Genomic DNA, 143,193 nt, shown 5'->3' on the forward strand with positions numbered 1-143,193 from the left:
TTCTATGGCTCTGCTGTTTTCTAAGTGGGGTTGTGGCTTTAAAAGTTTTTCCTTTGGTCCCATGTGGACAGAGAGTCTCACCATAGGCTTGCATTTTCTGGGTTTGGGGATGCTGGGTTGCTTTTTCTTCTATGGCTCTGCTGTTTTTCAAAGTGTGGAGTGTGGCTTTTAAAAGTTTTTCCTTTTGGTCCCAGTGGGACAGAGAGTCTCACCATAGCTTGTTGCATTTTCTGGTGGGGGATCCTGGGGTTGCTTTCTTCTATGTCGCTGTTTCAAAGTGTGGAGTGTGGCTTTTAAAAGTGTTCCTTTGGTCCCATGTGGGACAAGAGTCTCACCATAGGCTTGCTTTCTGATTGGGGATGCTGGGTGCTTTCCTTCTATGGCCTGCGTGTTTTCAAAGTGTGGAGTGTGGCTTTTAAAAAGTTTGTTCCTTTGGTCCCATGTGGGACAGAGAGTCTCACCATAGCCTTGCATTTTCTGGTTTGTGGGAGCCTGGGTTGCTTTCTTCATGGCTCTGCTGTTTTCAAAGTGGGAGTGTGGCTTTTAAAAGTTTCCTTTGGTCCCATGTTGGGACAGAGAGTCTCACCATAGGCTTGCATTTTGGTTTGGGGATGCGGGTTGCTTTTCTTCTAGGGCTTCCTGTTTTCAAAGTGTGGAGTGTGGCTTTTAAAAGTTTTCCTTTGGTCAATGTGGGACAGAGAGTCTCACCATAGGCTTGCATTTTCTGGTTTGGGGATGCTGGGTTGCTTTCTCTATGGCTCTGCTGTTTTCAAAAGTGTGGAGTGTGGCTTGTATAAAAGTTTTCCTTTGGTCCCATGTGGGACAAAGAGTCCACCATAGGCTTGCATTTTCTGATTTGGGGATGCTGGTTGCTTTCTTTCTATGGCGCGGCTGTTTTCAAAGTGTGGAGTGTGGCTTTTAAAAGTTTTCCTTTGGTCCCATGTGGAGACAGAGAGTCTCACCATAGGCTTGCATTTTCTGGTTTGGGGATGCTGGGTGTGCTTTCTTCTTCTATGGCTCTGCTGTTTGTTTTTTAAGTGTGAGTGTGGTTTTAAAAAGTTTTCCTTTGGTCCCATGTGGGACAGAGAGTCTCCACCATAGGCTTGCATTTTCTGATTTGGGGATGCTGGGTTTTTGCTTTCTCTTCTATGGCTGTCCTGTTTTCAAAGTGTGGAGTGTGGCTTTTAAAAGTTTTCCTTGGTCCCATGTGGGACAGAGAGTCCTCACCATAGGCCTGCATTTTCTGGTTTGGGGATGCTGGGGTTGCTTTCTTCTATGGCTACTGCTGTTTTCAAAGTGTGGGAGTGTGGCTTTTAAAGTTTTCCTTTGGTCCCCATGGGGGACAGAGAGTCTCACCATAGGCTTGCATTTTTTCGTGGTTGGGTTGGGGAGCTGGGTTGCTTTCTTCTATGGCTCTGCTGTTTTTCTAAGTGTGGAGTGGGCTTTTTAAAAGTTTTTTCCTTTGGTCCCAGGTGGACAGAGAGTCTCACCATAGGCTTGCATTTTCTTGATTTGGGGGATGCTGGGTTGCTTTCTTCTATGGCTGTCCGTTTCAAAGTGGTGGAGTGTGGCTTTTTAAAAGTTTTCCTTTGGTCCCATGTGGGACAGAGAGTCCTCACCATAGGTTTGCTTTTCTTGGTTTGGGGATGCTGGTTGCTTTCTTCTATGCCTGCTGTTTTTCCAAAGTGTGGAGTGTGGCTTTTAAAAGTTTTCCTTTGGTCCCATGTGGGACAGAGAGTCCACCATAGGCTTGGCATTTTTCTGGTTTGGGGATGCTGGGCTTTGCTATTCTCTAGGCTCTGCTGTTTTCAAAGTGGGGAGTGTGGCTTTTAAAATTTTCCTTTGGTCCCAGGTGGGACAGAGAGTCTCACCATAGCTTGCTGCATTTTTTCGGGTTTGGGGATGCGGGGTTTCTTTCTTCGAATGGCTCTGCGTGTTTCTAAGTGTGGAGTGGATTTTAAAGTTTTCCCTTGGTCCCATGTGGGACAGAGAGTCTCACCATAGGCTTGCATTTTCTGATTGGGGATGGCGGGTTTGCTTTCTTCTATGGCTGTCCTGTTTTTCAAAGTGTGGAGTGTGGCTTTTAAAATTTGTCCTTTGGTCCCATGTGGGACAGAGAGTCTCACCATAGGCTTGCATTTTCTGGTTTGGGATGCTGGGTTGCTTTCTTCTATGGCTCTGTGTTTTCAAAGTGTGGAGTGTGGCTTTTAAAAGTTTTCCTTTGGGTCCCATGTGGACAGAGAGTCTCACCATAGGCTTGCATTTTCTGGTTTGGGGATGCTGGGTTGCTTTCTTTCTATGGCTCTGCTGTTTTCTAAGTGTGGAGTGGGGCTTTAAAAGTTTTCCTTGGTCCCATGTGGGACAGAGAGCTCACCTAGGCTTTTGCATTTCTGGTTTGGGGATGCTGGGTTGCTTTTTCTTCTATGGCTCTGCTGTTTCTAAGTGTGGAGTGGTGGCTTAAAAGTTTTTCCTTTGGTCCCATGTGGGACAAGAGAGTCTCACCATAGGCTTGCATTTTTTCTGGTTTGGGGATGCTGGGGTTGCTTTCTTTCTATGGCTCTGCTGTTTTCAAGTGTGGAGTGGTGGCTTTTAAAAGTTTTCCTTTGGTCCCATGTGGGACAAGAGTCTCACAAGGCTTGCATTCTGGGTTGGGGATGCTGGGTTGCTTTCTTCTATGGCTCTGCGTTTTCAAGTGTGGGAGTTGGCTTTTAAAAAGTTTTTCCTTTGGTCCCATGTGGGACAGAGAGTCCACCTAGGTTGGCATTTTCTGTTTTGGGGATGCTGGTTGCTTCTTATGGCTCTGCTGTTTTCAAAGTGTGGAGTGTGGCTTTAAAAATTTTCCTTTGGTCCCATGTGGGACAGAGAGTCTCAACCATAGGCTTGCATTTTCTGATTTGGGAGGCTGGGGTTGCTTTTCTTCTATGGCTGTCCTGTTTTTCAAGTGTGGAGTGTGGCTTTTAAAAGTTTTCCTTTGGTCCCATGTGGGACAGAGAGTCTCACCATGGCTTGCATTTTCTGGTTTGGGGATGCTGGGTTGCTTTCTTCTATGGCTCTGCGTTTTCTAAGTTGTGGAGTGGTGGCTTTTAAAAGTTTTTCCTTTGGTCCCATGTGGGACAGAGAGTCTCAACCATAGGCTTGCATTTTCTGGTTTGGGGATGCTGGGTTGCTTTCTTCTATGGCTCTGGTTTTTCAAAGTGTGGAGTGTGGCTTTTAAAAGTTTTCCTGGGGTCCCATGTGGGACGAGAGTCTCACCATAGGCTTGCATTTTCTGGTTTGGGGATGCTGGGTTGCTTTCTTCTATGGCTGTCCCTGTTTTTCAAAGTTGGGGGTGGCGTTAAAGTTTTTTCCTTTGGTCCATGTGGGACAGAGAGTCTCACCATAGGCTTGCATTTTCTGGTTTGGGGGATCGGGGTTCTTCTCTTCTAATGGCTGTCCGGTTTTCAAAGTGTGGAGTGTGGCTTTTAAAAGTTTCCTTTGGTCCCATGTGGGACAGAGAGTCCTCACCATAGGCTTGCATTTTCTGGTTTGGGGATGCTGGGTTGCTTTCTTCTAGGGCTTGTCCTGTTTTTTCAAAAGTGTGGAGTGTGGCTTTTTAAAAGTTTTTCCTTTGGTCCCATGTGGGACAGAGAGTCTCACCATAGCTTGCATTTTCTGATTTGGGGATGCTGGGTTGCTTTCTTCTATGGCTGTCCTGTTTTCAAAAGTGTGGGAGTGTGGCTTTTAAAAGTTTTCCTTTGGTCCCATGTGGGACAGAGAGTCTCACACAAGGCTGTGCATTTTCTGATTGGGGATGCTGGGGTTTGTCTTTCTTTCATGGCTCTGCTGTTTCAAAGTGTGGAGTGTGGCTTTTAAAAAGTTTTCCTTTGGTCCCATGTGGGAAAAGAGAGTCTCACCATAGGCTTGCATTTCTGGTTTGGGGGAGGCTGGGTTGCTTTTCTTCTATGGCGGTCCTGTTGTTTCAAAGTGTGGAGTGTGGCCTTTTAAAAGTTTTCCTTTGGTCCCATGTGGGACAGAGAGTCTCACCATAGGCTGCATTTTCTGGTTGGGGGATGCCGGGGTTGCTTCTTCTATGGCTCTCGGTTTTCAAAGTGTGGAGTGTGGCTTTTAAAAGTTTTCTTTGGTCCCATGTGGGACAGAGAGTCTCACCATAGGCCTTGCATTTTCTGATTTGGGGATGCTGGGTTGCTTTCCCTCTATGGCTGTCCTGTTTTCAAAGTGTGGATGTGGCTTTTAAAAGTTTTCCTTTGTCCCATGTGGGAACAGAGAGTCTCACCATAGCTTGCATTTTCTGGTTGGGATGCTGGGTTGCTTCTTCTTCTATGGCTCCTGCGGTTTTCTAAGGGTGGAGTGTGGCTTTAAAAGTTTCCCTTTGGTCCCATGTGGACAGAGAGTCTCACCATAGGCTTGCATTTTCTGGTTTTGGGGATGCTGGGTTGCTTTCTTCTATGGCTCTGCTGTTTCTAAGTGTGGAGTGTGCGTTTTAAAGTTTTCCTTTGGTCCATGTGGGACAGAGATCTCACCATAGCTTGCATTTTCTGATTTGGGATGCTGGGTTGCTTTCTTTCTTGCTGGCCTGTTTTTCAAATGTTGGAGTGTGGCTTTTAAAAGTTTTCCTTTGGTCCATGTGGGAACAGAGAGTCTCCCATAGGCTTGCATTTTTCTGATTTGGGGGATGCTGGGTTGCTTGCTTTCTAGTGGCTCTGCTGTTTTCAAGTGGTGGAGTGTGGCTTTTTAAAAGTTTCCTTTGGTCCCATGTGGGACAGAGAGTCTCACCATAGGCTTGCATTTTTTCTGGTTTGGGGATGCTGGGGTTGCTTTCTCTAGGGCTGTCCTGTTTCAAAGTGTGGAGTGTGGCCTTTAAAAGTTTCCTTTGGTCCCATGTGGGACAGAGAGTCTCACCATAGGCTTTTGCATGTTTCTGGTTGGGGATGGCTGGGTTTGCTTTCTTCTATGGCGGTCCTGTTTTCAAAGTGTGGAGGGGGCTTTTAAAAGTTTCCTTTTGGTCCCATGTGGGACAGAGAGTCTCAACCATAGGCTTGCATTTTCTGGTTTGGGGATGCTGGGTTGCTTTCTTCTATGGCTGTCCTGTTTTTCAAAGTGTGGAGTGTGGCTTTAAAGTTTTCCTTTGGTCCCATGTGGGACAGAGAGTCTCACCATAGGCTGCATTTTCTGATTGGGGGAGGCTGTTGCTTTCCTTCTATGGCTGCCTGTTTTCAAAGTGTGGAGTGTGGCTTTTAAAAGTTTTCCCTTTGGTCCCATGTGGGACAGAGAGTCCACCATAGGCTTGCATTTTCTGATTTGGGGATGCTGGGTTGCTTTCTTCTATGGTGTCCTGTGTTCAAAGTGTGGAGTGTGGTTTGGCCTATGGGTTGGTGTTCTGGGTTCTTGGCCATGGGCTGTGATGATTTGAGAGTGTGGGGGTGGGACTTTTGCAAGTTTGGGCCAGAGAGTGGTGACCATGGGGGTGGGGGGGTGGTTTCAATTGGTGGCTTTTGCTCATTGCCTGTGCCTTTTGTCCTTTTAGGCTTGAGCTATGGCTCCCCAAGCCAAGTGGTGAGAAGAAGAGAGGGCTCCCTTGTCCTTGGAGGACAAGAAGGACATCATCGCCAAGCAACGAGAGGGGCGGGCGCTGGTGGGACATTGCCAAGGAGTATGGACGCAACCCTCGACGATTGGCACGGTCCTCAAGCAAAAGGAGGCCATCAGAGCTGTTGTGGCTCCAGCGAAAGGCGTGACGACCATCGCCAAGCAGAGGACAACCGAGGCACGAGGAATGGAGCGCCTGCTTCTTCTCCTCTGGAATCAAGAAAGGAGCGAGTCGGGACACCCTGACCACCGCGGTCATCTGCGAGAAGGCCACCGCACATCTACGAAGACCTGGCCGCAGGAGGCAGGCGAAGGAACTTCTTCGCAGGAGGAGCCAGCCACCCTGGACTTCAAAGCATCAGGGCGGTGTCGACAGGTTCAAGAAGAGGACCGGATCCACTCTGTCCGTCCGTCACGGCGAGGCGTCCAGCGCAACCACCAGGCCGCCGAAGCCTTCTCGGTCGCGTTCAACCGGGCCATGGTGAGGAGGAAAGGCTACGTCCCGCAGGCAAGTCTTCAAACTGCGCGAGACGGGCCTCTTCTGGAAGAAGATGCCTCGCCGCACCTACATCAGGCCAGAGGGAGGAGACACCCGGCCACAAGCCTATGAAGGACCGCTTCACACTTGCGTTGTGTGCCAATGCCAGCGGGGACTGCAAGGTCAAGCCCCTGTTGGTGTACCACTCCGAGAATCCAAGGGCCTTCAAGGCACACAACATCCAGAGGACAGGTTGCCAGTTATGTGGCGCTGCCAATGGCCGCGCATGGTGGTCACACGCCCTCCTTTTCGTCGAGTGGATCAACAGCGTCCGCGCCCCGACAGTGAAGCGGTACCTGGAGGAAGAGGATTTGCCGGTGAAGTTGCCTCCTCCTCTGGACAATGCTCCGGCGCACTCCTCCGCCCGAATGGCCTGAGAAGGACATCCTCGCGGAGTTCTCCCATCAAGGTCCAGGTTTTCCTTCTGCCACCCAACACGACCCTCCCTCTTGCAACCCATGGACCAGCAGGTGATCGCCATTCAAGAAGGTCTACACCAAGCACTGTTCAAGCGTGTCTGTCGAGTGTGACGGAGACACACAGCTGACCCTTCGTGAGTTCTGAAGCAGCATTTTGACATCGTGGGTGTGCTTGAAGATGGTGGACTTGGCCTGGCAGGCAAGATCAGCAGGCGCAACCTGATTGCTGCATGGAGGAAGCGGTGGCCTATGCTTCTTCCCTGGAAGGGTTTGCAGGCAGAGGGTGCTGAGCCCAGGTGAAGAAGAAGAGTGCACGAGATCGTATCCATCGCAAGGTCCCTGGGACTCGAGGTGGACAACGACGACGTGGAGGAACTGATCGAGGGAGCACAACGAGACCTGACAACAGAGGACCTCAAGGCCTTGGCGGCGATGCAACACTCTGGCCGTGGATGAGGACGTGCTCCATTTCGACAGGGGCCAGCAGGAGGAGCTGCGGGGCATCTTTGCCACGGCAGACATTAAAGACATTCTGAGGCAATTCCACAATGTGGCTTCCTTTGTGGAGAACACCACCGGAGCAGGTGCTGACCAGCCATGCCATTGCCCATTTCGATAATGTCGCCTTAGCCATTTTAAGAAGACCTGCTTAAGGGCCGGCAAAGCAGACATCCTTGGACCAGTTTTTCTCACTAGAAGGGAGAACCGTCATCCAAGAAGGCAAAAGGTGACCCTTAAAAAAAAGGTGACCCTTAAAAAAACAACCAAATTTTTTTTTAAAATTGGTTAACTTTGTTAAATTGGTGGCATTGGCTAAATTGGCTGATTTGGTTAATTGCTTGAATTGGATAAATTGGCTGAAGTGTTAAATTGCTTGAATTGGATAAATTGGCCGAAGTGGTTAATTGCTTGAATGGGTTAAATTTGGCTTTTTGGGCTGCCCCTCTCCTCTCCTCCTCCTCCTCCTCCTCCTCCTGCCCTCACTCCGACATCCAGGACCAAGGACAAGACCAGCAAAGGTAAGAAAAAACACTTTTTTTCTTTATCCTTTAGAATGGGCCGGACCATGGGGTTGCATTGCAAATTTTGGGTTTTTGGCCTTTGGGTTGAGTTCTGGGGTGGTATGGCATGGTGTGATGATTTGAGAGTGTGGGTGTGACTTTTGAAAGTCTGGCTTGATTGATGTGGGCCATAGAGGTGTGGTTTGCTTTTTAGATTTGGGGTTGCTTTGGTCATGCTGTGATGATTTGAGAGCAGGTCCTCCTACTCCTTCCCCTGCCTCACTCTGAGATGCCAAGACCAGCAACACTTTTTTTCTTTATCCTTAGAATGGGCCTGACCATGGGTTGCATGTTCAGATTTTGGGTTTCTGGCCTTTGGGTTTGAGTTCTGGGTGGTATGGTCATGGTGTGATGATTTGAGAGTGTGAGAGATGGGGTTTGAGTTTTGCAAGTCTGGCCTGGCTTTGATGTGGGCCATAGAGTGGTCCATGGGGTTGTTTTTTTAAATTTGGGGTTGCTTTGGTCAGGTGTGAGATTGAGAGTGGTGGATGTGGGATCTGATTTTGCAAAGTCTGGCCTGGCTTTGATGTGGGCCATAGAGTGTGCCCATGGGGTTTTGGTTTTTTTAGATTTGGGTTGCTTTGGTCATGGGTGTGATGATTTGAGAGTGTGAGATGTGGGATCTGAGTTTTTGCAAGTCTGGCCTGGCTTTGATGTGGGCCATAGAGTGTGCCTGGGGTTGGTTTTTTAATTTGGGGTTGCTTTGGTCATGGGTGTGATGATTTGAGAGTGTGGATGTGGGATCTGAGTTTTGCAAGTTGCCCTGGCTTTGATGTGGCCAAGAGTGTGACCATGGGGTTTGGTTTTTTTAAATTTGGGGTTGCTTTTGGTCATGGGTGGTGAGATTGAGAGTGTGGGATTGGGATCTGAGTTTTTGCAGTCTGGCCTGGCTTTGATGTGGGCCATAGAGAGTGTGCCATGGGGTTGGTTTTTTTTAAATTTGGGGTTTGCTTTGGTCATGGGGTGTGATGATTTGAGAGTGTGAGATGTGGGATCTGAGTTTTGCAAGTCTGGCCTGGCTTTGATGTGGGCCATAGATGTGTCCCGGGGTTGGTTTTTTAAATTTGGGGTTGCTTTGGTCATGGGTGTGATGATTTGAGAGTGTGGGATGTGGGGTGTGAGTCTTGGCAAGTCTGGCCTTGATTTGATGTGGGCCAAGAGTGTGACCATGGGGTTTGCTTTTTAAGATTAGGGGTTCTTTGGTCATGGGTGTGATGATTGTGAGAGTGGGAGATGTGGGGTGTGAGTCTTGCAAGTCTGGCCTGATTTGATGGTGGGCCATGAGTGGTGACCATGGGGTTTGCGTTTTTAGATTTTGGGGTTCTTGGGTCATGGGTGTGATGATTGAGAGGTGTGGGATGGGGGGTGTGAGGTCTGCAAGTCTGGCCTTGATTTGATGTGGGCATAGAGTGTGACCAGGGGTTGCTTTTTTAGATTTGGGGTTCTTTGGTCATGGTGTGATGATTTGAGAGTGTGGGATGTGGGGGTGTGAGTCTTGCAAGTCTGGCCTTGATTTGATGTGGGCCATAGAGTGTGACCATGGGGTTGCTTTTTTAGATTTGGGGTTCTTGGTCATGGTGTGATGATTTGAGAGTGGTGGGTGTGGGGGGTGTGAGTCTTGCAGGTCTGGCCTTGATTTGATGTGGGGCCATAGAGTGTGACCATGGGGTTGCTTTTTTAGATTGGGGTTCCTTGGTCATGGGTGTGAGAGTTTGGAGAGTGTGGGAATGTGGGGTGTGAGTCTTGCAAGTCTGGCCTTGATTTTGATGTGGGCCATAGAGTGTGACCATGGGGTTGCTTTTTTAGATTTGGGGTTCTTTGGTCATGGGTGTGAGATTTGAGAGTGTGGGATGTGGGTGTGAGTCTTGCAAGTTCTGGCCTTGATTTGATGTGGGCCATAGAGTGTGGACCATGGGGTTGCTTTTTAGATTAGGGGTTCTTTGGTCATGGGTGTTGATTTTGAGAGTGTGGGATGTGGGGGTGGTGAGTCTTGCAAGTCTGGCCTTGATTTGATGTGGGCCATAGAGTTGACATGGGGTTGCTTTTTTAGATTTGGGGTTCTTTGGTCATGGGTGTGATGATTTGAGAGTGTGGGATGTGGGATCGGAGTTTTGCAAGTCTGGCCTTGATGGATGGGGCCATAGAGTGTGACCATGGGTTGCTTTTTTAGATTGGGTTGTTTCTTGGTCATGGGTGTGATGATTGGAGAGTGTGGGGTGTGGGGTGTGAGTTTTGCAAGTCTGGCCTTGATTTGATGTGGGCCATAGAGTGTGACCATGGGGTTGCTTTTTTAGATTTGGGGTTCTTTGGTCATGGGTGTGATATTTGAGAGTGTGGGGTGTGGGGTGTGGTTTGCAAGTCTGGCCTTGAATTGATGTGGCCATAGATTGTGACCATGGGGTTGCTTTTTTAGATTTGGGGTTGCTTTGGTCATGGGTGTGATGATTTGAGAGTGGTGGGTGTGGGATCTGAGTTTTGCAAGTCTGCCCTTGATTTGATGTGGGCCATAGAGTGGTGACCATGGGGTTGCTTTTTTAGATTTGGGGTTCTTTGGTCATGGGTGTGATGATTTGAGAGTTGGGGTGTGGGATCTGAGTCTTTGCAAGTCTGGCTTGATTTGATGTGGGGCCATAGTGTGTGACCAATGGGGTTTGCTTTTTTAGATTTGGGGTTTTGGGTCATGGGTGTGATGATTTGAGAGTGTGGGATGTGGGTGTGAGTCTTGCAAGTCTGGCCTTGATTTGAGTGGGCCATAGAGTGTGACCAGGGGTTGCTTTTTTAGATTTGGGGTTCTTTGGTCATGGGTGTGATGATTTGAGAGTGTGGGATGTGGGGTGTGAGTTTTGCAAGTCTGGCCTTGATTTGATGCGGGCCATAGAGGTGACCATGGGGTGCTTTGGTCATGGGTGTGATGATTTGAGAGTGTGGGGTGTGAGTTTGCATTTTGGCCTTGAATTGATGCGGGCCAGAGAGGTGTACCATGGGGTTGCTTTGGTCATGGCTGTGATGATTTGAGAGCTCCTCCTCCTCCTCCTCGCCTCACTCTGAGAGCCAGAACCATCAAAGAAGAAAAAAAAAACCTTTTTTCTTTATCCTTTAGAATGGGCCGACCATGGGGTTTGCATGTTTCAGATTTGGGGTTTCTGGCCTTGGGGTTGAGTTCTGGGGTGGTATGGTCATGGGTGTGATGATGAGAGTGTGGGTGTGGGGTGTGAGTTTTGAAAGTCTGGCCTTGATGATGTGGGCCATAAGAGTGTGACCATGGGGTTGCTTTTTTAGATTTGGGGTTTGCTTTTGGTCATGGGTGTGAGGATTTGGAGTGTGGGGTGTGGGGTGTGAGTTTTTGCAAGTCTGGCTTGATTTGATGCGGGCCATAGAGTGTGACCATGGGGTTGCTTTGGTCATGGTGTGATGATTTGAGAGTGTGGGTGTAGGGTGTGAGTTTTGAAAGTCTGGCCTTGATTTGATGTGGGCCATAAGTGTGACCATGGGGTTGCTTTGGTCAGGGGTGTGATGATTTGAGAGTGTGGGGGTGTTGAGTTTTGCAGTCTGGCCTTGATTTGATGCGGGCCATAGAGTGTGACCATGGGGTTGCTTTGGTCATGGGTGTGATGATTGAGAGTGTGGGGTGTGAGTTTTGCAAGTCTGGCCTTGATTTGATGCGGGCCATAGAGTGTGACCATGGGGTTGCTTTGGTCATGGGGTGTGATGATTTGAGAGTGTGGGGTGTGGGGTGTGAGTTTTGAAAGTCTGGACTTGAATTGATGTGGGCCCATAGAGTGTGACCAGGGGTTGCTTTTTTAGATTTGGGGGTTCCTTGGTCATGGGTGTGAATGATGTGAGAGTGGGGGGTGTGGGGTGTGAGTTTTGCATTTTGGCCTTGATTTGATGCGGCCATAGAGTGTGACCATGGGGTTGCTTTTTTAGATTGGGGTTCCTTGGTCATGGGTGTGATGATTGAGAGTGGGGTGGGGGTGTGAGTTTTTGCAAGTCTGGCCTTGATTTGATGTGGGCCATAGAGTGTGACCATGGGGTTGCTTTTTTAGATTTGGGGTTGCTTTGGTCAGGGGTGTGATGAGTTGAAAGTGTGGGGTGTGGGGTGTGAGTTTTGCAAGTCTGGCCTGAATTGATGTGGGCCATAGAGTGGTGACCATGGGGTGCTTTTTGATTTGGGGTTGCTGCTTTGGTCATGGGTGTGATGATTTGATAGTGTGGGGTGTGGGGTTTGAGTTTTGCAAGTCTGGCCTTGATTTGATGCGGGCCATAAGAGTGTGACCATGGGGTTGGCTTGGTAGGGGTGTGATGATTTGAGAGTGTGGGGTGTGAGTTTTGCAAGTTTGGGCCTGATTGATGCGGGCAGAGAGTGGTGACCATGGGGTTTGCTTTGGCCATGGCTGTGATGATTTGGAGAGTGTGGGGTGTGAGTTTGGCAAGTCTGGGCCTTGATTTGATGGCGGCCATAGAGTGTGACCATGGGGTTGCTTTGGTCATGGTGTGAGATGTTGAGAGTGTGGGTGTAGGGTGTGAGTTTTGAAAGTCTGGCCTTGATTGATGTGGGCCATAGAGTGTGACCATGGGGTTTGCTTTGGTCATGGGTGTGATGATTTGAGAGTGTGGGACTGAGTTTTGCAAGTCTGGCCTGATTTGATGCGGGCCATAGAGTGTGACCATGGGGTTGCTTTTTTAGATTTGGGGTTCTTTGTCATGGGTGTGATGATTGAGAGTGTGGGGGTGTGGGTGTGAGTTTTAAGTTTGGCCTTGAATTGATGCGGGCCATACAGTGGTGACCATGGGGTTGCTTGGCCATGGCTGTGATGATTGAGAGTGTGGGGGTGGGGAGTTTGAAAGTTTGGCCTTGAATGATGCGGGCCGAGAGTGGTGACCATGGGGTTTGCTTTTTTAGATTTGGGTTCTTTGTCATGGGTGTGATGATTTGAGAGTGTGGGTTGGTGGGGTGTGAGTTTGAAAGTCGGGCCTTGATTTGATGTGGGCCAAGAGTGTGCCCATGGGGTTGGTTTTTTAGATTTGGGGGTTCTTTGGTCATGGGTTTGATGCCAGAGAGTGTCACCTTGGGGTTGGTTGCTTTGCTCATGGCTGTGATGATTGAGAGCTCCCCCTCCTCCTGCCTGTCTCGAGATGCCAGAACCATCAAGATAAGAAAAAACTTTTTCTTTTACCTTTAGAAAGTTTAGAATGGACCTGCCAGTCCATTGTTAAGCTCTTTAGTGCTCAGGCAACTGTATTGTAGGGTACTTAGCTAATAGGCCTCTATTGTGCCTTTGTTTTGAACTTGCAGGTTCAGTCTGAGGTCTTGGAACGCATTAGTTATTTTCAATGGGAAAAGCGTTTCGGGTACGAAATTTTCGGCTACGAAGAAATAGCGGAACGAATTAATTTCGTAACCCGGGGTACCAGTGTATCCTTTTTTGCCTAGGAATCTGGATGCCGCTGGCCTCCATCAGCTCCAGATTGCTGGCCAATGGCTGGGGATGATAGGAGTGGCAGTGGCAGGAGGAACAGCACCACTCTATTCTGCTTTGGCCAGACTTCACCTGGAATCCTGCCTCCAGTTCTGGGCGCCACTATTCAAGAAGAATGTGGACAACCTGGAGCATGTCCAGAGGAGGACGACCAAAATGTTGAAGGGTCTGGAAACCACAAAGCTCTATGAAGGAGCAGGGAAGAATTCAAAGATATAGCCATGTTAATCTATGCAAAGGGATCTTGCAGAACCTTTGAGACTAACTGAAAGAAAGAGGCTGGGAGCATGAGATTTCACAGACTTGAGTCTACTTCTTCAGATGCACCTTGACCCTCCCCTCCATGCATCATGCTACCAGCTTTCTTCTACTCCATGCATCTGAAGAACTGGACTCAAGTCTACAAAAGCTAGTGCTGCTAGCCTCCTTTCACTCCATTAATCTGAGGAAGTAGACCTAAGTCTATGAAAGCTCATGCTATTATCTTTCTTCCCCTCCATGCATCTGAAGAAGTAGATCAAGTCTATGAAAGCTCATGCCACCAGCTCTGGAGTTTATCAAACGGGAGGAATTTCTCTTAAATTCAAATGAAAAGAAAATGGGGCCAGAACGCATTCACTTAAAGTCGCTAGTTTCGCGCAATTACGTGAATACGTATTGCATTCGAACTGGCTCCCCATTGCCTGAAAATAGCATGCCATTGCCCCAATTTGCGTGTGGCAGCCTATCACGCAATAAAGTCAAACCTCATGATTGCGTTCAGATTGCCATTGGATTATACTTCCAATTCCCCTTGTCTGATAAACTCCTCTCTCTTTCAGTTAATCTCAAAGGTGCCACAGAGGGAGGTATTGTGCCCAAAAGGTAAACCAAAGGCTCCCTTGTTGCAAGACTGCAGAGCTCACTTTGAATAACTGGACCCCATTATTACTAAATCCCTAACTTGGAGTTACAACCAAATCAGGCTAAACAAAGGCTTCAAGTCAGGCCTTTGTTGACGCCAGGAGCCCAAACTAGCAATTGTCTCATTTCCAAATGAGAAGCCATCTCTTTATTTTGACCCCTTTCAAAAAACCACCATACATCATAAGTACAGAGTAGCAGGACTATCATCTCTCAGAAATGCAAGATCCCACAATTATGGCCTAGATGTGGGACTGCTGGGGGCTTAATACCAAGATGCACCCTTGAGGATTTGGACAAAGATGGGGTAAACAGAGTGAGCCTGCCATTCCTGACGCTTCAAGGGCGTCTCTTCTGTCTTCCTCTGGGCATCAAAAGCTGCCCCTCATCACTAAGACCTCATCTGCACTGCAAGAATAAAACAGTTTTATGCTGCTTTAGTTCCCATGGCTCAGTGCTATGGAATCCTGGGATTTGTAGTTTGTCATGGCACTAGAGTTCTCTGACAGAGATGGCTAACTATCTCATAAAATGACAAATCCCAGAATTCCACAGCACTGAGCCATGGCAGTGAAACTGGATTATTTCTGCAGAGCAGATGCTGTCAATGAAAAGTATGGTGTGGAGAGGTGTGTGACGCATGGAAAAGCTTAATGCAAAGTCTCTTCAAGATGACACTTGTTGCATCCACACTGCAGAAATAATGCAGTTGGACACCGCTTTAACTGCTACGGCTGAATGCTAGGGAATCCTGGGATTTGTAGTTTGCTGTGGCACCAGAGTTCTCTGGCAGAAAGGACTAAATATCTCACAAAACTACATGTTTCAGAATTCTATAGCATTGAGCCATAGCGGTTAAAGTGGTGTCAAACTGCACTAATTCTGCAGCACAGATGCAGCCTTGTTGGCAAGGTGGAACCACGCTCTTTAACTTCCCAAGCAAACCAGGGTCAAGATGCCACTGCCTAGTTCCAAGGGATACTTTGGGACAGAATAATTACATCACAACAAGCATCTTCCACCATCGACTTGTTATTATTATTATTATGCTGCCTTCTTCCAAAAAGGTGGCTCACAAATAAAGGTGGCTCTCAAAATGCCCAACTGGGCAGCCTCTAGATGCCTGTAACTGCAGGACCCATCATCCTCCACTCATTGTGGCCCTGGATGAGAGTTGTAATCCATCCCATAAGACAGGCCTGGGACAGGGCCTTCATAGTGGCTGCCCCTCAGCAGTGGAATCCCCTCCTTTGGGAGGCTGGAACGGCTCCCTCCTTGCAGCCCTTCTCTGGGATGGCCTTTGACAAACTGAAGGCTTTGAAGGAAAGGGCTTTGAATGGGGCGAGGTTGTATTTCTAAATGGACTCCTTTTAACCTTATTATTATTATTATTATGCTCTTTATTGTTTTCAGTTTGTTGTTGTTATGTGCCTTCAAGTCATTTCATAGAATCACCTTCCCAGTAGGGCCCTCCGTTCTGGCAGTCAAGGTCTGCTGTCCCAGCCCAGGATTTCCTCTGCCCCATCTCGGATTCACCCCTTTTCACTCGCTGCCCCTCACTCCTGGAACCTTCTTCCCCCGCAAGACACAAGGGCCCTTATCACTTCTCTAACCAGCTTCAAAACGGAGCTGAAGACCATCCTGTTCAGAGAAGCCTTCCCAGGCATTGCATAACTGTCACTTGCTATTTGATGTTCTTTTGTGTCCTATTTTATTGAATCATTTCCTGTATTGCTATGTATTTTATATGTATTATCCTACTAGAGAGGCCCCTTCCCCACCACCTTTCCCTTCTCCTTTTGTGTTGTGTCTTTTTATATTGTAAGCCTGAGGGCAGGGAACCGTCCAATTAAAAAGATTGTATGTACAGCACTGTGTAAATTTACAGCGCTTTATAAATAAAGGTTAATAATAATAATAATAATAATAATAATAATAGAATTATGGAGTTGGAAGAGATTCTATGTGTCAGCGCAACTGCTGGGGTCCAACAACCACTGTCAGCAACTCCAACGAGTCCTGGGGTTAAATCAGACCCTTGTAGCAGAGCTGGCAATTTCCAGAAGCCAAAGTGTGGCTCCAAAGTCCAAGTTGGGATGACAGCAACTGGATGTCTTCCAGGAACTGCAGCAATGCAGGAACCTCCGGGGACACACAGCAAACCGATGCTATAGCTTCTTCTGATAAACCACCAGAGAAACTAAGTCTCCCAAAGTGCTCTTTATTAACAGTGCTATTATACAAAACCAGATCTCTAAAACTCCAAACCATACCAATCCAACTCCTACTACAAACCCACAAGCTATCCCTTGCAACCCCTGGGCTTATATAGTCTCCAGACCATGTGGTCTCCCAAACCCAGTGAGCTCCTGTGTGTGTAACCATGACAAGTGTCCCCTGTGCAATCCAGCCAGGTGGTTTCATCATCCATGGCTACTTGCACCTAGACACTAAAGTGTCCTTGAGCCAATGAGCATCAGCTGTGCTAATCAACCTTGTCCTTCTGCTGAAATGCTCATGGTCAAACACACACACATCAAGCATTTCCCTGTGTGCTGTGTTTTAACCCTTCAAATCCCTGACAATATGATTCTATGAAATGACTTGAAGGCACACAACAACAACAAACTGAAAACAACAACAACAATATAATTTCCAACTTATGGAGACCCTTAGGCAGTGGTTCTCAACCTTCCCAATGCTGCAACCTTTTAATACAGTTCCCCGTATTGTGGTGACCCCCAACTATAAAATTAACCCATGCTTCTTCATTAATAAGTGTTTTCTGATGGTCTTAGGCAACCCCTGTGAAAGGGTCATTCTACCCCGACCCACAGGTGGAGAGCCACTGCCCCAAGGCAATACTATCAGGGGGCTTTTATTGGCAAGTTTCTTTGGGACTTTTCCCCCTCCATGGCCATCCTCCGAGGCTGAGAGAGTGTGACTTGGCCAAGGTCACTCAGTGGGTTATATGTTTTGAATTGTTTTTGTTTTATAGAGGGGTATAGTGGTTCGAGTGTTAGGCTATGACTCTGGAGACCAGGGTTTGAATCCCCACTTTGCCATGGAAACCCACTGGCTGACGTTGGGCGAGTCACACTCTCTCAGCCTCAGAGGAAGGCAAAGGCAAGCCTCCCCCTCTGGATGCTGAGACGCTGGAGCGTGTCCAGAGGAGGGTGACCAAAATGGTGAAGGGCCTGGAAACCATGAAGCCCTATGGGGAGAGACATAGGAGTTTATCAGATGGAGGGAAATTGGGAATTTAAACAGTGATTAACCCAAGAAAAATTGCACAATTGACATTAAAACGTGACCAAAATGAGATTAAGACAAGAGCCATTATCCTGTGAATAACCAGGGAATAGCCAAGCAATAAACAGCAAAGGAAAATCCCGTGAATGATTTGCTGCTGTTTCTTGCCTGGTTATTCATGGGTTAATAACACTTTAATCACCTCAGCATTGTCTGAAAACCATTAGCGCAATTGCATGATAATAATGGGTTATTCATGGAATAATATCGCTTTGAACACGATGTCATGTGAAAACCATTAGCACGATTGCGGGATTATAACGGGTTAATCACTGTTTACACTTCCAGTTGTTCCCCATGTGATAAACTCCATAGAGAGCTGGGAGTGTTTAGCCTGGAGAAGAGAAGGTTAAGGGGTGATATTTGAAGGGGTGTCACATTAAGGATGGAGCAAACTTGTTTTCTGCTGCTCCAGAGAATAGGACCCAATGGAGCAATGGATGCAAGCTCCAGGAAAAGAGATTCCAGCTCAACATTAGGAGGAACTTCCTGACAATAAGGGCTGTTCAACAATGGAAGACATTCCTCTGCTTAAAGACCTTCCTTGATGGTCTTTAAGCAGAGGCTGTCAGAAGTGCTTTGAATGTGAGTTCCTGCATGGCAGGAATGGATTGGACTGGATGGCCCTTCTTGGGGTATCTTCCAACTCTAGGATTCAATGACTCCATGATTCTTAGATTCTATGATAATGCTAGAGGCTATGAGAAATCTCCTTCACTCACCCACAGGCCCATCATCCACCAAGCCTAGTATTGGAACTGCCAATTTAGGATCATTGGGGTCTCCAGCCTTGTGCCTGAGAGCCAGGGAGGACTCAAGACGTCATTCGTGCAAAGAACATATTTTCCAGTTTGGAATTCAAGAGAGAAAGCAACTGTGGCTGGAGGGAGAGGAAATGAGGGGATTGCTCTTCTCACAATCGGAAAGAATTGGGTATTAATAAAGTTGACATTTAAGAGCTCATATTTGCACCAAAGCGTAGTTAGAGAACAATGATATATGGTTACTTAATGCTAATCTGGTAAAAGGATTAGACTGCTACGATTTATAGGACCAAGGATGATATATACAGAAATGCCACTCAGTTGTAATATATATAAAAGGAAATGTATTGTAAAGAGGCGGAATGGATTACAAATATAATACAGCATTAGAAGAAATGAAATGGCGTGGCTCATAATATAAGGATGAACCCAACGTCGATGTGAAAAATATAAACAGAAAAGACAGAGGTGGGATAAGGAGTGTTTTAATCTAGCTGACTTGCTCCTAGGAGGAAGATGGAAGCAAAGCGGAGCGGAGGGTGAACCCTGGAGCCACAAAGACTAGGAGTGAAGGAGGAAGCTAAGTAAATAAGAAGGACCTACTGGAGTCCTTTGCAAGCTGCATCAACAAATGCATTGATGCGCAAGCCATTGCTTCACTAGAGTCATAGGGCCTTATCACACAGGAGGGAAGCACCCAAATCCAGTGGATAAACAAAGTTTAAATCAGGGAATATCCTGCAAAAGCGGGATTGTTTTCAGACATGTCGGGCTAATTGAGCATTAACGTGACATTAACTTGGGCAGAAAGTTGCAAAATTGCACCGCTTTTTATTTTCGGGAAAATCCCCAGAGTAAAAAGCAGTGCAATTTTGCCCACTTTCTGCACAAGTCGCAAAATATGCCGCTTTTTACTTGTGGCAAAATCCCCAAAGCAAAAAGCAATGCGGTTATGTCCACTTTCTGCATGGGTTAATGTCGCATTAATGCTCAATTAGCCCGACGTCTGAAAACAATCCCGCAAAAGTGGGATATCCCTGGAATCTGAACCCTGTTTATCCACAGGATTTGGGCACTTTGCCTCCCGTGTGATAAGGTCCCAAGCATTGGAAGCGCTCCTCAGAGGAAATCTGCACTAGAAACCATGCAGGAAATCCAGCGAGAGCATCCCCAGAAGCAAGTAGCTGTCCAGCCTCTTTTGGAAGAGAAAGAGACCCCTCCGCCTTCGAAGGCTACTGGCTCCATTGCCGAACTGCTCAAGACGTTCCTCCTAATGTTCAGTCGAAATCTGCCCTCCTGTTACTGAAGACCACAGTCGATCCAGTCTTCCCTTCTGGGGCAGCATGAGATCTGCAGAGAGCCCTTTGCTCTTGCCTGGAGCTGAGTCTCCCAAAACTGGAGACTGTTCACCTTCTTCTCCCTTCTTCTTCTGCAGAAATAATCCAGGTTGACACCTCTTGAATTGCCATGGCTCAATGCTATGGAATCCTGGGATTTGTAGTTTGTTGTAGCACCCGAGCTCCCTGACAGAGAAGGCTCAGTGTCTCACAAAGCTACAAATCCCAGGAGTCCATAGCATTGAGCCATGGCATTAACACAGTGTCAACCTGGACACAGCCTAACTGAGCAAAAGCTGTTGCAGCGTAAGTTTTCACAGACTTGGTTTATTTCCTCAGATGTGTGGAAGGCTGCATCTGCACTGGAGAATTAATGCAGTTCGACATCACTTTAACTGCCATGGCTTCATCCTACAGAATCCTGGGATTTGTAGTTTGGTGATATACCAGCACACTCTGGCAGATAGGCTGAAGACCTGAGATAGACGAGTGGCTCCCTGATCTGTTTCTTGTTTCTATGATGCATCTACAGTGCAGAAAAAAATGCAGTTTGACACTACTTCAAGTGCTGTAGCTCCATCCTGTGGAATCCTGGGGTTTGTAGTTTTATAGTCTTTTGTCTCCTCCACCAAAGAGTGCTGGGTACCTCACCAAACTACAAATCCCAGGATTCCACAGGATGGAGCGACATCGTTCTTTCTACAGTGTAGATGCACAACAAGTATAGGAATGCTTCTGCTGAAACTTCTTTCTCTCAGGAATCATATATCCGAGGGTAGCTGTGTTGGCCATTTAGCAAAGCGCAATGACAGCCAAAGTCCACAAAACAGTGATACTTTTATGAGGCCAACCAAAATGCAATGCACAAAATCCTCAAAACCATGATATCTTTCTAGGGTCAACCCAATGGCGATCCACAAAATCTACAAAACAGTGATCCCTTTCTGGGGGCAACCAAAATCCATTGCATTGATCTGCATTTGGGTTGGCCTCCATAAAGGTATCACTGTTTTGTGGGTTTTGGCAAGTTTTTGTTCTTTGGCTCAGTGAGTCTCAAGGGTGCCACAAGACCAGTGGTTCCCAACCTTCCTAATGCCACAACCCTTTAAGACAGTTCCTCATGTTGTGGTGACCCCCAACCATAAAATTGTGGTGTCTTGGTTCCTAAGACCATCAGAAATATGTGTTTTCTGATGGTCTTAGGCGACCCCTGTGAAAGGGTTGTTCGACCCCCAAAGGGGTCAAGACCCACAGGTTGAGAACCGCTGCACAAGATCTTTTGCATATTAGAAATCCCCCATCTTCTCTGCTGGCACTCTTCCCTTCCATGGATGCCCACCTTAACCTCCAAAAGCTAGCAAGATGTTGTCTCCAGGCGTCCCTTCTTCTGAAAGGGGGGTCCCCTCTCTGTCAGCCTCCCCTGAAGCCCCAAAAGGAGGAAACTCACCTTTCATGATCCTGTTGCCAACTCTCCAGCTGCGGCCTGGGCTAAGTGCTACCTGGGGGGGCAAAGTACCCTCCTTAGAGCACCAGCCGGCTCCAGGGCTGGTGCCAGATGCCTCTTCTCAGGGCAAGAGGGTTCTCCAAAGCTTGCGCTGCAACCTGACCCATCTTGACCATGCACAACGTGCCCAGGCTTTAGGGCTTTAGCAAAGAGGGCATCCTTTGGTCCTGGCTCTTTCCACTCTGGAGGGTGTGGGGGCCTTTCCTTTGGACCTGAGGCACACTCAAGTGGCCACGCTCTATGCGCTTTCAGTGCACCATCTCCAGCACCACCAAAGCCGACTGCGCACACCTTTCCTGGAGCATCCTTTGCCTGCCCAGGTCTGGCTCTTCAGGAGTTCGCCTGCAAGCTGCCCTTCTTCTCTCCTCCTCCTCCTTCTCCACTCCTCCTTTCCTCCTTCCTTCCCTCTTGGATTTTGGGCCAGAGCCCAAGCAAACTTCCTAGAGCTCTCCTAAGAGGGCCAGTGTGTGGGTCCCCTCTGTGGCAGCCTCTCTGGCCCAAAGATGCCCCTTTTCCCCTGGCAGGGCACTGCTCTCCAAGCTGGGAGTGTGGGCAGCAGCGGGGTCCCTTTTCCTTGCCCTGTTTGCGTCCGAAGGAGAAGGAGGGAGGATGTTTTTTGGGCCTCTGCCCAAACTGCCTGCGCCTCCTTTCCCTCCCGGCTCCCAGCCCTAATTGCAAACAAATGGCCTTCTCTTGCAAGTTGCAGCCCTGCGAGAAGGAAAGGCAAAGAGGAGGAGGAGGAGGAAGAGGAGGAGGAGGGATGACAGGGAAGGCAAATGCCCTGGAACACACATCTGAGGAAGGAGACTTGGGCCTCATTCCCAATATGTTTTAAACCAGTTCACAAATCGGTTTAAATAACTCTGGTTCACACTTGAACTGAATCGCTGGATCGTGGGCAGATGCTAGACCCACTTAACCTGTGTCTTTCTGACAGATTCCCCCCCCCCCCGGTCTGTTGGGCAAGTGTGAACCAGATGAGGATTGGCATCGATTTCAATAATCACCTGTGAATCGATTCAAAATCATTTCACCATTCCCACTATGTTTTAAGGGAGGGTAGCATTTAAATCTGATTTGAAGTTCTCATTTGCCACCGTTACGGATCAAAATGGTGGCACTTCCATTTACTCAGCGGTGGCTGCGCGATCTGAATCAATCTGATAACACATTCACACTATTCGAGATGCAGATCGTTGCAGGTCTTAAAAAAGAAAAAGAACTGGTAAGGGATCCAGTGCCAAATGCACCAGTTTAAATGGGCTTTTTGGTGCCCCCCCTCAAACTGCACAGAGGCAACTTGGTGCCTGTGTGAACGACCCTGTAACAACCAGGTTTCCACACCGGGTTATTTCGTAGTGTGAATGAGGAGAGCTGTGCGCCGCGTGGAAACTTGTTTCTTGCAAGTAGAACCCAACAATTCAGTCCCTGCCTGCCCTCAGGAGAGGCAGGGAACAAGCTTGTTTCACCAGCCTAGATGACACCTTTTCAGGTATTTGAGGATGGCTGTGTCATACCACCTGCCAGTCTTCCCTTCTCCTGGCTGAACATACCCAGCTCCCTAAAGTCGCATCCGCACTACAGAAATAATCCAGTTTGACACCACTTTAACTGCCATGACTCCATGCTGTGGAATTCTGGGAACTGTGGTTAGTTGTGGTACCAGAATGCTCTCTGACAGAGAAGGCTAAAGGTCTCATAAAACTACAGTTCCCAGAACTCCATAGCATTGAACCATGGCTGTTAAAGTGGTATCAAACTGGATTATTTCTGCAGTGCAGATGCAGCCGCAGAGGAGGGAAGTGGAGGGAAGAAGATGGAGTGCTGCTCTTCCCAACAGGCTCAAGCAAAAGCAAGCTGCTGCATCCTCTCCTAGCTTCTCTTCTCTTCTCTTTCTCATTAATCACCTTTGCCATCAGGGGTAGCCATGTTGGCCTTATTATGACAAAGTATAATAAGCCCCCAAACCCCCAAACAGTGATAGCTTTATTAGGACAGTTAAAATGCACAAAACATGTGTGCATGCGTCAACGTGACAGTGGATACATTTGGCTAATTTGTGGAATAAATCCTTTTAAAACATGCAACCTGAGACTCAGGTTCATAGGATGTTTCCAGTTTATGGGATGTTTCCTTCTGCTTTTAAACTCTTGACATGTACCTGCAAACACTTATATGCAGATGGGAATGACATTTTAACCTTAAATCTATTTGGGGTAGGCTTTTATTTTGCAATCATGTTTTGCTTAAGTTCCTGGAAAAGGTCGTGCATTTTTACAAAATGAATTAAAAAGTTGTCGGGCAGCCAGCATTTCTGGAACAATTTGAGAACAAGCTCATACTCTAAAAACAAACTGTCACATCGTAAGCCTTAGGGATGTGCGCGTGTGTAATGTGGAAATCCTTATTGGATTCTTCAGCCCCCTCATCGACTCTGTGAACTGTTTTTACAGCTTTGTGGCTAAGAAGGCTGGAGGAAGAATCTGGCCTCTCCAAGAAAGTCCCGTCATTTGCATGCCAGTTAATACAGGGTTTGCTCAAACCTCCCTGTCCTTCATTGAAGCTTTTATGGGTTGTACATCTTGCCATGTTAACTTCACTCATCATGTGAGATCACAAAAACCTTTTGCTTTGACCAAGGATACTTTTAAGAATGCCATACCACTTTAAAATTGTCCTCTTCAGCCTGTTAAGTATAAGTTTAAGAATTTCCCTCTCTGTATTTCCCCCCTTATAGTTTTAACATTAAAGAACAAGATCTGTCAGGGGCTTGTATGAAGGCAGCAAGGGAGAGGTCCTTCTTGGTGGACACTCTCATACTTTGAATCTCCCTTTCAAGGAAGGCCAAGATGGATTTTTGTGGGTTTTCTGGGCTATGTGGCCATGTTCTAGAAGACCATGTGGGCACATAGCTTGAAAAACCCACAAAAATCTATGGCTTCACAAGGCCAAGATGGATCCATCCTTGCTCACCCACTCCTGGCAAGCAGAATCATAGAATCCTAAAGAGACCACAAAGGCCATCCAGTCCAACCCCATTCTGCCATGCAGGAAATCTCAGTCAAAGCAAGGTTCTTAGATATCTGTGCTAAAAAGCCCTAAGGGAGGCACTAGCGAAAGCTAAGTCCCAAACTCCAGATTCCAGGATTCCACAGGACATGAAGTCATGGTCATTAAAGTGGGACTAAACTGTTACCATGATGCCATCTGGATGTACTCCTGGTGCTTGCTGGAGACAACAGACAGCAGCTGGGCTGGATGAAACCTTGGCCAGACTCAAACGTTTGAACACAGCCCCTTTTCATCATCTAAATCTCTGTTATCCATCGCCAACTGGATCAATAGAGGGCTGAAGAGGAGAATGGGCCTGTTGTCCGTGGGCCGTGGCAGACAGTCAGACAGGTTCAGAGGGAGACAAGACCTGATGCCACCATCCTCCCACCTTTGCTGAGCTTCCAAGCACGGAAAAGCAAAGAAGTAGGCGGCAGTGTGTGGAATTCCTCACAGCCGTGCGGTTGCTGCACCTTCCTTGGTGTGATACTCCGGCACAGACTCCAGTGACACTAAACACCAAGAGAGGAAGCCAATACACCAGAGGACAGGGTCATAATTCAAAATGACCTTAACGGATTGGAGAGCTGGGCCTCAATTAACAAAATCAATTTCAACAGCCTTATCCCAAAGCCTGGCTCTCTGCACTCCATCTCTTTTCTGATATCAAATTGATATGAAAAAAGACTGGTAGCCAATCTTTGGGGTTAAACAAACCGGCTTGAAGCACTGGCATGGGAGTGCCCTGTGGACATGGTGTTTTGACACCGCATGCCCTGATGCCGTGCCCAACTACATGACGGGGGCATTACGCTGCTCCATTGGCACAGTGTTTAGACATGCTGCACCAAAGGAGTGCCAAAAACCCATGGAGGCAGTGGAAAGGGCACCTTTTTGCCGGCACTAAAAGGAGCAGCATTTCGCCATTCTTTTTTGCGCTGGCAAAGTGCCGGATTGCTCATTTGTTTGCTTTCAGGGTCTATTCTTTCTTGTGGAAGTTGTCCAGGTGTTTGTGGATTTCAATGTCTTCCCTGTGCATTTGGACCTGATAGTTGTTGGTATGGTCCAGAATTTCAGTGTTTTCAAACAGAGTGAAGTCAAAGGCTTTCACGGCCGGCATCCATAGATTTTTGTGGGTTTTTTGGGCTATGCGGCCATGTTCTAGAAGGGTTTCTTCCTGAAGTTTTTCCAGCATCTGTGGCTTTCAGTTATGCGCGGCCCCGAGTGTCCCCTTCCCGTTCCCATAACGGGGGGAGAAATATGTGCGATAAACTTCTTAGGCTAAAGTCACTTAACTTGAGTCTACATCACTGAAGACTCCACCTTAATTCCAAAACTGCCCTGGGAAACATTTCCCCCTATAAATATACCTGTTCAGGTATCCCAATTTGGTTTTGTTTTGAGGTCAGATAGGCACTCTCTGGGTATCTCACCTGACTCACATTGAGGATGGAGCAAGCTTGTTTTCTGCTGCCCCAGAGACTAGAACATGAAACAATGGATGCAAGCTCCAGGAAAAGAGATTCCTCCTCAACATTAGGAGGAACCTCCTGAGAGTAAGAGTCAGAAACCTGATTCCAGAAGCAGAGGTTCCAACTGAAGGGCATTTCATGAGAGAAAAGTGGCTCAGCACACGCTGCTAGTGAATCTGAGTTGGCCAGCAACTGGGTGAGAGTCATAGAATCAGACTTGGAAGAGACCCCCAAAAGGGCCATCCAGTCCAACCCCATTCTGCCATGCAGGAACTCACAACCAAAGCACCCCAAACAGATGGTCATCTAGTCTCTGTTTAAAGACCTCCAAAGGAGGAGACTCTAGCACACTCCCAGGCAGCATCTTCCATGTCAAACAGCTTTTACTTTCAGGAAGTTCTTCCCAATGTTGAGGTGCAATCTCTTTTCCTGGAGCTTGCATCCATTGATCCATGCCCTATTCTCTAGAGCAGCAGAAATCAAGCTTGTTCCCTCCTCAATATGACCTCCCTTCAAATATTTAAACAGGGCTCTCATATCACCTCTTAACATTCTCCTCTCCAGCTAAACATCCCCAGCTCCCTAAGTCGTTCCTCATAGGGCTTCATGGTTTCCAGACCTTTCACAATTTTGGTCACCCTCTTCTGGACACATGGCTCCAGTTTCTCAACATCCTTTTTGAATTGTGGGGCCCAGAACTGGACACTGTACAGAACTGCACAAATTATAGGCCTTACTATCACTCTGCCTTTGCAGCTAAACAAGTGGGCTGATATAGGCACAGACTCTCATGCTAAATTCAGCATCACTACTCAGGACATATCCAGACCGATGGGAAAGTCCCAGATTTGGTTCCTGTTCTTTCCAATTTTATGCTCTTGTTGTGTGCCTTCAAGTTGTTTCTGGAGGAAGGCTTAGCACAGGGTTTTCTTGGTGAGGTTTGTTCAGAGGAGGTTTTAAATCAATGGTCTAAAAACCCAATAAGATAAATAGGTAATAGCATGAAAAGAAGAGAACAGGGTAATTTGTTAGGTCACAGTCAGAGAAAAGTGGGAGGCCATTTTGAGAGGGGTGTGTGTGTGTGTGCGTGTGTGTGTGTGCGCGCGCGTGCAAAGCGGAATTTAACGTTGTTGTGTCTTTATGTTTGTATGTGCTTTTTAAAAAATGATTAATAAATATTATTTAAGAAAACAGAGCAATGTTTTTAAACAGCTTGTTTAATTACTTTAAAATGTTTGAATTATCAGTTTTTAGCTGCCTCTTGTTCTCGGCTCTTTTAATGGGAGCAAAGAAGGCATGAAATAATTTTAAAAATAACAAGGTTTCTGCATGTATTCTTCTATCTATTTTTCTTTTCTTTCTCTCTTTCTTTGTTATCTCTTCATTCCTGCTATTGTGTGTGTGTGTTTTGGTGCTATGTTCGTTTTCGCTATAAATTAACTTCAATTAAAAATTATTTAATAATAATAATAATAATAATAATAATAATACACCAATGAAGTCCAAGGAAACACGTCTGCTTTTCTGCTTTGCACCAACAGAAAGGCATGCTGGGATAGCGATGGCCACTGTTGACAGTGGGCTGCACTGGTCCAGAGAAATGGGCCAAAAGGAACAGAACAGGACAGCTCACCAAAGAAGTAGCAAAGAAGAGAAAGACTGGGCCAAAGATTGCATTTCTGCCATTGGCAACGAATGGGACACACTCCAAGACTCCCCTCTTCCTCTGAAGACCCTCAAAAAGCTAGATAGGGAAATGAGAGGTCCCAGCATCCCCACTCCATCTGATAGTCCTGATGAGGAATCTCTACCAAAGACAAGAAGCCACCATCAGAACAAAATTCAGGGAAGGAGGAGGATATCACACGGGACGGGAGGCTCTCCATTTCGAAAGAGAAGATAGCAAAGTCATTTCAAAAATTCATGCAATTATGCGATTATTTATCACAGCTTAAATTCGCTATAAAGGCCTCCCCAAACGCAACCCAGATTCTGTGCAAAGTAAGCCATCACATCGGTGGGTTCTTAATTGCGCATGGGCACCCCTGCGCATGCTCAGTGAGACTCCAGATGACTGGAGCATAGCATATTTAGGCAACTGAGAGAGAGGAACCAAGGAACCCCACAATTTACAAAAGAGGTTGGAGGGGGGCGGGAAGAAGGCTTGAAAGACCATGCTCTATTCATGTTAAAATGAGCATATATTCACTCTTGTCCCATTAAAACGTGAATACAGTGTGCCCGTGTTATACGCTGCTTTGAGCTTATGTGCAAAGCTGTGTAGAGCCGTGCAGGAGTGCACAGGGCGCAAGGGGAGGCATGTCCCATTTGAATGAATGGGGCGTGTGCCCATAGCGTGTGTGCGCCGCCGCACCATTGCACTTCCGCACTGCTGTGTGCACGAGCCCCATTCACTTGAATGGGGCTCGAGCATACGTGATATTTGGCTTACGCGGGGGGTCTCCCCCGTGTAAGTCAAGGGCACACTGTATAATGGTTATCCAATAGCTCCCGGTCCATGCCTCTGAATTAGCAGGCAGCAGCCCCCCCCCCCCAGCAATGCTGAAGGAGGACAAGCGGAAGCAAAATGGAAGCGGAATTGCAGCGTGGCTTCATGGGAACCCCCCCTTCCGGATTGGACCAAAGGAGCCATGCACATCACACCAAACAACAGCGCACTGAGTGCAAAGTTGCCTAAGAATAGGGTTTGTGACTTCGCTAGTTCACCAAATTTACTTAACTGTGAATTGACGCATGATTGCGTTCGGACTGCCAGCGATCGCCTGTGCAATAATGTGAACACGCATGATTGTGTTCAGGATGACACTGGATTATACTTCCAATTTAAGTCATGTGATAAACTCCAGAGTGGTTCCCTATAGGAAAAGGGGTCAGGCAAGGCTGCATTGTATCACCTTACTTGTTTAACTTATACTGTATGCTGAAAATGTCTTAAGAAAAGCAGAATTAGGATCAGAAAAAGGAGGAGTGAAGATTGGAGGAAGCAACATTAACATTCACTTAAGATGTGCGGTCAAAGACACCATAAGATTAGCAGAAAACATTCAGGAATTGGAACAGTTAATAAAGAGGAAAGTGCCAAGGCAGGTCTGATGCTGAACGTAAAGAAAAGAAAAATAATGACCCCAGAAGAAATCCCCAAATTCCATCTAGACAAGGAGGAAATGGAAATAGTGGAAGGATTCCCACATCTAGGATCAAACACTGACCAGATTGGAGACTGCAGTCAAGAAAGAAGAAGCAGCAGCAGCCTAGGAATGGGAAGGGCAGCTATGAAAGAACTGGAAAAGATCCTGGGGAGCAAAGAGCCCTAAAAAGCCAGACTGGTCCGGGCCACTGTACTCCCCATCATCCCCATGTAAGGATGGGAGAGCTGACAGTGAAGGAAGCAGACAGAAGGAAAAGCAACTCCTTTGAAATGTGGGGCTGGAGAAGAGGGCCTAGGATGACCCCATGGACAGCCAAGAAGACAAACAAATGGGTTCTCGAACAGATCAGACCAGGGCTCTCCTTGGAAGCAAAGAGGGTCAAGCTGAAACTAAGGCACTTTGGCCACATCATGAGAAGGCATGGGTCACTAAGAAAAACAACAATGCTAGGAAAGGTAGAAGAAAGAGGGGAAGACCACAGACCAGATGGATGGACTCAGGGAGGTTTTTATGGGCAAGGGCTTATTGTAAGATCTGGGCAAGACTGCAATGGAAGATAGGGAGTTGGAGATGTCCTTTGAGGAAAGGATGGTGGCTGCTTGTTACAGTATGCAAGCTGCAAAGAAATGGGCTGCTGTCATTTGCTCTGGGGATCAAGAGAGTATGCCTGTACTGCCCCCTGCTGTCCAGTTTGGGAATTGCCGGAGGACATGCAAGTGTCCCTTCACACATGCCCACTTGGGCATACAGGTATAAAGCAGCACTGTTGTTGTTGTTGTTGATGATGATGATGTTGTTGTGTGCCTTGAAATGGTTTCTGACTTATAATGGCGACCCTATTATGGGGTTTTCTTGGGAAGAATTGTTCAGAAGAGGTTTGCCATTGCCTTCCTCTAAGGTTGAACCAGTGTGACTTGCCCAAGGTCACCCAGTGGGTTTCATGGCCAAACTGGGAATCGAACCCTGGTCTCCAGAGCCACGAAAGCCAGCATGGCACATTGGTTTGAGTGTTGGCCACCTGCCGGAGGCGCTTTGATTGTGAGTTCCTGCATGGCAGAATGGGGTTGGACTGGATGGCTCTTGGGTCTCTTCCAACTCTAGGATTCTATGAGTCTATGGCTTTGAAGACCAGGGTTCAATTCCCAGCTTGGCCATGAAACCCACTGGGGTATCTTGAACAAGTCACACTGTCTCAACCTCAGGGTGAGGTCATGGCAAACCTCCTCTGAACAAATCTTGCCTAGGAAACCCTGTTATATGGTCACCATAAGTTGGAAATGACTTGAAGGCAGAGAACAACAATAGCAACAAAACTCCTGGGTCCTAGTCCACCAGTCAAACCACTGTGCCACACTGCCTCTTTGTAACCTTTGGTAAGTCGATATGTTCCTTCTTTAATAGAAATGTTGCTGTCAGTAGCAGAAATAATGTGGACAGAAGAAGAGGATCCTAGAATCCTAGGCCCCATTCCCACTTACATTTAAACTGGTTTGCGATTCGCCTTCACTCCTTGTCGGTGAATCGATCCCAAAAGGTCTGTCAATCCCACAATGAAAGTGGATCTTTTCGTTATTTCCTTGTAATCACTTCTTTTTTGGCACAATTGTCATCCCAACTAGTTTGTGCCACTCCAAAATGCATGTCAATCATCTGCGCATCATCGGTGACTTAAAGATTTGATTCACTGGTTTTGCAACTACTTGCCTCACTGAGCTGCCGTCGGCCCAGTCACCCAACTTGCCACCCGAGTAACTGCAAGTAATTGCAGAATCAATGAATTGAATCTTCTATCAATTTGAAAAAAATCATGCGCCCATAGTTCACACCAGAAGCCCAAAAGCAGTGCTGGGGGGGGGGGTGGGGGAGGAAGTTGGATTACCAAAAACGCGGAGGGATGGTCACACACCCCTTTGCCATGAGTCCCTTTCCTCCAGAATGATGCAATTCAGATCTGTTGTTTTCACTTGTTGAACATGCTTCGGAATTGATTCTTTTCAAAAGAACTGCCAAAGAATTAGTGTCAGGAAAGAGCGCGGGGAGGGGGGGTTGCGTTTGCCTCTCTTCATCATGATTGAACCCAATCACAGTAGGATCAGAACCAATTCGCCCAGCGACGCAAACCCCAGAAGGAGCTCTGTTTCGGAGCTCCTTCTTACACTGTGGAAAGGGCGCTCTAGCCACCCTCGCACGGCGCAAAGACGTCATGTCTGCGCCACCTCATTTGGAGGCGGCGCGATCGTGACGTCGTAATGGTGGCGACCATGTGGAACAGCCGCCACCATTTTGTACGGACTCAGTCTGTGCTAGGGTTAGGGGCGTCTGGAAGAGACACCCCTTTCTAACCCTAGCACAGAATGAGTCCGTCCTAGGGTTCCCGTCTGTAACGGGGCATAGTTACAACCTTTTTGATTTCGAAGAAGATCAGCTTCCGAAATGGCATTGCTTTCCCACAGGTCCGCCACATCGGATACATTGAGCCCCATTCCTTTTCGCATTGCCAACATAAATTGCTGCGCTTAGTGTAATCTTTCTGGTGTTAAATATCATTGAGGGAAAAAATATTATAGTAGTTTTCTATGATTTATTGGCTATAGGTATAGTTCAATCTCTTTTCCCAGGTATATTCCCACTGGTCTAATTCAATTACAAAACCAAAATTTTGGGACCATCTGATTGTATTTTCTTTGACGATTTCTTACTTTGTATTGATCTTAAGAATACATTTATACAATCTTGCTAGCAGAGCATCCTTGTTTGACACTATCTCCTGTTCTAGAGCTGAATCAGGATTTCCAATACCATATTGTTTCTTATCCATTAGGAAACGCTCTCTCAAATGTCTACAGAAGAACCATGTGAATTCATAGCCCTGATCGTTGAGATCTTCACCAGTGAATGGGGTTGGACTGGATCAGGGCCCTTCCTGGGGTCTCTTCCAACTCTACGATTCTATGATTCTTATCTTATAATCGGTTCTATCTATTTCAATTGTGTCTTTACAGGTGATCCAAGTTGCATCCTTTTCTGGGTTATATTTAAAGAAAGCCTCATGGATGGATGCCCAGAGGGGGATTTTTTGACATATCTGCTTTTTATATTCCTTCCAAACTCTTATTAAGGGGTATCTTGCAAAGTGATTATTAAAGCCTTGTTTTACTTTGGCCTTATCATAGAATAGATAGACATGCCAGCCAAATCTCAGGTTCACACTCTCTAAATTTAATAGTTCTTCGTCTTTTAGAAAAAGCCAATCTTTCATCCAAGTTAAACAGGCTGCTTCGAAGATTCGGAATGGCAAGCCCACCCCTCTCTTTTGCATCCTGAAGGTGCTTCATTTTTATCCTCGCTTTCCTTGCCTTCCATTCAAATTTTGAGTTCCCTCTTTGCCATTCTTTAAATGAGGAGTAGGCAACCTTTTTGAGCTGGGGGCCGGGTTGCTGTCCCTCAGACAACTGGGGGGCCGAAGCCGGGGGGGAGCTTCCACCCTCCGGGGGCAGGACAGCGTGCCAGGGGTGGAGCTTCCATCCTCCAGGGCGGAGCTGCATGCCGGGGGTGGAGCTTCCACCGAAGCCCCGCAGGGAGGAGGAGGCGTGTGCCCGCCCTCTCCTCCTCGGTCCCTTCCTTCGGCCGAATGGCAGCGGCGGTGGCAGGACCGAGCTGGGGCCAGTCTTGCCACCTCGCCGGGCCAGATCCGGCCTGTGGGCCGGGGTTGCCGACCCCTGTTTTAAATGCTACAGTGGTACCCCGGGTTACGAAATTAATTCGTTCCGCGGCGCCCTTCGTAACCCGAAATCTTTCTTAACCCGAAAAAGCCATAGGCGCTAGCGCTGGAAGCCGTGATTTCGTGCGAAAAAGCGCCGAAAAGCACCAAAAAATTTTTTCGTAAGCCGAAAAAAAAAACATAACCCGGAACAGTTTTTTCCGATGGAATTTTTTCGTATCCCGGAAATTTCGTAACGCGGTGCTTTCGTATCCCGGGGTACCACTGTATTTCCTTTTTAATAACTGGAATTGTTTGACATTAAAAAAAGAGAGATTTTGGTAATATTTATTTTTATCACAACAATTCTGCCCATAAGGGATAACTCAGATTTTTCCAGTTTTCTGAATCTTTTTTAATGTTGTGCCACAATATCTCATAAATATTAACAAATAATTCAGAGTTTTTGTTTGTAACACAAATGTCTAAGTATTTTACTTTTTGACTCAAATTAAATCCAGTAATTGATTCCAGCTCCGTTATTTCAGACGAAGTCATATTTCTAGTTATTATTGCTGTTTTATCCTTGTTTATTTTCAGTACCAAAATTAATTCAAATTCGTTAGTAGTTCTTGAGAGCCATGAATAGGATCACTAAGAGTTACCAACAAATCATCGGCAAATGGCCTTATTTTATGCTCAGTTCCTTTTACTTTTATCCTCTTGACATTTGTTTCTTATACATTTTGAAGCAAGACCTCCATAATTAATACAAAAAGCAGAGGTGACGAGGGGCATCCCTGTCTTGTGCCTCTGCAAATGTTTATCAGATCAGTTCTTTCACCATTTATGTGCAATCTAGCCTGTTGTTTCTGATATATAGCTTTCACCCGTCCCAAAAGTCTGTCACCCAATCCTAATTCTTCCATAACACAAAATAGTAATTTCCAAGATGTATTATCGAAGGCCTTTCAATATCCAGAAAAAGAAGCTGCCATTTTTCATCACTATGGACCTCATGGTATTCAGTCAGATCAATGTAATTATGTCTGATGTTATCTTTAATGAATCTTTTGAGTATAAATCCCCTTTAGTCTCTATGTATTACCGATATTCTTATTTTTTATTCTTTCCGCAAGAATACTCACGAAAAGTTTGTTGTCATTATTTAACAAAGAAATTGGCCTATAATGCTTGACTTGTGTTAGGTCTCTCTTTCTTCTTTAGGGATCAATGAAATGACAGCTTCCTTCAAGTCTTGTAGGGTATTCATCATGTCTTTCAAGGGTTCAGTTAGTTCTGATTGAAAGAAATGGGCCTGGGGCACGACCAGATTTGCTGTTCTTTATGGCATTCAAGGCCTCTATAGTGGAGATTGGTTGATTCAAGCAAGATCTTTGTTCTGCGGTTATTTTTGGCAGTCTAGAGTTTTTTAGATAAAGGTGCAGCTTCTCTATATCTTCTTTTTCCTGGTTATATAATGTTTCGTAGAACTTCTGGAAAGCCTTTTTTTATTTTATTCTGTTCTGTAAGGATGGATTTCCCATCTTGAATTTTTGTCATCATCTCTTTTCCCCCCATTCTTTCCCCTAATTTTATAAGCCAACCACTGTTCCAGGTTTGTTGGAATATTGAAAGTTCTTTAATTTAATGTATTTCAATTTTTTCTCTATCTTTTCAGTTAGTAAGATTGACAGCTGCTTTTGCAGAATTTTAATCTCGCAATATATCTTTGCATTTGATGGGTTTTTCTGTTGTTCTTCTTCCTTTTTTCTCAACTCTTCCACAATCTTCTGTGTCTTTCCTTCGTGTTTTTTCGTATATTCAAAGTTTTGTTTTATAAAAAATCCCCTCATGACCGCTTTCTAGGCTTCCCAAATTGTTTCTTTTCCAGCATTTTTACTAATTATATGTTTTATTTTATTTTTTAGTTTAGGGTTATAGGGTTGCGATCCGATAAGGATTTAGGCAGAATGTCCATCTTTAGGGTTTGCACACATAATGTTTTGGAGACCAAAAATAAATCAGTTCTAGAGAAGGATTTGTGTCTATTCAGGGGAAAAAAAGTACAATCTTTTGCTTCTCCATAAAGATGTCTCCATATATTACCATTAATTTGAAAACGGATATGGGAAGCTTTCCTTGATTCTTTTTTCCTTCCTTCACAGTTGGATCTGTCTAACTTAGGACTGATTACTGCATTCCAGTCTGCCATCATTAATATTTCTGTATAGTCAAGTTTTATGACAATGTTGTACAATTGTTGGAAAAACTTTTCTTTTTTCTCTTGTGGGCCATAAATACCTACTAACAGTATTTCTTTGCCTTGGACAGCCACTTCCACTCCAATGCATTGGCCATTTCTATTATTGAACACTTCCTTAGCAGGAAATGACTGGTTTACATACAGTACTATCCCTTTTTTCTTTCTTATAGAAGATGAAACAAATTCATTACCTAATTTTTTAGTCTTTAATAATCTAATATCTTTTTGCCTAATATGAGTCTCTTGTAAGCAAATGACATATTTTTAAACTTTCCCTAAGGAATAGTATATCTTCTTTCTTTTTATTGGTGAGTTCACTCCTTTTATATTCCATGATAAAATGTCCATGTCTAAATTTTGCTTTTCACTAAACTTGCTTCTCTTCCTTCTCCTTTTTCTTATTTATATTATCCCCCCCTTTTCTTCTAAACAAGCTTTTAAATTTACCTTTTGTCTGTTTCAGATAGCTCTTCTTCTTCTAGTGAATCATCTTTGTTGTCATCATTATCTTCCTCTTCTCAGTTTGAGTTGTCATCCTGTTCTTCTTCTTCTTCTTCATTATCACTTCCATGCGTTTCTTCTGGGGTTCTTCCTCTTCTGGGTCTTTTTTATTCCCCTTTTACTCATATTCCTCATCCGTTTCTGGGTTTTCATCTTCTCTTGAATTTGCATTCTTTATCTTCTTACCATATTTTGACCAAAAGTCCTTAGCTTTTTGTATCGTATTCAGTCTGTATTGTAAGCCGCCTTGATCAAAATATTGGAACGGTGGGATATAAATAAAATTTATTATTATTATTATTATTATTATTATTATTAAACCTCTTCTGATTCCATTTTACGGAAATTCCTTCTAGTTTTTCCCATTTGTAAAGGATTTTATTCTTACTGAGATTTTATGTTATAAATTTGTAATTTCCTCTCTTTTGAAGCATTCTTTTCGGGATGTCCTTAACATTTTTTATTTCGTTGTCTTCTATTAGCAAAGGTCTTTCATAATTTAAGAATAATACAGTAGTTCATCCTTAATTTTTTTTCCTAACAAAAGAAATAACAACATCCCTGGGCAGACTCTTCTCTTTTGCGATTTGAGAGTTAATTCTGAATGTTTTATTCTCATCTCTGATGAATTCTTGATAGGGAATTTCCATATAGTCTGCTAAAGCTGGAACTAGATATTGGTAGAGATTTTCATGTTTCGTTTCTTTTAATCCTCTTAACTTCAGTGAGTTCTCTCTTTGTTTTAATTCTTCCAAAGCTATCTGATCAAGTTGTGTTTCCTGATGTTGGGTTATTAGAGTTGATTTTTCCTCTAGAATCTGCGATTTCTCTTCCAGTTTATCAATTCATGTGATAACTTGATTTATTTCTTTAACCACCTCCTCTAAGGAGTGTTTGATTCCTTTCAGTTCCGCTTTCAATTCTGATTTTATGTCCTGTTTCAGATCTTTCCTTAAGTCCTTAATTTCTTGCCTAAAGTTTTTTCCATGTCTTTTCCATTTTTCTCCATTTGAGCTGTTAATCTTTTGATCTCATCCATTGTTGATGTTTGCTCCAGAGAGTTTCTCCTACTTGGCTGTAATGTACCTTTTGTCGAAGTTGCCCTGGTATTCATAATGGGTCTATTCAGCCTCTTTATTCACCTCTCCACTCCCCTTCAGCCTCTCAATCCTCGTTCCGTAGTCACCTTTCTGCCTTTCTCACCAGTCAACTCTCCTTCAGCTTCTCAGTCTTCCTCTGCTTTTATCTCCTAGTTCCCCTTTGCTCTCTCCTTCCCTATTCTCTTTCCGTCTCTCAGCTCTCCTTCAGTCTCTCTGTTTCAACACTCCTTCAGTCTCTCTGTTTCAACACTCCTTCAGTCCCTTTGTCTCTCAACTCTCCTTCAGTCTCTTTGTTTCAGTTCTTCTCCGGTCTTTTCATCTCTCATCTCTCCTTCAATCTTGCAATCTTGCAATCTCAGCTCTCCTTTGCCCCCCACCCACCCCGTCTCTCAATTCTCCTTCAGTATCTCCTTCAGTTTCTCCATCTCCACTCTCCACTCTCCTTCAGTACCTCCTTCTCTCCACTCTCCACTCTCCTTCAGTTTCTCCGTCGCAACTTCCTTAAGTCCTTCCGTCTCTCAGTCTCTTTTTCAGTCACTCCTTCGGTCTCTTTCAGACTCCTTCAGTCTCTCCTTCGATCTCCTTTGGTCTCTCCATTTCCACTCTCCACTCTCCTTCAGTACCTCCTTCTCTCTGCTCTCCTTCAGTTTCTCTGTCACAACTTCCTTAAGTCCTTCTGTCTCTCAGTCTCTTTATCAGTCACTCCTTCGGTCTCTATCAGTCTCCTTCAGTCTCTCCTTCAGTCTCTCCTTTGGTCTCTCCATCTCCACTCTCCACTCTCCTTCAGTTCCTCCTTCTCTCTGCTCTCCTTCAGTTTCTCCGTCGCAACTTCCTTCAGTCCTTCCATCTCTCAGTCTCTTTTTCAGTCACTCCTTCGGTCTCTTTCAGTCTCCTTTAGTCTCTCCTTCGGTCTCCTTCGGTCTCCTTCGGTCTCTCTGTCTCCATTCTCCACTCTTCTTTGGTTCCTCCTTCTCTCCGCTCTCCTTCGGTTTCTCCATCGCAACTTCCTTCAATCCTTCCATCTCTCAGTCTCTCTTTCAGTCTCTCCTTCAGTCTCCTTCAATCTCTTTCAGTCTTCTTCAGTCTCTGCTTTGGTCTCCTTCAATCTCCTTCAGTATCTCCATCTCAACTCTCCTTCTATCCCTCTGTTTTCCGTCTCCTTCAGTCTCTCCGTCACCTCAGCTCTCTCTTAACTCTCTTTCAAACTTCCCATCTCGACCTTCCTCTCACAAATCTCTTTGGTCTTTCAATCTTTCTTTTGCTACTCTTCTCCCAAGAGTCTAAATTTCCCCCCTTTCTTTTTCCTCTTGCTATACTGACTTCATTTTCTTTTCTCCAGATATTCAACAATGTTCACAAATGTCTTCTAAAGGACACACTTCATATTTATATCCATATAGTAAACTTTAACTTCAAATAATATGACATAGAACAGTGGTAGAAGCTGAATTCCTTTCTCCGTTCAATTATTAGCAACAGCTGATAGCTCTGTTTCCTCCAACGAGCGCATTTAATGCAGCTGCAGATGGAGTTGCGAGTTGTACTTTATTCTTAATTCAATAATTAAATAAATTCAATAAATAAAAATGCTCTTTTGAGCCTCAGTGAGGATCCACTCGAACCCCATATGGCAAGGGAGTTTGACACCAAGTTTATCGGTGGAGGTTTTAAACCTCCACTTGGAGCAAATGCCCCTGAACGAGAGGTTTCAGTGGAGCTCCACAAAAAAACCTCCTCACACCTCCGTTCGCCAACCGGAAGTCCAAGAGGGGCATACTTAACGCAGCCTCCCCAGTCCTCCGGAGGACTGCTCCAGCTTGCACAGAGTCCCAGCTGCTTTGGGGCTCTGGCAGACTCTTTTCAGGTTGCAAAAAGTGAATACCTGAAACATTTGAAGCTTTACAGCACAAATGTTCTTGTTCTAACTCTGTAGGTTTTCTTTTCCCTGAGAGAACACTCCTTCTGTGTTCTCTCAGGTTTTGCTTTTCCCCTTGTTGCATTGCCAGAAAAAAGCAAAAGGCGCTGGTGGTTGGCACTCCTGGTTCCCAGGACGGGGTTCAAGTCTCTGCGGAGCCCTGCTTTCCTCCCAATGCAGCTCTCTTCTCCTCTTTCTGCCTTTTCCTATTCCACAGACAGTGCTCCCTCCACATTCCCTGGGGTTCGGGACACAGGACCCCCGAGAAAGTGGGAAACCTGCAAAGAAAAGCATGATGGGTTTTACCTGAAAGAACAGCTCTCTAGGAATTTCTAGGTCCTCCAGCACAATTCTTATGCTCAACATCTGCTGGAGATTAACCAGAGAATTGTGCCGGAGGATTGTTCTCTCTAGGAATCTCTAGGTCCTCTCATGCACCATCTGTTCAAAATTGCCCATAGAGTCACATTGGAGGACCTAGAGATCCCTAGAGAGCATGTATTAATCAATCTTCAAATGTCGTACCTGGAAACATGGAGGGCTGACTGTACTTCCATTTGAATGAATATGTAGTCTTTGTGCACCAAGATCTTAATGCCAGCCGTGTGTGTGTGTGTGTGTGTGTGTGGTTGTGTGTGTGATATAATTTCAGGGAACAAAAGTAGCCCAGCTGCTTAGTAGGGTTTATCATGAGTTTTTCAGAATCAGCACTGGTAGCAAGTCTTGCTTTATTCGTAGAATCATGGAATCATAGAGTTGGAAGAGACCCCAAAAAGGGCCATCCAGTCCAACCCCATTCTGCCATGCAGGAACTCTCAGTCAAAGCACCCCCAATGACAGATGGCCATCCAGCCTCTGTTTGAAGACATCCAAGGAGGGAGACTCCACCACAATCTTCAAGGAAGGAGTGTGTTCCTCTGTGGAACAGCCCTCACTGTCAGGAAGTTCCTCCTAATATTGAGCTGGAATCTCTTTTCTTGCAATTTGCATCCATTGCTCCATGTCTGTCAGTCCATATGCTGTTTGTTGTCGTATGCCTTCAAGCCATTTCCAATTCATGGTGAACATATCATGAGGTTTTCTTGGGAAAAACTGCTCAGAAATGGTGACCTGCCATTATTTCCTTCCCCTGACTATAATACCACCAGAGAATTTTAAAAAAGGAAACAAAAGAAGGAAGCACTCAGAAGTGGAAGGAGTCTTTGTGAAGACTGCAACAATCTGGAAACAGATCTGGGGGAGGATGAAAGAGGATGGTTGAACACCCGCCTGTATTGTCACAACTCATGTCACAAGCAGGACGCTCACGGATAAACCAAGATGTGCCACTTTTCTATTGAAGTTTCCTTTTAAGTTAGGATGGAGCATTTTGCCAGAGAAGCTTTAAGATGCAATATAGAATGGCACTATGAATAGAGTGGCACTATGTGAAAGGGATCTAGGAGCCCTAGTAGACCACAAGTTGGACAGGAGTTAGCAGTGCGATGCGGCAGCTAAAAAGACCAATGCAATTTTAGGCTGCATCAATAGACGTATAGTGTCTGGAAGATCAAGGGAAGGAATAGTCCCCTCTATTCTGCTTTGGTCAGGCCTCTCCTGGAATAACATGCATCCAGTTCTTGGCACTACAATTCAATAAGGATGTGTTTGGACACCATGCCCTCTGAGGAGAAACTTAGGGAATTGCTGGGTATGTTTAGCCTGGAGAAGAGAAGGTTAAGAGGTGATATGATGAGAGCCCTGTTTAAATATTTGAAGGGATGTCATATTGAGGAGGGAACAAGATTGTTTTCTGCTGCTCCAGAGACTAGGACCCAGAACAATGGAGACAAACTACAGGAAAAGAGGAACTTCCTGACAGCAAGGGCTGTTCAACAGTGGAGGACACTGGTGCCTCAGAGTGTGATGGTTTCTCGTTCTATGGAGGTTTTTAGAGAGAGGCTGGATGGCCATCTGCCACAGGGGATGCTTTGATGTGAGTTCCTGCATGGCCCTTGGAGTCTCTTCCAGTTCTATGATTCTATTTCTGCCCTTGATCTAGGCACCATACTTCTATTGATTCATCTTTGAATTGCATTGGCCTTTTTAGATGCTGTGTCACCCTGTTGACTCAAGTTCAGCTTGTGGTCCATTCAGACTTCTAGGTCCCTTTCACACGTGTAAGTCTCCTTAAGCCAAGTGTCCCTCATCCTATATCTGCTTTACATTTCCCCTCTCTAAATGCAGTATCTTACGTTTGTTAGCTTTGGCCCAGCTCTCTAATCTATTAAGGTCATTTTGAATTTTGATCCTCTTCTCTGAGGTATTAGCTTCTCCTCCTAATCTGGGGCCATCTGCAAATTTCACAAGCAAGTCACTGATAAATATTTACATAATAATAAAAACATTAATAAAAAGTGAGCATGGGGTACTGGTTTGAGTACAACCTTGGAGACCAGGGTTCGATTCCTAGCCCAGCCATGAAACCCACTGTATGACTTTGGGGAAGTCTCACTCTCTCAGCCTTCTGCCCTCAAGTTGATCTGGACTCCTGGTGACCTCTGGATGAGAAATCTCCAAGACCTCCTCTGTCTTCTACTGCTCTGCTTAATCCCTCCAACCCCATAAAACCTATAATGACCTCCTTCATAGAGTCCTCCATCCATCTGGCCTGTTGCCTCCCTCTCTTCCTCCTTCCCTCCACTTTTCCCAATTGTCTTTTCCAAGGAGTCCTTCCTTCTCATGATGCATCCGAAGTACAACAGCCTCAGTTTGATCATCTTGGCTTCTTCCAGGGAGGTTTCCGGCTCGATCTGCTCTGTGACCCATTTCTTTGTCCTTTTGGCTGCTGTCCATGGGATCCTCAGCACTCTTCTCCAGCCCCACATCATTTGAAATGAATGGATTTTCTTCCTATCTTCTTTCTTAATTATTATTATTATTATTAACCTTTATTTATGAAGCGCTGTAAATTTACACAGCGCTGTACATGCAATCTTTTTATTTAGACGGTTCCCTGCCCTCAGGCTTACAATCTAAAAAGACAAGACACAGAAGGAGAAGGGAGTGGTGATGGGAAAGGGTAAGAGGTCCAGCAGTTCTTCTCTACCTCCGAGGCCTGGACCAAGGGAGATGGACTGAAGGGAGGGCTTGGCTTCAAAATGGAAGGTTAATCATTATCCAGGGAAAATACATAATCACAAGTAGGATAATACATATACAGTACATAGCAATACAGGAAATGGATCGATAAACAGTCAACAACAGAACATCAGATAGTAAGCGACAATTATGCGATGCCTGGGAACTGCCCAGCTCTCACATCCCTCCATAGTAATGGGAATACAATGGCTTGAATGATTCTAACTTTTGTGATCAGTTGTATATCTTTGCATTTTAGAATCCTTTCTAGTTCTTTCATATCCACTCTCCCCATTCTTAATCTTCTGATTTCCTGACTGCAGTCCCCATTCCTATCAATGTTTGATCCCAGGTATGAGAACTCTAGTACTATTTTGATTTCTTCATTGTCTAGGTTGACTTTGGAGTTTATCAAATGGGACGGGAGGCTCTCAATTTCGAAAGAGAAGATAGCGAGGTCAATTTGAAAATTCACGCAATTATGTCATTCCTTATCACACCTTAAATTCGCTGTAATGGCCTCCCCGAACGCGACCCAGATTCTGTGCAAAGTAAGCCATCACATCGGTGGGTTTCTAATAGCGAATTGGCACCCTTGCGCATGCTCAGTGAGACTCCAGATGACTGGAGCATGGCATATTTAGGTGAGAGAGAGAGAGGAAGCAAGGGACCCCACAATTTACAAAAGAGGTTGGAGGGGGAACGGGAAGAATGGTTGAAAGAAGATGTTCTATTCACTCTTGTTACGTTAAAACGTGAATATCATGGTTATCCAATAGCTCCCGGTCCATGCCTCTTCATTCACAGGCAGCAGCCCCCCCAGCAATGCAGAAGGACAAGCGGAAGCAAAATGGAAGTGGAATTGCAGCGTGGCTTCATGGGAACCCCCCCTTCCAGATTGGACCAAAGGAGACATGCACATCACACCAAACAACAGTGCACTGAGTGCGAAGTTGCCTAGGAGTAGCGTTTGTGACTTCGCTAGTTCACCGAATTTACTTAACTGTGGCTTGACATGTGATTGCGTTCGGAGTGTGGTAGCCTTTTGCGCAATAACATGAATACGCATGATTGCGTTCAGGATGGCACTGGATTATACTTCCAATTTCAGTCGTGTGATATCCTCCTTTGTAGATTCTCCATGGTCATTATTTTTGTTTTCTTTATGTTCAACATTCAGCCTGCCTTCGCACTTTCTTCCTTGATCTTCCTTCGTAGTTGTTCCAGGTCTGGAAGGTGTTCTTTTAGTACTATGGTGTAATCTGCATGTCTTAGATTGTTATATTCCTTCCTCCTATTTTCACTCCTCCTTTTTCTGTGTCCAAGCCTGCTTTCCTTACAATATGTTCTCCATAAAAGTTGAATAGATGGGACGAAAAGATACAGCCTTGTCTGACCCCTTTGCCAACTGGGCACCATTCTGTTTCTCCATGTTCTGTTCTGACAGTTGCCTCCTGTCCTGAGTAAAGATTCCTCATTAAGACTATCAGATGCATTGGCACTCCTGTGTTTTTAAGGGCATTCCATAGCCTTTCATGATCTATGCTGTCAAAGGCCTTGCTATACTCTATAAAGCACATGCTGACTTTGGTGTGCTCCATTAGTCATTGCATGTTTGCATTGTGGTCCCTAGTGCCTCTTCCTTTCCTGAATCCCGCTTGAACCTCTGGAATTTCTCCATGGATGGCTGGAGAATTTTGAGCATGATTTTGCTTGCGTGGGAGATCAGTGCTATGGTCCTATAGTTGTTGCAGTCTCTCAGCCTTAGGCAATGGCAAACCTCCTCTGGAGAAACCTTGCCAAGAAAACCCCATATTAGGTTCTCCTTAGGATCGCCATAAGTCAGAAATGATTTGAAGGCACTTGCAATATGCAGCAGGAAAGGAAGGGACAAGAAAAGAGGAATGGCCAAAGGCAAAAACAGAAACAGCGTCGTCATCAGTCTGAATTTCCTTGTGGCATATTGTGTTGCAATGGAAGAGGAAGAGACGACTATTACTGAAATGCACACCCTTCAACACTCGACAAAGTGAAAAGTTGTTGCATGCGTGCGCAAGAAACAGAGTGTTGTCAACCCAGCAAAAGTTATAAACAAGGAATAGAAGAGGCTGCAGCGGTTTGCTTTTGCCTGAGCCGTCTAAGTTAATTTAGTGCAAACTATTTTCACATTTTTGAACCACAGTCCCAAACACACTGCAGAAATGATCCAGTTTGCGACCACTTTAACTGCCCTGGTTCAGCGCTAGGGAATCCTGGGAACTGTAGTTTATTGTGGGTCCAGAGCACTCTCTGTCTGGCCAAATATCTCATCAAACTACAGCTCCCAGGATTCCCTAGCATTGAGCCAGGGCAGTTAAAGTGGTCTAAAACTGGATTATTTCTGCAGTGTGTGTTCTGGATTTAGGTTTGCAGTGAATGAACTAAGCTGAGGACAAAGGCGGGAAGTGGGAAAAGTAAAAGAGAGAAACCGGGATGTTTTAAAAACAACTGAATATATCACCTGGATTATGAAATTGTTTTGGAAAGGATTAATTTGGATTATCCCTGCTAAATCGGAACAGCTGGAGGGTGTGAAAAGATGGATCTATGTGCTGAAGTCCTGGTATTTGTTTGCACATAGGATTAATTCTGGATTGCCTTCCAAGGCCTGGCTTTGCTGCACGTTTCTGCCCTGGTAAGTCCTATTAAACCACTTTATGAAGGTTTATTATTGTTTTGTTTCTGAGCAGATGGAGCTCTGATGGCGCTCTTCCTTTCAATGCTTCATTGACCCTCTTCACAAGCCTTGCATTGTTTGCAAATTTAAAAATGTCACTTTGGAAAACATCCTCCAGGAAGTTTGCTGCACCTAAAAGGATTAGAGGATATAAGATAAGTTGCATTGTTTTGATGGGTTTAAGCGTTTTTTTTTGGGGGGGGGGGGGGATAGGTCAAGAATAGGACAAAGATACAGTATATTAAAAAATAAGGGCAAGGTGACCAGATGTCATACCTGCAAAGGAGGGCAAGGCACCGCAAAATGTAGGACAGTCAAGAAACATGTAGGGCATGAGCAAATAAACGCAGAACTCATAGAAATAGAAATTCATTCTCAAAATGGAGGACAATTGGGAATTCCTTCTGGGGAAAAGCCTGAAATGTAGGACGTGTTCTGAAAAGGGAGGATGCCTGGTCACGCTGACACAACTCCAAATCCCAGAATTCCACAGCATGCATCCATTGCAGCTAAAGTGTTGTCAAAATGCATTCATTCTGCAGTGTAGGGCTGCATCTGCACTGTAGAAATAATCCAGGTTGAAAGCACTTTGACTACCGTGGCTCAACGCAATGGCATATTGGGATTTGTAGTGTAGTGGGGCACCAGAGCTCTCTGACAAAGAAGACTAAGGTCCAAAACACACTGCAGAAATGATCCAGTTTGAGACCGCTTTAACTGCCTTTTCTCAATGCTAGGGAATTCTGGGAACTGTAGTTTGGTGAGACATTTAGCTTTCTCTGTCAGAGACAGCTCGGGTGGCACAATAAAACTACAATTCCCAGGGTCCGCTAACCCTGACCCAGGGCAGCTAAAGTGGTCTCAAACCGGATTGTTTCTGCAGTCTGCTTTGGCCTTAAGTCTCTCTCAGAACTACAATCCCCAGAATTTCATAGCATTGAGCCATGGCAGTTAAATTGGTGTCAACCCGGATTATTTCTGCAGTGCAGATGCATACTGGGGCTGCATCCATACTGGAGAATTAACCTGGTTTGGCACCGCTTTAACTGCCCTGGCTCAAGGCTATGGAATTCTGGGAGTTGGAGTACGTTGTGGGGCGCTCTGGTGCCAAACCGGGTTAATTCTTCAGTGTGGATGCGGCCTCCTGGGTCTGTCTCTAAGTGCTGGACAGCGCCTCGGCTTTCCAGGCGACTGCGGTGCCAGGGCTCCCCCTGGAGGCCATTGCCGGTATTGCGTCCTTGGAGGAGGGACGCAGGAGGGAGGGGAGGGGAGGGGAGGGGAGGGGAGGGGAGGGGCTGGCCTATAAAAGGGCCGGAGAGCAGCTGCGCCACTGGACTGTCCGGCCCGAGAGAGAGAGAGAGAGAGAGAGAGAGCAACGCCGCAGAAGAGTCGCGAGGCAGGTCGGTCTTTTGGGGGAGGGGGCAGGTCGCCTTGCAATGTTGCCTTGCTTTGGATGTTGCATTTGGGGCCAGGATAAGGAGAGGGAGGGGGGGCGGTGGCAAGATCAGAGAATCCTGCAGTTGAAGGGCCTCTTTTGCCATGCAGGAATACAGGGAATCCCAGAGTCGGAAGGGACCCCCAAGGGACCTCCAGTCCAGCCCCATTATTCTGCCATGCAGGAAGACATAGGATCCTAGCGTTGGAAGAGACCCCAAGAAGGGCCCTGATCCAGTCCAGCCCCATCTTCTGCCATTCAGGAACACTAGTCAGAGCGTCCCTCTTGACAGATGGCCACCCAGCCCCTCTTGAAAGACCTTAAAGAAGGAGACGCCACCAAAATCTTCGAGGAGGAAGGAGTGTGTTCCGCTGTCGAACAGCCCTTGATGCCAGAAAGTTCCTCCTCGTGTTGAGTGGAGCCTTTGCCTCTCATTTGGTTCCATTGGGTCCTGTTCTCTGGAGCAGCAGAAAACAAGCTTGCTCTCTTCAAATACATACAGAGGGCTCTCATGTCACCTCCTAGCTTTCTCTTCTCCAGGCTGAACATTCCTCCGTCTCTTCTCATAGATGCCACCAGCCCTGTGGCATTTTGCAAACCTGGGCCCTGGGTCCTCCCAATCCTCCCCATCCCCTTCCCTCCCCATTAAAAGAAGCAAACTGGGGGCGGGTGGCTGTTTGTTCCCCCCTTCCCCAATACCTCTCTGTTGGGGGTGTCCAGGTGCCAAACTGGGGATAAACACCAATTGTGGGGCTGAACACGAAGAGGGACGAGTGGAGATGCATCTGCACTGGCAGATAATGCAGTTTGACACCACCAAAGGCTCCATCCTACAGAAACCCTGGGATTTGCAGTTTCCCTGAGGCACCCTTAAAGACCTTGCAACACTACAGATCCCAGGATTCCTAATGGGACAGGGATACAGGCCTTAAAAGTGGTGTCCAACTGCAGTCTTCTTATGAGGGGTACTACAACTCCCAGGATGCTGGCTGGGGATTCTGGGAGTTGCAGCATCACTCTTTAAAAGAAAGAACCCTTTGCATTTTCCTTTTTAAAAGATATATATTTTCTTAATTAGCCAAAAAGCCATATTCACAGCCCTCTTCTCCAAATTCACCCAACATACATATTCCAGTTTATATAACTTCAGCATCCAAAATATGTGTATCAATAGACTTCCTCAGTTTACCTGACGTCACGACCTTTAGCTAGTTAACTAGTTAAGTCAAATTAGTCAAATTCTCATCTTATATCCTAAAATATTCAATTCAAAGTCATGATTCTGTCCTTTTTTTTCACACAAACCTATTTCAAATCATTTTAACAGTTTCATTCTTTCTTGCTTTGCTGCCGCCATCTTTATTTTGCCCAAATCTCTCACCAGAAGCCCTTCCTCCTCCACTTTTTCTGTGTTCTTGTGATTCGGCCAAGAGCTTCGTCTGTCCATCTTCTGCATTTCCAAAAGTGTCACCAGCCGGTCATTTTCTGTCATTAACCTTGAGGCTGAAATCATTTACAACAAGATTCTCCACCATTTCTTTTCTCTTTGCGGAGGGAACAGATGCAACACATTGGACAGATACATTTTACGGTTTCACTTCAGATCTAATGCCAAGATTTCCTTGAGCTGCAATAGGCATTGTCTTCCCAAACGCTTTCAGCGTTAGGCCTCTCTCTGCCAAACCTGACGCCGGGATCCAACCTTCTCTTGGCATTTCCAACACTTTCTTGACTTCGTGCTGTAAGTTCTTAGCAGTTTCAGCAAGAACTCTTTCTGCATCTTCTGAAAAACTGGGCCAAGCGGCTTCAGACACAAAAGGGAGGCCAGGCTCTGCCCCACCTTCTGCTTTATATAGTATGTTATACATAGCTATATACACTCATCCCTCCATATTTGCGGCTTTGATTATTCACGGATTTGATTAATATGTCCTCTCTAGGAGTCTCTGGGTCCTCCTCCAGTGCAACTCCATGGTCAGCGTTAACTAAAAGTTGCCCTGGAGGACCTAGAGATTATTCCTAGAGAGGACACTCTACTAGGCCTTTGTAGCTCCTCCATCGTAGTCCTATGGTCAGTGTCTGTTGGACGTTGACCACAGAGTTGCCCTGGAGGACCCAGAGATTCCTAGAGAGGTGTCCTCTCAGTTAAAAACTTGGTGTTTTTGTTATTTGTGGGTTTTCCACATTCAGGGGGGTCCTGTGCCCTTAAGCCTAGCGAATGTGGAGGGACAAGTGTGTTTGTGTGTGTATAATATGTCATTACAATAGAATATTATGTAATCTTATGTAAGCCAACATGGCATAAGGGTTTGAATGCCAGGTTCGAATCCCAGCTTGGCCATGGTGACCTTGAGTGAGCCACACTCTCTCAGCCTCAAAGGATTGTAAGGGCAAATACCTCTCAGAAGAAGCTTGCTTTGAGTGCTGGACTAGGATTCTGGAGTCCAGGGTTCAAATCCCAACTTGGCCATGATGTCTACTGGTTGGCCCCGGGGAAGTCACACACTCTCAGCCTCAGGGGAAGTCATCAACAACAATGTATTTTGTGTATAGCCTATTTCCCTTCCTTCTGCATAAGGAACCTCAGGCTTTGCACAAAAGCAAAATGCATCGTCTCCATTGTTCCTGGATGTGATTTTGTTACTGATTTTGCATCAAGATGGTCAGATTAAAAGGCCTGGGTGCAAGCTGTACCTTTGGGGCAATTACTGCATTGTCTTCCTAGAGATATACATAAATCTAATAATATAATAATTGGTCCCTTCTGTAGACAATGGCCGGCTGGGTTGCAAGAAACACTTGGCCTGGTCAGGCGTCCAGCCTTTTCCCTGCCTCCTAAGGTTCCCAGCAAGGCGTAGCGGTTTGAATGTTGGACTCTGGGACCAGGGTTCGAATCCCAGCTGGGGCATGGAAACCTACTAGGTGACCTTAGGTGCGTCACACTGTCTCAGCCTCAGAGGATAGCAATGGCAAACCCCTCTAAAGAAACTTGCCAAGAAAGCCCCATGATAGGGTTAATAATAATAATAATAATAATAATAATAATAATAATAATAATAATAAATGTTATTTATAGCCCTTCTCTCCCTATGGATTGAGGTGGGTTACAACAGACAAAAATAACAATAAAATACAATATACATTTAAAACCCAAGTTTAAAAATAAGGGTTGCTTTAGGGTTGCCAGAAGTTGGAAAAGGTGGCTCACAATAACAAAAAGCTGTGTAATACTTAACAATGCCATTATTATTATTATTATTATTAGTAGTAGTAGTAGTAGTATTTCCATTATTATTACTTCCCAAAGTGGTTTGCAAATAAAATCATTTTTTAAAAAGTGGTATTTTTTACAATAATTTTTTAAAAACAATTAAAACCATCCAACTCAAAACAGTATAAAATGACACAAACCTTTCAAAGCTAAAAACATAATTATAGGACACAGACCTGGCTTAAAAGTTTTATTATAATAATAAGCACCCAATTTTTATTTAAATGTTGCATTTCCCTCCAGATTAGAGCAAAATAGCTTTAAAACGTAGAAAAGGAATCCATTGAAACGGAATCAAAACCATCGGTGACATTAAAAGCAATTTAGGACATGCATTAAAAAAAACTATTAAAACCTATTTAAAAACAGTAACCTTAAACATTAAAAATACGCAAAATTCTATTACATGACCTTTCTTTTGTTTATTCTGTGGAACAAAAAAGTCTTTGGCTGCATCTGCACTGCAGAGATAACCCACTTTGACACCACTTTAACTGCCAGGGCTCAGTGCTGTGGAATTCTGGGATCTGTAGTTTGTTGTGGCACCAAAGAGAAAGCTGAACATCTCACAGAACTACAAATCCTGGAATCCGTGGCATTGGGGCGTGGCGGTTAAAGTGGTGCCAAACCGGATTATGATGGATGGAAGTGGTTTTAAAATGTCTATATTATACCCAGTCGACTGTCTTGTTATATACTGCATGTATTTTATTGTTCTTTATTTTTTTACTATGCTGACTATTTGCTGTAATGAATGAAATGTAATGGATTATTATTTCTAGAATGCGAATGCAGCCTAAGAAGGCCCTGCGTTGTTGTTGCCGACTTAAATGCTTCCAAATTAAAATTGGCCTTAATGCGGAAACTCTTGCAAGAAATGAATGTCCTCCAACATTTCAGAGGTGAAAAGCCAGGACAGACTTGGCCAGGCAATGTCAGTCTATGGTCAAAATAGCAAAAAGGTATTAATGAGGATGAAAAAGAAGGGCCAGGAGATGCTGCAGCAATTTGCTTTTGCCTGAGTCTACTGGGAAGGGCAAGAGTCTGCCCTCTCCATAGAAACCTAGAGTTGGAAGAGACCCCAAGTCCACCCCATTTCTGTCATGCAGGAACTCTCAATCAAAGCACCCCCATTGACAGATGGCCATCCAGCCTCTGCTTAAAGACCTCTAAGGTGTTGGAGCAATGGGTTTGAAAAGAGACCAATTGAGACAAGGTACTATAAATAAGGCTTCATCTATAAATACTTAAAAGGGGTAACAAACAATACATGGAACAGAATCATACAAAACCCATATATACCAAGGGTAAAAAATAAACCATAATAGTAATGGCAAACACAATAATAACAAATAGCAAATAATACGACCTACATAATATAAGGAAAGGAGACAGGTATAATGCAACAGAAAAGAAGGCTGAGAACAGAGTGAGCAAAAGAGGGAGAGAGGAAGGCCCACTACAAAGCTAGCCTTATTAAGGCTCAGAGGTTGATCAGAGCTATGCATAGACAGCTGGAGGTCATCTGTGTTCCCAGTAGCTCTCCATTAACCCTGTAATGGCTGTTAGCCCTATAACGGCTCAAGTGTAGAGCTTGTTACTAATCCAACACAAGGAAGGAGACTCCGCCACAATCTCCGAGAAAGGAGTGTGTTCCTCTGTTGGACAGCCCTTACTCTCAGGAAGTTCCTCTTAATGTTGAGCTGGAATCTCTTTTCCTGGAGCTTGCATCCATTCCTCTGGGTCTTAGGGGCTCTACAGAGGTGCAGTGAGATTTGAGTGTCCGAGCCCTCGCTGCGCCACCTGGGTGCCATCTTGGCACGCTCCCATTTGCAAGGGATGCTGGGAGATGTAACCCAGCAACATCTGGAGGGCCCTAGCAATTGCCATCCCTGGAACAGCAGCTGGTAGAGAAAAAGGGAACATGTTCAGAGATTATGGGATTAAAACCTCTGTGTTCAGATTATGGGATTAAAGGGAGCTGAAAAACAGGTGGGAGGCTAAAGGATTCCTTCCCCCAACCCTCATTCTGGTTCCAGCTGGGAGCAGGGCCATGCCAGCCTTATCTCTGCTGCATGTAAACCCCAAGTGTTTGCACACCATTTAGAACTATAAAATATATGAAATCTCACGTGCAAATAAAACCCTTGTTCTCCAAGGGGCAAAAAATTTCATATACACACACACACACACACACACACACACACACACACACACACACTCAGTCATGATGCTCCCATCAGCATAATTAACTTATCTGTAACCTATTTCTTATCTGACATACATAACTCACCTTCATTATCTCCTTTTATAATAAACATAAAACAACAAAAACAAATAATCATACATACATAATCACACTTCTAAAACTTCCTCTCAGTTAGTTCTTATTTCTAAGTATACTGACTTTAATATTTTCATTATATACACACACTCTCTTTCTCCATCTATATATTCAACAGTCCTGTCTCTCTACTTGATCCTGTATATATAACCAAGTCCTGGATGTTCTGGCTTGAGCTTCTTATTGATAAACCTATCTTTTATGCCATAACATTCCAAAATGGTGCAGGGTCTGGAAATCATGTTCTATGAAGAGCGACTTAGGGAACTGCTGCGGATGTTTAGCCTGGAGAAGAGAAGGTTAAGAGGTGATATGATAGCCCTGTTTAAATATTTGAAGGAGTGTCATATTGTGGATGGAGCAATCTTGTTTTCTGCTGCTCCAGAGAATAAGGGACTGTGCAAGACGGGTGTGAAACTCTGCCCGTTTTTGCCTCAGAAAGAGTCTGTGGCAACCACATCATGCCATGGCCTCCAGAGGGACAAAAAAGAACCCGCTTCTGGGCAGGGTTTTTTGCATCCCAGAAGCGGCAGCATAGGTGTGCTCACATGCCATGATGACGCCCCTTATGCACAGCACCATTTTCTGCTATGCAGGGAATCTCAATCAAAACATACCCAACTGATGGCCATCCAGCCTCTGTTTAAAAGTCTCCAAAGAAGGAGAGTCCACCATTCTCTAAGGGAGCATCTTCCACTGCTGAACAGCTCTTACTGCCAGGAAGTTCCTCCTAATGTTGAGCTGGAATCTCTTTTCCTGGAGCTTGCATCCATTGCTCCATTGTCTCCTATTCTCTGGAGCAGCAGAAAACAAGCTTGTTCCATCCTCAATGTGACATCCCTTTAAATGTTTAAACAGGGCTGTCATACCACCTGTTAACCTTTTCTTCTCCAGGCTAAACATCCCCAGCTCCCTAAGTCTTTCCTCATAGGGCTTTATGGTTTCCAAACCCTTCACCATTTTGCTCACCCTCCTTTGGACACACTCCAGTTTCTCAATGTCCTTTTTGAATTTTGATGGTGCCCAGAACTGGACACAGGATTATTCCAGGTGGAGCCTGACCAGAGCAGAATAGAGTGGGACTATTACTTCCCTGGATCTAGACACTATGCTTCTATTGATGCAGCCTAGAACCGCATTGGCCTTTTTAGCTGCTGCACTGCATTGTTGTTAACTCATGTTCAACTTGTTGTCTGCTATGTCTCCTAGGTCCCTTTCACACGTCTAAGTCTCCTTAAGCCAGGAGTCCCCCTGACATCAGGTCACCCTGCATGTAAACACCACTCTGTTTACAGGCATTCCTTGATGTTTAATGTCTTCACAACTGTTTTTGATTTTGCAGCCATCTGGAGCAACCTGTTCCTTAAATTGGGGGGCGTTGTGATCGCTCCCGATGGCTTTTGTTCTCTCTCTGATATGCGATGACACCAGAGATAGCTGCGCTTGAGCGTTCAAAGAGCAGGAGGGACTGCCGTGGCGCACTGGGGCGATGGTATCTCTTGGGCTTGCAAACATTCATGGCTGTGGTGGACTGGTTGGCTGCCGTTTCCTGGAGCCCCACTCCATCATTGTCTTAATATTGCATCTGTCATAAGATGCAAAGCCTTCAAACCTTGGGGCTGTTGCAGAAAGCTCTGCAAAAATGACTCAGGTGTTGTTGGGCTTCTATTCCAGATGTCCATGAGAACTAGTCTCTTGCTTCATGTTTATTAATTGAAATGTGCTGTTGTTGTTGTTGCATGCCTTCAAGTTGTTTCAGAATTATGGCAACCCTAAGGCAGCCCTATCATGGGGTCTTTTTGGCAAGCTTTGCTCAGAGGAGGGTTGCCATTGCCTTCCCTTGAGGCTGAGAGAGTGTGACTTGCCCAATGTCACCCAGTGGGTTTCCATGGTTGAGATGGGAATCGAACCCTGTACTCAAACTCCAACGCTCAAACCACTACGCCACACTGGCACCATACTTGCTTCATTTTTTAACAAATTGAAACGTGCTATTATTGGAAAGCTATAGGTAGGATTTGCAAAAACTGGGCCGGTTTGCATGTGACTTTGGTCTCTTTGACGCTATGCAATTAATTTGAAAGAAAATGCTTTCAAAATCATTAGTTGAGGTTATTGCAGCATAGCTGCCATGGCTGCCCTCTTCAGCACCTTGGGATTGATTCTGAAAAAGGAAAAGGGAATCCTGGGATTTATAGTTTGGAGAAAAAGGACTAGAGCTTTCCGACATAGAATTCTAAAATAGCTCATGGAACAACAGATCCCAGCATAATAATAGTAACAACAATAACAACAACAGCAATAATAATAATGTTATTTCTTACCCACCTCTCCTCATGGCTTGAGGCAGGTTAAAACACAATCATACATAAAATACACATATTAACCTGCGCAATATTTATATTACAATATGTAGGACAGGAGGGAGTCATGGGACTTGTAGTGCTTTCAAACTGCTATTATTTTGTAGTGTGAGAGAGACTTGAAATGTTTAGCTTCCTTCTGTGCATCTGCACTATCCTTTTGTGTCAGTACCTCTCTAACTGCCATGACTCCCATCTTATGGACTCCTGGGATTTGTAGTTCTCGGCGGCATTCAGCACTGTCTTCCAGAGAGCTCTAGTGCTTTACCAAACTGTAAATCCCACGATTGCAAAGGAGGTAGCCATGCTTGCTAAAGTGGGCTTGAAATGGTATGAGGATTTCCTGTGCAAAGGGATTGTGAGAACAAGGCTGACTTTTGGCCATTCAAGAGCTGTGACTTCCCTGCAAAGTAATGCAAAACTTTGCTTGGTTTGGGGCTTCTTCTTCTTGACCAAGATCCATATATGCCACTTTAGCATATGTTTTGCAAACTCTGGCATGTTTGCGTCATGTACCTCGGCTTAAGCATCTATTAAGTTGCTCACCATCCTTCCTAATGAGAGAGCACATGCCCATACTTGTCTGGGGAGCAAGAAAAGCTTGGATGCTTATCCAAAGACTTTGGCACCACTGCTGCCAGCTTGGCACAGCAGCTCTTGGGAGGCCAAGGCTCAGCAGGAACCGGGGAAGAAGAATGGCCTTGAGCATGTGCAGAGTGCTCCTGAGTGACAATGCACTAAAATGTAAAGTTGGCTTGAAGGGCTTTGAAATCAGAAGGGTATGGCTTTGTGGCAGGACTGAGCTGGTAGCACAGGGATGCTTCATTTTAGTTGAAAGAGAGCCCTTCTGCCATGCAAGAAAACACCATCAAAGCCCCCCTGACAGATGGCCATCCAGCCTCTGTTTAAAACAACCCCAAAGAAGGAGACCCTCCGAGGGAGCGTCTTCCGCTGTTGAACAGCCCTTACTGTCAGTAACTTCTTCCTAATAGTGAGGTGGAATCTGTAGTTTGCATCCATTGCTTCATGTCCTCTTCTCTGGAGCAGCAGAAAACAAGCTTGCTCCATCCTCAAAGTGACACCCCTTCAATTACTTAAAAAAGGCTATCATATCACCTCTTAACCCTCTCTTCTCCAGGCTAAATATACACAGATCCCTATGTCATTCCTCATAGGGCATGGTTTCCAGACCCTTCACCATTTTGATTGCCTTCCTCTGGACATGTTCCAGTTTTTCAACATCTTTTTTTAACTGTGGTGCCCAGAACTAGACAAAGGATTATTCCAGGTGAGGCCTGACCAAAGCAGAATGGAGTGGCACTATTACTTCCCTTGATCTAGACACTATACATCTATTGATGCTTCCTAGAATCGCATTGGCCTTTTTAGCTGCTGCATCACGCTATTGACTTGTGTTCAGCCTGTGGTCTACTTGGACTCCTAGATCCCTAGGTGAGGTCTGATGAAAACAGAATAGACTATACAGTAACTTCCCTCAGTCTAGACATTGTATGTCTATAGCCTAGAACTCCATTGGCTTTTTTTAGCCAGTAGTGCGGGAGGCCTTTCTTTCATTTCCCCTTGCAACCCACATCTTAGGGGTAGCTATTGTACAAACTTTGCCATGTTTGCATCGTGTGCCTTGGCTTAAGCATATATTAAGTTGCTCACTATCCTTCATAAGGAGAGGGCACATGCCCATACTTGTCCTTAAGATTTGTCCTTCAGGTTAAGAGGTGCTATGATATACCTCTTAACCTTAGCAAGTATTTGAAGGGATGTCATATTGAGGATGGAGGAAGCTTGTTTTCTACTGCTCCAGAGAATAGGATAAGGAACAATGGATGCAAATGACAGGAAAAGGGATTCCAGCTCAACATTAGGAGGAAGTTCCAGACAGTAAGAGCTATATGACAATAAAAGAAACTCCCTTGGAGGGTGATTGAGTCTCCTTCTTTGGAGGTTTTTAAACAGAGGCTGGATGGCCATCTGTTTGTGGTGCTTTGATAGTGAATTCCTGCATGGCAGAAGAAGGGGGTTGGACTGGATCAAGGCCCTTGGGGTCTCTTCCAACTGTACAATTCTATGATCTAAGGGGTAGCTGCCTTTCTGAACTATTTCCAACATGGCAGGTAACTGGACTGAAGGACCTTTGTGGTTCCCTCCTACTCAAAGATTCTGTGTGATTTTGGGTGCTGTGTATTTTACCCATCCAGTAATGCAGACCTAACTGGCCAAAGCCAAATTACTGTATATACTCGACTATAAGTTGACCTCATATATAAGTTGAGAACAGATTTTGGAGCCAAAAGTATGGCTTTTGATATGACCCGTGGATAAGCCAAGGGTAAAAATTAGGGACATGCAACAAAGGATCCAAATGATAAAGCAAAGGAAAACAATGCCAAAGAACCTACAGAATTCAAGCAGACATCATTGTGCTCACACTAAAGGCTGGATGGATGAAAGAATAGAGGGGAATCAGTGCTCCCAGGGCAGATTAAACTTTTGCCTTTCACTGTATGTATGTATGTATGTATGTATGTTCATATGCAGTACTTATTGACCCATGGATAAGCTGACTCAGTTGTTTTGGGTCAGTTTTTTAACCTAAATTCCTAGACTTGTATATGAGTATATACAGTAATTGACCAAGATGTCTTTAACCCCAGATAGCAGTTTATTGAGGTTTATTGGTCAATTGAGCATACTACGAAGCATCAACCGGGCAGGGCATTGGCGCAGGGGGTGCCTGGCATTTCAAGGCTGGCACAGTGAGAGTTTTTCGCAGGGACAGGAACAATTGCAGCCTCCCCCCTTCCTTGCCCGCCTGGCGCCTTATCTCCAGGACGCAGTTGAACCTCTTCCAAACTTTCTCTGCCTTTTTGTTTTCTCAGCAAAAGAGCAAGTTTCCAGCCTCCAGCTCCCTTTCTTCTCTGCTGCCTTGGGCCTCTGTTTAGTCCTCTGATGCCTTGTTGGGTTCAGAAAATAGACACCAAACAGTGACTAAGAGATGTCAGCGACTTGGCCCACTTTCCACGGGTATTTTTTTCTCCCTTGAAAGGCTTGGAAACACCTGCCCTTGTGACCTCCGTAGTTGGACAAAGGGGCACTTTCATGGGTAAAGTTCTTCTCAAGCGGTTGGCAAATTGGGCTGGCATCTTCCCACAACCAGCTGGGAATTGTCTCTTGATGCGTCGTTGGCCCAGGATCGAAAAGGTGAAACCCAGCAGCCCTTGCAAAGTAGAAAGAGAAGGTGTAGCATTGTGGTTCTCCCCTTCACAAAGATGCTTGCAAAAAAAGTAACAAAAAAGATCAGGGTGCATGTTTTCCAGTGCCAAGAAGCGTCAGCAAGGTGAAGCTGAAGGCTTTCATGGCCGGCATCCATAGTTTTTTGTGGGTTTTTCAGGCTCTGTGGCCATGTTCTGGAAGAGTTTATTCCTGACATTTCACTGACATCTGTGTCTGGCATCTTCAGAGCAAGGCAATATGTGAAGATGCCATCCACAGATGCTGGCGAAACGTCAGGAATAAAGTCTTCTAGAACATGGCCACAGAGCCCAAAACCCCCCACAAAAATTCTATATGTCAGCAAGTTCCATACCTTCAAACTATCCCCATTTAGCTGAGGCAGCCCTGATTAATCCTCTTTGATCTCAGTTTATTCAGCTGCTTTTAAAATGTCCTAGGTTCCAAACAGACAGGCCAAAATAAAGCTGCATGGGTCACTTTGGAGGTATGCTGTTAATGACACATGCATCTTAAGAGGCCAGAGCTGCCCAAAGCTGCGCTCCAGTCCTTAGGCCTGGAGTAGGGCTTTGGCGCAGCTCTGGCCTCTTAAGCTGCATGTGTATTTAAACAGCATACCTCCAAAGTGACCCAAAGCAGCTTTATTTCGGCCTGTCTGTTCAGGCCCCTAGTTTCCTTTCTCCTCTTTCCAGTTTCCCCCTTGTCCTCAGCTTACTTCCATTTCTGCAAACTGAGTTCAAATTGCAAAAGTAGTTTGCATTGCACCCACTTAACTTGGGGAAGAGAGGAAGGTATCTAGTCATCCCTTCCCAGTCATCTCAAGCAAAAGCAAAGTGCTGCAGCCAATCCTGGCCTGTGTCTTTTTCTATACTCATCTTGATCCCACTCTTACAATGCTTGGCCACAGCTGTTCTGTTTTTCCTCTGTGAATTGTTGGAGAGTATGAGTTTCTGCCCCTTGCAAATAGCCTTTGGGACCCTGGTACAGAAATACTCTTACTGACGCTGCATCCGCACTGGAGACATAACCTGGTTTGGCAGAGCGGAGCTGGGGCCCCACAACAAACTCCAACTCCCAGAATTCCATAGCCTTGAGCCAGGGCAGTTAAAGCAGTGCCAAATCGGGTTATGTCTCCAGTGCGGATGCAGCCTCAGTGAGCTTTGTATGTCTGGAATATTAGAGGAAGAGCCCCAGGTCTCCTTGAAGACACCCAATTTCAATGGATTTTGGAAGCGAAGCGGGCTGAGGGCAGGTTTCTACTTGGATGGGGGGCCACCAGGAGAGAAAGCAAAGATATCTTCAGATAAGTCTAGGAAGAGGATGCTACCTGAAACCCTGTAATTCTGGTCTGGATGGACCAATGGCCTCTGAGTCAATTTCCCATCTTCCTGTGACAATGGACCTATAAAGTCTATGGACTTCATCACACAGAGGAAAATTAGAAGTTTAAATGGGGTTTAGCCTGTGAAAAATCGCACAATTACTTCTACATTGCAATTAAGATTTTCAGACACAGGCAAGAAACAGTCAAGAAACAGCAAGAAAGCATTTTGGGGATTTTCCCCACGAATGATTTGTTGCTGTTTATTGCCTGGTTATTCACAGGTTAATGGCACTATACCCGCTTTTCAACATGACATTGTGTGAAAACCTTTATCGCAATTGCGTGACATTTCCAGGATAACGGCTGCTTGATCGCAATGTTGTGTGGAAAACCTTAGTCGCAGATGCATGGTTTTCACGGGATAATCCCAGTTTATACTTCCAATTGTCCCTGTATGATATAAAATCCTCTTTCTGTGTGTATTGTGTGCCTTCAAGTCGTTTCCAACTTCTGGTGATCCTAAGGCAAACCTATTATATGGCAGGATTCTGGGCAAGATTTGTTCAGAGGAGGTTTGCCATTGCCTTCCCTGAGACTGAGAGAGTGTGACTGGCCCTAGGCCTCCCAGTGGGTTTCATGGCCAAGCTGGGAATCGAACCCTGGTCTTTGGAGTTGTAGTCCAATGATATAAAGAGAGGTGTCCTCCTTGGTTGCTAATAGTAGAACCCAGTGGGGTCATCCTCTAATCTGGGATGGATGGATGGAGGAGATTTAGGACAGAGGGTTGCAACTCACAAAAACATCCCACTGGGCTGACTTCAGATTAACTGTGTCTCTTAACTGGCATCCTTGCAAAAGACCCACCGTCTGAATAGTTTTGAACATCTGTCATTGTCTCTCTCCAAAAAAAGATTGGCTTATAGGTTGAGCCTGGATGCGTGAACATCCCTGGGTGTGCGCACATGTGTAGGATTGTGTCTCTAAGGCAACCAATGAAGTTTGTGGTCTAGTCTGGATGGTGTGAATGTGTGAGAGCAAGGTGTCAATCAGGATTTGCAAGTATAGGAGCAGGTTTTGCATGGTACCAAGCCAGAGATTTGAGAGCGAGAGGATGTTTGGTGAGGCATAAAATGGGTTGGAATTTGCAGCAGGAGAGTATTTTTATGTGGCTTTTATCGGTGTTGTTATTTGTTCTGTGTTATTAAATTGGTCTCTTTGTTTATGCTACCCTGTTGTGTGGCTGCAGGTCATTTCCAATTTATGGTGACCCTAAAGAGAACCTATCACAGGATTTTCCTTACAAGATTGGCTCAGAGGGAGTTTGCCGTGGCCATCCTCCAAGGCTGAGAGAGTGTGACTTGCCCAAGGTTACCCAGTGAGAAATTGAAGGCTTTAATGGCTGGCATCCATAGTTTTTTGTGGGTTTTTCGGGCTCTGTGGCCATGTTCTAGAAGAGTTTATTCCTGACGTTTTGCCAGCATCACAGAACATGGCCACAGAGCCCAAGAAACCCACCCAAAACTGTGATGCCCAGTGAGTTTACATGGCCAAGGCGGGATCTGAACCCTGGTCTAATCTAGTGCTCAAACCACCACGCTATGCTGGCTCCCATGATAATATCATAGCCAGTCCCCCAAAATGTGTGAAAATGAACATCACTGCTTGGGCATTGCCGTTACAGCATGAGTCTGCTGGCAGTTCTTGGGGACTAAACCCCATATAAGTATGTTGTTGCTGATGTTGTTGTTGTTGTGTGCCTTCAAATTGTTTCCAATTTAAAGATACCTTAAGGTGATTCTGTCAGGGATTTTCGTGGCAGAATTTGTTCCAAGAGAGTTTGCCCAATGCTCAAACCACTACACCACCAGGCATATGGGTTTTGGAGTTTGTATTGGCATCATGGGCAAACGTTAAGAGCTGCCCAGTGGCATGAAAGGGTCTGTTTGTATTGGTGACCTTGTTGGAGAGATAAGAAGCCCCAGGAACAGCCGGGGGAGTTCATTTTTCTCTGTTGCCAACTTGTTTGCACAGCTGTTCTCGTTGCTGTTTGGGAGGAGATGGGTCACGCTTGCACACTTTGGCTTTCTTTCTTTGCTTCTGCTCAACACAATCCTTGGCAGCCCATCTTCCATTAGCTTCACCAGGAGAGAAGCCCACATTACAGTGATGAGGATGTGAGTTTGATCATCAGCTAAGGGATAATCATAGAATCCTAGAGTTGGAAGAGACTCCCAAAGGTTATCCAATTCAACCCAATTCTGCCATGAAGGAAGACACCATCCAAGCCCTTCCTGTGATAGATGGCCATCCAGCCTTTGTTTAAAATCTCCAAAGAAAGAGACTCTGCCACGATCCAAGGCTTGGGCAGCATTCACATGGGGTCCCAATTCTACCCTTTGCTGGATCCCATCAACAAAAGGGGGTTTGGTGCTTCTTTGCTGTAGACCATCTGCAGCATCTATTTACCATCAGTCAAGCATATGCCGTAGAAATAATGTGTGTCAGTGTCTAGCACTAAAAGACCCTAAGGTCCCCCATGATATTTGTGCAAACAAGCTAATAAAATGTGGTCTAGGCAAGGTGACCATTAGGTGGATTTGTAACTGGTTGACCAGCCAAACGCAAAGGGTGCTCAACAATGGCTCCTCTTCATCCTGGAGAGAAGTGACCAGTGGAGTGTCCAGTGGGTTCTGTCCTGGGCCCAGTCTGCTATTCAACATCTTTATCAATGACTTGGATGACAGAATTGGGGGCATAGTTATCAAATTTGCAGATGACACCAAATTAGGAGGAGTAGCTAATATCCCAGAAGACAGGATCAAAATTCAAAATGACCTGAATAGATTAGAAAATTGGGCCAAAGCTAACAAAATTAATCCCAACGCAGAGAAATGTAAGGTACTGCACTTAGGTAGAAAAATTGAAATGCATAGATATAGGATGGGAGGCACCTGGGCTAACAAGTCAACATGTGAAAGGAGTCTAGGAGTCCTGGTAGACCACAAGTTGAACATGAATCAACAGTGCGATGCGGCAGCTAAAAAAGACAATGTGATTCTAGGCTGCATCAATACAAGTGTAGTGTCTAGATCAAGGGAAGTAATAGTGCCACTCTATTCTGCTCTGGTCAGGCCCCACTTGGAATATTGTGTCCAGTTCTGGACCTCACAATTCAAAAAGGACATTGAGAAACTGGAGCCATGTGTCCAAAGGAGGGCGACTAAAATGGTGAATGGCCTGGAAACCATGAAGCCCTATGAGGAGAGACTTAGGGAGTTGCTGGGGATGTTTAGCCTGGAGAAGAGAAGGTTAAGAGGTGATATGATAGCTCTGTTTAAGTATTTGAAGGGGTGTCACATTGAGGATCATAGAATCATAGAGTTGGAAGAGACCACAAGGGCCATCCAGTCCAACTCCCTGCCATGCAGGAAATCTCAATCAAAGGATGGAGCAAGCTTGTTGTCTGCTGCTCCAGAGAATAGAATGCAGAGCAATGAATGCAAACTACAGGAAAAGAAATTCCACCTGAACATTAGGAAGCAATAGCATTTAAATTTCTATACTACTTAATGGTGAACTCAGCACTTTCTAAGCGGTTTATAATATGTAAGTAAAGGAAGAACTTCCTGACAGTAAGAGCCTTTTTGATGGTGACACTGCCTTTAAGAGTGGTGGAGTCTCCTTCTTTGGAGGTTTTTAAACAATGGTTGGATGGCCATCAGTCAGGAGTGCTTTGATTCTGTTATTCGTTCATTGCAGAAGTGAGTTGGACCAGATGGCTCTTGGGGGGTCTCTTCCAACTCTATGATTCTAGGAATGACAAGGATTTTGGTTACCTGGAACATGTCCAGAGCAGGGCAACCAAGATGGTGAATAGACTGGAAACCACAAGGTCCTATGGGGAATGGCTTAGGGAGCTGGGCATGGTTAGCTTGGAGAAAAAATGTGATGAGAAGTGACAGCCATCATCAAAGATCGAAGGGATGCCTTGTAGAAGATGGAGCAAGTTTGTTTTCTGCCGTTCTGGAACACGAACACAGGGATCCAAGTTCCAATAAAGAACACACTGCTTCAGATAATGGCAGACTCTGCCTTTTTAAACAGAGGTTGGATGGGCATCTCTCATGGGTATCCCAAGGGTCACCTAGTCCAAGCCCACCAGTGCAGGAATACACAACTAAACAATGCTTTTGCTGTGTATCCCTGCACTGGTGGGGTTGGACTAGGTGACCCTTGGGGACATGCATGGTTATAGATCAGACCTTTGGAAAACATTTGGAAAGCAACTTTTCCTTGGATTACCAGTACTGATGCTTGACTTGGAAATATTAATCTAAAGGTTATTTTTCCAAATCTGCAAGTGCCCCAGGGTTTGGGGACTTCCTTATCCCAAGTCACTTGATCTGATCTTGGCTATCAAACCTACTGGGTCCTTTTTCTGTATGCTAAACAAGCCATGGTTTGCTTCTGGGAAAGAAAGAGGCCTTATCTGGGCTCTGCTATCTGAGCTCCTTTGAAGGGAGATGCCCTTGTTGATGATGCCAGGAGGGAGGGAATACGAATCACAGGGTCTCTGGCATTCACCGGTGCCACCTTCCCTTGGCATTAGGGTAACATAGGTGCATCTGTTCCTGTTGCACCTTTCCCATGCCACTGTGCCCTGTGGAGGCCAAAGGCCATCCCAGATCAGATTTGATCTCTATCCTGCAAATTCCTCCTAGAATGGGCTCCTTTATTAACGCATCTCAGGTAACACATTTAGCATCACTTTCTGGCGTTTGGGGTGTTGGGAGATTTTTTGTATTCTCTCTTCCCCATTTTAGATAGGTGGATTGTCTTGCATGCAAATCCTGCTGTCTCGCCTCTTGCAAACATCCCATTTGCTATTACAGAATCACAGGGCAATAAATGCCTTTGCAAATTGGAAGAAAAAAAATGTGGCTCAGGTCACTAATCCTTTTGGTAAGTTCTCTCTCATACACAAAGATTTATCCTGAACTGTTGGGTTCCCCATCTTCTTCCTCTTAGAGATAAAGATTCCTCAGCAAAATTAGGGTAGGTGTGGTTTAGTCATCCAGGAGACCTGGGTTCAAATCTCGGCTCAGTCAAGTGATGTTGGAGAAATCACATTCTTTTCAGCCTCAGAGAAAGGTAATCAAAAACCACCTCTGAAAAATATATTTTTAGAGAGCCATCGTGGTGCAGTGGTTTGAGTCTTGGCCTAAGGCTTAGGGAGACCATGGTTCGAATCTTTGCTAACCTCTCTGGAAAGCCTGAGTTCATGCTGCACTTTAGCTTTTCTGACTTTACCCTACAAATGCCTGCTATTTCTTTGAATTCCTTTTTTGTGATTTCCCTCTTTTTCCATTTCTTATACATCTTCCGTTTCAAACTTAACTCGGTTGAAAGTTCCTTAGTCTTCCATCCTGGTTTCTTCAGACTTCTCCAGTTTTTCTTTCTCAATGGAACTGTTTGAAATTGTGCCTTCAGTATCTCTCTTTTGAGAAACTCCCATCCGTCCTGAACTCCCTTCTCTTTTAGTATTTCTGACCATGGAATCGCCCTCAATACTTCTCTAAGTACTGAAATCCGCTCTCCTAAAGTCTCGGATGCGTGTCTGACTCTGCCTGGCTTCTCCTTTCCACTGTATTACAAACTCCAGGAGAACATGGTCACTTCCACCTAAAGATCCCACCACTTGCACCCCATCAACCAAGTCATCCTTGTTGGTTAGGATCAGATCTAAAATAGCTGACCCCCCTTGTTGCCTCTTCCACCTTTTGAACAATGAAATTGTCTTCCAGGCAAGTGAGGAATTTGTTAGGCCTTGAGCATTTGGCTGAGTTTGACTTTCAGCAAATATCAGGGTAGTTGAAGTCGCCCATCACTACTACATCTCTCCTTTCTGAGTCTGTGGTCATCTGTTCTAGAAATCCCTATCTATCTAAGGAGAGGGAAAGAGAATGGGAAAATCTTCCAACAAAACCATCCCAGATAGGTGACCATCCATCCTTTGCTTAAGAAACTCTGAATAAAGGAGAGATGCCAATCTTCTGGGGCTGTCCATTCCACTTTTTCTACTTTGCCTCTCAACAAAGTTTGTGTTGTTCTTCTCATGCAAACTTAGGCAGACTTAATTCAAGGAACTGTTGCAATGAATTGGCTGAGATTTCTTTAAGGTTTGGCAGACTGTGGTTAAGGAGAAGTCAAAGCCATTACATAACTTCCAAACCAAAGCTTAGTAATGTTATTGCTTTCCAGATTGCAACATCCAAAATCCCCCCCCCCCCAAGACACTTAGTTATTAAAACTCCCAGAATGCCCCAGCTGACATGAGAAACTGTGAGAGCTGATTCCAGAGAAGCTTCCGGAAATTGGGGGAAGCGTCTAGGAGCTGTTATTCTCCAAAAGTAACCTCTCCAATTTCTGGCCAAGTCAAACGTCAGAGGCTGCATCTGCACTGCGGAATTAATGCAGCTTCATGCTGCTTTTAACTGTGTTGGCCCAGTGCTGTGGAATTGTGGGATTTGTTGCTTTATGAGTCATGTAGCCTTTTTTCTGGTGTCACAAAAGACCACAGATCCCAATGTCCCATTGCATAGAGCCATAGCGGTTTAAATGGTATCAACCAGGATTATTTTTGCAGTGCAGATTACCTTTTCATATCTCCTGTTTTCTCGGTGCCTCTGGCTGGGAGACTCTGGGAAGTGTGACTTTTCAGTAAAATAACTTTTCTAGGGTCTGGTTCATTGAAGGCAGCATCTGTAACGCAAGCTGTAAAGCAACCTTGCAAACTGTGAAAGCTGTAGCAACCCCCCTTTCTCACCCTGCCAGGTTTTGCCTGACCTTTTTATTGAAGACACTGTTTGGAAAACAGCTTCCATCCCCCTTCCGGTCTCTTCCCAGTGGATTTAGGAGATTCAGATGGTGAAAACATAATCATAAAGTTGGAAGAGACCCCAAGGGCCATCTAGTCCAACCCCATTCTGCCATGCAGGAACTCTCAGTCAAAGCATACCCAACAAATGGCCATCCAGCCTCTGTTTAAAGACCTCCAAGAAGGAGACTCCATTACACTCCGAGAAAGGAGTGTGTTCCACTGTCAAGCAGCTCTTATTGTATTGTCAGGATGTTCTTCCTCATGTTGAGCTGGAGTCTCTTTTCCTGGAGCTTGCATCCATTGCTTTGGGTCCTGTTCTCTGGAGCAGCAGAAAACATGCTTCTTCCCTCTTCAATATGGCATCCCTTCAAATACCTAAACAGGGCTATCATATCACTTCTCCAGGCTAAACATCCCCAGCTCCCTACGTCTCTCCTCGTAAGGTATGGTTTCCAGATCCTTCTCCCTCCTTTGGACATGCTCTAGCTTTCCAACATCCTTTTTGAATTGTGGTGCCCAGAACTGGACAGAGTATTATTCCAGGTGGGACCTGACCAAAGCAGAATAGAGTGGCACTATACTTCCCTTGATCTAGATACTACTTATAAAATCATAGAATCATAGAATTGGAAAGACCTCAAGGGCCCTGATCCAGTCCAAGCGCCTTCTGCCATGCAGGAACTCACAATCAAAGCATCCCCTTGGACAGGTTCTCTTTTTTAAGTGGTGTGAAATGTTGCCTCCTTGTTAACAGAAAAAGAAAGGGGACTTTAGTGTCCTGTGCCACTTTCTGCCTCCTAACCTTGAGTTTCTTGTTTACTTTATGGCTAGACATAAGTCTGGCGCGCATAGTGTCCGTTGGCTGCAGCTTTGGCTATTCATAGGTGGAGGAATAACATTTCAGGAATTTTTCAAGCTATGGGAGGGAAAGAGATTTTCAGGGGGGAAATGAAAAATTGCATTGCAAAAGGCAGCAAGGCATAGTAGTTTGAGCATTAGACTATTATGGCTCTGGGGCTCTGAGTCAAACCCCTGTCAGAGCATAAAAACCCTCTGGGCAAGTCACACTCCTATATTGGAAGTACAATTCATTCAAAGCATAGTTATAAGTTAGTGTTCGCTTTTTGTTGCAAATGGAGGTCCACAACTACTGTATAAGGAACAGTTCGTCCAGACAGTAGTTACAAGTTGAATTTACTTCTTTAACAATGTTTTACCGTTTGTGACACACGGAGTTTCAAGGTCCACAATTACAAGGAATACCTAGTTCAGACACAAGTTTAAAAAGTGACTTTACTTATTTATTTATGGTACGTAGGAATTGTTTCAAAGCCCACAATTCTTAGAATATAAAGACTCTCTTTGGTTTTGCCCATTTGCAAGGAATAGGCAAAGGGCAGTAAACAGCATGAGCATCTTTTCCAACTCTAAAGTTTTATGAACGTTATTATTTTTATCATTTGTTTATTTATTCATTTTCACCTTCTCCGTTTCTCGGTGGACCAGGAATCCTTGTTCAGGGTTTAGGGCCAGGCATAATCCAGAGTTTGTTCAAAAATCTGGGAATCATTGAGGTCTGGCAACATTGAATGTTTGGAAGCAGCATTAGTAGCATTACTTTTGAAACTGGGCCAATGTGGTCCTTGCTCTCACAATTTTGTTCGGTGTTTCGTCATTCCCTTTGGGATCACTGTCAGTGATCACTAGATCACCACTAGATCAATCTCTAGTGGATCGCTACTGGAACCACCACTGTTTCACTGCAAAATTAATGCAGTTTTGAACCACTTTGACTGCCATGGCTCCATCCTATGGCATTCTGGGATTTGTACTTTTATGAGCTATTTGGCCTTCTCTGTCAGAGAGCTCCGGTGCTATGACAAACTACAAATCCCAGGATTCCATAGCATGGAGCCAAGGCAATTAAATTGAATGATCTCACTCTGTAGGTCAGAATATTTATTATTATTATTATTATTACGTTTATTTGTATAGCACCATAGGCTTAATATAATGTTATAACCTTTTCCCTCTCTTCGTCTTCGATTCTGCTGTCGCTCAGGATTGCTGCCTCTATAAGCCAAGCTTGCTTTTAGGTCCAAAACACACTGCAGAAATAATCCCGTTCGAGACTGTTTTAACTGCCCTGGCTCTGTGCTAAGGAATCCTGGGAATCGCAGTTTGTTGTGGCACCAGAGCTCTCTGAGAGAGAAGGCTTAAAGTCTTACAGAACTACAGTTCCCAGAATTCCATAGCACTGAGCCAAGACAGTTAAAGCGGTCTCAAACTGGATTATTTCTGCAGTGTGTTCTGGACCTTTCTCAATCATACGTTAGATCTGGCATTATTACATTCTCAAGTTCTATTGGATTCTTACATCACCAATTTTGGTCACATTTCCAGGCATTTTTCCCCACCAGTTATTTGAAGAAGATGATCATCATCATCATCATCTTGGGATATAGGGTTATTTGTTTTAATTGTAATCTTAATTCTAACATGTTTTATTGTATTTTGTTATTACTATGATGCAATCCGCCTTGATTCCCTAGGGAAAAGGCAGAATATAAATAAATTATATCATCATCATCATCATCATCAATAATCTATTTATGGCCTGTGTTTCCCCCAAAAACCAGATTCCAAGGGGCTTATTTTTTGTGACCCTGTGATAAAAGCTGACCCTCCTGGCTTTTGCAGACTGTGAAGTGACCCTTCTGCCTTTGTGTTTCTGCAGGAACCTGGGACTTCTTTGGCTGAGAAGATGGCTCCCAGCCTACTTCTCCCATTGCTGGGACTCCTAGTTTTCTTGGAGAGAGGCTTCTGCCTCCTTCCTCCCAATAAGCTGCAAGGTAAGTGGAGAAGCCTGGATGGATGGATGGATGGATGGATGGATGGATGGATGGATGGAGAGGGAGGCTAGGCGTTTCATGCCCTCCAGCCGTCCCAGTTGGGCAGAGACAATCCCAGTTAATCCTCTGCCATCCCACTCTCTCAGCTGCTTTTGAAATGTCCCAGTTTCTCTCTCCTCCTCCTCCTTTCCTCCTCTTACTCAGCTTCCTTCATTACAGCATCATGCAGAATCCACAGAAGTGATACCTTTATTGGATCAATCAAAATGCACATTTTCCATTTTGGTTGGCCCAATAAAGGTATCATTGTTTGGGTGTTATTGGATTTGCTGTATGGGCAACACAGCTACTCCTAGGTGTTTTTTGGATTTCAAGATGCCACACTTTAGCCATCACAGGGGACTCTTAAGGACAGAGCCAATGCACTGGGACCTTGCCATCTGAGGCTTCCATCTCCAAAAAGGTAAATCAATTTTCTCTAATATTGGCACTGACTGGCTCGCTTTGCCTCTAGCTACCTAAAGTTTTCCTGATGCAAAACACAAAGACTTCTTTAAAAATTCAGTGTTCTCTCCCTACATAGGAGCCTGTGGCTTCACAAGGGAAGGAGACATTCTGGGTTCCAAGGAAACATCTTCTTTGAATTGCAAATGGACATTAAATTCCCTTGAAATTGAAAATCTCCCAGTGAAGCATGGCCAAAGGAGGAAGGGCCAGCTTGCAAATAGCCCTTCTATCATCTGAACTAAGACCATAGAATCATAGAATCGTAGAGTTGGAAGAGACCCCAAGGACCATCGAGTCGAACCCCATTCTTCCATGCAGGAAATGTAAATCAAAGCATCCCCGACAGATGACCATCCAGCCTCCGTTTGAAGACCTCCAAGAAAGGAGACTCCACTACACTCCGAGGAAGGAGTGTGTTCCACTGTCAAACAGCCCTTACTCTCAGGAAGTTCCTCCTAATGTTGAGCTGGAATCTCTTTTCCTGGAGCTTGTATCCATTGCTCAATTGAGTCGTATTCTCTGGAGCAGCAGAAAAGAGAATGCAGGCCTAGGACTATCTTGCATTTCTTTCTCCTTTTTTCCTGATGAAGAAGAAACCAGTGTGACTTGGAAAGCTTGCAACATGGAATTGTGCATTTTGGTTGGCCCAATAAAGGTATCATTGTTTGGTTGTTATTGGATTTGCTATGTGGCCTATACTGCTACCCCTAGATGCAAAATGCACATTATACAATGTGAAGTCGAAGGCTCTCATGGCCGGCATCCATAGATTTTTGTGGGTTTTTGGGGCTCTGTGGAGTTTCTCCCTGACGTTTCGTCAGCATCTGTGGCTTTGGCATCTTCAGAGCAAGGCATTATCTGAAGATGCCAGCCACAGATGCTGGTGAAAAGTCAGGAATAAATTCTTCTAGAACATGGCCACATGGCCTGAAAACCCCACAAAAGTTTATGCACATTATGCATGTTGCAAGCTTTCAAAGCTCCACTGGCTTCTTCATCAGTTGTTGTCGTCGTCGTGTGCCTTCAGGTCACTTAGAACTTTAAACCTGGGTCCCTTCGGGCGGCAAATAGTACATGAAATAAATGAAATAATAAATAAATAAAACCTATGGCCAGCCACTCAAGTGGTTTTCTTGGCAAGTGTCTTCAGAGGGGTTTTCCATACCCATCCTCTGAGGCTGAGAGAGTGGGAATTGTCCAAGGTCACCCAGGGAGTTTATAGGGCTGATCTGGGATTTGAACCCTGGACTCCAAAGCCGTAGGCCAACACTCAAACCACTACACCAGCCTGTCTGCTTCATCCGGCAAGGTGTTAAATTGATGCAGGAAAGAAAGAAAGACAGAGAGAAAGTGTTAGTCATAGCCCTGCATTATTTGGTCCAGATGTTGTGGTTGTCTTCAGTTCAGATGTTATGGAAGGGTATTCAAGAAGATGGGCCCATCCTCCTCCTTCTGGCCCTGTGGATACTGGGAGATTCAGTCCAGGAAATAAACGTTAAATCCCGACTGCCTTTGAGATCCAGTTTGTTTGGAATCCTTTTGAGGCCACAAGCCAATTTTTTAGGAGAAGGGCACTGGAAGCCTCCATGCTTTTGCATCAGCTAAACTTTTAGGTGTTGTTAAGGTAAAACATGCCAATGCAGTCCCAATGTAAAAGGGAAAAAAGATTTTACCTTTATTCGTAGTAGGGCTTCAATTGCTGCTGCTGCTGAGTCCAAAGCACAAAAGTAGTTTGCATCCATCAAATTAGGAGGAGGAGGAGAGGAGTGAAGAAGGCAGAAGCTTATGCTTCCCAGTAGACTCAGGCAGAAGCATATTGTTGCAACCTCTCCTGGCTTCTCTGGACTTCCACATGAACAGCTTTTGCCGTCTTGACCACATTCTGATGTTGCTAGGCCTTGCAGGTCTCAGGCTGTGGCCACACTGGAGAAACAAAAGCAGTTTGACACCGCTTTAACTGCCATGACCCAGTGCTATGGAATTCTGGGATTTTGGTGGGGCACCAGAGCACTCTCACAGAGAAGGCTGAACATCTCACAAAACCACAAATAGTGACTATAGCGCTTTATAGAGCGCCCAAAAAGGACGCTCTGCCGGCGCCCATGATTGCTGTGCCAGGGAACCGCAGTGGACAAACCGTGTGGTTCCCCAGTGCAGCAAAAAGGACCCGCAAAAAGCGGGTTCTTTTTGCAGCACGGAAATGACACCGCAAGGTGCCAATGGTGCACTTGTGGCGTCATTTCTGCGGCGTGACGTGTGGACACTAAGTGTCCACAACATCAAAATGGCAGCACCCATGTATATAGGGGGCTGCCATTTTGTACGTGCTTGGCATGTACTAGGATTGGGGGCGTTCAGAAAGGACGCCCCTTCCTAACCCTAGTACGTGCCAAGCACGTACTTTTTGGTGGTGTGTAAACCGGCGGAGTCTCCTTTGGAGGTTTTTAAATAAAGTCTGGATGGACATCCGTCAGGGATGCTTTGACTGGTGTTCCTGCATGGCAGAAGGGGCTTGGAGTGGTTGGCCCTTGGGGTCTCTTCCAACTCTAGGACTCTACGTATTCCTGCATGGCAGAATGGGGTTGGACTAGATGGCCCTTGGGGATCCCACCCAACTCTCAGATTCTATGATTCAATGAAATCCCAGAATTCCACAGCATTGTCTCACAGTGGTTAATGTGGTGTCAAACTGCTTCATTTCTGCAGTGTCACAGCAGCCTGGGTTTTCCTTTGTGCAATCTTGGATTGTTTGGGTTTTCTGAGTGCGTACCTCCCAGATTTTGGAGGTCCTGTTGATGTGGCCAGAAAGTACATTTTTTTTTTCCTGCAGAGGGGGAAAAGCTGCAAAAGGTTGTTAGAAAACTTCCAAAGTTGCAACTGGGAGGTTGTTTTCCACAGCGTTACTTGTGGCCTGCGGTGGAATGAGCCATTGTGCAGGAATAGCAGCTCACTCCGTCTCATCCGGTGTGTGTCCAGAATGGAGAGTCTGCCATGACAGCCACAAAACCACCTACGTTTGCGAGCAGAAAGTCTCTCTGACTTTGCCAGTGCCAACTTCGCCCAAGCTAGCCACCTGCACCGTAAAGTCATTCTTCCCAGAAGAGGAATGGCTGCTGGCCAGTCTTTTTGCAGCCGGGAAAGGACATTAATTCTGCCTGGCCAGGTCACAATGTTTTCCTCCCGTTGCCAAATTACGCAAGACAGTTGCGGTCAGGCTGCAGGACAGCGAAGCGGCTGCTTCAAAAAGCCGGGATGGAGATCAGCCAGAAATATTTGTGATGCTGGAAAATCCTAGCTAAAGCAATCGGGGAAGGAAGGAAAGGAAGAAAAGGAAAGAAAGAAAGAGCTAGCCCAAGCCGAATGATCTTGGAAATGGATTATTTGTTTATTTGAGTTCTAGCCTTTCTTTTGCTGATGCCACACTGCAGAATTAATGCACTTTGACACTGCTTTAGCTGCATGGCTCTATCCTATGGTATCCTGGGATTTGCCGTTCATTGTGGCAGTAGAGCACTCTGACAGAGAAAGCTTAAATATCTCACAAAACTACAAATCCCAGAATTCCATTGCGCTGAACCATGGCAGTTAAATTCTGCAGCATAGATGCAGAATTGCACTCCCAGACTGGGGACCTAAACAGGGCCAAATTGCAGCGTTCTGTTAGATGGCACTTAAAGTGGAGTCAAACTGCACTGTTTCTACAGTGTAGATGCACTCCCAGACTGGGACTGGATTATCTTCTGGGCTCTAGATTGGGTGATGCAAGGCCTCTGGGTTAGGGGATGCTGGGAGCTGCAGTCCAGAAAGGGAACTTTTCCCAAGGGCTGCAGTGAAAACAGTAAAAGAGACTGTGCTGCGTAGTGGATGGAACATCAGCCTTGGAGTGGAAAAGGCAGGCAGATTAAAAAGAAACCCTGTTCATTGAGCAACCATCAGGCAATTTCTTCTCCCTTCTCTCTTACCTTGCCTACCTTATAAGACTGTTGTGAGAATGAAATGATGCAGGATCTGTGTATGCTGCCTTTAGATCCTTGGAGGGAGGCAAATGTGATTATTATTAGGGTTATTATTAAAAATAAACTCTCTCAAAGTTTACTGGGTGTCCCTTATAAAAAATGGAAAATGAAGGTTTGATATTTGAAATTTATCCTTTTTTTGAACATTTTCAAACCATGGATGCTTGAATCAGTGTATAAAAAATCCATGTATAAGGAGGGCCGACTGCATTAGTTAGATAAAGGGTTTCAGAGTTTTAACTGCTGAAGCCTTATGTTCTGCTGCAATAATACCATTTTTTCCTGCCCACCACTCCAATGTACCCAGTAAAGAAACATAATATCCTGCTGGACTTGACCATTCTCTGGCGTTGCTTGGCCACACGTGTCCCAGGTCTGTGTTGGGAGGTTATGGAATATTTTTGTGCCACGAGAGATGACCCTTCGAAATGGAACTGACCACAGGTTCAACATAAACCTCCTAAACTTAAACGTGGCTGTCCTTCTCTTCCAGAGCTCTCAGACACAGGAAGCCAGTATGTCGACTCGGCGCTGGAGAACGCCATCAGTGGCGTCCGTCACATGAAGGTGCTGATGGACCAGACCAGCAATGACCACCGGGCGATCCTGAATAGCCTGGAAGACACCAAGAGGCAGAAGGAGGTCTGTTGGAGGCTTCTTGGTCAAGAGGATTCCTGGACTCTGGGCCGAGACATGCAAAATTTCTGGGAATTGTTTGAAGCCAGGGAGAAAACAAATGCAGATGGCCCTCCAGATTTGCAACTTTGATTATTCACAGATTTGATTAATATGTTCTCTTTAAGAATTTCTAGGCCTTCCAGCATGACTCTATGGTCAATGTCTGGTGGAAGTTGACCATAGAGTCATGCCAGAAAACCTAGAAATTCCTAGAGATGACGCTTCTCTAGGCATTGGTAGGTCCTCGAGTGTGATTCTATGGTAACCTTCTGTCAGAGGTTGACCATAGAGTTCTGCTGGAGGACCTAAAGATTCTGAGAAAGAACTTCTCTAGGAATGTGTAGGTGCTGCAGCGCACAGCGATGCTCAACCTCTGGTAGACATTGACCATAGAGTCACACTGGAGGATGTAGAGATTCCTAGAGAGAACACTTCTCTAGGCATTTGTAGGTCCTCCTTTTTAGATATTGACCATAGAATCACACTGGAGAACCTAGAGATTCCTAATGATAACACGGCTAAGCATTTGTAGGTCATAGAATCATAGAGTTGGAAGAGACCCCAAGAATGGCCATCCAGTCCAACCCCATTCTGCCATGCAGGAACTTTCAATCAAAGCATCCCCATTGACAGATGGCCATCCAGCCCCTGTTTAAAGACCTCCAAAAAGGAGATTCCACCACTCTCTGAAGGAGTGTCTTCTAATCTGTGAAATAGCTCTTACTGTCAGGAAGTTGTGGGGTTTGGGGGCTCTATGGCCATGTTCTAGAAGAGTTTGTTCCTGACGTTTCACTAACATCTGTGAATGGCATCAACAGAGAATGCTGGAATGGAAGAGAGTGGTGTGTGTGTGTGTGTGTGTGCGTGTGCACACACACACACACACACTGTGTGACCCTGGGTTGGGAGGAGTAATCTCTGTGTTAATCTGTGTATTGTTCTGTTGTTGAATGGCGAGGTCTCTGTGTGGGAGGATATGCAAGGAAGATTTGTGTCTGCTTAATCAGAGATCCATTGTTTGCTGGGAAACCTCCTTCATCCTGAATGATTTTCATTTCCATTTTGCTGCATCTTAAATGTGGTGTTTTTCAGAACTGGTAGCCAAACTTTGCTAACTTCCTTCTTTCCTGTTGAAGTTGTCCAGGTGTTTGTGGATTCCCCTGTGCATTCCGACCTGACTAATTCTGCAATCCTTGTTTGCATATCCTCCCACCCTGAGACCTTGCCATTCAGCAACAGAACAATACACAGATTAACATGGAAACCACTCCTCCCAAACTAGAGTCACACATTACACACACACACACACACACACACCCACACACCACTCTCTTCCATGCCAGCATTCTCTGAAGATTTCGCTGGCAAAATATCAGGAACAAACTCTTCTAGAACATGGCCACAGAGCCCAAAAAACCCACAAAAAACTATGGATGCCAGTCGTGAAAGCCTTCAACTTCACATATCTTTTCAGTGTTTCCTATGCAACTCTCCTGTGGTGTGTTTTGGTTCCATGCAGGGTGACCAGACACCTCCTTTTGCAGGACATATCAACTCAATGCTTCTATGAGTCTAAAGGCAGACATCCTACATTTCCACCTTCTCTAGTCATTTGTAGAGTCTTCCATTCTGAGCATGTCTAAGAAGCACATTGAATGGAGTGTAATTATGGCCCTATACAGACTGGCACTTTGGGCCGGCATGGGGCAGAGTCCTTACGCACGCCCCGACTCCACCCCCAGGGTGCCATGATGCTGTGCGCTGCTCCACACAGCATGCAGTATCACTGTGCTCCTCTGACACTCTGTCCATATGACGCAGCACCAAAGGAGCACCGCATAGCTTCACCGCCGAGGGTATCGCACCCTTTCCAGGCTGCGAAAAGGAGCCACTTTTTGAGGCTCCTTTTCATGCCCTAGAAAGGCCAAATCAGGGCTGCGGCTGGGGGTGGGGGGTTGTTGCTGCAATCCGGAGGCCGCCCCTTCAGGGCTCTATGTACAACTCCTACTATTGTTAGATCCTCCATAGCTATCCACCTGCATGAAAACCAACTACCCACACCTGGATTTTAGGGAAAGGACTGATGGATTGTATTTCCTCTTTGTTCCACCATAGGAGGCATTGCTGCAGGCAAAGGATGCAGAAAAGCAGCTGAGTGAGAAGGAGGTTTGCAATGAGACCATGCTGGCCCTTTGGGAGGAATGCAAGCCCTGCCTGAAGCAAACTTGCATGCGCTTCTACACCCGGACCTGCCACAGTGGCGCTGGACTGGTGGGCAAGCAGGTAAGTGGGAGGGTGGGTGGGTAAATGTATAGTTATTCAGGTTTCCTAAGGCTTCAGCCTTTGGATAGGAAAGAAAAATAAATAAATAGTAAAAATAGCAAAGCCAAATTGTCAGGGTCTAGCGTTAAATCAGCAGAATATCAGAAACAAGCCTTTGTCTAACTGTGCTCCTCTAAGAACTGAGACTGGCTCCAAAAATAACGAAAGTAACTTGTACAGGGCGCCTGTGTCATATGCGGATGCACCATACACTGCTTTCAGCATATGCTGAAAGCTGTGAGGCAGCCTGCGGGAGCGCACAGTGCGCAAGGGGTGGTGCATCCCATTAAGAATAACCACTGCGCTATGCACAAGCCCCATTATTTTCAATGGGGCTCGAGCATACACATTTTTTTTACACAGGGGGGTGTCCGGAACGGATCCCCCGTGTAAAAAAAGGGTGCACTGTAGTTCCAAACAAAAGTTTACTAATGGCTTTAATCTATATTTACATTTTAAAAAATAGGCTAAATCCTAATCTAGCTAGCAAATATGTAGAGAGATCTTGCAACACCTTTGAGACTAACCGAGGGAAAGAAATTAGCAGCGTGAGCTTTCATAAACTTCAGTCTGCTTCCTCAGATGCATTTGTGAATAGTTCAGGTTGAGAAGAAATATTTATCTGACCATCTTTCCAAAGAAGGTTGAAAGAGGAGGAAGATGGAGGACCAACAGCAGGTCAGGTGAAAATCTTGAGAGAGTGTCTGTTAGTCCCAAAGGGGGAGCGACCTAAGACATATGGTTAGTTTGAATAAGAGAAAGAGAGTTTACATGCAGGAAATCGCTATCTATCTAAGGAGAGGAAAATGGAATGCAAAATTCTTCCAGCAGTAAATCAGTCTGGGTGGCATTTGCCCTTCTGGAAAGCTGGGCTTGGATGGGTGGGTGCATTCCTCTCTCTCTGGCTGCATCTGCACTGCAGAAATAATGCAGCTTAACTACCACTACCACTTTAACTGCCATGGCCCAGTGCTGTGGGGTCCTGGGGTCGACAAACCGATCACGGGGTTTTCTTGGGAAGATTTGTTTGGGGTTTTTTTGCCATTGCTATCCTCTGAGGCTGAGAGAGTGTGACTTACCCAAGGTTAACTACTGGGTTTCATAGCTGAGGTTTCTAGTGTCCAGGACGCAATCCACTACATCATGTTGCCCCCCAACCCCCCATCCACAATTTAATTTAGCCTACATGCTTCTAGCGAATGGGTGGATGCAGAGGAGAGCAGAGGGTGAGCCCTGGCACCATAATTACTGGGAGAAAAGGAGGAAGGTCATTAACTAAATTACCTTGCTGGGGAATTGTGCATATTCCAGCAACAAATCCTTGAACATCATAGCAAGCTGCTGCTCTGTTGGCTGAATTGAAAGTCTTTTCTTTTTAGCTGGAGCCAACCCTTTCAAAACTGGAGAATGTGCACCCTTGTCTTCCACCCCAGAAAATCTGGACACTCAGAGCCAGGGCTAGAAACCCTGTTTTATTCTTGATTTATTTTATTCTGATCTTTATTTTTTGTTTCCTTCAGCTAGAGGACTTCCTCAACCACTCCTCGCCCTTCTCCATCTGGGTCAACGGAGAGCGGGTTGACTCCCTGATGGACGCGGGCGAAGAGCAGGGCCGGCGCCTGGACGACCTGGAGGAGCGCTACAGCCTGGTGGAGGGTGGAGTGGACGACCTCTTCCAGGAGAGCGCCCAGGCCTACCGCCAGCTCTCGCCCTTCTTCAGCGCCCCTTTTGGGGGGTTCTGGGACTCCTGGGCCCCCGTCCGCAGCATCCGCATCCCCTACCCCGGAGCACGCCTGGCCCGCAGCATGCCCACCTTCCCCTTCTACCCGGGCCATTTCCGGCCTCACCACGACTTCCAGCAGCTCTTCCAGCCCGTCTATGAGATGACGCAGCGCCTCTTCGAGGGAGCCCAGAGGGTCATGGAGCAGGATGGGCAGTGGATGGACGGTGGCACCATGGGACCTTTCCTGGGCAGGCTCCCCACAGGTGAGCAAGAACCTGGCCAGGTGAATCCTAGAGTTGGCAGAGACTACAAGGGCCATCCTGTCAACCCCCTTCTGCCATGCAGGAACTCACAATCAAAGCGTCTACCAGACTCTGAGGAAGTAGTGTGTTCCACTTTCCAACAGCTCTTACTGTCAGGAAGGACCTTCCTATAATGTTGAAGTAGAATCTCTTGTCCTGGCATTTGCATCCGTTGCTCCATGTCCCATCTCTCCCAGCCCTGCTGCTCCAGAGATTAGAACATGGAACAATGGATGCAAGCTACAGGAAAGGAGATTCCAGCTCAACATTAGGAAGACCCTCCTGACAGTGAGAATTGTTGGACAGCGGAAGACACTCCCTTGGAGACTGGTGGAGTCTCCTTGTTGGGAGATCTCTAAACAGAGGCTGGATGGCCATCTGTCAATGGGGATGCTTTGATTGAGAGTTCCTGCATGGCAGAAGAATGGGGTTGGACTGGATGGACCTTGGGGTCTCTTCCAACTCTATGATTCTGATTTGCAGCATTGATTATTTGCGGTTATTATTATTATTATTATGCTTGATTTATATAGCACCGTAGATTTACACAGCACTGTACATACAAACAATAAAATACATAAAAGTAAACCTGCCCATGCCGTACATTCTAAGAAATAATAGCATAATACATATAAATAATACATAACAATACAGGAAGGGGTTCAATAAAATAAGGCAAGCAACAAAAAAAGTCAAATAACAAATAATAGTCACGCAATGCCTGGGAACCGGATGGTCTTCAACTCAATATGTTCTGTAGGTCCTCCAGCACAACTCTGCCAGAAATTGACCATAGAGTTATGCTGGAGAACCTAGTTCCAGAGAAAAGACTTTTCTAGGCATCTGTAGCTCCTCCAGCAGGATTCTGTGATTGACTTCTGGCAGATATTGACCATAGAGTTGCACTGGAGGACCTGGAGATTTCTAGAGAGGTGTTCCCTTACGTAAAAAGAAGTGTTTTTTATCTCTGGTTTTTCCACATTCATGGGGGTCTTTTACTCCTAACACCAGCAAATGTAAAGGAACCACTGTATTCCTAACAGCTGTATGGATAGAATAAAGCGTACTATAGACATATGATATGAATCAACACTGAAGACCAGAAAAGACCTCTCCTCGCCTTTCTTCTCCTTGGACAGGTACCCCCAGCCCCAACAACGGCCGCATGGTGTGCCGCGAGATCCGGCGCAACTCTGCGGGCTGCTTGAAGATGAAGGAGCGCTGTGAAAAATGCAAGGCCATCTTGGATGTCGGTGAGTCTGGAGCCATTGCCATGAAAGTGTGCAGGATGCATGTGGCTCAGCCGTCTTGGAGGAGTCACTTTTTTGGACCAGAACTCCTTGCTTGGATTTCTGGGAGTTGCAGTCCAAGCAAGGTAAAAGCATTTTGGTAAGAAGACCAATGTTTTCACGTAAGATTTAGGTTAAAAGTCCAAAAATGTCAGTAAAATTTCCTCAGGGCAAAAATTTGGTAAATGGCATGGTTGAAAAGTCCAAAATAACCTGCCAAGGCGATTGTGTGTGTTGTCGTAGCTTTTTAGGATGTCCCAAAACTGAGTAAGTCATGAAGCTCATTGGGTGACCTTAGGGCTGCGAATTATTTCTCAGCCTAATCTACCTTACAAGGTTGTCATTACAAAGGTAAAAGCAGGCAGGAAGGACATTTTGACTTCAAGTTTGTGGTGGTAAGGCAGGATGGAGACATAATGTATAAAAGCTGGTCCTTTGGTCCAGTCTATGTCCAAGAGAGACCTTTATGAAACAGCAAGTGACTTCTGTTCACTTGCTGTTTAAAAAGGACATTTCCAGAAGGCCCCAAATCATGGTGAGAATGCCCCCCTTGTGCCCTATAGGATGTTTGGGGGCAACAGAGTGGGAGTGTCTCCCAAGGTCTCCTAACTGTAGCCCCTTGGCCTTCCACAGGTGCCCACTCCTGCCACAGATGATGTGATGGTGACTCCTGGATTGCTGTGAATTGTTCTGAGTAATGTTTTTCTCTCTGATTCTCCGGCTCCATCCCCCTTCCTTCCAAATCTCTTCTCCTGCAGATTGCAACCAGACGGACCCGGAGCAGAGCCAGCTACGCGAGCGCTTTGAGGACGCCGTCCGACTGGCCGAACGCTTCACCCGGAAGTACGACGAAATCCTCAAGTCGTTCCAGGAGGAGATGCTCAACACCACGGCCCTCTTGGACCAGCTCAACCAACAGTTTGGTTGGGTCTCCCGCCTGGCTAATGCCACTCGCAACCAAGACAAGCCCCTGAAGGTCATCACGGTAAGGTCCCTGCCCAGGTACCAACGGCTGCTCTACCAGTCCTCCACCGTTTGTCTTCCAGGTTGACCATGTTCAATATGATTTTAGGCTGCATCAGTAGAAGCATAGTGTCTAGATCAAGGGAAGTAATAGTGCTACTCTATTCTGCTTTGGTCAGGCCTCACATGGAATAATACTGTGTCCAGTTCTGGGCATCACAGTTCAAAAAGGACATTGAGAAACTGGAGCATGTCCAAAAGAGGGCAACTAAACTGTGAAAGGTCTTGAAACCATGAAGCCCTATGAGAAACAACTTAGGGAGCTGGGGATGTTTAGCCTGGAGAAGAGAAGGTTAAGAGGGGATATGATAGCCCTGTTTAAATATTTGAAGGGATGTCATATTGAGGGTGGAGCAGTCTTATTTTCTGATGCTGCAGAGAACAGGATCCAGAACAATGGATGTAAGCTATAGGAAAAGAGATTCCATCTGAACATTAGGAGAAATATCCTGACAGTAAGGGCTGTTTGACAATGGAACACCCCCCCACAAAGTCTGCTTCCGTGGAGGCCGTGGAGGCCGTGGATGGCCATCTGTTGGGGATGCTTTGATTGAGAGTTCCTGCATGGCAGAAGAGGGATGGAGTGGATGGCTTTTGCGGTCTCTTCCAACTATGATTCTATGGTGCCCAGTTTGCATGGAGAAGGTAGTAGGTTGAGTCCTCCTGTCCGGCATGATAGAATCATAGTTGGAAGGACCACAAATGCCATCCAGTCTAACCCTCTGCCATGCCGGAATGCATCCCGAGAGATGCCATACAATTTATGTTTAGAATAATAGAATCACAGAGTTGCAAGAGACCGAAAGGGCCATCCAGTCCAACCCCATTCTGCCATGCAAGAACTCACAAGCAAAGCATCCCCGACAGATGGCCATCCACCTTCTGCTTAAAGACCTCCAAAGGTCTTTAAAGATCTCTAAGGCAGGAAAGTCTTATCACCACCATTCCCAAGCCATCCGTTCCACTATTGGAACAGCTCTTACAGTCAAGAGGTTCTTCCCAGTGTTCTTGTTCCTTGTAATTTGAATCCATTGGTTTGTGTCCCTGTATCTGGATAGAATCAGTGTGGGAACAGACATGCACAGTTGCACCATGCCTAGCCTCAAAGGCAGATGAAAGGCCTCCTTCCATCTTAACTGCCACTGACTTGGACCCAGAGGGAGAGAAGAACCAGCAGTATCTGCTGGAGGTGACCCCTTCCCCATTGCCATTTCCTTCTCCTTTTGTGCCATGTCTTTTTTAGATTAGAAACCAGAGGGCAGGAAACTATCAAATTACAGTCTGCCTGGACCACCTTGCCATCTGCCAGTTTCTTTTTAAACATATTCCTTATTGATTTTCCATCCAAAAATAAAAATGAAAACATATTTATACACATCTTCATATTTCCTGCAATTGTTATACCTTTCATTAACACATTTTTATATACAGTATTTTTATTTGACCTTATTTTTGTTCCCCTTCCTTAAATTCCCTGTTATCTTTATATTTTAATATTAAGATTCTTCTGCCCTCTTCCACACTTATTTTCTATCTCACAGTGAAAAAATCCTACTAAAATGTCTTAATTATCTTCATTAATCTATTTCAATACAATTTTTACTCCCTTGTGACAAGATCAATAACACTTGCCTTTCCTCATATCCTCGAGTCAGTTTCCGTTCATTCATCAAACAGAATTGTTGAATATTTCCCCTGTTTAAGTTTTAAATAATTTATAAAGAATTGCCATATCTTCAATAGATCCTTCTTTGTTTTTCCCTTTAACAATAGAGTTAAACAGTCTAGTTCCATGTAATCGTAGAACTTCATTAACCATTGCTCTACAGATGGAATTTTTGTATCCTTCCAAGTTCTCGCTGCTGATGTCATGTAAAAGATCATTTCTTCAAATTTGCCGAGGTCTTCCATTTGATCTATCATGGACAGTAAATAGAGTTTGGGGTCTTTTCTAAATGTAATCTTTAGTATCTCTATCATTTCTCTGTGTATATCTGACCAATAACTTGGTGCTTTTTCACATAATAGCCACCAATAATGGTAGTACGTTCCCTCCTCCTTTCCGCACTTCCAACATTTATTATTATTATTTGTATTAATCTTTGATCATACATGAGGGGTAAGGTGCCATCTATATTGCATTTTAATTAAGTTTTCACGAAGACTCAAATTTGGTGTCATTTTCATTCTTTTCTTCCAGTTCCTTTCCCATTGCTCCATTGATATAACTTGTCCTGTGTCCCTGGCCCAATCGATCATGCATTTTTTAACTGTTTCTTGTTCCAAGTCGAGTTTTAAGAGTAATTTGTAGATTCGAGATATTTCTTGTTTACCTTCTTCTTTAATTATTTTTTCAAATTCATTATCACCCGATCCTATGCCCTCCATCTTTTGATCGATCAGAAACCTTTCTCTTAGACGTCTGTATAAGAACCAATTACATTTATCCTCCTCTGCAACCAATTCTTCTTCTGTTTTCACTCTTCTTTGATCATTTTCCACTATCGTAATATCTTCATAGGTTGGCCATTTAAGACAGGACATTTTCTCACTTCTGAATAGCGCCTCATTAATGGAGGTCCATAACGGTATTTTAGGAACCCAGAGTTGTTTTATTTTCTTCCATACATTTATTAGAGATTTCCTAATGATATGATTCGAGAATTCTTGATTGACTTTAATTTTTTCATATACCAGATACCCGTGTATTCCATATATCATATCTGCATGTTCCAGATTCAAAGGTTTAAGTTTCTCCAACCTTATCCAATCCAAGATCCATGTTGTCACTGAGGCTTGATAGTATAATTTTAAGTTGGGTAGAGACATGCCTCCTCTTTCCACCGCATCATATAGCAATTTCATTTTGATTCTTGGCTTTTTACCATTCCATATAAAATCCGATAGATCCTTATTCCATTTCTTAAAGGGAATTTCATTTGTAATAATTGGTAGGTTTTGCAACAAATACACAATTTTGGGGAGGATTGACATTTTAATTACGGAAATTTTACCCATCCACGAAATCTTTAGTCTCTTCCATCTATTCAACTCCTTTTTAATTTCTTTCCACACTTTCTCGTAATTATTACCAAATAGTTCAGTGTTTCTTGATGTTATATCAATTCCTAGATACTTGATTTTCTTCCTTACTTGGAACTCAGTTTTGGCTTGAATTTCCGGCATATCTTCATCTGAAATATTCATCATCAATAACTGTGTTTTTTGTTTGTTTACTTTAAAGCCTGCAACTTTACCATATTTCTCTAATTTATCCAGCAATGCATCCATACTCTTTTTTGGGTTCCTCAAAAAGATTGCCAGATCATCTGCGAAGGCATTAATTTTATATTCCCATCCTTTAATTCTCACTCCTTCAATTTCTTTGTCTTGTCTAATTTGGGATAGTAGTATTTCAAATGTTATTAGAAAAAGTAAAGGGGAAAGAGGACACCCCTGTCACACACCTGATCTAATCTGGAATATATCTGATTTTGAACCATTAATTAAAATATTAGCTTTTTGTTATCTTATTAAGCCAAATTAAAAAATTTGCTCCCATGTCCATATGTTCCAATACTATCTCCATAAAATTCCAATTGACTTTATCAAACGCTTTCTCGGCGTCTAAAAAGATCAATAAAAGCTGCTTTTCAGTGTGTTTTTGGTAATATTCAATCAAGTTCAATATGTTTCTTATATTTGTTTTAATATACCTTTTTGGTAAGAAGCCATTTTGGTCATCACCTATATAGTCCTTAAGGATAACTTTCAATCTCTCGGCCAGTATTGTAACAAAAATTTTGTAGTCTGTGTTAAGCAATGAAATCGGTCTAAAATTTGCAGGGTCTAATTGGTCTTTTCCTTCCTTGGGAATTACAGTGATGTGCGAATATATCCAAGTTGGTGGCAAATTGCTATCTAGTATTCCATGCATCACCTCCTGAAGCGGATCTATTAACTGTTGGGTGAAAGTGCTATAAAATTCTGAAGGCTATCCATCCGGACCGGGTGATTTATTCGGCTTAGCCTTTTTTATAGCAGTGAGGATCTCTTCTTTAGTGATAAGTTTGTTTAATTTTTCCCTGTGTGACTCTGAAAGTTGAGGAATTTTACATTGGTTTAGGCATTCTTCCATCTCCTTTATACTGGTGGGTTGTTCATTATAGAGCTTAGTATTGAATAATCTAAAAATCTGTCTTATTTTCCCTTGTTCTGTTATTATTTGATCACCGTCTCTAATCTTCCGAATTATTCCTTTGGCTCTTTCTTTCCTTAAGTAGTGTGCCAGCATTTTCCCAGGTTTATCAGCATTTTCAAAAAACTTCTGTTTTGTGAATTGTATTTTGCCATCTGCCAATTTGAGCCCCATTGTTCCTAATGGAACAGCGGCACAGTCACACCAATAGCAATAGCAGGTACATTTCTATACCGCTTATCAGTGCACTTAAGCACTCCCTAAGGCGCAGTTTGCAAAGTGTAAGCTAATTGGCCCCAACAAGCTGAGGACTCGTTTTAGCAACCAATGGGGAGATGCCAGGTTGAATTGACCCTGAGCCCCTATTTTCAAGCTGTGGATAAAGAATCCATGGACCAACTATACAAATATATCACACAACCCACCCACCCTCATTAAAAAAAAACCCTTCTGCAACAACCACTTGATTGGCAGTATCTTGTTTAAAATGGGAAAGGTGTAAGAGCAAAGTGGGACCCACCTAGCCTCTGGTGGAAGGGAGTTCCACAGCCTGGGAGCCACCAACAAGAAGACCCTATCCCTCATGTCCTCACCAAGTGTGCCCTTGAGGTTGGTTGGATTCAAAGGAAAGAAACTCTGGGTCTCTCCTGGAACAGAGACAATGTAGTAAACATACTACGCTCATGTCCACACAATCCCATAAGACATAGACATGTGCTCCTTCCTCCTACTGAGCTGCTTTCCTACCCAGCTAACAGTGGTGGGCTTCTTCTTCCTCTTCCTCCTCCAAGGTGATTTCCAAACCGGCCAATGCAGCAGATCCATCCAAACCGACTGACACCCAGGTGACTGTCCAGCTCTTTGATTCGGAGCCTCTGACCATGACGGTGCCGGGAGACGTGCCTGTGGAAGACCCCAGGTTCATGGAGCTGGTGGCCGGGGAAGCTCTGCGCGAGTTCAAGGGCAATGAAGTGTAAGTAGTGCAGATGGATGGGGACCTGGGATGGATGGAACAGCAGCTTGTGGCAGCCATGGCAGTGGGGTTTTGGATCACTTTCAACAGCTTTCCATAGTCCTGGGGTTATTTGAGGTATGATAAGACCTCTGTATCCATGGGAGACGTGCCAGGGTCGCTGTGTTGGCCATTTAACAAATACAAACAAAAATCCATCAGTGATACCTTTATTGGCCAATCGAAATGCACATATATACAATATATGATCCTTCCCATCATAACATCTTTACTAAGGACTGAAACAACATGCAGGCATCTGAATAACATCTCTAATTATTTGTTTTCTCCCGTTTGGTATGTAACATCTTGCCTGATGAAGAAGCCCATGGAGCTTCGAAACCTTGCAACAAATATATTGTGCATTTCAGTTGGCCAATAAAGGTATCACTGTTTTGTGAATTTTTGTTTGTATCCATGGGAAGTGTGTTCCCAGACTTATCGCAGTTAGCAAAAATAATGGAAAATGGCAAACCCTATATTTCTGGTGGCCATTGTCCATAGAGTCATGCTGGAGGACCTCCAGCTGCATAGTAAGAGGAGGTCCCTCTCTAGGTTTTCCAGTCTGACTCTACAGTACAAGCCCCGTATCTGCGGGGCATATATTCTCAGACTTACTGCAGTTAGTGAAAATCACAGACAATGGGGAGCCCTATATTTCCAGTGACCATTAACCACAGTCGTGCTTGAGAACCTCCAGTTACCTAGAGAGGTGGTCGCTCTCTGGGTCCTCCAGCACAACTTTCTCCAGACCATAGATGCACACTGGAGGATCTCCAGATGCCTGGAGAGACATTTCCCCCCAGACTTAGATAAGTGAAACCATGGGTATCAGTCTCGTGGATACAGGGTTCACATTCTATAGGGCTCAGCACCTTGGAAAGTTCTCTCAAAGTGGATTCACTGCCCTCTTTTAGGCTCGGAAGGGAGCCTGACCATTCAAAACAGGAGGGTAACTAGCCCAGGTGCAGAGGGTCATTGCTAGAACCAGGAGGGCTGCACCTTACCAAACAGATATGTTTGGCAGAAAAGGACCCCTCTGTACACCCCTAAGGGCCAATTTCACCATGTTTTCTCCAACTTCGCTCCCCATTATTCTCCACCAGCCACTGAATGGTCATAGGACAGTGGCTGCAGAATTAAACTGAGTCTGGGTTGGAAATGTGTAGTTTCCACCTGCAGAAAAATTGCACTGTTCTGCACCATCCAGGATCCAGCCCAAGAATGTACAGTGGTCCCTCCTAATGCACAGAGGGGCAAACTCCACTATGTGTAATGGCACATGCACCCATGCCGTGCACACAGGAGTGCATTTCATTCAAGCCTATGGGGCTTGAATAAGCACAACCCTCCATTTTCGCAGGGTGCATGTATTCCAGAATGGATCCCCTGCAAAAATGGAGGGCCAGCTGTATTTCATTGGATTCCCTGGAATGATTCCAGCTCAAATATTGTCATAGTTCCTTTCTTTCCAACAGGGAATAGCTGCTGGACCCCTGGATCTCAGGCAATGACAAAGGGGGGGATAGAGAGACAGATAAGAGTGAAGCCATAACCTCTGGCCGTTCCCACCTTCCTGCCTCAATGGCGCTCTCGTAGTCCTGCGCTGGAGCATCGCCCACAAAAAGCCCCGTCTGTCTGCATTTGTAGTTTACACACTGTACCGCCTGCCCTATTTTTTGCTGCTGGGTTTTCCTAGACCCAAAATTGAAATAAAATATACACACACACATATATATATATTCTAGGCTCAACGCTTTTTAAAAGTGTTCTGTGTTTGTCTTTGTCTGTGAGAGAGCAAAAAGGAAACAAGAGAGTAAATGAGAAGACTTCTTGACAGCTTGGTTAGCGCTTTGGATACTGCCTTTAGAGTTCGGACTGCAACACAGTGGAATTTACTGCTGCAAAGACACAGAAGCCACTGCCACCTTTCAGCCACCAACCTCTAGAGTGGCATTTCCCAAACCATGGTCCTCCAGGTATTTTGGACTTTGAACTCCCATAAGATCTAGCCAATTTGGCCAACAGTCAGGAATTATGGAAGGTGAAGTCCAAAATGTTTGGCAGACCAAAGTTTGGGAACCATTGCAAAGGGTAGGCAAAGTGAGCAGTTCAATTGTAATGGCCTCATGCTCCCTATTTTATTAATTTTGGGAAAATCTTCCTGTGGTTTGGAAGGCTGGGAGTTCTAATTTTGCCATATACCTGAGGCTGTTTTAGGCCCAAAGCCAATCCTAAACAAGAGGTGACCCTTTGAAGGTTTCCTACATGTCCTCCTCCACTTTGCAGAGGTGGATAGCACCCCTTGAGATCACCTTTTCTCTAAATTTAAATAAATCCTGCTGCCGCCACCCAGTGATTTAACTTATTGCCCCTTAGCAAGGCATTGGGACGTTGCTGGCGAATTCCACTGGTATTTGCAAACCCAGTGAGGAACTAGCCAAGCCAAGGCATGTGAAAAGGGATGCAAAGAGGCAGAGTACCTTAAAAGCTTTATTCTTACTAAAGGAGTTCATAGAATCCTAGAGTTGGAAGAGACCACTAGGCCATCCTGTCCAAGCCCTATCTTCCATGCAGGAACTCAAAATCAAAGCATACCTGACAGATGGCCATCCAGCCTCTGCTTAAAACCTCCAAAGAAGGAGACTCCACTACTTTCCAAGGGGATATATCCCACTGTCAAACAGCTCTTACTGCCAGGAAGTTCCTCCTAATGTTCAGATGGAATTTCTTTCCCTGTGGCTTGTATCCATTGCTCTGTGTCCTATTCTCTGGAGCAGCAGAAAACAAGCTTGCTTCTGGGGGGGAAACTCCCCCTTCCCTTCAGAGCTGCTTTGAACATCAATGGAGAAAGGGTAGCCGAAAATGTAGACAGACACCTTGGAAATATTTTAAGTGTGGTTTGTTAGGATCGGGCAGATCTCGGGCATTTGGGATCTACTTCTTGTTTTTTACTAGATTCGTGAGAGCCACTAAATTCAGTCAGGTCTAAAATCAAAACCTGTAAAATTAAAGAATTTTGAGCCCCCAAATGAGGAGTTAACAAAAGCCTAGTTCTGGGGAAAAAATTAACCTGGGATGGAGGTACATCTACAGCTGTAGGAATAATGCTATGGCTCCATCCTACAGAATCCTGGGATCTGTAGTTTTATGAGGGGCACCGGCATTTGTGGCAAAAGAGAAGGCTAGATACCCAGTAAAACTACAACTCCCAGGATTCTGTAGAATGGCGCTACTGCAAAGATCCCCCAGTCAACTTAAATTTTAGACCTATTGGAAGAGACCCTTAAGGACCAGCCCGCCCAGCTCCCTTTTGCCAATGCAAGAAACCCAGCATCCCAAGCGATGGTCATCTGCCTTCCTCCATGATGAAGGAGAATCCAACCTCAAGGCAATTCATTCCATTGTTGGAATATTTCATACTATCTAATATTTAACTAGGATTTTCTTGCTTGTAGTTTGCATCCATTGTTTTTGGGGCAGCATCCTCCCCATTTTCTCCAGGTCGAACACGCACTCCTCTCCCTTTACTGCTACTCCCAGGCAGGGATGTAGTTGCAAACTGGAAAAACACACACTCTCACCAGGACAATTACTACACTAATGCACCAAATACAGAGCCCAAAAGTGGAGGCAGCGCTGTTGATTCCAATTACTAGGAGTTTCCACCAGGTCTTTGGTAAAGCCAATGGGTGCTGCCACCTGAGACCAAGCCGCTCCAAAGTACTTAGGATTATGACAAGGAACAGTCCAGAAGAAAACATCATTGCTGGGGAAATCCGTTTCTTTTGTGGCTGCTGTGCAAAGTGCAGCTAAAACCAGAGAACAGGCAACAGGGAAGGAGGCAGAGTTTTATAAATGTAATTAACTATGTCAATTAAAAAGTGAGGGATTTGACACCGCAAGACACCGTTTTCCACTGATCATGAGACCATTTCCCCTTCTTGGTCAGCTCCAAACATTTTCCAGTTTGCTGGTGCCTTTCTGAACCTGTAGTGCTCACATTGGACAGGGGATTTTGGGACATGCGCTCCAAAATGATGCATGACATGAGAATGATGGACAAACTATCTCATGAAATGAAAAATAAAAATGTGGAAAGATTCGAAAAAGAATGGCTCCCAATAGTAGAATGCTGCAAAGAGATACGGGGAGTTAAAGAAGAGCTACTTAAAGAGGACCGTAAATAGCAAACACAGGTGAACACAAAGGAAATCTATACGGTAAACAACTGTTTTATACCTTGGTAAAGTTTAGGAAGACTCAAATGAAAAACGAAAGGAAGAATAAAACAGCGAAGGGATTCTTAGGGGAAGAAAGCAACACTGAATAACTAAAGAAATACAGATGAAAAAGAATATTGTTGAAGATCTTAGCTGATGATTAAAATGTGAAATGGAGAATCGGTGTAAACTCATGGAAAAGGAATCGGTTAGCAAACGCAAGAACTAGACACGATACCATTCAAGGGAAGAATATTCTGTTTTGATAATGTGATTCTGTTTGTAATGAAATACCAATAAAGTTATTCGGGGGGGAAACCCAAAGAACAACAACAAAAGGATAATTTTTCCAAGCTTTGGGGGAAAACACCTCTGAAACGAACGCTCAGAAACCCTTGCAGCAGGTAGGAACCTGACAGGTGTGATCCTGAACTATTTGAATGTATATAGATTAAATTTAATGGAGAAAAACGTTTTATCTTAGCACAACTGCTTAAATATTAGCTTTATTTAATATTTTCTTTGGGTCACACATTGTTTTACGCTTCCTTCCTTCGGTCCAAACCCATGCAAGAATTTTAAAAGCTACCTGTGGCCTCCTAGAAGAAACTGGGCAACAGCCACCCATTCGAATTCAGGCACATGCAGACAAAAAACTTAAGTACAAAATTACAGTACACTCCAGTCTCTGTAGTAAATGCCAGGTTTCACTCTTTATGTCTGACTTGTCTATGAACACTCTTCATTGGCTTGTCTGGCTGCATCCACACAGCAGAAATAATCCTAGTTTGACAACACTTTAACTACCATGGTCCAGTGCGGTGGAATTCTGGGAATTGTAGTTTGTTGTGGCACCAGAGCTTTCTGACAGAGAAGGCTAAATGTCTCACAAGACTACATCTCCCAGGATTCCATTGCACAGAGCCATGGCAATTAAAGTGGTGTAAAGTTGGATTATTTTGGCAGTGCAGATGCAGCCTCTGTGACATTCCCATGCAAGAAGAACAAGTGTGTGACTCCAGCAGTGAGTTTTCGGTGTGAGGCATGACAGAGAGACAGAGATCCTGTATTGGTTGCACAGCAGAAATCTCTACACTTGGAGTTCACACACTGATTGAATTGTTTGGCCCTTGTGTTGAAGGAGGATGCTGTGCAACCAAAACCAAAAGGACTATCATTACCAATTTCAGCAAGGGCAGACAGACGGGCATTGGCTGAGTGCACACCTTTACATGCACCACTGTGCTTCTGCAAAACTGGACAGAATGCAGACATTGTGCATCAGACCAGTCTCTAATTCCTTCTATAAGGGGACTTGCAAATGTAAAAGATGCCACAAGGACTCTGCTCAGACCTCCCAGTGCTGGATTGTACTGGAGCACTGGGAGTGGGTTAACCTCTTCCACTATACATACATATAGGCAGCACTACTGGTTTCAATTTCCAGGCATTTCCATTTTCACCAAGAGCAGGTCTTTGGCAAAGCTAATGGGTCTTGCCAACTTGAGGCCAGGCCAACCCCATAATACTTTGGATTATGATAATGTTGAGAGGACATTGTTGTTGGGAGGTAGAAGCTGCTCCTTCCTCTGGCTGTGCAATACAAGCTTGGAGGAGGTACCCTACAAGCAAGTAATACTAGGGATGGGGAGAGCTACACACTCGTTGCCATTGAGTGACACTAGAAAGGTTATCCAGGAAGTTTTGAGCCTCTACAGATGGGCCCAAAAGGCCAGCCTGTGGATGGTCACAGCGTAGCACCTACATGCTCGATGCCATGACCCCACACCCATGACGCCATTTTCGCACGCACCCATGTACATGACGCGCACCATGATGATGCCACTCTGGTGCTGCATCTACACGATGCAACACCAAAAGGGCGTCATCATGCCATGCTGCAGTGGACATGGTGCCCTTTAGAGGGTGCAAGAAGGGCATTTTGGCACTTCTTTTTGCGTCCTCCGAAGGCTGGATCGGGGCTGTGGCATGCAGTTGCCGTGGCCCTAATCTGGGGCAAAAAAAGGCGGTGTCTCACTGCCCCTTTGGGCTAATCTGTATAGCCACTTTATCAGGTTGAGCAGAGATTTGAACCCAAGTCTTACTCAACACTTAAACACCCAAACTGGCTCTCAGCATGCACTGCAGCAATATCACTTAACCGCAGAATCCTGGAGTTGGAAGGGACCCCCAAAGTTCATCCAGTCCTACCTTATTCTGCCATGCAGGAAGACACAACCCAAACCCTCCCTGTGACCAATGGATATCCAGCCTTTGCTTAAAAATAGCCTCCAAAGTAGGAGAGGCAGCAGCACCTTCCACAATTTAGCAGCTCTTACCCTCAGGAGGTTCTTCCCAGTGTTTAGGTGGAGTTCACTAACAGCCCTAATCCACAAACACATCCATTATGATTTTGAAACAGAGGGCCAGGCATGGCTGGGCCTCCCCTCATCCCTCTCTGGAGAGATCCTTGATGACTTTGGCCACATCAGCCATGGCCTCCTCGTTCATCTGGCAGGCGTAGAGGCCATCTTGAACCGTGTAGCGGGCATGGACAGTTCGCACCAGAGCCCGGTGCTGTCCTTGGAGCTTGGTGTCCACAAAGAGGTGGTGGCTGTCCTTTGGTTTGTGGTGCAGCACAACCAAGAGGGTCTTCGACACACCTGGAAGGAGAAGCAAGACAGACACCATGGAGGTATCGGCAGGGAAATGGAGGGATGACCGAGAAAGGGATCAATGGAGGTCTCTAGGCACAGGGGGAAAGAGATTGTGGAAGCCCACCAGGTGATGAACTGCAGCCATGGAAATAGATGACCTGCTCACAAGACTAGGAGGCCTCTTGTACTGAGCCATCATGCCATCCTGAACATACCTGGCTGTGACTGAGTTTGGATGCTAAACAGGGTCGGGATGGATTAGTCCTTGGCTGGAAAGCCACCAGTAGGGAAGGCCAGGAATCCCCATGCAGGACTAGCAAACCCAAGAAAACTGTGCTTTCCACAGAGCTGGCAATCCTCAAGGGTCTGGTTCAAGATAAAGGCAGCTTCCCTCTTTGCTTTGCTGACAGTCCCAGATTCTAGAGCTATGAAAAAGGGCTTTCCTGCATCCCCAAAGAGTCCCAGCTGCCAGTCAGAGCTGGTACGACGGAGCTGGAGGGATTCCCATGGCTCTGACATACTATATGGGAACCTTTGTAGGAATAGTGGGGAAAGAATGAGGCTGAGGTAGTATACTTTGTACCGGCCTGTGGACGGAGTCAGGGATCAGTGTCCACACGCTAGATGCCCTGACTCTGCTCACAGACTGTCATGATGGCATGTGCCCTTCCAGACAACATGCGCCATCATGACACTCCTCCGATGCTGCAGCCACATGATGCAGCACCAAAGGGGAGTCACAAAGCTGTGCTGCAGTGGCTATGGCGCCTTTTAGAGGGTGCAAAAAGGAGCCGCTTTTTGTGGCTCCTTTTTGCACAATCCGGCCAGTAAAAGGCTGGCTGCATGCCACCCATCTATACAGCCCCTGAGTCTCCCTTACGCAAAAGGGAAAAGAGATTACAGGAAAAGCGATTCCAGCTCAACATTAAGAAGAACTTCCTGACAGTAAGGCTGTTTGACAGTGGAACACATTTTTTCCTTGGAGAGTGGTGGAGTCTCCTTCTTTGGAGGTCTTTAAGCAGAGGCTGGATGGCCATCAGTTGGGGATGTTTTGATTGAGAGTTCCTGCATGGCAGAAGGGGGTTGAACTGGATGGCCCTTGCGGTCTCTTCCAACTCTATGATTTTATGATTCTATGAAAAAGCTTGGGACCAGAAGTGTTTGGGTTCTCAGAATTATTTCAATTTTGGAATATTTGCATATACAGTCCTCCCTCCGTTCTTGTGGTTTTGAAACTCGCATCCCTCGCTTATACACAAGGGATGAATGGAGGGGGGAAACAATGGGGTGCGTGTCCGAGGCGCATGTCTGTGTGCTCCTGCAGCCGCGGGCCTATATTCAAGCCAATGGGATTTGAATATATGCGAAACTCCATTTTCGTGAGGTGGTCTGGAACAGATCCCCTGCGAAAAAGGAGGGGCGTCTGTACAGTCGTCCCTTCACATCTGCAGATATGATTTTTGTGGATTTGATTATTCACTGATTTTATTAATATGTTTTCTCTAGGAATCTAGGTTCTCCAGTGCAACTCTATAGACAACTTTAACCAAAAGTTGCACTGAAGGACCTACAGATTCCTTGAGAGAACACTCCATGAGACATGTTTTGTAGCTCTTCCGGCACAATTCTATGGTCATTGTCCGGCAGATATACAGTCGACCCTCCTTATCCACAGATTCAAGCATCCACGGCTTGAAAATATTCCAAAAAAGTATAAATTCCAAATACCAAACTTTGATTTTCATTTTATATAAGGGACACCATTTTGCTCTACCATTATATTTAACAGAACTTGAGTGTCCATGGATTTTGTTATCCATAGGGAATCCTGGAACCAAACCCCAGCGGATAACAAGATTCCACTGTACATGATGTTATCTTGGAGATGGGACCCAAGTCTAAACATGAAAATCATTTATGTTTCATTTACACCTTATACACATGCTGAAGGTAATTTTATACACTGTATTGTTAATAAAATTTTGTGCATGAAACAAGGTTTGTGTACAGTGAACCATCAGAAAGCAAAAGTGTCATTATCTCACTCATGTGGACAAGTTTGGAGAATTTGGGATTTTGGAATTCTGGATAAGGGAGCCTCAACCTGAACAAAGTCTCTGGGATAAAGAACTCGGATGCCTCAAGGGTCCTGACCTGGTGCAATATTAAAGAAACAATGAAGGGAGACCTGCTAATGAATAGATGATCCCTTTTCTTTTTTCTTGATGACGAAGCTAGATGAATGGCTGGCTGAACCAGAGATGGAAAAACACCAAGGGAAGAGAACTGGTTTTGGGAAGCAGCCAAAATATGGCTAATTGTAATGTCTTATGGAGGAGTTTTTTGAGGGACAGTGGGGGACAAAGGGAGCCCCAGCATCTCTATCTGTGGTGGGCCAAGTGTGGCTTGTTTTTTGGGGGAACGTGTATATCTGGAGTCTTTAGGAGTTGCCAAAGGGCCCTCAGGAGTTGGATGTGAGGCCCAGATTTTGGTCTGTCAGGATGAGAGACAGAAGTGCATTTCTTTCCCTAAAAATAAAGCAAGATCCTTGATTCACCAGGCCAGACCTTCTAACTTCTCCAGGAGTTACAGTGGAAGGGAAGTCCCCTTTGGCAGCAATATCTTGCGTATACCATTGTGTAAGATTTCTACAGTCACTTTTCCATATCCATGGATTTTGCATAGCCCTACATGGATTCTGCATACATGGATGAAAATATCCCCCAAGAAAATAAAATCCAAAAAGCAATCATTGATTTTGTATAAGGGTCACCATTTTACTACGGCATTGTAATATAATGGGACTTGAGGATCTGAGGATTTTGGAATCCATGGGATGTCCTGGAACTAAACCCCAGTGGATACCAAGGACCCATAGTAGCACTCGCCTGAGCCTGAGAAGGACATCAACTTTGGACATCCTCCTAGAAAGTGCAACCACTTGCATAACAGACCAGCATAAGTCACCAACAGGGATTTGGTCCAAGTCCTCCAAGCTTCTCACAAGCCAATTGTTGTTTTGGGTAGCAAGAGGTTCACCCGTCCACTCCGAACCCAGACCGAACTACTTACTGCTGCTCAGCCCCTCAAGAGCGTTTTCAATGTCGGTGCCTATCCGGGAAGCAATGGGGCAGAAGACCAACAGGAAGCGGCTGGAGTTTCCTTCGTAACTGTCCACCTGGAGGTTGATCCGATGGTACGACAGGTGCTTAGAGACACCATCTAAGAACTGCTTTTCACAGCCACCAGTCTTACCAGTAGTCAAAACTTGCACCAGAAAGTCTGGAAAGGAGAAGAGAAGGTGGTGAGGACCAGAATTCCCTTGGACACGCTGCTGCTGAAAAGGAAATCAACAACAGTGCTTCCACCCAACACTTTGCAGCAACCAAAGGGCTCCAACTCCCAAAAGGACACATACAGTAGTCATAACGGAATGTGTTGGATAGAAAAGCTCTCTTTCTTTTCTTGGTGTATGCCTTCAAGTACTCTCCAGCTTAAGTCATCCCTAAGATGAAAATATCATGGGGCTTTCTTGGCAAGATTTGTTCAGAAACCTTGCTTCCATGAATATGTTTAATCTCCTCTGACAGCCATCCCAATTGGTGACTATCATGACATTGTGTGGAATCCACTTCTGGACTGCACAATGTCGTGATGGTCACCAGTTGTGGCTTTTGCTTCTGGGGATTTCATTATTCACAAATTTAACTGATATGTTCTTTATAGGTCCTCCAATGTGACTCTGCTGGAAGCTGACCATAGAGTCACCCTGGAAGACCTAGAGTTTCCTAGAGAAAACACTTCTCTAGGCATTTGTAGGTCCTCTTGGTTTATATCAGGGCTGAAGAAAGGGTGGTCCATAGGCCACACATAATGCTCCAGGGTTTGTCAGCAGATGCTGGATGGCCATCTGTTAGAAGGGGTGCTTGGATCGTGTCTCCTTGCATGGCAAAATGGAGAGTAGATGGCCCCTGGGGGACTTCTCCAATTCTGTGATTCTATGTCAGTTAATAACCCCTGGTAGACTGAAACCAAGAGATAATCATATAGTGCAGATCGATGCCAGTGTAGCTATGCTGGAATTGTACTGGGCTGTCCACTGACTGCACGACCAAACCATCGCCACCATACTTTGAATCTGTCAGGAGAAACTGTTACCCTGGGACCAGACCCCCGATCTCCCCTCATATTTAATATCAAGTTAATGTTAAAAGGGACACTGGGGTGAGTGACCTAGGAATGATTCCAGTATAAAGCCTGGTCACTTTATACTTGGAAAATTGGTTAGCACTAGCAAGTAAGGCACCATGATAGGAGGCACCGGCATAATCCCTTTTGTCTTAAGAGGGAGACAATGGGGTCATGGCCAAGGAAGGTGACTGCATGCACATACCTAGGACAGGGACATTCCAGCTAAGAATGCAAATCCTTTTGTCTAAGGTATTCACACCAGTCACTTGAATATTTACTACAGCTCCTGACCATTCTTTTCCTCCTGGAAAACCATTTAGCAAGAGTCTAATGCTTTTATTCCTTGGCCTCTGCCCCCAAGATAAGGTTTTGCGTATAAATATTAGTGTTTAAACAACAGTTCCTTGGCCTAGTTTACAAGCAGACAGGGATGCTGTCAGTTTTTAGACTCCTCAGTGCGCCTGCCACCCCACATCCCTCGGCAGCTATTGAGCCCTCTCCGTTCCAGACTCCCATTGATTTCAACCACACTCCACGATCGGTAACGTATCACTGTTAGCAAGGCTTCCACTACCCCACTTCTCCCACCTTTGTTTCTTAGTTCTTGTGTGTATGTGTGTGAACGTGTTGTGTGCATGTGTTGATTATTTCCTTAATAAAAATACAGAAACCTATTTCAAGTGCCTCTGGAGTTCTGTGTGATTTGAAACTGGGATAAAGTTTAGTCCCAAGGCTGATATTGCCCCGGCCAAAGTATTATTTTATTTGAGCTATTAAAATTCCCCTACACATATTAATTTGTACCCTTCTGGGACCCCAGAAACTTGGGTAACAAGATGATTCCGGCATCCTTCCATGTCTCATACTCCAGCTCTTCCCCTTCAGCCTTACCCCCGGGGGCTGTTTCACTCACCTGTATTAGACCATGGAAAGCTCCATTTTTGGTGGGATGATTTCTGCAATCCTGGTTTATGGTTTTTCTTTGTCTCCCAATGCTCTTGCTGCGGTGGTTGAGTCTCACCCGGAGGCTGGAATATTTGCACCTCCCCATTGTATCTCTGCTGGCAATGCTGCCTCTCAGACATTTGTGCCTCCTCTGTATGTCTCTGCTGCCAATGCTGCCTCTCAGATGATGGCTGCAACGCTGAGGCCTTCCAGTTGCATTTCAGCTGCTCATTCTCGTGAAGAAGGTGGGCAAAGATTCGGAATTGTGTCTCCTGGGCCTGGAGAAATTCCTTGACCATGGGGTGCGAGGACTCCCTCAGAACCTGCAAAGGAGGAAAAGTTTGAGATAGGATGCTGAGAAGCCATAGCGTGTCCAGAGAAGGGTGACCAAAGTGACAGAAGGTCTGGAAACCATCAGGCCCTATGAGGAGCAGCTGAGGGAGCTGGGTATGTTCAGCCTGGAGAAGAGAAGGTTAAAATGTGATATGAGATCCATGCTTAAGTATATGAAGGAATGTCATATTGAGGATGGAGTAAGCTTGTTTTCTGCTACTCCAGAGAATAGGACATGGAGCAATGGATGCAAACTACAGGAAAAGAGGTTCCACCTCAACTTTAGGATTGTGTGTTGGAGTTTCCTTCTTTGGAGGTTGGATAATTGTCCAGAGGAGGACAACCAGAATGGTGAAAGGTCTAGAAACCATGAAGCCCTATGAGGAGTTGCTGAGGGATCTGGGTAGATTTAGCTTGGAGAAGAGAAGATTACGGGATGACATGATAGCTATCTTTATATATTTGAAGATGTGTCATAATGAGGATGGAGCAAGCTTGTTTTCTGCTGTTCCAGAGAACAGGACCCAGAGTAATGGATTCCAACTACAAGAAACGAGATTCCACCTCAACCCACCTCCTGAGGGTAATAGCTGTTTGATAGTGGAGGAAGATGGGGTCTCCTTCTTTGGAGATTTTTAAACAGAGGCTGGAGGGGCATCTGTCACAGGAGGACTTTGATATTGTTTTCCTACATGGCAGAAGAGGGTTGGAATGAATGTTCCTTGGGAGTCCCTTCCAACTCTCTGACTCTATGATTGCAGGCTTTCGAGTGAAACCAATGGAGAGTCATGTTACAGGAGAGAACAAGGCATCATGGGCAACTCTTCAAGGCAGAGAGCAGGTTGGAGAGTTTATGATCTGCCACACTGTTAAAACAGTTTAAAACCACTCTGTCACGGATCCACACTATGGAATCCTGGGATTTGTAGTTGAGTGATGAAATTGGAATTCTCTAATGAAGAGCTCCCCTAAGTGCCAGAGGTCAGAGGAAGTCTCCAAGAGACGCATCACACTATCAAACTACAGTTCCCAGCATTCCACAGGTTGCAAACATGGTAGTTAAGATGGCATCAAATTGCTATAGCTGGGTTGTGGGGGTTTATTCTTATTTCAAATAGGGCAGGGGGCATAGTGTCCCCACGAACAGTCCACAAACAGGAAGATGCAAAGGAGTTGACAGCACCTTTTGGTCTGTTTTCCCCCAAACACTGTTTCTGGTTGAGATAAAATACAGCAATCCAAATAGTTTGTTGTTGTGGTTGTTGTGTGCCTTCAAGTTGTTTCTGACTTACGGCAACCCTACCACAGAGTTTTCTTGGCAAGATTTCTTGGCGACTTCCCAAGCTCCCTCAGTGGGTTTCATGGCCGAGCCAGGAACCGAATCCTGGTCTCCAAAGTCCTAGTCCAACCCCCAAACCACTATGCCATGCTGGATGATCTGAGCCATACAGCAGCTATAAAGGAGCGCGTTGGATAGAAAAGGCCTCTTTCATTTCTTGGTGTATGCCTTCAAGTACTTTCCAACTTATGGCAGCCCTAAAATGAACCTATCATGGGCGTTTCATGGCAAGATTTGTTCAGAAATCTTGCCTCCATGAATATATTTAATCCTCTTTGACAGCCATCCCAATTGGTGACAATCATGACATTGTGCGGAATCCATTGTGGATTCTGTGCAATGTCACGATGGTCCTCAGTTGTGGCTTTGAGATGTGGTTTTTGCTTCTGCAGATTTCATTATTCACAAATGTAACTGATTTGTTCTCTCTAGGAATGTCTAGGTCCTCCAATGTGACTCCGTTGGGAATTGACCATAGAGTCACACTGGAGGACCTAGAGTTTCCTAGAGAAAACACTTCTCTAGGCATGTGAAGGTCCTCCAGTATGATTCTATGGTCAACGTCCAGCTGATGTTGGCCACAGAGTTGTAGTGGAGGATCTAGAGTTTCCTAGAGTTTTCCACTTCCATGGGAATCCCATGCCCCCAACCCTAGTGAATGTGGAGGGCCCACTGCATAATAAGCCCTTGGAGTATTTGCCTCCTACCTCAAGGTCCCTATGGACTCTACAGGGAATTGGATTGCTGTCTGTGTGATACTCTGGGTAGAATTGGAGATTTAGGAGCCCAGTTCTTCCATTGTCTATGAAGGGATGCTGGGCTTTGTCAGTAGAAGGGCTGGAAGGCTTCTTTGCTGAGTACCATCTGCTGCATCAGTTGCTACCAATAAAAATTACTTTTTTTGCAGTAACCTGAGTCAGTTTTCAGCACCAAAATAATTATTCTGCAAAGCTGGAATTAGAACACAAGAGGACTTACCTGGAGGATGGACTCAAGAGAGCCTGTGCTTTCACAGATAGTCACTCTGTCTACCGCTGAACCGCTTCTGCTTCCGGAGGGCTCTTGGTGGTTGGGATGCTGTGTAAATAGAAAGAGGGTCTCTCTTTAAGAGGAGCAAAAAGGGAAGACCCTCAGTTGGGTCAAGACAAGACGAGCTGCTTGAAAGGTTAGATTTTCACTTTCCATTGTGTGCATAATCCTGCACACCACCTGGAATCAGATCACTTGTTGCATGTGGGAAATAAGGAGCCAAAAGGGGTTATAAAATCAATAATATTGCTTGAAAGGGATCATCATCATCATCATCTCCCACTTTTCTCCCAAAATTTTACCTTCTTATTATCCCAGTTTGCCCTTCTCTGAACCTGCGCCAGCTTAATTTCAGCCTAGTTGTCAGAAAAATGTCCCATTACTAAGTCATGGCCCATAGTAGCCAAAGTATAGTTGCCCCTCCGTTCCCACGGACTTGAGATCTGCAGTCTTGAATATTCATGGAGGGGGGACCTCTGTTAATTTCAATGGGGTATGCCCTCATGTGCACCCGCAGGCATGTACCCTAGTCAAACCTATGGGGCTTGAATATCGGCGAGTGAGTCTCCATTTTTACAGGGGGTGGGTGAGTCCAAAACAGATCCCCGTGAATATGGAGGGGAGCTTTGGGAATCCCCTATTAAGAGAAAGGAAAGAAATAAGAAGACAAAACCCAGATTTAGAAATCAAATGCTCGCTCTGTTTCTTTCCTTACTGGGCACCACCTTGGCCTTCCTTCCTTGTCCCTGGCAGCAAAGTGGCACAGAAGGGAACTATGGGCCTGAACAGACAGGCCAAAATAAAGCTGCTTCAGGTCACTTTGGAGATATGTTGTTTAAATGATGCATGAGTCCTAAGAGTCTAGAAGCTATACTAAAGCCATGCTCCAATCCTAAGGACTGGAGCATAGATTTGGCGCAGCTACTGGCCTCTTAAGATGCCTGTGTCATTTAAACAGCATACCTCCAAAGTGACCCAAAGCAGCTTTATTTTGGCTTGTCTGTTCAGGCCCTATGTCTCTCTGGGTCTTTTGCCTTTTCCGCTGCACCTGTTGAATCACAGGCTGGCTCAGGACCTGTAGTTCTGGGTTGACTGGTTTTCCCTTGGCAAGGAATGGCATACAGCTGGGAGGAGGAGACATTTAGGCAGAGGATGCCCTTTTGCTCTCCACTTTTGCTTTCATTTTCTTCTTTACCAGCTCCAGGAAATCCCAGTTCTGGGAAACACCTGCCACCCTTTTACACACAGGAAAACTGGCATACTCCCTTGTTGGGGTTGTTGTCATTGAGGAAGTTGTTATTACGTGCTTATAGGGAAACATTGTAAAATAGGTGCCCATAGGGATACATTGGGGCAGTGGTCCCCAAACTGTGCCCTTTAAGAAGAGCTTTGGGATTTCAGATCCCAGAAGCCTCAGCCTTGTTGGCCAATAGTCTGGGATTCTGGGAGCTGAGGTCCACAATCCCTTAAAGGGCACAGTTTGAGGGCCCCTGAACTGGGGACTACTTGCCTATAGGGAACCATTGGGAATTATCTGCTCATAGGGATACACTGTGGAATATATGGCCATGGGGATACACTGGGGACTACTTGCCTATAGGGAAAGATTGCAACATAGTTGCCCATTGGGATACATTGGGGAAGTGCTTAGCATGGGCCAGTCTTCTCCAGTGTTCCTCTATGGGCAAGGAGTGTCCTTTCTTTAGTCCAGCCCCCTGGATCCCGACCGAGAGAAGGCAGCCAGGGCTGGGCCGGGGAGCCTCTGAGCATGCACAGAGGGCCCCTTCCTTTACCTCTTGGGGGGAGTTGGATCGCAGCCAGGAGGGCAGAAGGGAGCGCAGGGAAAAGGGGGCCTGGTCTTCCTCCTCCTGGGGCCTCCCCTTGGCCCTGGGGGGCCTGGCCCCCTCCTCCTCCTCCTCCTGGGGGCCCCAAAGGGAGGACTCCCCCGGCAGGACAGGCCCTTCCTCCGGATCGGGACCCTGCATGGCTGCTGCTGCTGCTGCTGCTGCTGCCTCTCTCTGGGGAGGAAAGGGAAGAAGCGATCGAAAGATTCGAAAGCGAAAGGGAGGAAGGGGAGGAGGCAAGGGATTGGGCCCCTCCCCAAGGCCTCTGAGCACGTGCAGAGCGCCTGCTGCTGCTTCCCCAGGAGAGGCCCAAAGGCGGGGGCTCAGCCAAGGGGAGGATGATGAGGCTCCTCTTGCCTTCTGTGCTGGGCCCAGGACTGGTCCAGATCTTTGGGAGTTTAGGAGTACTTCTGGACTGGTCCCTGCAGTTGACATCTCAAGTAGATGCGACAGCCAGAAGTGCTTGCTGTCAACTTCGGTTGATACGCCAACTGCGACCCTTCCTGGGCCAAAGGGACCTTGAAAGGGTGGTACGTGCTCTGGGAACCTCTCGCTTGGATTTCTGTAATGCGCTCCACATGGAGCTACTCTTGTACCAAACTCTGAAGCTTCAGTTAGTACAAAACATGGCAGCCAGACTGGTCACTGGTGCGTCTAGGTTTGACCATATAACACCTAAGCTGAAAGCTCTTCCCTGGCTCCCTATCTGCTTCTGGGCAGAGGACAAGGGGTTGGTTATTGCCTATAAAGCCCTACATGGCTTGGGCCCGAGTTACTTGAGGGACCGCATCTCCCCATATAATCTGCCCTGAACACTCAGATCATCCGGCAAGAATCTATTGGAAACACCATCTTCCAAATATGTTTCCTCATCTGTCGCGGCAGAGACGCAGAGACAGGAATGGGGGTGCAAAGCTTCTTCTGCTGGCCAGGTCTTGGCCAGCACTTTTTATTCACATCAGGGTTACATTAGGTTTTACATTATCTCATAGTACATCAGAAGGCAATTTGTGGAATCAGGGACCAATGTGTACTCAGGAGATTTCTAATTAGCAAAGGGGAGCAAGATGTGTACATGGGCTTATCCAATTATGGATAAAGCATTGTCAACCAGAAGGTGAGTCATGATCTCGTGGTTTGCCAGCGAGGCCATCACATCCTATTCTCGGTAGACATTGCTATCCTGGGAGGGGGTGCACCCCCTGGGCTTTCCAGGGGATGCCACACTCATCCCAAAAGGCCTTTACACTAATGGCCCTGAGGATGTGGAATAGTCTTCCTGAGGAGCTCCGTCTCACGACCCCCTTGGAAACATTTTAAAAGAGACTTAAAACCGTGCTCTTTCACCAAGCTCCCCCCCCCCCCCCCCCGAGGAGTGAAGACCAATATGCCTGTCTGACAATGATATTCTGCCTTGCCCCTGGATGTTTGATGGACTGATGTTATTGGTGTCATATTGTCTTCGTATTTTATAAGACTGTCGTATATACTTGTCTTTATCAGCCCGTAACCCCACTTCGATCCATCGGGAGAGGCGGGGAAACATACATAAAATTTTATTATTATTATTTAGCTAGGCATTGGAGGGAGAGAGGGACTGCTTGGCAAAGTAGACTCCTAGACTTGGAAGGGACCCCTCCAAGGGCTATCCATCCAGCCCAAACCCTTCTCCTGCCAGGTAGGAAGACAGAGAGCCCTAGAGTTGGAAGGGAAGCCCAAAAGCCATCCAGTCCAGCTCTCCTTGGACACTGCTTGAACTGCCAGGGTTCAGTGCTATGAGGTCCTTGGCACCAGAGCTCTCTGACAGAGGAAAAGGTGAAAGGTCTCCCAGAAGTACAGTTCCCAGAATTCCCTAGCACTAAGCCAGGGGAGTTAAAGCAGTCTCAAATTGGGTTATTTCTGTTGTGTGTTTTGGATCCAAGTGCGCTGTCTCATGGCCCCTTCAACTGTGCAGTTTCTGTCCTGGCTTTCAGGGGCTGCCCTGGTTGACCTTTGGGAATCCTTTGCAACTTGCTAGTTGGAAGCCAAGTTCTCTTGGAAACCCTCAAGTCTCCTTGTCCTCTCAGACACACTCAGGCCTTGCAAACCCAGGGCAGCTGCTGGGGCTTTCCTTGCTTTGAGTCCATCCAGCTGGAATGCAGTCTTCCCCTTTTCCCATTGTGTAGCCCTGATGCATTAAAGCAGCCTGGCACCACTTTAACTGCCAGGATGTGTCTTACACAATCCTGGGATTTGGAGTTTGGCGAGGGATTCTGCCTGGTCCGACAGAGCAATGGTGCCTCAACAAACTACCAACCCCAGGATTTGGCAACTGAAGGGGTGCCACACTGCTTTAATTCCATAGCACTGAGCCATAGCAGATAAAGCAGTGCCAAATGGCATTATTTCTGTGGTGCAGATGCTGCTTAGGACACAAACACATTGCAAAGGGGGGGGGGAGAGGATTCAATCTGTTTTTAATTTTCATATGTTTTAAAAAACCATTTATAGTGTTTTATTGTGATGTTTTTAATTCCCCCCCCCCACAGCTTTTTACTGTGTTATGGAATCCGCCTTGGGTCCCAGCCTGAAAGAAAGGTGGCCTATAAAACAAATAAACAAACATTAGGGAGAACTTCCTGACGGCAAGAGTTGTTCAACAGTTGAAGACGCAGCTGCCTCGGAGGCTGGTGCCATCTCCCTCTTTGGACTTTTTTTAAACAGAAGCTGGATGGCCATCTGTCAAAGGAAGGGCTTTCCTAGTGTACTCTTGTATTCATTTATTTGATGTATATCCTACTTTCCAAGATGGGAGTCAAAGTAGCTGAAGGAGGGGCAGAAGGGGATTGAATTGGATGACCTTTAACCTCTCTTCCAACTCTTTTGATTCTGTCATTGTCTGGTTCTTACTCAATCTTCTCTAGTTGAGATTAAGAAACAGATTCAAGTCTCAAATGTTTTACTCAGGCACACCAAGAATCTCAAAACCAAGCTGTTTTTATTAGTTAGTTAATGCATTTTAAAAATATTCCCAAAATGGAGAATCCAGCCCTCCCTCACATGCCCCTCACTACTACTACTACTACCACCACCACCACCATCCACAGAGGGAGCCCAGGCAAAGTCTGCTCAGCATTTAAGAGGTCTGTCTTAGAGAGAATGAGATGAAGCTGGCCCTGACTGTGGAGTGGATCTCAATGCCTACTTCTCAGGTGTAGTCTGCACGACTTGGGACAAAGATGTTCCCCCCCCCCCCGCACACAAGTGGGGATCCAAACTGACCCCAGAGGGGCATCTCAAGCCCACCACCAACCACAACCTGGCTGGACTGCTACCCTCCTCACCACCACAAGTGCTTGCTAGGAGGTTGTTCAGGACTCATCTAGAGGGTAGTGGCCTCTTTTACAGACGGGACACGAAGGGGTGAATTTGGAAGTGGGTCCAATCAGCCAGCCTCTTGGTAGCCAACTCTCCACCCATCATCCCCCCAACGCTGCTTAGACAGGTGTGAAGAACCCACTATGTCCAAAAGTAAGTTGGTAAGAAGTGCATCATCCCTGACTGGCTGAAGCTCAATTGCTTTGAGGCTCTGGGAGAGTTTTCACCAGGAAGGAAAGATACACAGGAAAAACATTTGGAGCACTGCAAGGGTTAGAGCAGCCTCCCTGAACCAAATTCCCTCCTGCCGTGCTGGACTACAACCCCCATCATGCACAGCTGGCAATGAAAGCAGCTGCATCTGACAGAGAGGTAGTGATTCTGGACTCTCAGTGCCTCACCGTCCACTATCCCTTATTTTGGGAAGATGGCAATAGAAGAAAAGTGAGGTACTTGACATGAAGAAGGCATGACTTGTCTCCCCCCAGATGTTCTTGGATTGCAACCCCCAGCATTCCTCACCACTGGCAATGTTAGACAGGGCTGATGGGACCTGCAGTCCAACCACAGATGGGAGCCATCAAGCTATGCTGGAGTTTATGGATAGCAAGGGTATCAGAGACCTAGAAATGCTTCCCTCTTTGTACATCAGCTTAAATGATATTGCCAGTTCCAACCAGAATAGACCCACTGAATCAACTGGATTGCCCTACCTCTCGACTCACCCTTCAACCCTTGATTCAATGGGCCTATTCTACTTGGGACTATGCGACAGGATGAAAGCCATGAGGTGTTGTATTAGCAGAGAGAAAAATAATTGCTGAATAGTGCAACTGATCCCCACAAAGCAGATGGATGCAACCTGAGCCACAATGCCTCCCTGACAATGGTGGGATTCAAGTGGCCCTCCAGATGTTGTTGTAGACTGCAGCTCCCATCCCTGTTAGCCAGCATAGCCAATGCTCAGGAATGCTAGGAAAGGTAGATCAACAACATCTGGAGGGGAGCACATGACCAGTCTTGAGATTTCTAAGATGCTGCAGATAGCTAAATGCCAGGTATGTGCTCCCTGATACCAATTTTGGAGGGTGGAGGTGCTTTTCTACCAACACCAGGGGAAAACAAGTCCTCAACCATTTGGGGACTGGTTCCTTTGCGGTTGCAAACCCCATTGCTTGCTTCCTTCTGCGATGTGAACAAGACTGCTGAATGGTGGAAAAGCTTCCAAGGTGAAGCAGAGCCCCTCTGAGTCAAAAAAAGTCTGGGGACTTCTGGTCCTGGCATTCCAGTGATGCATGCAGGAGGTACCACAAAGTGTCCCTGGTGCAACAAGGCTTCGTTCCCATCAGCTGTCCCCATTGATGGAAGCACCATCCGCAGCCAAGAGGCCTTCCCTATCTGGATCCGCACCCGCAGCGGGCCTCCTCCAGGGCAGGCGGGCAAGGAGTGGCTGGTGCAATCCATTGTAAAGAGCGGCCCCCACCAGCAGGATGAGGAAGCCGAGGATCTGCAGCCCATGGAAAGCCTCCCAGCCAACGGCCAAACTGACTGCCCAGATGACCACTGTCCGGAGGCTGTCCAGCACCATCCGGGTGGTGGCACTGATCTCCTTGGTGACGCTGATGCCGGCAAAGTTGAAGAAGGCGATGCTGCTGATGTTGCCCAGCAGGGCCAGGGCGATGAGCGGGCGGCGGCCAATCTGGCAGAAGGCATCCAGGGCATCTTCCAACACCTTGCGTGGGTTGCCACTGAAACTGCCCCCGGGGATGAAGTACATGGGCACTAGGAGGAGGGAGAGAATGACAAAGCCAAAGAAACCTGTGTGGAGAAAGATGAGATTTCAGAGACCAGAAAGTGCGTCCAGACCAGGAGTGGGATTCGTCCAGCCCTCCAGGCATTCTTGGACTGCAGCTCCCAAAACTAGCAAAGTTGGCAAGCAAGGAATGTCAGGAACTGCAGTTTATTTGGGTTTTCTGAGCATGCAATATGCTTTTTCAATGCTTCAGTTGTTTTGAGGTTGAAGTCTTAAAGGAGTGTTTTAATTGGGATGTATACTAGTTTAATGCTTTTTAAACTGCTGTGCTCCATATTGTTCTATCTATGGCGGTGCTATCAGGAAGCACACCAAGGTATTGGGAAGTGAATGAATGACCCATGTAAATGGCTTTTACATTTGTTTGGTTGTTGGTTTATTATTAAAAACAATGACCTCCCCTGGTCCTCTCACTTGCCTACCTTCAGTGCCAACAGCCCGGAGAGGGTGGACATCATGCTTGTAGACAAACTTTTCCTCCAGCACCATCTGGATGGCGACAATCACCTGGGCCATGATGATGAGAAGGTCACCTGCAGGAAAGAGAGACCCAAAGCACGCTAGGATAGCAATTGTATGGACTGCAACCACCTACTCCCCATGCATCAGAAGACGCTGCCCAATTTTCTTTTGATTTTGGGCACAGCCTACTCCTACACCTTTAAGGGATGCAACGTGGGGCATAGTCTGCATCTGCACTTCAGAAATAATGCAGCTTGACACAGCTTTAACTGCCATGGCTCAATTCTATGGAATTCTGGGAGCTGTAGTTTTGTGAGAGGTTTAGCCTCTGACAGAGAGCTCTGGTGTCACAACTGTTATACTGTTGTAATCTGCTTTGATTCTTCTGTGAAAAAGCAGAATATAAATAAATTATATTAATAATAATAATAATAATAATAATAATAATAATAATAATATTACAACAAACTACAAATCCAAGGATTCCATAGCATTCAACTATGGCAGTTAAACAGTGTCCAATTGCATCATTTTTGCAGAGCAGGTGCAGCAATAATGGCACCTCAAAACTACCAGGCAGCAAAACCAGCAGCCAGGTTGCCACTTTGGGTTTCAGAAAAAAATTATTAATGTGGTTCAAGCAGGTTTGGGATACAGAGAGATCCCTCAAATAGTCCTGTGACCCTCTGTGTGGGCCCAAATGGGGCTTAGAAGGTATCTGCTGTTCTCCCTACTCAATTTTGGACAGGATGGCCCTTGGGGTCTCTTCCAACTCTATGATTCCAATTTGTGGGGTTTGAACACTGGGGAGTCTGTTCCATGTTTCTCTTTCTCCTTATCTCTGCCAAACACATACACGCCTTTATTATTTTGCACTTTCCTCTGACTGCAAACTATTAATTTATCAGAATCAAATTAAATATTTTGAATTGATTTTAATAGAATTAGTTTAATGGATAAGTTCCATTTCGCTGTTACAGCTGGTAGCTGGATCTATCTTTGCTGCTGTGTGCCTTCAAGTCATTTTCGAACTCATCACAGGGTTTTCTAAGGTGTGTTCAGAATGGGTTTGCCTTTGCCTTCCTCTGAGTCTGAGAGAGTGTGTTGTCCGGCAGAGGAGCCATTACACTACACTGGCTCTTGTAACCTATCTAAGGCGCATTACAGAGCGCCCAAGAAGGAACTTCAGCGGCCAAACTGCGCAGTTCTTGGGCGCAGCAAGAAAGAAGCGCTGAAATGGCGCTTCTTTCCACACCCCGGAAGTGGCGCCACGAGGCGCTAGTTGCACATTTGCGGCGTCACTTCTGCCATGTGACGTCCGGATGCTATGCATCCGCGACGTCAAAATGGCGCTCCCCGTGTGGACGGGTGCTGCCATTTTGTATGGACTCGGTCCGTACTAGGGTTGAGGGGCATCTGGAAGGGACGCCCCTTCTCAACCCTACTACGCCCCTTCCTAACCCTAGCATGACCCTTCGGCGCGTCTGTAACACGCCTACCTTCTGTTCATTTGTCTGATTTCATAGATTCACCAAGTTGGAAGGGACCCCAAGGGTTATCCATTCCAACCCTCTGCCATTACAAAAATCCACATCTAAAACTAAGAGGTGGGAATCTTTAAAAATCTCTAGCGACTGAAAGTCTACTCCCTTCTGAGAATCTGCTCAAGAGTCAGTTGAACAGCTTTCACTATCAGGAAATCTTTCCAACATTCAGTATTAGTTCCTTCTAATTCAAATCACATTCTACCCTCTTGAGTAGAAAACAAGTTTTCCCTGTCTTCCCACTGGCATCCCTGCAGAGACATCTCCCGAACCAACAGACCCAACTCCATCAACTACTGTATTCATGGGAGATGTAGTAATAACAAGAGAAGCATCTTCCAAACCCTGCAAAGCTATTATAACTGGGAAAGGGAGGCAAGCATGGATTTGATGGGGGGAGTCACAGGATCTGGACAGTTGAGCTGCAATTGGGGAAGGAGGTGAGGGGACTGGTAGTCTTCAGCTGAGCCTGTAGCTGCTAGAAATGGGTGCCTGGCAACCTTTCCCTCTTTGAACACAACACTGGTGAGATAATGGGGTTTTCCCCAATACCAGGGAAGCACTGGTACCCTTATTCCCAGGCAACAGAGGGTTAAATGATGTGAGAAGGTTAAGTTACATTTTAATGGGGCTCAGTGTGACCAGAGAGAGCAACTGCCCAGCGAGATGGCCAGCTGGGCAGAAGCACCAACTTTTGAGATCTTTCTTAGCATAAGTTTTGAAAGGCCTCAACTGACCACAAGGCGAGGGAACTCTGACAAAGGGATGCTCCTGTGACCACTGGACAAGCTGGCAGAGGCTGGACAAAGGAGTCCAGACTCCCAGTTGCCGCATGAACATCAAGGACTACACACCCCATCTGATCTGTGAGTAGAACAGAAGAATGTATTAGCTAGTTGCAACAGGGCTTTGATTATTTTTCTGGCTTGACTGAAAGAATGTAATTTGTCTATAACTCTTATAACTGCAAAGACACGACATTTTAGCTGCAAAAGGAGAATCCTAAGGATTGCTGAAGGACTGGGGCTTCGTTATTTGAGGTTTTTACCTCCTACAGAAGTAAAAAAAAATTGAAAATGGGGACTGCATTGGTGTGTTTTATCTTAACAGCACCTAACGTTTTCCGAATACAAAAGAACGGAGGCTTCTTGGGAAATTAAGTGTTTTCTGCCTAACAAAGGGGCTTGAGCCTCACAAAAGAGGGAGACGACTTGGATCTCAAAGGAAGTATCTAGTGAATTTAAATTTTATTTCCTAGACTTCAAGAAGCTTTGCTCCAGAACCACTGGGCCAGAAGGAGGAGTGACCTGCCTGCATACCACCTGTACCAAGAGAAACAACATCTTGACAAAATGCAAGCCTATGAGTAACATTGCCATCTTTTTTTCTCCTGTATGATTTTTAACACCTTTAACTGATGAAGAAGCCAGTGGAACTTCCAAAGCTTGAAACGTGCACATTGTGCATTTTGGTTGGCCCCATAAAGGTATTACTGTTTAATGGAGTTCGGATGTTATCGTAACTTAATTGTAAGGAGACATCCTTTTGCAATGGTGATTTCTTACTTGGAATAAAATCTTTTCTTTTAAAAGTACTTCTGTCTTTCACACTTCTCTTTCATGTGCCTTTGCTCAGTCTTGTTTCCATACCTGGGTTGGTGTGGAGGAACATCTCTGTGGTATCAGAGACGGAAAGTGCAAGTGGAATCCCAGCAATGTCTCACTGCATTGCTATAAAAGAGGAATTCAAATCAATGGGTGATGGCAGCTTAGTTCAGATAAGTGCTCTCTGGAAGTCCCAGTCTGCTCAGCAGAAGCAGGAAAAAAGGATCTCAGAAGCATTACAACAGGGATCCTGCAGGCATAGCAATGTCAAGGAAAGTCAAGTCTGCAAGAACTTGGAAGCCTTCCCCTTCTTTACGTTTCTCCTTTGACAGAGATTGGATGCTGGTCGAAAAATGGGCTTTTAAATTTTTTTGAAACTCCCAGGCAATGCCTCCCAGGTCTTCCTCCCCCAGGCCCTTCATACCTGTGATAACGTCACTGAGCTGGTGCTTCTCATCGTTGCTGTTCAGGAGATCGGCCAGACCCACCACCACCAGGCCCAGGATGGTGACCAGAATGCCCAGCCACTGGCTGAGGGCCAGTTTCCGCCCGAGGAAGGCCACCGAGAGGAGCCCCGTGAAGATGATCACGGCTCCTCGCAGCATCTGGAAGCTGGAGGCACTGGTCATGTTCAGAGCTGGAAGGGAACCGGGGTGGAGGAATGAGGATGGCAAGGAGAGATGTAGGTTGGTTTGTTCTGCCAAAGTACCACAAGAGAACTGCAGGGGTCTAAGGGTGGGAGGGAGATTATGGTCCCCAGACTGCAATCCTCAGGCCTGGCACTCACACTTACAGTTAGTCCTATGTATCTGAAGATGCCAGCCACGGATGCAGGCAAAACACAGGAATAAACTCTTCTAGAGAATGGCCACATAGCCTGAAAAACCTACAAAAACCTATCCATATATTCTTTATCCATGGATTCAAGCATCCATGGTTTGATGCATGAATTCAAAAAAAATCAAACCTTAATTTTGCTATTTGATGTAAAGGACACCATCTCACTATGTCATTGTATTTTATGGGACTTGAGCATCCATAGATTGTGGTATCCATGGGGGTCCTGGAACCAAAACCCAGCAGATACCAAGGGCACCCTGTATTAGATAAAAAAAAACATGTTTCTAGGTCTCATGGTGAGGAAGGAAGGAGAATGTAGAGAATTCAAGGGTGGAAAAGGAGGAGTAAAAGGGATGTGCTAATGGGAATATACAATAAGGAAGAAAACATGTTCTTCTGTGAAATCTGCCCTACAATTACTGGGAAAAGAACCCAACTTCTAGTCCAGGAATGGGCGAATGATGGCCCCTTATGGTTTCTTGAATCAAAAGGAGGGGGTGAATTGCCTCCCCCAAAGCAGCTTTTAAATACGTTGCAGGGTGCATTCCCTGCCTTCTGGTGGAGAGCTATAAGCACCTCATGAAACTACAAATCCCAGGATTCTATAGGATGGAACCACAGCATTTGAAGTGATACAAAAGTGCTGCAATTCTTCTTTCACATGGTTCCAATACAACTGTTGTTCTATTGTTTTTTAAACTTTTGTATTATTCATGGTTTCAATTGTGTTTTGCTTTAATACATACACCATGAGCCCCCTTGGGTCACAAACTGGGAGAAAGATGTGTACATTTACAGCGCTTTATGAATAAAGGTTAATAATAATAATAATAATAATAATAATGATGATGATGATGGGGTATAAATTAAATACAGACACACACTGGTGTCACATGGACACAATCTAAGGACATAATTTGTGAGCTGAGTCAAAGCTGCGAGCATAATAATAATAATAATAGTTTATTTATATTTTCCTGCCTCTCCCAATGGTAAACCCAATGCTACAGTTCATATTCTCAGTAAGGCTTCTTCCCACATTCGCTTGGGCCTTATTTATCTATCATAGAATCATAGAATCATAGAGTTGGAAGAGACCCCAAGGGCCATCCAGTTCAACCCCATTCTGCCATGCAGGAAATCCAAATCAAAGCATCCCCGACAGATGGCCATCTAGCCTCTGTTTAAAGACCTCCAAAGAAAGAGACTCCACTACATTCTGAGGGAGCATCTTCCACTGTTGAACAGCCCTTACTATCAGGACGTTCCTCCTAATGTTGAGCTGGAATCTCTTTTCCTGCAGCTTGCATCCACTGCTCCGTGTCCTGTTCTCTGGAGCAGCAGAAAACAAGCTTGCTCCCTCCTCAATATGACATCCCTTCAAATACTTAAACAGGACTATCATATCACCTCTTCACCTATCTATTTATTTCATTTGTATGCCACCTTTCCCCCAGAAAGGGACCCAAGGTGGCTCACAAGGGCTTCCAGGAATTGTGGTGGAGGTTGTGAATCAGCTCTGGGTTTTAGTGTGAATTTTCAAGGATCCTTCCAAATGCTGAACCTATTTTGAGGGATGAGGTTTGGAGCTCCTTTAAAGTTTGGACTAGACCCTGAATCTGACCACCAGCTGCAACTGCTTGGCATAGAAAAGAGACTCAAATCCACTCACCCACATACATGAGGCTGGTCCCTGTCATGTCGCACAGTGCTGGAGGCAGGAAGAGGAAGGGGTTGAAGGACTGGGGGGCAGCCATGGTGGGCTCTGGCCTCCGCCGGTCGCTGCAGAGAAGGAGGTAGAAGACGGCCAGGCAGGAGAACTCCCCCAGGAACATGCCCACTGCCTGGAAAGCAACCAGAGGCATGGCAATTTTCTGGATGGCTACTGATAACATTCTCTTTTTTTTTAATTGAAATATAAAAATACAAAATGTTGGTCTGGACAACTTTCACATTCACAATAACAACAGTATAACATGACAACACAAACAAACAAACAAGTAGACAAACAAAACCAATGCAATATACATACCAATCCAAAGACTTACATCTGAAAACACATTTAACATATAACTATTTTGCAAGAATTCTTCATATTCTCTTAAACACTTCCTAGTTTCCTATACTGTACTTGTTCTAATGAAGCTAAATCATAATTCCTAAAAAAGATACATTCTATGCGTAAGATTGGGATTCGTAAGCAAATTGTTGCATTAAGTAACACTATCGATATCAGAACATTTCAGAGACTATTATACTATATACATTTTCTACTTTTCAATTTACATTCAATATTCCCATTTCAGAACTAATAGTATTTTATATCTCAAAGAGTAGGGACACTTAACAAAGAGGTCTAGCTTTAGAGAGTAAAAGGTAAAAAGAGCGCAAACAATCAAATTGCTAATTTGGCAGAGTCATACATTCTCCATTGTTTCCAGCTCTAGTTCTGTACACATACCCTACTGATAACATTCTCATCTGTAGGAGAGAGGAGGTGAGATGGAGAGAGGACTGAATCCTCGCCAGGTTTAAATCTCAATTTTTAAAGGAGTTTCCCAAGGTTTTGTTTTGAGGACAGGTGTTCTGCACAACGGCCAGGTCCTTTCAAAGTTTGACCTAAACCTGGAGCAGACAGGCAGGCTTGGAGACACATCTTTGACATGGACATCTTCAGATGCCACTGATTGGGAATAAGGAACATTTCCCTTGTCTGCTGCAAGCAACAGAAGTCTGTTCACCTGTCGATCAGGTCATAGCCAGCTGACTTTCCCCAACTTGAGGAACCACCTCAGAGATACTGCTTCTGCCTGTTTCACTGGAGATCACTGGTGGGAAGGAGTTGGAAACATCAGTGTCCTCACTGACAAAAGAGCAGACCTCTGTTCCTCATAGCAACTGTTTATTGCCCAGTAAACCAAAACTGGGATGTCAGGCTAGGAGATGCTAGTTACTAAATTATACTTATATAAGTATAATTAATATACTAAGACCTCAGCTATCATCATTATCTCATGCATTATTAGTCATACTTAGCAGCTTTCTCCTCTTTTGGGAAAAGAGCAGGACATGCATGAGGTAACGCATATTCTGCTCTTTTTCCCCAAAGAGCAGAAAGATGCTAAGTATGTCTCAGGTAGTGGCTCTGAATGTTAGAATTTGGAAAAGTTACATTATTGGACTACAGCCAGAATGGAAGAATTCTTTGAGTTGTAATCCCCCCCACCAACAAAATATTTCCCCCCAATTTCTCCTTCACAAAGTGGTTTCAGTTTGCTTACCTGGAGGAATGGGTGTTCGAACTTGTGTTCGCTGGTCCCATTGCACCCCACGGCGGTCAGCGTGTCAGCCCACCTGGGAGAAAGAGGACACCCATTAGAATAGTCACACGCACCCCTTTGTGGTTCTGGAGCACTTCACCTCTACCTGTGAGGACAGAAATTTGCGATATCAGACAGAGAACTCAACCCCTTGAGTTTCTCTTCTCTCTTTTTGTTTTGCTTTCAAAACCTAGATTTCTGGTCCTTCCTTCTAGATGCTATGAAAGTAAGTGAAATCTCAGACAACAGAAACAACACACTGGTGTTTGTTCTGGAGATGCTTTCATTTGCTATCCTGGAGCTGTTCTGTGGGTGGGCAGAAGGAGCTGTGCCCTGGGGTTGAAAGGGAATCACGCCCGAAAGGGATACTTCCATATGCAAAGATTTAAAGGTTGGAACTGTTTTGGTGAGCCATGCCAGCATAGCTACGCCTGGGTTAAGTAGGTGCCACGATGAAGGAAAAGGCCCTGGGAGCATCAGCCTTGAAGAAAAGAAGGCACTGGTGATATTGGCTCTTCAAGAATCCCAGGAGACTTCATCTGCCTTCTCTGTACAGCTCAGGTCCAGGTTATCTGAAGGAACACATACAGTGGTACCTCGGGATACGAATTACCCAGGTTACGAATTTTTCGGGATACGAATAAATCCCATAGGGATTTATTGTTTCGGGTTACGAAGGTTTTTTTCGGGTTACGAAAAAACCCTGGCGCTGTTTTAAATGGAGCCGCGGCAGAGCCGCGGCTTTTTTTCCATTAGCGCCTATGGCAATTCGGGTTACGAAGGTTTTTCGGGTTACGAAATTAGCCGCGGAACGAATTAATTTCGTAACCCGAGGTACCACTGTACTCTCCTATACACTTGGCTCTGGCCTTTGAGATCTTCTGGGGCACCCTTCTCTCTATCCCAGCAGCCTCAGGAACACTTGGTCGGGACATGCGAGGCAGGATCTTCTCAGTGGCTACTTCCAGACCCTTCCCAGAAAGACTAATCTGCCCCCCCTTTGCTAGCTTTCCACAAGCAAAGAAAACTCTTTTGTTGCAGCGTGTGTGGTGCAGTCTCCTTCTTCAGAGGTCTTTAAACAGAGACTGAATGGCTATCTGTCCCAGGGAGGACTCTTGTGTATTCCTGCATGGCAGAATGGGATTGACTGGGCGACCCTTGATGTCTCTTCCAACTCTCAGATTGTATGATTATCGTATATACACAACTATACATCGTCTTCATATATAAGTCGAGGACAGGTTTGGGGGCCAAAATTATGGATTTTGATATGGCCCGTGGATAAGTCGAGGATAAAACTTCAGGGCATGTAACAAAGGATGATGCAAAGGAAAATGATGCCAAAGAACTTATTCAAATTCTACCAGCCATAACTGTGCTCATCCTAAGGCCTAAACAGATAAGAGAGTAGCAGGGATCCATGCTTCTTTTTGGTGCTCTCAGGATGGACTAAGCTCTGGCCTTTTACAACTCTATTCAGAGAAAGGGGATGGCTCCTTTTTAATATATGTAAGAGTTAAAGTACAGGACTTACATTGACCTGTGGATAAGTCAACCCAGCTTTTTGGGTCAAGTTTTTGAGTAAAATTTCTAGACTTATATACGAATATATACAGTATATACCTTAGCATTGGGTCCCCCCCCCCCCCGGGGAAATGGGGCTTGAATAATGTGCTGGACCTTTATTTGCTTTTTAAAAAATGATAATTTGTTTTGTCTGGAAGATAAAAAGGAGCATGTCCAGAGGAGAGGGAGCAAAAAGGTGAAGGGTCTGATCACCACCGAGCCCAATGAGGAGAGATTTAGGGAGCTGGGTAGGTTTAATCTGGATAAGAGAAGGTTAAGAGAGGACATGATAGCCATATTTAAATATTTGAAGGGATGTTTTATTGAGGAGGGAGCAAGCTTGTTTTCTGCTGCTCCAGAGAACAGGACACAGAGCAATGGATGGAAGTTACAGGGAAAGAGATTCCACCTAAACCACAGGAAGAAATTCCTGATGGCAAGAGCTGTTTGACAGTGGAAGACACTGCTGCCTTGGAGACTGGTGGGGTCTCCTCCTTTGGAGGTTTTTAAACAGTCTGAATGGCTCTTAGGGTATCTTTCAACTCTGTCATTCTATGGTTTTATGAACCTATTTGTTAATGGTTTTGTGAGTTCTGCCTCATGGCAGACTGGGGTTGGACTGGATGGCCCTTGGGGTCTCTTCCAACTCTATGATTGTATGAATGCAGTCCTCCATATGAGACTTGACCAGCACAGAATATAGTGAGACTATTATTTACCTTGTCTTGGGAATTACAGTTCAATTACTTTGTAAAGTTGAAGGTTTTCACAGTTGACATCCATAGTTATTTCTGAGTTTTTCAGGCTGTGCGGCCATATTCGAGAAGAGATTATTCCTGACGTTTCACCAGCATCTGTGGCTGCTATCTCCAGAGAACATCTTCTTTGAAGATGCCAGCCAGAGATGCTGGCGAAGCATCAGGAGCAAACTCTTCTCAAACATGGCCACTCAGCCTGAAAAACTCAGAAAAAACTATAGTTCAATTACTGCTTGCTAAAATTTGTGGTGCATCCTTTCTGTCTAGACTTGCCCCCAGCCTAGCAGCAATTGCTAAAGACGCTTGTCTGTCTCTCCACTGACACTGGGCCAGAATGCTTGATTTTTTGGAATCTGAGACCAGGATGTCACAGAAAGAGGAGCAGGAGAGCAAACTCCGTCAAGGATCAGATGCCATGGCTGCCAATCATCTTTGTTGACATCCTGAAAGACACAGATGCTCTTCTCTGGAGCAAGAACGAGGGACAACCAGAGTCTTCTGTTAAGCCTCAGGGGCTGATGGAGGATTTCTTAGGGCAGGAGGGCCCATTAACACATGCCTCAGTTACTACTGTAATGCACTTTAATGGGAATCATGCAGCTCTCCAGATGTTGTTGGGACTGCAACTCCCATCAGTCTGAACCACCACTGCCACTGATGATGGATGCTAGGAGTTGCAGACCAACAAAGTCTGGAGAGCCAGATGATTCTCACCTCCTTGGAATACTGGTTGAGTCCCTTAGCTGCCGTTTGTGAGAATTCAGCTGTGGTCAGCAAGATATTCCAGCTGACCCTTGAAATATTTGGACAGGGCAGAGGGATCGTCATATTCACATGGTTGATTTATTGCTACACCAAGTAGACAAGCAAGTCTAAAAGCAAACTGGTTTGCAGTGTGTTTTTCTAAAGCTAATAATCCAGCAGAATTTGGGTGCACATGACCGCTCTTGAAATGCCAATGGCGGGTCACTTTGTCAGGATACTTGCTTAGTCAGTCCTAGATGTTGTAAGATGGGGATGACTCACACACAGGCCTTTATTTCACAGAAGAATGAAAACCAAGAATGCAGTGCAGTTGGCCCTCCACATTTGTGGCTGTGACTGTTGTAGATTTGATTATTTGCTCTTTTGACTACTATGGGGCAAAACAGACGGCCCCAAAGCGATGGCTTGACGCCGCCCCTTTTAGCACTGGATTGGGGCTGCAGCAACCACATGCCGCTGTCCCAATCCGGCGCTTTGCCAGCTCTAAAAGAAACAGCAAAATGCTGCTCCTTTTAGAGCCAGCATAAAAGCGTCCTTTATTTATTTATGGTATTTATACTCTGCTCTTCAGCCCTGAAGGCTCTCAGGCAGCTTACAGATAGTTATTCAGACGGTTCCCTGCCCTTGCCAAGGTGTCGGTACATTATCTGCTGAAAGCCTGCTGGCATAAAAAAGTTTTTACCTGCCAGCAAAAGGCCAGCAGGGAGGGGGCCAGCCTATATCTTTGGATTCTGCCCTTATCTTGTTCCTTATCTTTATCCATGGATTCAATCATCCAAGGCCTGAAAAATAATCCCCAAAAGCAAACCTTGATTTTGCCATTTTATATGAGAGGAACCATTTTACTTTAATGCAATTTGAACATGCATGGATTTTGGTATCCATAGGGGGAGGGGGGTGTCCTAGAACCAAACGCCAGCGGATACCAAGGGTACCACGATGGGGCTATGCAGACTGCCCCTCTTCTGCCAGATCGGGGCAGTAGTAACTGCATGCCACGGTCCAGATCTGACCTTTCCAGGTCATGTGCCATGTGGAACAGCGCGCGGTGTCATGGTGCCCTGGGGGCAGAGTTAGCGTATATGTCATGTGTATGTGATGCCCCAGTTGGCCTTTCAGGCAGGTCTGTACTGGGCCTATATTACAAAGTGCTGGACTTGAACCAAATGGGAGAGCTGCCGTGACTTCACTGAACCCAAGTGCACTTCTCTAACGTTTCTGGTAATATTTGACCAAGCTCTGGAACAACAAGAACAGCAAATCCAGTGACACTGAAGGAATTTCAGGAAAAAGATAAGGACAGAATCCAAAGATAGAGCCGTGTTAGTCTGCAAAATCAGTATGTAGAGAGATCTTGTAGCACCTTTGAGACTGACTGAAAGAAAGAAGTTGGGATAAGAAATGAAGCAGAAAGATAAAGACAGCCCAGAGTGGGGCAGCTTGCTCAGCGCCTGCAATGGGGCAAAGCGGAGGTCCCTCTCCTTGGCAAGTACTTATTTACCCAAACGCTCAAAACTGCAGCCAGGCAGAATACAGCGAACACAGCAAACAGAGCTAAAACGGGAGAAGAAGAAGGCCGTTTTCATCTCTACCCAGATGGCTAATGGTTTTCCAGAATCCATCATTGTTATTTTTTCTTGAATTCTCCCACCTTTTCCCCAAGACTGAGATCAAGGCGGCTTACAAGTTTAAATGACTGCCATACTGTTAACAACACACAAAAGGCCAACATTAACATAGAATCAAATGATAGGTTGAAATTCCCTTATCTGGAATGTTTGGGACCAGGAAGCATTTGGGAGAGCAGATATTTTTTTGGGGGGGGTGGGGGGTTGGAATACCTGTATTTGCACACACACACACACACACACACAATGAGACACCTTGGAGATAAAACCCAATCCTAAACACCAAATGAAATGATACTTAATCTATACCTTACACGCGTAACCTGAAGCTAAGTTTATACATTATCCGCTGAAGTTTGGTTCCAGGATCCCTTGTGGGTAAGAACATCCCTGGATGCTGAAGCCCCATTCAATACACTGACTTAGGAAAATGGTGTCTCCTAAGAAATGGCAAAGTCAAGATTTGTGTTTTGCAATTTATATATTTTTAAACAGTGGTTGCTTGAATCCATGGATAAAAATAATCTGCGGATCTGGAGGGCTGAGTGTACAATATGTCTAAATAATGTTGCGTACATTAAACCATCAGGAGGCAAAGGTGCCACTATTTCCGGTGAGGCCCAGCATGGTTTAGTGGTTTGAGCATTGGGCTCTGGCTCTGGAAACCAGGCTTTGAATCCTGGCTTGGCCACGGAAACCCACTGGGTGACTTTGGGCAGGGCACACTCTCTCAGCCTCAGAGGATGGCAATGGCAATGGCAAACCCCCTCCCTCTGAGAGCACATGCCAAGAAAACCCTATGATAGGGTTCAAAAAGCTTCCCAGTGTGCAAGCCTTCTTTCCCGATGCTTATGCCTCAAAGCTCTTTGCAAGACTGGCCGTTTCCCTCTTTGCCAGCTGGCAAGCCTGCTTCCAGGCAGGGAGGGAGTGCCTTTGGGGCCCGGCTGGGGCTCCTTCTTTGCCCTTCCCTCCTGCCCATGACAACAAGGCCTGACTCACTTGGCGGAGAGAGTGTTGATGGAGCCGGTGACCAGCATCAGGGCGGCCAGGAAGAGCTGGTACTTGGTCCAGGACACCGCCATCCTGCCTCCTCCGCTCGCAGCAGCCCCGCCTGCTGCTTCCTGCTCCCAAAAGAAAGGTCACATGACCATCAGGCAGTCAGCTGACCCTCAGCCAGGGAGGGGGAGGCAAGACCACGTGCAGCAGCCCGACCAGATTGTGATGATGGTCGTTTTGCAAAAGTGATCTAGTGGCCCAGGTTTTGCAAAACGCCCAGATGGAAAAACAAACAAACAAACAAACTCATTTTCCAGCCCCAGACTTTGCGAACCTCGGATCTTGCAAAGGACGTTTTGCAAACAGTACAATTGGTAGAATCGTATGGTGGTTTGGGTTGAGGGTTGGGATGGGAATGGGAATCCGCATTCAGCCATGGAAACCTACCTACTGGGGTTTCATGGAATCATAGAGTGGTAGAGTTGGAAGAGAAGCCAGGGGCCCTGACCCAGTCCAGCCCCCTTCTTCTGCCATGCAGGAACTCTCAATCAAAGCACCCCATTGGCAGATGGACGTCATCCAGCCTCCTTTTAAAGAAGGAGACTCAAAGGCAGCAACTTTCACTTCCCAACAGCCCTCACTGTCAGGAGGTTCCTCCTAATATTGAGCTGGAATCTCTTTTCCTGGAGCTTGCAACCACTGCTTCAGGTCTTATTCTCTGTAGCAGCAGAAAACATGCTCGCTCCATCCTCAACATGAGAGGTAAATGTAAAGGTAAAGGTATTCCCCGTTGACAAGGTTGTGACATCGTGTCTAAGCATAGGGGCCGGTGTTCACCTCTGTTACAAACTGAAGAGCCAGTGTTGTTGTCAGAGATTACTCTGACCATGTGGCCAGCATGGCTGCACAGAAGGCTGTTCACCTTCCACCAAGTGGTACCTATTGATCTACTTGCATCTGCATGCTTCAAAGTGCTAGCTTGGCAGAAGTGATGGGAGCTCTCCCCACATGCGGCACCTGGGCCTTGAGCTGCCAACCTGCCAGTCTTAACAGAGTCAGCGTCTTAACCGCTTGAGCCATTGTAGCCGGCAGCTAGTAATCTTCCTCTTTTTCCAAAGGCATCAAAATTATTACAAGTTGGGTCTCCCTGATCCAGAATTCTGGAATCCAATGTATGGTGGTGGGCCTTTGGTATCCGCTGAGGTTTGGTTGCAAGGTCCCCCGTGTGGATCCCAAAATCCGTGGATGCTCAAGTTGAGAGAAATGGATTTGAATCAAACATAAGATTTAATAAAAGAGTTAGAAACACATGAATAGAACAGAAATTGTGTTAGACTATATAAATGTATGCTATAATTAAATTACATATATATAATATGGAATCACATATATATATATATATATATGTATAATATTATAATCAATATATCTATTCTAATAGGATTGAGTAAAGGTCAGCTGAGGCCTTTAACTGAAAGGGAATTTTATAAAAATATATAGGTTAGTAAAAGAAAGAGTTTTTAGATAAGCTTTTTATAACACTGTTATTTATTAAATATATTGTTTTACAAGAATAAAGGGGGGTTATGTTGTTGATAATAAGATACGCTTATAAAATATGCTGGACTTAGTTATTTTAAATAGTATTTTTTTTGTCTCTATTAAGATTATCAAAATGGCTAAGTGTTCTGTATATATATATATATATATATATAATGAAATAGACTTGCATTACAAATATAACAGTTAAATTAGACAAAGAAGCTTCAAAGGAAAAACTTTTGTCTGCACCTGTAAATCTAGGACAATGTGACAAGGGAGAAATAAATCAAGAGATACGGGAGTTTTATTCTCACTAATTGACAAGAATACTTTTTTTATAAAAAGGTGACTTAAAGTTCACAAACATTTCTAACTGACCATGCGTAATGGGGGGTGATGAATATTAGAACACACCTATGAATCTATAATGGCTAATTTAAATGGTCATGAGACGTATGATGAGATATGTTATGGGTGGAGTTTTTACATACTTGGAAAGGTGGTCTTAAAATTGATCACATGTCTAGATCTAGCCAATAAAAAAATGAGATAGAAATATTGTAACAGAAAATGTCTTATAAATACTGTGTAAAACCTCAGACGGTGTAAAGCCTACTTGCCAGAGACACCCCTTCTTGCAAGATTGTAATGAATAAATTGGAAATTGCTGCTTCACTTGTTCTGTCCTGATTCATTTGATTTGGTACTTTGGTACTTAGAAAAATCTGTATCTCACAAAGTCATGTTAAATTCAATGGCATTGTAAAATAGTGTCCCCTGGATAAAATGGCAAAATCAAGCTTTGCTACTGGGAATTTATATATTTTTAAAATATTTTCAAGTCGTGGATGCTTGTATCTGTGGATAAAAAGATCTGTGGCTATGGAGGGCTGACTATGCCCCAAAGATTGTCCGCCTGGATGGCTGAGAGAGCGGCTCCTTTGCTTTCTGATGGTTCAGGGTAGGCAAACTTTGATTCATACACAAATCTATTTTTAAAAGTGTGTATAAAATCACCTTCAGGCTATAGTGATGATGATGATGATGATGATGATGATGATGATGACGACAATAGCAACAACAACAACAACAACAATAGTTTTATGTGGTTTTTTTGTGCTCTGTGGCCATGTTCTGGAAGAGTTTATTCCTGACGTTTCACCAGCATCCATGGCTGGCATCTTCAGGCCACATCTACATGCCACTATTTTACATCTTCAATTTCTCTGAAGACTTCACAATAATAATAGTATTTATTTCTTACCCGCCTCTAATTGTTGTGAACAACTATTAACAGACACACAACATCATTTAAAACACATCATTTAAAAAACACATGAATTTAAAAGGACAAGAAAGATCTAAGACGTTGGAGAAGAGATGGCTGAGAGGTAATATGATAGTCCTGTTTAAGTATTTGAAGGCATGCCATATTGATGATGGAGCAAGCTTGTTTTCTGCTGCTCCAGAGAAAAGGACCCGGAAGAATGGATGCAAGCTACAAGAAATTAACGAGATTCCACCTAAACATTAGGAAGAACTTCCTGGTGGTAAGAGCTGCTCAGTGGTAGAAGATGCTGCCTTGGAGGCTAGTGGAGTCTCCTTCTTTGGAGGTCTTTAAGCAGAGGCTGGATGGCCATCTGTCAGGGATGCTTTGATTTAGATTTCCTGCATGGCAGAAGAATGGGGTTGGGCTGGATGGCCCTTGGGGTTTCTTCCAGCTCCAGAGAGTTTATCACACTGGGGCTAATTTCAGCATTAAAGAGAGATTAAAGCGCACTTAAAGCATCCCGCAAATAAAGTGAAAATGGCAAGTAATTACATGAATATCACACGCAATTGCACAAATAAAGTGATTGTCACTGAAATCCCAAAAGTAAAAAGATGTGTGTTAATGCTTCTTTGTGACCACACTAATAGCAAGTTTTGTGTGACGTAGTATGAAATTAGCGTAACTGCACAATTTTTCCGGGATATTCACAGGATAAACTCCCGATCTCCTTTGTGTGATAAACTGCTTCTATGATTCTGTGATAACCAAACTGGAGTAAACCTTCATTTAATCCTCCATATTTATGCTGAGGTGGGGAAAACGTGGGGATTATTATCCCTCTGGCACATAAACTGTGAAATCCTTTGGCGTCCATTTTATTTGTGAACTCCCTTTTCCCTTTTGACATCTTCCAGTTTTAATGGAATTTTTGGCTTTCCATTTCATTTCTTAATTGTTGCTCTCATGATCTTTTTTCTCTCTACAAATTTAAATTTCATCTGCTCTAATTCTCATTCTGATTTATTAATTCCTATTTCGAATACCCCAAACTGACAAAAGTGCCTTACATATTTTTCAGAGATTTACTTCCTAAGTGGTTTCTTCCCTTTTGTTTTCCAATTTATATTTAAATTTTAATTTGTGTCCTGAGGCGGCAAGTTAAGCGACAAATTAATGTCACTTTCTTTTTCCTCCACCTTGTTCCGTTTGTGAGGCAAATGAAACTTACTACGTGTTTCAATGTGATCTTCCTTACTCATGCTAAAGTATTCATCCATCATGATTTCTGTATTTAACTAATGGTTTCTATGTCACAGGTTTTGACTTTGTATTTTTCTTGTTGCTACTTCCCCCTCACAGTCTTCTATTGCGGTTGCGCCATTTTATTGCCTGTCGCTGCTTGTCGTGCTTCTTCACCTGGGTTCGCTTTTAAGGAACAGAAAATAGCTTTTTAAATCCCTCAACATCTATACTGTCTAACATAAACCCAGTCCTGTGAACCTGGTGTTTACACACCACAGAGTATTAACTAAGGTGTAAATACACGGTAGAAGGAATACAGTTTGGCACTACTTTAACCGCCATGGCTCCACTTCACAGAAACCTGGGATCTGTAGTTTTGCGAGGCACCAGAACTCTTTAGCAGAGGAGGCTAAAAGCCTTGTAAAACCACAAATTCCATAGGCTACAGCACTTAAAGTGGTGCCAAACTGTGTTATTTCTGCAGTACAGATGCAGCCTTAGATACCCCTGTGTCTCTTACCAAATGCTATAATTTTAGGTTTATACATCTTTATTGCTATCCCCAACCCCCCCCAGAAAACCACACTTCTGAAGAGTTTTCCAAAATATTCAGGGCCCCAATCTAAACCTTTCAAAAACTGCTTCTTTGTCTGTAGCATAAATGTATTATTATTATTATTATTATTATTATTATTATTATTATTATTATTAATAGTATTAAAAACCCCGCTCTTCAGCCAAAAGGCTATCGCTGGCTTGTCTGAAGGAAAATAGCACAATCACAATGGAAGCCTGTGAGGGGGAAGGAAGTAGCCACAAGAAAAATACAAAGTCATAACATGTGACATAGAAACCGTTCATTAAAATCATAAATCATGATGGTTGTTTACTTTAAAACCAGAAAGGAGGATCAGATTGAAACATGGAGTGCGTTTCGTTTACCTCACAAAGGGAGCAAGGGCAGAGGAAAAGAGAGTGACTTTAATTTGTCATTTAACCACCTGCCTTAGGCTCCATATTGGTAGGAAATATGTATTTAAAAATAACATTTAAAAAAACAAGAGGGAAGAAACCAGTCCTGCCATCTTGGGGGTATTTGAAAGAGGGATTAATTAATTTTCCCCACATGTCTGCTGGACATGTACAACAGCAAAGAAATTCTGGAGAGAAATTCATAAGACACTACAATCAATAATTGAAATACCACTTAAAGTGACACCAGAAAGCTTCCTATTAAACATAATAGAAGGAAAGGAAGAAAGAAAATTTTTTAACATTTATTCTATATTTGAGCACAGCTGCAAGAATGATCTTTGCCTAAAAATGGAAGGAGAAGGAAATATCCAGAGTGGCTCAGAAAATGTTTGGACATGATGGAGATGGACAGGATGTCAGCTCTGTTAAATGAGAATTTGCTAAAGACTGGGACTGGAATTCAATGATAAACTTTTGTAAAGCAACATGGTCTACAAAGCAAACCAAGCAGCAATATGGATAAGGGATAAATGAATTATATATATATATATATATATATATATATAGAGAGAGAGAGAGAGAGAGAGAGAGAGAGAGAGAGACATACACTATACTAAAAAGAGTAACTTAAAGACTAATAAGATAGAAACAGACTGATTAAATTAAAAATTGACTAACAAATACAAGAAAGGTAAAGGATGTTCATAATGACATAGGAAAGGATACCAGAAAAAGACCTAAGAGATGAATAATTGTTTATATGAAGGACGCCTAGTCATATAATTACTAATTTTTAGACTGGAATGAGAAGTGGATTGAACAAAGAAAGAGTGCAGACTCAAGAAAGAATATTAAAAGGATACGTATTGTAATTCCAAGCTACAATGGCAATACATGAATTGGGGGTCTGTGTTTTGAAGTTAAAAAAGAGAAAATATTGCTGAATGTAATGTGAATACCCACAGGAATTTAAACATATATGGTTATAACTGGTTTTTTTAAATAAATGTGTGGAATGCTGTTTATTGGATGTTTGGAAATCAATAAAAATATTGGAGGGAAGAAGAAACACAAATATAAATGGCATGCCAGGAATTAAATAGGAAAAGAAAAAGAAAGAAAGAAAGAAAGAGGAATTAAGGTCAGAATGAGAATTGGAGCAGAATAAATTTGAATTTGTAGAATAAAAAAGACTGAGATGAACAATTAGGATCTGAAATGGAAAAACCTAAAATGGAAGAGGTTAGAAGGGAAGAGGGGAGTTCACAAATAAAAGGGACGCCAAAGGATTTTGCAGTTTAAGTGCCAGCAGCAGGGATAATAAATAATCCTCTCGTTTCCCCAAAACCAGCATAAATATGGGGAATACCTGAGGAGGATTAAATGGAAGTTTGCTCCACTTTTGGTTGAAGGAGATTTAGGTGAGGCTTATTTATTTCTGTCCTGCCTTTCTCCTAATACAAGATGGCTAACAAATTGGAAACAGAACAAAAGCTTTACAGTTTAAACACAAAGTTTAAAAGACACACAATTGAACAATTTTAAAAAATTAAAAACATTTTAACTTTTTGAGGTGTACTGGTATTGTCCACTATTACCAGGGACAAAATGTAGGACAAATCCGAGACCAAACTGTAGGACAACTGCAGGACAAAACTCAGCCCAAACTGTAGGACATTTAAGGTCTTCCATTTTCTTAAATGTCCTACATTTTGGGCTTAGTTTTGTCCTGCAGTTGTCCTACAGTTTGGTCTAGACTTTGTTCCACATTTTGTCCCTGGTAATAGTGGACAATTATGGCAACCCTAAGCTGCTGCCAGTGAATGCATGCCAAAGACAATGGAGCAGTTTTTGAAAGGTTCCGACTGGGCCCTGGATATTTTGGAAAGCCCTTCAGAAGATGTCCCAGAGGGAAATGGTGTGAGATTTTTGGGGAGGGTGGTTAAGCAAAATAAAGACGTATAAACCAAAAATGGCCACAGAGATGGGGTACCTAAGATGAGCTATAGTCATGGGATAATGTGTCATCATCGCTATGGGAAGCCTAGATTTTTGCAGCCGAACTCTGAGAGGCATTGTAAACATTAAAAAATCCCATTCATATCAAGGTGAAACAGCTGTAAAATAGACTTCTGACAGGTTAATTGGACAAAGAAAGACATTTTTCATACCGGTGTCGGACAAGATGTGGGCACATAGAAGAGGAATTTGGGGCGGTGTCAGGTCTTGGCGCTGCTCAGACCTTTTATGACAAAACCTGACTAATCTTTACTCAGGAAATCATACAGGGAATTTTGGGTGAAACTGAGGGAATTCCCATTTCCTTATTCATATTGTGCCAAAGAGAGAAAGGAAAGTACTTATAAAGTGGCAATAGCTCTGGTTTGAATTCCTCAAAGGATGAGCTGGTTACTTTCAGTAGAAATATGATGGGAATGCAAGGGCAAAGTTTTGTTGTTTTGAAGGAGCCCGGGTGGCATAGGGGTTAAATGCCAGTCCTGCTCCTGCAGCTACAAGGCTTTGAGTTCGATTCCAAGGGGCTCCAAGATTGACTCAGCCTTCCATCCTTTTGTAGGTCGGTAAACGGAATCCCCAGCTTGGCGCAGTGGTTCAATGCCTGTACTGCAGCCATTCACTCGAAACCACAAGGTTGCGAGTTCAAGACCAGCAAAAGGGCCCAAGCTCGACTCAGGCTTGCATCCTTCTGAGGAGGGAGCTAAAATGAGTACCCAGACTGTTGGGGGCAAATTAGCTTACTTGCTAATTAGCTTACTTGCTATTCACCGCTATGATCTTTGGAATAGCGGTATATAAATAAAACAAATTATTAAATTATTATTAATTATTAATTGGCTCACTGATTGTAAACTGCTCAGGGAATGCAGAGTTCACAATGAAGTGGTATAGAAATGTCCTTGCTCTTGCTCTTACTGTTGTTGTTAGCTGCCCTCGAGTCGTCCCCAACTTGATGGTGAGAGACTTCCAAGGCTCCCTGTCCTCCGCTGTTCCGCTCGGTCCCTGCAAACCCATGGCTGTGACCCTCCTGGTTGGGTCCAGGCATCTGACATGCGGCCTTCCTCTTGTTCTGCTTCCCTCCACCTTTCCTAGCATTATTGTCTTCTCATGATGTGGCCAAAGTACAATAGTCTCAACTTGACCACCTTTGCTTCCAAGGAGAGCCTTGGTCTGATCTGTTCAAGGACCCATTTGTTCATCTTCCGTGGTTGTCCATGAGATCCTAAGTCCTCTTCTCCAGCCCCACATTTCGAAGAAGTTGCTTTTCTTTCTGTCTGCTTCCTTCACTATCCAGCTCTCACATCTGTACATAGCAATGGGGGATACAATGGCTTGGACGATTCTGACTTTAGTGCTCAGTTGGATATATTTGTCACGATTTTTGTTTGTTGTTAGTTGCTCTTGAGTCCATTCCGACTCATGGCAACCCTGTGGATGAGGCATCTCCAAGACTCCCTGTCTTCCATTGCATTCTTGCCCAGATCCTGCAATAAGCCCGTGCCCATAATAACCCCCTGATTATCCATCTGGTTTGTGGCCCTCCTCTCTTTCTTCTACCCTCTACCTTTCCTAGCATTATTGTTTTTCCTAGGGATCCATGCCTTCTCCTGATGTGAACGATGCTCCGCTCTGGGCATCAACAAACTCCAGCTCCCAGAATTCCACAGCCTTGACCCAGGGCAGTTAAAGTGGTGCCAAACCAGGTTATTTCTCCAGTGTGGATGCAGCCCTGGATGACAAAAGGCATCTCTCCAAAATGTTGGAGAGGCTGACACCTTGGGCTCTTTTGAACACATGTGTTTGGACTGTCCCAAGGTTAAAGATTTTTGAATGTATGTATTTCTTCTGTGGTCATTATTTCTGTTCTTACGTTCAGCATTAAACCTGCCTTTGCACTTTTTTCTTTGACCTTCCTCAGTAATTGTTCCAGGTCTCTGATGTCTTCTGCCAATATTATGGTATCATCCACATACTTTAAGTTCTTGATGTTCCTTCCTCCTGTCTTCACTCCTTCTTCATCTGAGTCTAACTTTGCTTTTATTATGATGTTTTCACCATGTAAGTTTTCAGCAACAGCAAATACAAGTTGTAACAAAACAGCAGCCAGCAGAATGCAAACATCACTAGAACAACAACCTAAAAAATATGGGGCCAAGCAATGTTACTTATTTCAATTTCAATTTCAATTTACATTTTCATATTTTTTTTTGAGGGCCTAAATATCCTGAAGACACCAGATCCCCTCTGTTCATGGAAGCTAAGCAGGGTCAGCCTTGCTTAGTACTTGGATGGGAGACTGCCAAGAAGTACTTGGCGCTGAAGGTAATATTTCAGAGGAATTGGTAAAATCACCTTTTACTTATAGAAATAAATCCGAATCAATGGGTCGGTTCAGCAGTGGAGCATGGTTCACACTACATTTGCCTCAATCACATCATTTTCTTGCTGTAAAATAATATAAAACAGCCCACTTGTGGTTCACATTGAAGAATGAATCAATTTAAACTACTTCCTGCAGGAGTCTCTCAAAATAACCCACTTGTAGTTCACATTGGCAAATTAACTGGTTCAATTTGAAGCGCTTTCAGCGGGATTCCCCCCCCCCCCCCCCGTCCGTCACTACAATCGCATTTACGTACTTCCGTACGCATATCAAAGGGTGGATGAACACAGATTGTTAACTTCTGCTTCCCCACCCAGTGACCCCTTATTGCACCATAGTAAATCGATTCTGATCTGCATCTCATTCACACTTGCATGGAATTGATTTGTCCAAAAAGATGCGGAAAAAATCAGCGTCAAAAAGACGCGGGTTAAATGGGTCTAGCGCATGACCCCCTCTCCAAATCCCTTCAGCAATTCGGTTCAAGTGTGAACCAGGGTAATTTAAAACGCTTCAAACCAAATTGCAAACTGGTTTAAAATGTAGTGGGAATGAGGCCTTCCTTATCCAAAATAATTGGGACCAGAAGTGTTCTGCATTTTTTTAATATTGGAATAGTTGCATAAACATCATGCGATATCTTGGAGATGGGACCCAAGTCCAGACACTATTAAATGTATTGTGTATAAAATAACCTTAAGGCTATGTGTACAAGGTGTGCATGAAAATTTGTTAATGTTCATACAGACCTTGTACACATAGCCTTAAGGAAATTTTATAGACAATACACTTAATAGTTTTGTGCATGAAACAAAGTTTGTCTACGCTGAACCATCAGAAAGCAAAGGTGCCACTCACTATCTTTGGAATACTTTGGATTTCTGGGAAAGGGATACTGACAATCTTCACTTGGAAGTGAAAGTGAACATCCACAAGAGGAACCTTTTTGTTAGTGGTTAAGCAGGGCACGGGTGCAAAAGAGTCCTTCCTTCCTTCCTTCCTTCCTTCCTTCCTTCCTTCCTTCCTTCCTTTCTCCAATGCGCTGACAGACCTGAGTCACACATCCAACTCCATCCTGGTCTCTTTCTCATTTTCAGTGACAAAGCCGAAATTCTGGAGGACGAATCAGGATGACATCTATGGGCAGGGCAGTAACAATCTTATAAAATCCTGCCAAGAGGTTTAGAGCTGAGTTCAGCGTTTCAGAAGACAGGACTCACAGATTCTCAGGTAAGAGTTTTCTTCTGCTGCTGCTACAACTCTGCTTTTTTTTCCTTTTGCTTTTTTGGGTGTCTTCCTTCATGGCAGACGGGGGTCGGACTGGATGGCCCTCGGGGTCTCTTCCAACTCTTACCACCTGAAATCCAGTCTCCAGTTCTGGGCACCACAATCCAGAGGTTGAGAAGCTGGAGTGTGTCCAGGGGAGGGAGACCGAAATGGTGAAGGGTCTAGGAACCATAAAGTTTTATGAGGTGAGACCTAGGGAGCTGGGGATGTTTAGCCTGGAGAAAAGAAGATTAAGAGCTTGTTCCCACTTAGGATTTGATACGAATTAAAATAAAACGTTTTTAATAAAATCGAATTAAAATAATACAGTTGTTATCCCGCTTTCAGAATCGCTTTATTCATCGTTCCCATCTGCTTATTTAAATCGAATTTTTTACTTGCAAGCGTTCATTAAGCGTTCTCACTTGGCATGAAATCGGTGTTAAAATAAAGCGACTCTTCTCCTCCATACCTTATTTGGAGTTGTCAATCAATAGTACGTCAGAATGACGTAACGTTAACCCGGATTATTTGGAAGCGATTTAACTTTCGTCAGCGTTTCCATTTCATTGACCGTTTGTGAAATGATGTATTTTTGGCGGGGTTTTTTTAAATGAACCAATCAAGGCGCTTAAACGATCAAACGTCATAAGCGCTGTCAGCCTTATATACATTTTCCCTCCGAATTTAGTAGGAAACCAAAGCTCTCTCCAGAGGAACTATGGGATAGGTTTTCCAGGGCAGCATCCCCGCTTCATGTCTCCTAAGAGAGCCCACAGAAATCAATGGGGGATGCTTCTGGCAATGCGAATTTAGTAGGAAACCAAAGCTCTCTCCAGAGGAACTATGGGATAGGTTTTCCAGGGCAGCATCCCCGCTTCATGTCTCCACCCAAAAAAGCCAATGGGGGATGCTTCTCGGCAATGCGAATTTAGTAGGAAACCAAAGCTCGGCTCCAGAACTATGGGATAGGTTTTCCAGGGCAGCATCCCCGCTTCATGTCCTCCTAGAGAGCCCACCAGAATCAATGGGGGATTCTTTGGCAATGCGAATTTAGTAGGAAACCAAAGCTCTCTCCAGAGGGGAACTATGGGTATAGGTTTTTCCAGGGCAGCTCTCCCCGCTTCATGTCTCCCAAGAGTAGCCACAGAAATCAATGGGGGATGCTTCTGGCAATGCGAATTTAGTAGGAAACCAAAGCTCTCCAGAGACTATGGGATAGTTTTCCAGGGCAGCATCCCCGCTTCATGTCTCCAAGAGAGCCCACAGAAATCAATGGGGATGCTTCTGTCTGGCAATGCGAATTTAGTAGGAAACCAAAGCTCTCTCCAGAGGAACTATGGGTAAGGTTTTCCAGGGCAGCATCCCCGCTTCATGTCTCCTCCAAGAGATCCCACAGAAATCAATGGGGGTGCTTCTGGCAATGCGAATTTAGTAGGAAACCAAAGCTCTCTCCAGAGGAACTATGGATAGGTTTTCCAGGGCAGCATCCCCGCTTAATGTTCTAAGAGACCACAGAAATCAATGGGGGATGCTTTGCTGCAATGCGAATTTAGTAGGAAAACAAAGCTCTCTCCAGAGGAACTGAGGGATAGGTTTTCCAGGGCAGCATCCCCGCTTCATGTCTCCTAAGAGAGCCCACAGAAATCAATGGGGATTGCTTCTGGCAATGCGAATTTTAGTAGAAAACCAAAGCTCTCTCCAGGGAATATGGGATAGGTTTTCCAGGCAGCATCCCGCTTCATGTCTCCCAAGAAGCCACACAACAATGGGGGATGCTTTCGGCAATGCAATTTAGTAGGAAACCAAAGCTCTCTCCAGAGAACTATGGGATAGTTTTCCAGGGCAGCATCCCCGCTTCATGTCTCCCAAGAGACCCAAGAAATCAATGGTATTGGCTTCTTCTGGCAATGCGAATTTAGTAGGAAACCAAAGCTCTCTCCAGAGGAACTATGGGATAGGTTTTCCAGGGCAGCATCCCTGCTTCATGTCTCCTAAGACAGCCAGGCAGAATCCCTTCAGAGAGCACAGAGATCAATGAAGGAGGCTGCTGGAAAAGCAGGGAGGGAGCACTCTTCCCAAAGATTCTCTTTCCAGGGTTGGAGGAGAAGGCAGATTCCGTTTGAGAAAGAGAGGGAGAAAGGCTCTATCCCCCCCCCCATTGATCAGAGCCCTTCCCTGTCTGGGCGAGATTAGATGCCTCCTCGCGAGGAGCCTTCCCTTCCCTGCCTGGGCGAGATCAGAGCCCAAGCGGGCAGGGAATGCCTCTTTGAGAGGAGTCTTCCCTTCCTGCCTCTCCTCCGTTAGAAATGGGCTCTCCCCACACAGAGGGGAGGTTGCAATCCACCGGGAGAAGCCTTGTAGTCCTTTGCAGATGCAGGCGCTGGAGCAGCCGGGACTTCAGGCGCTTAAAGCACTGAAGAGATTAAGCGCCTGTAAACCATTAAAATAAAAAATAAAAATAATCCTTATCTCTTATTGAAAGACCACAGCGAACAAAGGGGTGAGGGAAGCAAAAATGGCGACAGCCACGACGGATGGGGACAGAAAGGGCAACTCCCCCAAGGACAGCCCCCCATCGCAGTCAGCTCCTCCCATCCTTCTAGCCCGATTCCAATGCTATCGTTCTCATCTAAATACTCCGGTTCCTAACTCGAATCAAGGGAAAAACACTAGGTAGGACCCTAGTGTTTTTTTAACACGCGTTAAATGAGGAAAACACGGATTTAAATTTTATCCCGCTTCTGGATTCGATTTCTAGTGGGGACGATTCCGGGTTGCTCTAGAACCGTTCTAGGTTTAAATCGGATCCTAATATGAACGCCACTCCTTGGATTCGATTCAGAACGCGGGGTTTCCCCTAGTGGGAACAAGCTCTAAGAGGTGATATGATAGCCCTGTTTAAGTATTTGAAGGGATGTCATATTGAGGAGGGAGCAAGCTTGTTTTCTGCTGCTCTGGAGAAAAGGACCTGGAACAATGGATACAAGCTACAGGAAAAGAGATTCCAGCTCAACAGTCAGAGAACTGTTTGACAGTGGAAGGCACTCCCTCAGTGGAGATTTTAGTGGAGTCTCCTTCTTTGGAGGTTTTGAAAGTGGGGTTGGATGGCCATCTGTCAATGAGGGTGCTTTGATTGAGAGTTCCTGCATGGTGGAATGGGGTTGGACTGGATGGCCCTTGGGGTCCCTTCCAATTCTATGATTCGATAAAGACCTTGAGGTCAGCAACAGAGAGCCCTGGGATGTCAAAATAGTTCTCCAGTGACTCTGGAGTCTGGCAGATGTGTGTCCATGGCGGGCAACCTTTTGGGCCTATGGGGAATGCCAAATGCCTTCTTTGAGCCTTGAGAGACATGGATGTGAGAATCATCAGCCTCCTCAAATTACCCCTCATTGCATGCAGCCGCTTGTCCCTGAGGAGTAGCAAGGAAGCTCATGCCCCCAAAGAAAGGGGAGACGTTTCCACCAATATTAAAACCATTGCACTGGTTGCTAGTTTCCAGGCAAAGTATAAAGTGTTGGTTGTTATCTTTAAAGCCCCACATGGCTTGGGCCCAGGTTTACTACTGGAACACCTGTTCCCATATAATCCACTCAGTAAACTCACGTCCTAGGCTCAGGATGACATTTACTCCAACCAGCCAGAATTAGGTTGGTGACTGTCACCCAGAGGGCCTTTTCATCAGTCACCCCCAGACTGTAGAATGACCTACTGGGAAAGATTCGATAGAATCATAGAGCTGGAAGAACCAGAAGGGCCATCCAGTCCAGTCCAATTCTGCCATGCAGGAACTCACAATCAGAGGACCCTCCAAGAGATGGCCATCCAGCCTCTGTTTAAAAACCTCCAATGAAGGGAGATTCCACCACAGTGTAAGGCAGCGTCTTCCACTGTTGAACAGCTCATTAGAAGTTCCTCCTAATGTTGAGGTGGAATCTCTTTTCCTGGAGCTTACATCCATTGTTCCAGGTCCTGTTCTCTGGAGCAGCAGAAAGCAAGCTTGCTCCCTCCTCAACATGACATCCCTTCAAATACTTAAAGAGGGCTCTCCTATCACCTCTCAATCTGCTGTCTGAGTCAACTGTCTAATTCACAATTTGTAAGCCGTTCTGGCAGAAGCGTGAGATATAAATACTCTAAATGAAATGAATGCATGAACTGCAAACAGTATTAACAGTCTACTTCTTCTTACAGGCCTACATAGTCAATTTAAAACCATGGATTTAAAATTGGTATATTTTAAATGTTATGTCTGGGTGATTTTATTGTGTAGTGGTTGTTTTAATCCTATATTTATGTGTTTTAACCTATGTTTTTAAATGGTCATGTGTGTTTAATTATCTATTGTATTTTAATCTATGTTATACCCCACCTTGAGCCTTAGGGAGAGGCACATAAATACTACTACTGTACTACTACTACTAATAATAATAATAATTTCAAAAAATTTTGGACCCAGGTTGAAATCCTTTGTCTGTAGGACTGTGGGATGAACTTGCTGGAGAAATTTGCTTTTACACTCTCTCTTCTACTCTTTTTAAACCCTAACCCCTAAGAAAACTCTGTGGTAAGTTTGCCTTAGGGTTGCCATAAGTCACAAATGATTTGAAGGAGGACAACAACAACAACAACAACAACAAGAAGATTTTTTAAAAAGAAAATTCAGTGAAGTCATTGTCCAGACAGAGAAATATTGTTTTTGTGGCACTACACTTGTTCTGTGCCTTCCAGTCATTTCCGACGTATTGCAAAAGTGAGCCTATCTTTGGGGTTTTCTTGGCAAGTTTCTTCAGAGGGGGTTTGCCTTTGCCTTCCTCTGAGGCCGAGAGAGTGTGTCTTGCCCAAGATCACTCACTAGTTTTTCACGATTGAGTCAGGGTTTGAACCTTCATCTCCAGAGTCGTGGTCCAGTTGGCTCCGGCTCTACACTAGCTAGCTTTTATACTACAGTATAAGATGCATAGGGCGTGCTGAGATTTGAAAACATCTCACATAAATCTTTTAGTTGGATCCTCTTCGAAGATCATAAATCCATCACTATGGCATGCTCAGAGATGGCTGCCCAAGAAGGTCACCAGAGTCACTGGACATCAGAGGCCACCAGGGCCCTTATCATGGAGGTGAGCAGAAGTCCTCACAGTATAAGCCTGATAGCAATTGGCAAGCGTCCCAGGGCGCAAGTATGGGAAGCAGTGAAGGCTGGGATGGTCCAGAAGGGATATTCTTGGGAAACATCTCAGCTCAACAGTCGATGGAAGTGCCTGAAAGCAGCCTTTCACAAGGAGCGGAAATACCAAGAGCGACATGGCACCCCAAGTGCTAATCCACCTGAAGCCTATGACTTAATGCTTGGGATATGGGTGAAGACAGAAAGGTTGGATCTTGGAGGCCGGCAGCAGGCAGGTGAGTGTCTGTATGGGAAGGCATTATGCTGCTAGATCTCAGGTCTTGGGCCTTAAGGCCCGGGGGAGGAATCTCAGGGTGAGAGCACTGTCCTGGAAAGTGTGTGTCTATACCCCCCCCCCCCTTTGTTATAGTTTTGGTGCTTTGGGATCAGGACATTGAATCCACGCTTGGCCATGGAAACCCACTGGATTACAATATGAAGTTGAAGGCTTTCTGTCAGAAATCCCCTGCATTCATATATTCATTTGGGGTTTCTGTCATGAGGGTTATGTGTTTAGGGTTTTGTTTAGAGATTATTAGAATACGTTTATAATGGGTTTGATATATATTGGTTTGTTTGAATATACTAGAAAGAGATAGATTGATGGTTAGCTTTTGTGCTTGCTTATTAGGATTGGAATGTGACAATGTTAGGGAGTTACCCAGCCAGGCAGCGACTGTTCCTGTGTTGGGAGGGGCAGTTAGACCTTAAGAGTTATTGCTATTGCTTATAGGATGTTATGGTAATATGTTCATGATGCTTATATATGTTGCTGTTATATTTTAAATGCTACCATGTATGTTGGCTTGTGGGATGATGGGATATATAACCATGCTTAAATATACTTATAGGCTGCTAAGGTTCATTATTACTTAGTCTAGTGGTGCAGGATGTTTGTGCTTCAAGGCCACAGGTACAAGGAGGAGATAACGCCTTGTGAGAACTTAATTGTTTTGAGAGTCTGCCAGAGATCCCGGACTAGAGGACATTCCATCCTTGGGGAGGAGATTCCTCACTGTGCGGGAAAGACTTATCCAATTACTTTACTTTATTGCTTTATGGGGGTGGGTATGCTGGTGGGACTATATAACCCATCTGTAACTATGCATCTTCATTCCTGACAAAGAAGTCACTTCTCTTGTATGTACTGTACACTATTTTCAGTAAAGTTGGTACTTTTACAGCCTAGCCTCTTATTAGAAAGGGAGACTGCAAGCAGGAGCCTGACACTTTCCTGGCCAGCATCCATAGTTTTTGGTGGTTCTTTTGGTCTATATGACCATGTTCTCATACAGTTTGTTCCTGATGTTTTCGCCAGCATCTGTGGCTGGCATCTTCAGAGAAGATGGGTTACCTTGGTCAAGTCACATTCTGTCATCCGCAAAGGAAGGCCATGGCAATCCCCCTGAACAAATCTTGCCAAGAAAACCCTAGAGGAGGGTGACCTTAGGGTTACCATAGGTTAGAAATGACTTGAAGGCACACAGTAGCAATCGTGTTTCATTCGAATGGCAGATTCTGTGCAACTCTAATTGATGTTTGCCATGCTGAACGACAGCGCCTGAGGCTGGTTTTTTTGTTGTTGTAACATAACCTTTTTACATCACAGGATCCACCCCACTGTGATTTCAGAAGGAGGTCACCTCTGGGTTTCTGGTTTTACCTCTGAAATTTTAGGGCCTGGCCTCGTCCTGACTGGGCAACCCAAAATGGAATGCCATGGCAGTCAGGTAGTCAGACTGATGTGGGTTTTTGGCCTGAGCATGACAGATGTTGCGACTACCACAGTGGCCCATATCCATATCACCATTGCTGCAGCCAACAGACAGCACAAGACTGTCCCACATGATCTCTGTCTTTTTGCTTGTAGTTGAAGGAGTCGCATCTACAGGAAAAGCGATTCCAGCTCAACATTAGGAAGAACTTCCTGAGAGTAAGGTCTGTTCAACAGTGGAACAAACTCTTTCCTTGGAGTGAAGTGGAGTCTCCTTCCTTGGAGGTCTTAAAGCAGAGACTGGATGGCCACCTGTCAGGGATGCTTTGATTCAGAGTTCCTGCATGGCAGAAGGGGTTGGACAGGATGGCCCTTGCGGTCTCTTCCAACTCTATGATTCTATGATTCTGATCTCATCTTCCTTAGACACATTCATAATCACTTCCTCTAGATTATAAACAGAGTAGGACAAACCCAACAGTGTAGAGAAGGAAGAAGCAGAAGAGAAGGAGGAGGGAGAAGTGGACATCTATGCCTTGACCCAATAGAATAATAGATTTATAGGGCTGGAAGAGACTGCAAGGGCTGTCTAGTCCCAACCCCAGACAGGAAGGAATACACAAACAACACCACTGAAAAATGTGAAGCTGAACGCAAGCCAGTGTGATGCAGCAGCTTAAAAAGGCTAATGCAATTCTAGGCTGTATCAGTAGAAGTCTAGTGTCTAGATCAAGGGAAGTAATAGTGCCACTGTATTCTGCTCTGGTCAGGCCCCACCTGGAATATTGGCACCACAATTCAAAAACGGTGTGGAGAAACTGGAGCCATGTGTCCAAAGGAGGGTGGTTAAACTGGTGAAGGGTCTGGAAAATACCCTATGAGGGGTGATATGATAGCCATTTTGAAATTTCTGAAGGGATGTTATACTGAAGATGGAGCAAGTCCGTTTCCTGCTTGTCCAGAGACTGGAAAACAGAACAATGGATGCAAGTGACAGGACATGTTCTAAAAGAGTTTGTTCCTGATGTTTCAGGAGAGAAATTTCACCTCAACAAAAGAGATTCCAGCTCAACATTAGGAGGAACTTTGTGACAGTAAGAGCTGTATGACAAAGGCTGTTTAAAGAGAGGCTGGATGGGGATCTGTCACAGGGAGATTACTTCCCTTTGGCTATGTCTTCCTGCAGACAGAAGGTTGGCCTGGATGGCCCCTTGGGCCTAGGATTCTAGGATTCTATGCCCATCCCAACTTTGCTTAAAGACCTCCAAAAAAGGAGAGTCCACTGCCTCCAAGGCAGACTGCTGGCAAACAGACATAACAGCTGAGAAGTTCTTCAGCATGTTTAGACAGAATCTCTTTTCTTATCATTTGAATCCATTTGTTCATCTAGTATTCTCAGCCACTTCATCTGGGCAGCAGCATTTCCCTGAGCCATGCGTGGAGTTGGCAGACAAGCAGGGAGTTGTGAGCGGGGTAGAGGTGCTCTTTGTCCTCCGCTTTTGCATTCCTTTTCTGGTCATTTCTGCCAGCTGGGTCACGGTGCTATAGGCATGTTAAGATGATAGCGGTAAGTGTGGGATGGTCATTCCTTGACTTCATGACCTTTTGCCACCATCACATTCACAGGTCTCCATAGTCCATTTGTGGAACGCCGCTTGAAGGACATTCATCAGAACAACACCCAGATGCAGGAATACATGTTTGAAATATCAAGATGCCTGTCAACCACCCAGCGCCAACTCAACCAAATTCTTGCCAGACCCTCAAATGCTCCACAGGATTGAGCTGGATGATGCAGGGAGATGGAAAGGCTGGGCTGGGGCTGGCAGAGGCCACGAACATGGCCACCCCTCCTGGCAGTTTTATGGGCATGTCAGCCTGGGCACTCCCTCTTCTCTCCCTTCTGTTTCCTCTTTGGAGGAAAGCCTTGCTCCCTTTCTTTATTTCCCTTTGTGAAACTGGAAAAAACACCTTTAATCATTAAAAGAACCTACTTTTCCCACCAACACTTTCTTTGGACCTTTCTTAGAACCCATACCTCCTTGTCAGGATAATTTCCTGGGGGCTAGATGAGAGGTCGGCATACTCTTCAACTGTCCCAATTTGGCAAAAACAGCCCTGGTTAATCCTGTGCCACTTTTCCAGCTGTTTTTCAAATGCCCCAGTCTCTCTCCCATTGCAGAACTAATGTGGTTTGACTCCACTTGAACTGCCATGGCTCCATCCTAACAACAACCCTATACTCTTTCCCTCACAAGCTTGGAGGCTGTGCGGGGGATAATATTCTGGAGGGACAAAAATGTGGCAACTATCTGGAGTGCTGCAGGGAATGTTAGGAAGTCTCTTGCTTAGGGGAATTTTAATTAGCTCAAATATAGCTGAGAGGAGGCCCTAATAACACCACGTGCCGGAATCGGGTCCCAACAGTGTATACCAGAGGTCACCAGCAAGCCCCAAGAGAAAGAGACGCTGATACCAACTAGGTACAATTAAACTAGTAAGATTTATTAAAGCACAGGGAAAATTACACAGCAAAAGGTGAACATACACACACACATTCAATGCTACAGCAGGGTATGGGTGAGTTAGGGAGATAAGTTTGAGAAAGAGAGACACCACTAGGGAATACTACCTTAGAAGTCTTCTCAGGGAAGTCCTGATGAAGCTTGGATGGACAGTGGATCACGGCCGCAGGAGCGCGGGGGAAGAGGGCCGCGGGAGCTAAGATCAGAGTTCAAACTGGCATGGACCAGCTTGCAACCTGGTGATAGCACAAGGAGGGTCCAGAAACCCAGGGTTCTTATAGTGCGAAACATATCTGGAGGCTAGGGAGACTTGCTAGACAAAGGTGTTGATTGCTTGGGCTTTGTTAAGCCAAGAGCAAGTAATGTGTTGCACAATGCATTCAGGTCTGGACATAATTCGGAGGGGCATCCGACTTGATTACTGAGTCGTTAAGCTGATCATTGGCCCATTAAGTCAGAAGCCAAGTCTATTGTCTTCCTTGGGTGAACAGAGGCGATTCTGGTTTGGCAACTCCCAAACTTCCTATGGGAAATTTCCAATTCCATCTTTTTCTGGGGCTCTGCCTTTGCAAGGTCAGCTGCCTGTGTGGGCTCCTCCTCGCCTTTGGCTTAATGGCGGGTCCTCTATCAGGTCAGTCAGAAGTCATCTCCCCAAACTGTGCGATTTGCCAGACACAATGCACACTGTGACTTAGGCTAGGGTTGCCATACCTGAGGACCTCCAAACCGGGACAAATGTAGGACAAGGTTTTAAAATGTAGGACTTTTAAAAAATTTTCTGGCCAGGAAATTAAAAAAAAAGGTCTTACATTTTTAAACCTTGTCCTCCTCCTCCTCCTCCCGGCTTGGGAGGAAGCCTAGGCCTGCTCCCAGGCCGGGAAAGAGCACGGGGGCCGCTTGGCATCGCGGCGATCGCTGCGGTGCCAAGCGGCCTCCTCCTCCTCCCCGGCCTCATGGAGGCCTTGGAGGACCCCGTGATTGCAGAGCTGCTTCCAAGGCCTCGCTGTGGCCTGGGAGGGAGCGTCTCCGCAGCCAGAGCTCTGACCACGGAGAGCGCTCCCAGGCCTCAGTGAGGCCTTGGAGGACCCCGCAGTGCACGCGGGGGCGGAGGTGGCCGCGGGTGGTGCCATCCCGGTCTTGGCGCCAAACCCAAAGCGGGATTGCCCCGCCTACAGGCGGGATATGGCATCCCTAACTTAGGCAGATTGCTGCCAACAATCGGAAGATCACTTTTATGTGCTTATTTGCAGAATATGTGTGAGTTTGGACATAAACCCAGAGAGGACGTCCGGTAACAGTCTGCCTAATTCTGCATCTGTTTGGTAAAGTTTTCATAAGGCTGCAGCAGCAGAAGTGTAGTGTCCAGATCGAGGGAAGTAATAGTGCCACTCGCTTCTGCTTTGGTCAGGCCTCACCTGGAATAATCCTGTGTCCAATTCTGGGCCCTACAGTTCAAAAAGGATATTCAAAAGAGATGTTTTGGGGGGGTGCATGTGACCCCTCGCCAAATTTGTCTCAGACCCCTGTTCACTAGGAACATGTCCTGTCCCTGTCAGATCATGGATGTAGCTTCAGCACATGTGTTAATGTGACAAGCGGTGGCCATTTTGATTGTGCAAAGCATAGATTTCTTGGATGTGTAACCCCTCACGGAACTTGTCTTGGTGTCCTCAATGGGAAGAAAGCCGTTTCCAGTCTCTCAGAACCACACAGGTGCCAACTTTTGAGGATTTTAGGTTGGGATACCACTTTTGGGGTTCTAGATTTTGGAGGTGCCAACTTTTGGGGTTTCATAGCAGCCTTCCTTGGACCAAAGTTGGTGGCCATTTTGGTTGCAGCAAAGATGTTTTTGTGATGCGTGTGGCCCCTCTCTGAACTTGTTTCAGGACCCTCGACCACTAGTAATCAGTCCTGTCCCTATAGATCACCGATGTAGCTTCAGCATGTGTTTGAATATGAGAAGTGGCGACCATTTTGATTGTGCAAAGCAAAGATTTCGGGGTCTCTCTGAACTCGTCTCAGTCTCTCCAAGGGAAAGGAATGGGTTTCCAGTCTGTCAGAAACACACAGATCCCTGGGGAAGGTTGTTTGTGCTTTGTGAAGGTGAGGTGCAAGGATCGGTTCTCTTTTCTCCTCCCCGAGGGGCATTTTTTCCAGAACGGTGCTGATTGGTCCAAAGCCCCCCAACCCCAGTGCCATCCGATGAGTTCTCTCTCGCATAAGTTCACCCAACGCCTATGGCATTTGCATACCTTTTCATTTTTGTTCAGTCTGACATTCCAAAATACACTCAGATTTTTCTTCCAAAGTGTGTGTTTAGGGGGCGGGGGGGGGGTCTCTCTCTTTCTTTGCCAAATCTGGACAGTTGGAGAGCATGGAAACTATGCCCTTTGAAAAAGGGATTAAAGGACAGCCCCAAAGACACTCACACTTGTGGGATTTGTGTGCCTTTTCACTTTTGCTCAGTCTAGTCTTTCAAAAACCATTGAGATGTTTTCCAAGGCGTTTGTGTGCCTGTGTGCATGCATGTACACACACACGCATGGACACACACACACATTTCTATGAAGCCAGTATGTCTGCCCTTATGCCAATATGTCCACACTTGTGGAAATTGCATGCATTTCCACATTTTTTCAGTCTGGTCTTTCAAAAACCATTGAGATTTTATTCCAAAGTGTGTCTGTTTCTAATTTTGTGAATCCAGTCTGTCCACTAAGAGAGCAATGGCCGCTTTCCCCATCATCCAATATCTCCCAATGGACAGCAATGGACGTTTTCCTCCGCTGGCACAAGGCTTCCAGGGACTACTTTTCTTGGCCATTGTGATGCGTACGATGAAGGCGGAAGGGTCAGGCTGCCTCTGGCCAACTGCCAGCCTCCATGGACTTCTCTGGTCAGAAGGAAGGAAGGGTAAATGGATGGGAGACAATACTTGGATGTTTTAAGTCCCCAAGGGGAAATTTATGCAAGTAAAGTGTTTAAAAAAACTGGGGGCCAAAGGAGACTGAAAACCGCCTCTTAAAGAGGAAAACAGAAACAGCTGGAATGCTTCTCAAAGCTGGAGCTAACTGTTTCCTAAATATAACTAAGGGATTCTAAGCTGATCAGTTTATATCTCTGAATATTGGCTCTTACTCATTGGCTCTTACTAAGGGTTAGGAGGGCAA

At 45.1% G+C, this 143,193-nt stretch overlaps 4 protein-coding genes across 4 annotated transcripts in view; 1 reads left to right on the plus strand and 3 right to left on the minus strand.

Moving 5' to 3' along the window:
- SCARA3 (scavenger receptor class A member 3) overlaps positions 1-21,544 on the minus strand; it is a 65,818-nt gene extending 44,274 nt beyond the window's left edge. The window contains exon 1 of the mRNA XM_042446992.1: positions 20,848-21,544. Within this exon, the coding sequence (XP_042302926.1) occupies positions 20,848-20,854 (7 nt within the window). The 5' untranslated portion in view covers positions 20,855-21,544. The remainder of the gene's footprint in view (positions 1-20,847) is intronic.
- A 23,664-nt stretch (positions 21,545-45,208) lies between these two features.
- CLU (clusterin) lies at positions 45,209-84,668 on the plus strand. The gene is made up of 8 exons (XM_042444921.1): positions 45,209-45,315; positions 67,519-67,633; positions 72,650-72,798; positions 74,950-75,117; positions 76,677-77,142; positions 78,321-78,434; positions 79,229-79,455; positions 84,483-84,668. Exons 2-8 carry the CDS (start codon positions 67,546-67,548, stop codon positions 84,666-84,668), a joined length of 1,398 nt encoding a protein of 465 aa, XP_042300855.1. The 5' UTR covers positions 45,209-45,315; positions 67,519-67,545.
- A 4,254-nt stretch (positions 84,669-88,922) lies between these two features.
- Positions 88,923-101,470, minus strand: LOC121919087. Its single transcript, XM_042445306.1, has 5 exons — positions 101,214-101,470; positions 99,370-99,468; positions 96,688-97,042; positions 94,656-94,865; positions 88,923-91,589 (listed from the first exon to the last, which is right to left on the minus strand). Exons 1-5 carry the CDS (start codon positions 101,403-101,405, stop codon positions 91,375-91,377), a joined length of 1,071 nt encoding a protein of 356 aa, XP_042301240.1. The 5' UTR covers positions 101,406-101,470; the 3' UTR covers positions 88,923-91,374.
- Positions 101,471-104,224: 2,754 nt separating this feature from the next.
- SLC35F6 (solute carrier family 35 member F6) lies at positions 104,225-120,042 on the minus strand. Its single transcript, XM_042445656.1, has 6 exons — positions 119,921-120,042; positions 114,166-114,238; positions 112,557-112,728; positions 110,469-110,681; positions 106,857-106,967; positions 104,225-106,439 (listed from the first exon to the last, which is right to left on the minus strand). Exons 1-6 carry the CDS (start codon positions 120,001-120,003, stop codon positions 105,967-105,969), a joined length of 1,125 nt encoding a protein of 374 aa, XP_042301590.1. The 5' UTR covers positions 120,004-120,042; the 3' UTR covers positions 104,225-105,966.
- Between the last annotated feature and the right edge of the window lie 23,151 nt (positions 120,043-143,193).

This window comes from Sceloporus undulatus, chromosome 1, assembly GCF_019175285.1.
Source record: "Sceloporus undulatus isolate JIND9_A2432 ecotype Alabama chromosome 1, SceUnd_v1.1, whole genome shotgun sequence".
Taxonomy (NCBI): domain Eukaryota; kingdom Metazoa; phylum Chordata; class Lepidosauria; order Squamata; family Phrynosomatidae; genus Sceloporus; species Sceloporus undulatus.

Bases quoted from the DNA above. Each gene is read 5' to 3' on its own strand.
- CLU (XM_042444921.1), top strand. From the start codon at position 67,546: ATGGCTCCCAGCCTACTTCTCCCATTGCTGGGACTCCTAGTTTTCTTG. The intron at 75,118-76,676 runs GTAAGTGGGAGG...TGTTTCCTTCAG, and splicing joins CTGGACTGGTGGGCAAGCAG to CTAGAGGACTTCCTCAACCA. The intron at 79,456-84,482 runs GTAAGGTCCCTG...TCCTCCTCCAAG, and splicing joins AGCCCCTGAAGGTCATCACG to GTGATTTCCAAACCGGCCAA.
- LOC121919087 (XM_042445306.1), bottom strand. From the start codon at position 101,405: ATGCAGGGTCCCGATCCGGAGGAAGGGCCTGTCCTGCCGGGGGAGTCC. The intron at 99,469-101,213 runs GTAAAGGAAGGG...CTATTTACACAG, and splicing joins GATCCAACTCCCCCCAAGAG to CATCCCAACCACCAAGAGCC. The intron at 97,043-99,369 runs GTAAGTCCTCTT...CCTCCTTTGCAG, and splicing joins CTCTTGAGTCCATCCTCCAG to GTTCTGAGGGAGTCCTCGCA.
- SLC35F6 (XM_042445656.1), bottom strand. From the start codon at position 120,003: ATGGCGGTGTCCTGGACCAAGTACCAGCTCTTCCTGGCCGCCCTGATG. The intron at 114,239-119,920 runs GTGAGTCAGGCC...TCTTTCTCCCAG, and splicing joins ATCAACACTCTCTCCGCCAA to GTGGGCTGACACGCTGACCG. The intron at 112,729-114,165 runs GTAAGCAAACTG...GTTGCTTTCCAG, and splicing joins TCGAACACCCATTCCTCCAG to GCAGTGGGCATGTTCCTGGG.